We start from the raw sequence: 141,725 nt of genomic DNA on the forward strand, positions 1-141,725 counted from the left end.
TTGGCTGGAAACTTCTTTCCATGTTTCTGCCTTATCCAGAGTGCTGAGATTACAGGTGTGTACCACTATACTCAGCCCTTATTAAACTATTAAAAGTTGAACTTACGTGATATTTAGAATATGCTCCCAACTACTATTGAAGGAGGAAATGGGTGAGTATAGATGATACAAATTAGCTACAAATTCATAATTGTCAAACCTGGCCACAGGAACATGAGGTTTCATTATTTCAGTCTGTCTACTTTTGTATTTGAAATGTGTTATAATAAAAAGATACAGTACTGTTTTATTTTAAATTCTTAAGATCAAAAAGCAAAGGGCACACACATACATTTTAATTTTTCAGCTGAGCTGGGCACCAGTGGCTCACATCTATACTAACTACTCAGGAGGCTGAGATGATCCTCAGGGATCATGGTTCAAAGCCAGCCCAGGCAGGAAAGGCCATGAGACTCTTATATCCAATTAACCATCAGAAAACCTGAAGTGGTGCTGTGGCTCAAGTAGTAGAACACTTGCCTTGAGCTGAAGAGCTCAGTGGCAGTGCTCAGGCCAAGTTCAAGCCCCACAACCGACAAATTTTTGGCTAGTCCTGGGGATTGAACTCTGGGCCTGGGAACTGTCCTTGAGCTTCTTTTGCTCAAGGTGTGTTCTACCACATTTTAAAAATCTGATTTTCAGCTACAAAAATGAAAACCCAAAGTCCTTGATATTTTCTCAAGGACTTGCTCATCTGATTCACACCCAGGTTTCTGATCTTGCCTTTCCCATTAGTTTTCTCTGCTGGGATCTTCAGAGAATAATATGACTGAAATGAACCCACACAGTGTAGCCAAGAAGCCTTCCTCACTCCTGATTTCATTTGCTTGGACCTGATGTTTATATGTATCAGGTCTTTATATTTGCTGTTTTATAATCTATAGTTATGCAGCAATCCTACCAATTTAAATATCATTCCATAGGGCATTTTCCCTCATACCCTCACCAATGTCATCTTCCTATTTTTCTCCCTCTCAGTGTTATTGATTGCCTGCCGTTTTGTCACCATTTCCTTTGGGTATCACTTTCGTTGTTGTTGTTGGTTGTAGGGCTTAAAGTCAGAGCCTAGGTCAGGTCCCTTAGCTCTTTTTGCTCAAGGCTAGTGCTCTATCACTTTGAGCTACAGCACCAAGTCCTGTTTTCTGGTCGTTGATTGGAGATAAAAGTCTGTCACAGAGACTTTTCTTTTTTTTTTTTTTTGGGTCCAGTCGTGGGGCCTGAACTTTGGGCCTGGGCACTGTCCCCCAGCTCTTCAGCTCAAGGCTAGTGCTCTACCACTTGAGCCACAGCGCCGCTTCTGGCTTTTTTCGTTTTGCTTATGTGGTGCTGAGGAATGGAACCCAGGGCCTCATGCATGCAAGGCAAGTGCTCTACCACTGAGCCACCTTCCCAGCCCACTTTATTTATTCATTTATTTATTTATTTATTTATTTATTTATTTATTTTTTGGTCCAGTCGTGGGTTTGGGCGCTGTCCCTCAGCTCTTCAGCTCAAGGCTAGCGCTCTACCACTTGAACCACAGCGCCACTTCCGGATTTTTTTTTTTTTTTAATCAGTATCTTCTGTAAGAATATAAACTATGATCTCAGGAGATTGTTTTGTTTACCTATCACCTAACACAGGGGCTGATGTGGGCAAAACCCTCAAGTATTTGTTGAATGAATGCATAAAAATTTTAGCCATTTATAGCTGGGTGCCAGTGACTCCCACCTTTAATCCTAGCTACTCAGGAGGCTGAGATCTAAGCACCATGACTCAAAGCTGTTGCTCAAGTGGTAGAAGACTAGTCTTGGAGGGTGGGGGGAGTAAAAGCTTAGGGACAGTACCCAGCCCCTGAGTTCAATCCTGGGGACTGACATACACACAAAAAACTCCATGTGAAATCATTCCTATAAACACTTCTGTATATTCCCCACTAGATGTTTCTTTTACCCAACTACATACAGTAACAGACATAAAGACGAAAGCTTGTTTGAATCTGCCTAGTCTATGTGGTGACACAAATTTGATATAACCTTTTATATTGTTTCTTTACATTAACACTCTAAAATTTATCAGTTGAAACCCTTTATACAACTAAACAAAAAAGGAAAACATGAAAACTTCTCTGTACTGAGAGTTTCAGTTTAGAAATAGCCTTTAATTTGTTCTATGGCTTCAATCTTTGTGACACATGAGGCTGTCATGAAGAGTGACTGGTCTAGTTGGATTGCCCTCTTTGACGTATTAGTGCTTTGTAGAAAGGCAGGTATACAAATTATGTAAAATGTCTTTGAGGAGTCTCACATCTCTTGTTAGTTGGGTCATGTTCTTTTCCTTTGTGCTGGTCCTACAGCTTGAACTCAGGGCCTGGGCACTGTCCCTGAGGGTTGTTGTTTTTTCTTTTTTCTCAAGGTTAGTGCTCTACCACTTGAGCCACAGTTATACTTCCAGGTTTTTGGTAGTTATTTGGAGATAAGAATCTCACATTTTCCTGGCTGGCTTCGGAACTGCAATCTTTAGATCTCAGCCTTCTGAGTAGCTAGGATTACAAACCTGAGCTTCCATGCCCACCTAAGGTTCATCTTTAAATGGGACTTTGATTCATATAACTTGTTTGCTCAACAGTTTTCTTCTCATTATTAGCTACTTTTTTTTTTTTGGGTCCGGTCGTGGTGCCTGAACTCTGGGCCTGGGCACTGTCCCTCAGCTCTTCAGCTCAAGGCTAGTGCTCTACCACTTGAGCCACAGCGCCACTTCTGGCTTTTTTCTTATGTGGTGCTGAGGAATCGAACCCAGGACCTCAAGCATGCAAGGCAAGTGCTCTACTACTGAGCCACTTTCCCAGCCCTATTAGCTACTTTTTAAAAAAATTGAATCTGCATGAACAACAAGGTCCATTTACCTATAAAACTACAGAGGCCAGTTGGATTCTCAAAATAATACTTTCACTTTTGTATTCATTGTAAACAGGTTTTTGCTCTGGAGATAGTTATAGAAGACATTTTGTTCTGTCCCCAACAGCAGTATTTTTGGAGTGTTTCCTACAGTCAGCTTATTTGCAGAAATGTTTAAAGTAACACTAATTTTACAGCAGCAATTGAAACAAATGTTTCCATTTTGAAAATGTCTGCTGGAAAAATAAAGATTTACAATTCAAATGAATGGGGAGACTGTTAGATTGGTTTAAGGAAAACGGATGTTTATCCTTTTTTTTTCAAGAAACATCATTCAAAATATCCATTATTAAATGTTTCCTGGATGGATACAGTAGATTTTGTGTAAGGCCTTAATAATTATGATTGATAGCATAGATATTAAATTCTCCACTTACAGTAGACAAGTATTTATTAAAATGGGTTTATAACAGTACCAACTGAAAGGCAAGTGCACCAGCCACAGCACATTGCTCCATACCAAACTAAGCCTGTAACCCAGTTTTCTGTTCAAAAAAATTATAATCTAGAGAGAAAATTTTTATATTTTCCCCAAAGAATGTTTATTGTCCTTTTAAAGATAGTATTGAAGTGAAATCTGATCTCAACTTTGTACAGAATGACATAATTCAGATATATTTTTTCTAAATCTAAAAGCCAGTGAGCTCAAGGTTTATAGAGGTGAGGACTGTTTGTATTGAATTGGCATTTAGCAATGTGCTTCTGATTTCTAAGCAATTTTGTTGACTTTTACAACATTCATTAAAAAAAGAAATAAATGAGTCACTCAGCTTATTGAACATAAAGCAGCTTGTTATCTAGCAGTACTAAATATTTTAAAAGGTAAAAATGAAAGGTAAAATTGAAGAGCAAAGGATGTATATTTATTGTATATTTGCAGCTTGTTATTGGATGTAATAACAACTGGAACCTCTGTGCTTCTTTCCTCTCTGTTTCTTTCTCACTTTTTTTTATTTGTGCATGTCCTGAGGCTTGCACTCGTTGCCTGGGCACTGTCCCTGGGCTTTTTGGCTCCAGGCTGGTGCCCTGCCATTTGATCTAGAGCTCCATTTTTGTCTTTTTGGTAGTTAATTGGAAATAGTCTCATGGACTTTCCTGCCTAGGCTAGCTTCAAAGCTGGATTCACAGATCTCAGCCTCCAGAGTAGCTAGAATTACAGGTGTGAGCCCCCAGGGCCTGCCTTGTCCTTATTTCTAACTATACAATTCGAGAAAAGCAAAACCTGGACAAGACCTCCCAAAAACCTTTTGATCTAGTTCCTTATTTTCAGGAAGGTAAATAAACAATCCCCACTGGCTAGTGTTTCACGAACACAGTCTGGGACAGAGACAATCTTTCCAGATAAAAGAGGATTTGTTTTGGTTCCAGGCAACAGTCTTGTTTTTCTTGAGTTACCTGTGAGTTCCCACTAAGGTGAGATACATTTTGGTGCACTAACTTGGTATTCTCACAAAAGTGATTAGACCATTTGATTAAAATTATTACCTTTTTTGTATAAGAAATAGGATCTTGTTATCACCCCACGCTGTCCAAGTTCCCTGGATTCTTCTGGCTGATTTTCAGAGATATTTGGGACTACGTGCCACCAAGTCTATTCTATATAGAAACCTAGGACAGAGTCAAACTTCTGGCAAGTTGGGTAGCAGTAGGATTCACACCAAAGACTGACTTTATCTCTGCTGCTTCCCAAGAGATTGGGTATGTTCACCTACATAAAGGGAAATAATAAAATCAGTACATAGAAACCTGAGCTGTTTCAGAAATTTTCCTTGGACAATACAAAAGAATGATGAAGTAATGCTATTCAATAGCCGATTAAACTGTATTCTACAGCCAGGCAACGTTGGCTCAGGCCTGTAATCCTAACCGCTCAGGAGGTTGAGATCTGAGGATCGAGGTTCTAAGCCAGCCTGGGCAGAGAAGTCCAGGAGACTCGGCTCCAATTAACCACTCAAAAACCGGAAGTGGCGCTGGGGCTTCAGTGGTAGAGCATTAGTTAGCCTTAGGCACAAAGAGGCTCAGGGACAGCGCCCAGGCCCTGTGTAAGCCCTACAAAAATCCACAAAAACAAAACAACCTCCCTCCCGTATTCTATATTGAATTACTCAGAGCGCCAAATCTAGCCATAAAAAAAAAAAAAAAAAATCAGTGCCTCGGTGTGGAAGAAATTGGCTACAAATCCCCTGGACTTTTGTCATCAATATTTCAACCCATAATTTAGCAAACAACACACACACACACATATCCCTTGTTAGGGGTAAAGTTTCGGGTCTTCTTTCTGGGCCTCAGTTTGGAGAAGCGGAGAGTCTCAGACGGGTGACTAAGGAAAAGAATAGCGAATCACATCTAAAAGCGAATTCTGGGGAGTTAGAAATCTGTAAAATCTGTGATACAAAGGAAGACAATTACGGCATTCTAGGGCCTTTTACCCTTAACAGCTCTCCCTCCCAGCCAACCAACCTACTCCCCTCCTCTTTCCGGGGGGCGGGGGGGCGGGGAGAGGCCGAAGCGGGGATGGTGGTCCTACCCGGGCCTGAGCTGTTGGCCGGGGGGAGCGGGAAGAGCTCAGTAAGAGCAGGGCGGGGTGCTCGGCAGAATCCGAGTGCGTGAGGAGGGGGCCACAAGCCAGGCCGACGGTGTAAGAAAAACGAGGCTTTGGTCAAGGTTACAGCGGCGTGAGAAGCCGCGCCTCGTGCGCGCGCACTCACGCACGCACGCACGCACGCACGCTCGCGGGCGGGGTCCGCCGTCTACCCACCTCGCTCGCCCCGGCCGCCGGCAGCCAGCCCCGCTAGGCGGAAGGCAGAGCGGCTCCAAGCTGGGCCCGGCCCCCGCGCGTGCGCAGCAGCTCCTCCTCGCCTCCTCTCCCTCTTCCTGGCGGGTCTGGGGCGGCGGCGGCGGCGGCGGCGGCGGCGGCGGCGCGGTGACGTCAGGGCGTTGGGGCAGCTCCTGTGACAGACGGAGCTGGAGCGGCGGGGCGGCGGCGGAGTCCGGCGGCCGAGGATAGCTAGTGAGCGGGCGGAGGAGCAGTGCCCCCGGGGCCTAGGCAGCGAGAAAAGAGCGGCAGGGGAGCGCTCGGGCGCGAGCGAGGACCACCGCGAGCGCCGGGCGACGGCTCGAGCCCCGGAACGGCCGAGGAGCCCGCCCGCAGCCCTCCCCTCCCCCTCCCCGGGCCCGGGCCCAGCGCGCCATCCTCCCCCTCCCTCCTTCCCTCCCTCCCTCCTTCCTCCCTTCCCTCTCCCTCCCCCTCCCCCGCCGGTGGATGGGAGTGAAGGACGGAAGAGGCCCTGCGGAGGCGGCGGTGCAGCGCTCCGGTAAGGCGGCGCGGTCTGCGCCCTTCCTCTCCTCTGTCTCCTTTACCGCGCTCGGGCGGCGGCGGGCTGGGCCCGGCGGCCTGACGATGTGGCCGCGCCGGTCCCCTCCCTCCCATTCTCCCCTCCCCCTGCCGCCGCCGCCTCCTCCTCCTTCTTCTTCTCTCCTCGCTCTCAAAATGGCGGCCGCGACGGCCGTTGAGTGAGTGGCACGGAGGAGGGGGGCCCGGCCGGGGAGGGCGCTGCCCTCGCTCGCGTCCTCCGGCCGGGGATCCGCGGTGCCGGCGCCGCCGCAGCTCCACCCGCACGGCATTCTCCCCCCCCCCCCACGCGGGATCGCCCTCCTCCCGCCGTGACTTAGCAGGAAAAGTATTCTTGGGTGGGAAGGGCGTGGAGATCAGGTCGAGCTGTGATCTTGGGGAAAGGGCTCGACGCTCTCCTCCTGGGCTGCAGAGGCGAGCTCCGCAGTCCCCACCCTTCCGCGGTGTCGGCTCGGGGCCTGGGCTCGAGCACCCACACGGCCTTCCAGGCGTTCCGTCCCCCACCTGTCCTTAGGATGATGAGGTTGACTTGACCAGGGTGGCCCGCCAGCCTCCCCCCTCCAATCCCCCCCCCCCCCCCCCAGTGTAGCATCCTGGAAGGACGGGCGGCCCGACCCCGGGAAAGATCTGCAGCATTCATCCGACAAAATCGAGTAGGGTTTTTCTTTTCTGCTACTGGCTCCTGGGACGGGAGTTGTCTTTTGATGTTGTGCACACAGAGCTTCGAGGTCCCCTGTTCATCTAATCTCATCTCTCCACTCTTTGGAAACGCAGTGCCTGTATTTACCCTCTCTAGCCTCCCAGGTGAGAAATTACCTTTTGCTTCTTCCCGATCTAAGTAAACATCACAGCAGAGAGCCAGAGGAGGTTTTCAGTACGTGAAATAGGAAATAGCAAGGTGCCTAGCTTTATTTGTTATGCTGCCTTTCTTCAGTGACTTAGCAAGAAACTCATTGGGAGGAGGGCAGGAGATTTTTCCTTTGACGTTGAGATTTGGGTCTAATTCATGTCAGTCCTTTTGGTTAAGAAATTGTGCTTTTGAAGAGAAGCACCAGATTTGTGGTCTCTTCTCAATGGGCGATGTCATGCCAAGATTCCCCTCCCCCTTTCCTTAAGGAGTAATCTGGAGAAAATAAAGACATTACTGTAATTCCAACCTCTAAGCTCACAATCCTGAAGAGTCATAACGTTTTAAAGGCAAAACAAAAAATGTAGCCATTTTTAGCAATTCCATTTTTGTTGAGGGTGGGTTGTTTTGTGTGAATTTCTTTTTGAGGCTAGGGCGGAGAGGACTGTGGGCCTTTCATACTAGTAATATTGTCACCCCCTTTACCACAGGAGTGTTTGCTTAAATATCTTCCCCCACCCCCACCTCACGTTGCAGAGCTTGATTACTGCAGGGTTCAATCCCTTAATCAGGAATATTTCCTACTTTGGGAATGCCCATTTTGATACGATGGTGGATGTGTATAAAAAGCTCTTACTTAAAACGTTCTGATTTGGTTTTAAGGCATTAGCTAGCTTTTAATCTCTAATGGGTGTCTGTCCGGACATACTTTTGCAAAATACTTGGCAGTTGCAAATTGGAGTTTTTTTAACATAGAAATGTAATCTGTATTTGGGGGTGTTTTATTTCATGTTCTATTATAAATGATCATTGTTTGGATTGTTCGGAGACTATTCCTAAAAGAAATGTGAAATTAGTATGTATTTTTTTAAAAAAGGAACCTCGTTTTTCATATAACATTTCTGCATATGTTTACTGGACCAATCCCTATTTTGGTACATCCTCCATCTCCTTTTTAAAAAATGGGCTAATATTTGTGGATGCTGTGAACAGCCATTGAGCTGAGAAGACTGGGTGGAGTAAGAGAGCAGAAGCTGTGAAATGCTAGATTGCCCCTTCATAGCATTTTTTTCTCTTCCTTGTATTTTGCAACTAATTTGATACTAATTATAGCCAAAACAAAAACATTTCTCTGTAGTAAATCTTAATGTTTCATGTCTTATAGGATTTTCCACCTTCCCCTTCTTCCACCCTACAGTATAGGCATTGAGTAACTGGAATACAAGCAGTGTCCCTCCTCAAGCAGGCACTTATTGTCTATTTTTGTGTGTTCATATATATGTAAACTACCTAGGCATAAATTTAAGCTCTTATGATTTTTGGTCATTCTGGTCAAATAAGTATAAATTAATAAATGCCAGAAATATTGGGGAAGAAATAGGAGTCGCTATACTATTTAAAAAACCCTTAGAATCCGACAAATGTTTTCTTTTAGTTTAGTTCACACTGAAACAGTAGTCTGTTTTTGATTTTAAGTAATGAGCATCAAAGATGAGAAAATAAAAGGATAAAATAATTTGCATTGAAGGCTACTTGGTATTAAAAATTTCTTTTTTCAGAAACATCATGAAGTAGGGAAGGTCCTTTAATTGGAGTAGTCATTTTTTTAAGAGTATTAAAATTACATAGTAAATGACATTTTGGTCAACATTACAAGTGTATCCCAATTTATAACCTTACATTTTTGTTGTTTTTAATATGATTAGAAAGTAGATGGGTTAAGACAGGAAGGAATGAGTCAGTTGGGAATATTAATTCACCATATGGTATGTTTGACATACCCCATCCTTACTGTTCATAGTTACAAAAGCCGCATACTGAGTGGTGATTTTTCAATGACTATGAGCTTAATGTAATTTGGTCTGAGTAAGAGAGCAACGTGTGTGTGTGTGTATGTGTGTGTGTGTGTGTGTGTATGTGTATGTATGTGTGTGTGTACGTGTTTCTGTGTGTGTGTGTGTGTGTGTGTGTGTGTGTGTGTGTGTGTGTACGTGTTTCTGGTAAATCTGACCCTGAATCTTTTGCCAAATTTTGAGATCAACTACTTTAATTTTTTACAATCTTGTAATTATAAAACTTGCATTGTGATGGGATGAATTTCATTTCTTAATAGTAGTAGCTTTTTGAGTATATTTTAAAATTTTATTGTGTAATTTTCCAGATAAAGTATTTCTGGTGTGGAAGAGATTTGGAGATGCTTTGCAGAAGGAAAAAATTAATATCTCATAGTATTTGCCTTTTTAGCGCATCCATGTTGAATTGTCTATACTAAAGAAAAATAATTTGTTTCCTCTTAGTTATGTTCTAAGTTGGCAGAGATGAGTATCCAGGAAAAAATAAGACCTTTTTGTTTACATGTTGTTCATATTCACAATTTGTCACCTTAATAAGTAAGCTGTAAAAATTAGAAGTTGTCAGTATTAAGATAAAACTGTCTTAATAAACAAGCCCAAGGCAAAATATTACAATATATTTTCCAACTCTTCCCATTAAGTTCTAAAGCAGTGAGTCATGCATGCCTTTTCCAAAGGGACTTAAAGCTCAGTTGGTTTTAAGTGGACCTGGCTTGTGATACTAACTAAAATAAAAGAGATTGTCTTTTTGTAGAAGTACTTGGCTGATGGAACCTAGGAAATTATATCTGTGTTTGTTGATTGTTCCTGGAGCTTGAACTCATGATCTTGACGTGGTCTCTACCACTTGAACCACAGCTCTGCTTCCAGCTTTTGGGTGGCTAATTGGAGATAAGAGTCTCACTTAGTTTTCCTGCTCAGATCTTCTGATCTCAGTCACCTAAGTAGCTAGAATTGGAGGCCTGAGCCATCCATACTGATCCCCAGACAGATTTTTTTTTTTTTTTGGGTCCAGTCGTGGGGCCTGAACTCTGGGACTGGGCACTCAAGGCTAGCGCTCTACCACTTGAGCCACAGCGCCACTTCCGGCTTTTTTTCTTTTTGCTTATGTGGTGCTGGGGAATTGAACCCAGGGCCTCATGCATGCAAGGCAAGCGCTCTACCACTGAGCCACCTTCCCAGCCCAGACAGATTTTTTAATTGAACTTTCTTTGTTATGATAGGTAACCTTTGCCACCAATCTTCTTTTTTTTTTTTTTTTTTTGGTCCTGGGCCTGGGCGCTGTCTCTCAGCTCTTCAGCTCAAGGCTAGTGCTCTACCACTTGAGCCACAGTGCCACTTCCGGCTTTGTTCTTTTTGCTTATGTGGTGCTGAGGAATCGAACCCAGGGCCTCAGGCATGCAAGGCAAGCACTCTACCACTGAGCCACCTTCCCAGCTCCTGCCACCAATCTTCTGTAAAACAACAACAACAAAACCCACACAAATACATCTTACTTGACAGGTTGCTTTAAGATGAAACTAATGGTCTACAGTATGAATACTGAAAAGCAAATCTATTCTGGAGATTTTAGCTGTAGAGTGAATCCTAGTTGTTGATGATCAAACATTTTGGGAAATTTTTTACTTCATGAGGAAAGATGCTGTATTATGGTAAGCCTAATAGTTAATTGCAGTGAAGACTTTTTGTATTCTGGTTTGGTATGACACTTTGCACAGTCATTTAAATGAAAGTTTAACTTGTGCTAGATATATAATTTTTATCCTTGGCACTGCAGTCGACAGGTTTTAATTGGTATTTGTACTTTATAGTCATTGGATACGGGCCTCATAAGTGCTTATTTTTTTTTTTTTTTTGGGTCCGGTCGTGGGGCCTGAACTCTGGGCCTGGGCACTGTCCCTCAGCTTTTCAGCTCAAGGCTAGTGCTCTACCACTTGAACCACAGCGCCACTTCCGGCTTTTTTCTTTTTGATTATGTGGTGCTGAGGAATCGAACCCAGGGCCTTGAGCATGCAAGGCAAGTGCTCTACCACTGAGCCACCTTCCCAGCCCCAAGTGCTTATTATTTTGATTTATTGTTTTCACTTTAAAGGATGGTGATATTTAGTCGAAAACTTGTAGTTAGGACTAATCTGCATTTGTCAAGGATACCTTTGGAATGGTATTCTCTAAAATGTTACCGTTTAACATTGTCATAAACATTCCTGTAAAACCTTGTTGCTGTTGAGCTTGGTATCCATTTTTATTTGTTCTCTGACTACTTTTTGAGGTAGATTAGTATATGTATGGATGATAAAACTAAAACTCTGTAACATTTCTTTTCCTAAGGTCACATGTTACCATAGTGGCCAAAAATGACATACAGTCACTGAACCATTTGGGAATTGGCTTATGTGATAAAATACGCTCTTTTCTCTTTATAATGACTTATTTTGTAGTCCCTTAAATTGACAGTTATTAACCAAGGTTTTGTGTTTTCTGTTTTGCATGCATAAGCCTTAATATGAGTAGAACAAAAGAAAGTACTTTAAAGGTAGCATTGATAGATAAATATTGCATTTGATTAAATACAGAATTACGTGAGAAGAAATGTGCTACAGCTTAATGGTAGAGCAGTTGTCTAGCATGAATTTAGGCCTGGGTTCCATGGGAGTTAGGAATTTATCCATTTGCTATCCTGATACTCTTTGTTGAAGCTGCCATCCATCCACAGTTAAGGTGAAAGGATGTTTTTGATACTTCTTCCAGAAATATTATGTTGTCCTGGGACCAAAAATTAAACTTCCACAAAATTCTCAGCTATGAGAAGTGAATTAATCCAACTGTATACTTCTGTATACTTTTTTTTTTTTTTTTTTGGGTCTGGTCATGGGGCCTAAACTCTGGGCCTGGACGCTGTCCCTCAGCTCTTCAGCTCAAAGCTATTGCTCTACCACTCTTGAGCCACAGCGCCACTTCCGGCTTTTTTCTTTTTTGCTTATGTGGTGTTGAGGAATTGAACCCAGGGCCCTCATGCATGCAAGGCAAGTGCTCTACCACTGAGCCACCTTCCCAGCCCTCTGTATACTTTTTTTTATTTTTTGCTTTTTGGTCGGCCTGGGGCTTGAACTCAGGGCCTGGGCACTGACCCTGAGCTCTTTTGCTCTAGGCATGCGCTCAACCACTTTGAGCCACAGTCTACTTCTAGTTTTCTAGAGAAAAGAGTCTCCAGACTTACCCAGATCCTCAGATCTCGGCCTCCGGAGTAACTAGGATTACAGGCCACTGTCAACAGATCTGTGTACATTTTGATTGTCTGCTTTAGAGGCTTTTTGTTGACTAGAATTGGCAGTTAACTGAGGCTAAGGAATTATCTGAAGTACTTCCCCTACCATCCCTCCCCCCTATCCTGGGTCTTGAATAAACTCAGGACCTGGGTGCTGTACCTGAGCATTTTCACCCAAGACTAGTTAGTACTCTGTGCTCCACTTCCAGCTTTTTGGTGGTTAATTGGAGATAAATGTCTCACAGACTTTCATTCTCTGGCTGGCTTTGAACCTTACAGGCATGAGCCACTGGTGCCCAGCTGCTTGGGTTATTTTTGAACTAGAGACTCAATTTTTGTTTAGGCTACTTTATACCATATAACTGTTTATACTTTCTCTACCATCATCACCTGCTTTTTCCTCTATGTCTTGCAAACATTTTTGCCTAGGCTAGGCTTGAGCCTCAATCCTCTCCATCTTTGCCTTCCAAGTAGATAGCATTACTGATGTGAGCTACTGGCACTCAGCTCTTTTTTTTTTTTTTTCAGTCATGGGGCTTGAAGTCAGGGCCTGGGTGCTGTCCCTCAGCTCTTCAGCTCAAGGCAAGCTCTCTACCACTAGAGCCACAGCACCACTTCCAGTTTTCTGGTGGTTAATTGGAGATGAGTCTCAAGGACTTTCCTGCCCAGGTTGGCTTTTTTTTTTTTTTTCCCCTTGTCTCCCCATTCACAATACAGACTAGGCACAGGCCTGGGCTGAGGTGTATATGGGGTAGGTTTATTCTGCCTCCTCTTTCTATACAGTCAGTGTAAGAACACAGCCTGTGGTAAGCACCTGGAGGACCCAGGTTGGCTTTTAAACATGATCCTCAGATCTCAGCGTGCTGAGCAGCTAGGATTACAGGCATGAGCCACTGGCACCAGCATTCTCAGCTCGTTTTTGAAAGCATTATAGAAAGTTTTGTGTTTTGCACATTGTGGGTTAATCTAGTTTTAACTTAGTTCAAACAAGGATATGTTTATTTTTGTTTTGGTGGGACTGGGGCTTTTAGTCAGTGCCTGGGTGCTTTCCTTTGCTTTTTCACTCAAGGATAGCACTCCATGAGCCACAGCTCCACTTCTAGCTTTTTGATGGTTAATTAGAAATAAGTCTCACAGACTTTCCTGCATAGGATGGCTTTGGACTTCAAACCTTAGACAATAGCCTCTGGAGTATCTAGAATTATAAGCATAAGTAACAGACACCCAGCAATCCTAAATCCTACTTGGCAAACCCACCTTGGGCTTCTTAGGCAGGCACACTTTTTTTCCTCAGTACTGAGCCTTGTGGTCACTCAGCTTGCTTGCTCTGCTGGTGTTCTACCTCTCAAACCATATCTCTAACCCTGCTTTTTGCAGGTTAAAGATAAAGTCTCATTGACTTCTCTGTTCAAGCTGGCTTTGAATTGTGGTCTTCCAGATACCTGCCTCTGTAGTAGCTGGGATTATAGGCAAGAGCCACTGTATCCAGTCTTGGATATATTACATAGTACTAGTGTTTTGTATGCATAATGCTTCTTCTTTGTTTGTACATGTGTGCAGGCATATATGCTTGCCTACCTGTCTCTGTCTCTATCTGTCTCTCTTTGGCTTCAATACTGGGATTATAGGCCTAAGCACCACCATTCCTGGCTTATTTTTTTCCTTCTTCTTTCTTCATTCTTCTTTCTTCTTCGTTGTCATCATCATCATCATTGTTGTCCAGGCAGGCCCTCACGTACACTAGGCAAGTTCTTTGTGTTTGGCTTTTTCCATTCAAGGCTGGCTCTATACTACTTGAGCTATATCCACTTCACTTTTTTTGTTGGTCAATTGGAGATCAGAGTAGACTTTTTTGCTCTGATAGCTTCAAACCTTGATCATATGATCTAGTTTCTGAAGTAGCTAGGATTGCAGACACGAACCTAGCCTAGCTAGGACTCTAACTTAAAAAAATAAACACAGCTATGTGCTAGTGGCTTATACCTAGCTACTCAGGTACCAGCCTGGGCAGGAAAGTTTTTGAGACTCTCACCTCCAGTTAACTACCAAAAAAACGTAAGTGAAGCTGTGGCTCAAATGGTAGAGTACTAGTCTTGAGCAAAGAAGCTCAGGGATGACAGTGCCCAGACCTGAGTTTGGAGTTCAAGCCCCAGGATCAGAACACACAGTCACACATACAAAATACGTTGACTACAAAGAAGGTAGATGAACATAAGACAATTGTATTATTTAGTTTTTCTTGGTTAACTTTTTAGAATTTTATGTAAAATGTCCTTGAGGAGTCTCTTGTCTCTTGTCAGTTGGTTCATGTTTTTTTCCTTTGTTCTGGTCCTACAGCTTGAACTCAGGGCCTGGGCTCTGCCCCTGAGCTTTGTACTCAAGTCTAGTGCTCTACACTTTGAACCGTGGTGCCATTTCTGTGTTTTTGGTGGTTAATTTGAGATAAGAATCTGGAGATAAGAATCTGATACCTAAAGGTTAACTTAATTTTGAAGGATAGGGTAAAGCTATACGTTTAGTATTATCAGAAAAGTAGTATTGAATAAGCGTATATGAATATTTTTATGGTGTTGGAGGTAGGACTCAGGGCCTTGTGTATGCTAGGCAGTTGTTTAACCAGAAATATTTTATGTTCTTATCCTAATTCCACAATTTACCAAGCTAGCTATGTGTCGAGCAAGAATCTCAGTTTCTTACCTATGATGTTGACAGTAGCTAACTTAGAAAATTACAAATGAGTATTAGGTAATAAAGACTTCTGTATAAATTTCAAGTAAACTTATTACTTAGGGACTCTTTGCTGTTAGTTTTTGAGACATAAATTTTCAATATGTAGCTAAGGCTAGATTAACCCTCCTGGATATTTCTGGGAAATGTTTATTGATTTTTTTTGGGCTTTGGGTTTTTTGTTTTTGGGGGGCTTATTTTTTTTAGACTGGATTTTGCTATATAGCCCAGGCTGACCTCAGACTACTTCTACTTCCTTTTTTTTTTTTTTCCGGTCGTGAGGCCTGAACTCTGGGCCTGGGCGCTGTCCATCAGCTCTTCAGCTCAAGGCTAGCGCTCTACCACTTGAGCCTCAGCCCCACTTCCGGCTTTTTCTGCTTATGTGGTGCTGTGGAATCGAACCCAGGGCCTCATGCATGCAAGGCAAGCACTCTACTACTAAGCCACCTTCCCAGCCCTACTTCTACTTCCTGAATGGTGGGATTACAAGTGTGTGCCACAATGCCCAGACTAGAATTTTTTTTTTTTTTTTTGGGTCTGGTCGTGGGGCCTGAACTCTGGGCCTGGGCACTGTCCCTCAGCTCTTCAGCTCAAGGCTAGCGCTCTACCACTTGAGCCATGGCACTACTTCCAGCTTTTTTCTTTTTGCTTATGTGGTGCTGAGGAATTGAACCAGGGCCTCAGGCCTGCAAGGCAAGCACTCTACCACTGAGTCACCTTCTCACCCCATATAGAAAGTTCTTGAGTGTGCCATATACCCAGTTTTCCTTATTATTAAGATCTTAAATTTCTTTGGTATATTTGTTTTTTTTTTTGTCAGCCGTGGGGCTTGAACTCTGGGCCTGGGCGCTGCCCCTCAGCTCTTCAGCTCAAGGCGAGCGCTCTACCACTTGAGCTACAGTGCCACTTCCTGGTATATTTGTTGAAATTAAGAAACTTACTGATGGGTAGGGATGGAAGGGAAAAACTGGGAGAGAACAAGGGAAGGGGTGATATTGTCTAAAAAGAAATATACTCTAGGGGCTGGGAAGGTGGTTCAGTGGTAGAGTGCTTGCCTTGCATGCATGTGGCCCTGGGTTCGACTCCTCAGCACCATATAAGCAGAAAAAGCTGGAAGTGGCGCTGTGGCTCAAGTGGTAGAGTGCTAGCCTTGAGCTGAAGAGCTGAGGGACAGCGCCCAGGCCCAGAGTTCAGGCACATGACGGACCAAAAAAAAAAGAAAGAAACAGAAATATACTCTATTTGACTTACATAACTGTAATCCCTCTGTATATCACCTTTATAATTACAAGAAAAAAAAACTAACCTTGGTATGCTGCTATAAGCTATAAACTTCAGACTTAATTTTTTTTTTTCATTCTAGATCTAGACTAAGATACCATCTTGTATTGAGTTGTTATGTATTTTAAGTCTCTTGGTCTGTGACAGTGGTTAATAGTCTTGTGGTTTTGTTGTTGTTGTTTTGTCAGTCGTGGGGATTGAACTCTGGGCCTGGGCGCTTCCCTGAACTCTTCAGCTCAAGGTGAGTGCCCCACCACTTGAGCCACAGAACCACTTCTGGTTCTCTAGTGGTTAATTGGAGATAAGAGTCTCATGGATTTTTCTGCCAAGGTTGACTTTGAATTGAGATCCTCAGATCTCAGTCTCCTGAGGCATAAGCCACTGGCACCCTGCAACCAAGACATTCTTGATCAGTAGCAGTGAGGTCCCTGGTTGAATGTACTCCTGTTGTTGTTTTTTGTTGTTGTTGTTGTTGTTGGTCGTGGGGCCTGAACTCTGGGCCTGGGCACTGTCCCTCAGCTCTTCATCTCAAGGCTAGCGCTCTACCACTTGAGCCACAGTGCCGCTTCCGGCTTTTGCTGCTTATGTGGTGCTGAGGAATTGAACCCAGGGCCTCTCGCATGTGAGGCAAGCACTCTACCACTGAGCCACCTTCCTAGCCCTGTTGTTTTTTCTGATGTATTTTATGATGGAGTCTGGGCCTGAGAATTGGCTGGGGGGAGGAATGCCACAATTGTGAAGTATACTTATATTCTTACCTACAAACATTATTTACTGGTGACTTGAACCTTCGTCCCTTGGTTTAATGTAGTTATTTATCAGGTTTTTTATTTTATTTTTTTAATACAAAGTTGCTACTTTTCCTTTTCGTACTTTAGAAAGTAATCCATGTTTTACCTCCTGAACAGGAAAAGTATTTACGTACATCATTCAGGATTTTTTCTCTCAGGCAGATTAGTCTCTTTCCACTTATTAAAACAATTTTTATCTTCAATATTATTATTTTTTGTGCCAGTTTTGGGACTTGAACTCAGGGCCTGGGCACTGTCTCTGAGCTTTTTTGCTCAAAGCTACTCCTTGAACCACAAAAATCAGACATAAATGTCTCAAAGACTTTCCTGCTCCAGCTGGCTTCAAACTGTAATCCCCAGTTCTCAGCCTCCTGAGTAGCTAAGATTACAGTCATGAGCCACCAGTGCCTGTCTGTAGCTTCACTTTAGCTGTCAGGAGTTATATTGTCAACAATTTAAAATATTGTTATTTTGAATAACAGCCCGAATTGCCTAGGTTTTTTTTTTTTTAATGCAAATACTGGGGCTTAAATTCAGGGCTCCATCCCTAAGCTCTTTTGCTCAAGGCTAGTGCTCTACCACTTTGAGCCACAGCTCCACTTCTGGTTTTTCTGATGGTCAATTGGAGAGAAGAGTATCATGGACTTCCTTGGCCAGGCTGGCTTTGAAGCGCAATCCTCATATCTCAGCCTCCAGTACAGCTAAAATTTCAGGTGTAAGCCACCAGTGCTTGGCTTCACTTGGCTTTATTTTTAGTCATTTATTATTGTTTTATTTGGCTTTAGTAGATTTAAAAAAACATTATAGAGGTGATATATAGAAGGATTACAGTTACATAAGTCTGGTAAAGTACCTTTCTTTTTTCTTTTCTCCCAGGGCTGAGGACTGAACCAGGGCCTTGTGCGTGCCGGGCGGGCGCCCTTCCGCTGGGCTAAACCCCCAACCCCTTTTTTCTTTTTTCTTTTTTTAATTGGCAAGATAATGAGTACATTTCTTTTTTTGGGGGGGGGGGTGGTCTGGTTGTGGGGCCTGAACTCTGGGCCTGGGCGCTATCCCTCCGTTCGTCAGCTCAAGGCTAGTGCTCTACCACTTGAGCCACAGCGCCACTTCCGGCTTTGTTCTTTTTGCTTATGTGGTGCTGAGGAATCAAACCCAGGGCCTCATGCATGCAAGGCAAGCGCTCTACCACTGAGCCACCTTCCCAGCCCAGTGAGTACATTTCTTATCAAATATTGTAGCCTCCTCCTTTGTTTCCCCTTTCTGTCTCTTCCTATCCCCCCCACCCCCCTACCCAATTCCCCCCCCCCCCCAAAGTTTTTCCACATAACGACTTGTACATCTCATTGTTGCAATGGGTCCATCTGTATCCCTATTTAAACGATTTGTTTTTCCCTTCCCCTCTACAAATTATACCAACATCAAATACAGTGAAAGCAGGGGTTATACCGTGGGGGAGGGAAAGAGTACCTTTCTTTTTGGACAGTATCACCCCTTTCCTCATTCTCCAGTGTTCCTGCCTGTCCCCATCTATCACTCAGCTTTTTGACTCAGTGCTTACTATTTGAGCCTACTAAGCTAATTCATTTCAGGTGCTCATTTGCTTGAGTTTACAACTTTTTTGGTATTTCTAAAATAATTTCAAAACAAGAAATTACTCTTTAAAACGGAGAGAAAGGTTGCTAGGTTCTAGTGGCTCATGCCTGAAATTCTAGTTATTTAGGAGGCTGTGATCTGGATTCAAAGCCAGCTTGGGCAGTAGATCTCCAATCAATCACCAAAAAGCCAGAGTGGAGCTGTGGCTTGAGTGAAAAAGCTCCTGGAGACAGCACCCAGGCACGGAGTTCAAGTTCTAGGACCTTCATTTTAAAGAAAGGGAGGGGGTAGGAGCCAGTGGCTTATGCCTGTAATCATAGCTACTCAGGAGGCTGAGATTTGAGGATCTCAGCCCAAAGCCAGCCCAGGCAGGAAAGTCCGTGAGACTCTTATCTCCAATTAACCCCCAGAAAGCAGGAAGTGGCACCGTGACTCAAGTGGTAGAGTGCTTGCCTTGAGCTGAAGAGCACAGGGTAGAACCCCAGCCCAGAGTTCAAGACCCATGACCAGCGCAAAAAAAAAAAAAAAAAAAAAAAACGGGGGAGGGGGAGATGGGAAGGGGAAACAAAGGAGGAGGCAACAATGCTTGATAAGAAATGTACTCATTATCTTGCCCTTGTAATTGCAACCCCTCTGTACGTATTTTCACAAAAAAAAAAAGAATAAATCCTAGATGAAAAAAATGAAATAAAATATAAATTAGTAAAAAAAAGTCATAAAGCACACACTAAACAGTGTAAAACCTATATGAATATATTAATGACTGCTTAGTTACATGGCTAAACTGCTAAGGCAATTCTCTTTTAAGAAAACCTAGTCTATAGCTGGGTGCTGGTGGCTCATACCTAGCTATACAGGACGCTGATATAGGAGAATCACAGTTCAAAGCCAGCTCAGGCAGAAAGACCATGAGGCATCTCCCGTAAACTACTCAGAAAAAGCCAGAAGTGGGCCTTTGATTCAAGTGGTAGAGCACTCAATGAGGCTCAGGGACAATGCCCAGGCCCTGAATTCAAGCCCCATGACCAGCAAAACACAACAACAGAAAAAGTGAAGAAAATCTAGTCTGCCTGGACCAGTTTAGAACTGTGATCCTTAGATATCAACCTTCTGAGTAGCTAGGGTTATAATTGTGAGCTACTCATGCCTCTCCCTAATTGCTTAAAAAACAAACAAACACCTTTCCCAATTTGCTTTTTTAAACAATTTGAGATAAAGCCTATTATTCCTTAAAATGTTTTAATATGCATAATAACTTGAATAAAAAAGATACAGAAATAACCTTTGGAGAAGTTATATTTAAGTACATTTTATTACTCTAGAAGTTACTGAGTAAAGTTTGTTATTCAGATTTGATGTTGACCATAAATAAGTTGGAATTTTAAAATAGAACTGTATTTGGGAACTTGTTTAAAGAGGAATTGTGATCTGAGAAACCTAATGGGGTATATTATCGTAGTAAGTAAGACAAGTAATATGTGCTAGTAGTGGGTTCATTTTGTTCTCCCCTTTACTCAAAAGTAACTTAAATTCTGTAGAGAAAACAGGCTATTTGACTGGTTAGACCCATGTTACTTTAAGGAGAAACTACAGTTTGAGAGTAGGACAGTTCCTTTTTTTTTTAAATTTTATTTTATCGTAAAGATGCTGTACAGAGGGGTTACAGTTACATGAGTAAGATGAGTACATTTCTTGTCAAGCATTGTTACCCCTTTTCTTGTTGTTTTCCCACTATCCCTTCTCATCCCCCCTCACCCCCCACAGCTTGAAATTGTAAAGTTCATTTCCAATATACTGTTCTGTGGGTATAGTAGACAATTCTTGAGAATAGTAGTTACTAGAATTCTTATAGTTTTTGTATTATACTCTCCCTTGTAACACTTTATACAGAACCACATTGAATTTCTACTTTTTAAAACAATTTCCAACAATACTATATATTTTTGCTTCTCTTTCAAAATTTTCATCGTTTTCTCTCCAGCAAATATTTATTTAGCTAGCGATATGATATATCTGAGGATTAAGACTACAAACATGATCTTCAGCTTCTATCTTAAAAGATCTTAAATTTATAAACATTTAACATGTTAAGGTGATACAATCAAAATGTACTTTTTGGTGAAATGGCTTAGAATTTTTAAGGAAGTCCTCACAGAGATGCTTGATTTTGTGTATATGATGTGTGCTGGTCCTGGGCCTTGAACTCAGGGCCTGGAGTGTTCTCCCTGAGTGCCCCAGGAAGTACTCTACCACTTGAGCTACAGCTCCACTTCTGCTTTTTGGTAATTAATTGGAGATAAGAGGCTCATGGACTTTCCTGGGTTGGCTTTGAACCCATGTCCTCAGATCTCCACCTCCTGAGTAGTTAGGACAGGCATGATCCACGTGTACACAACTTGATTCTATATTTTTGTGTCCCCTTCCTATTCCTTTTTTCCCTCATCCTGGGACTTGAACTCAGGGCCAGGGTGCTGTCCCTGAGCTTTTCTGCTCAAGGCTAATGCTCTATCCCCTTGATCCATAGCTCCATCACTTCTGTTTTTTTTTTTTTTGTATTTAATTGGAGGTAAGAATCTCATGGACTGGGGCTGGGAATGTGGCCTAGTGGTAAAGTGCTTGCCTAGCATGCATAAAGCCTTGGGTTTAATTCCTCAGTACCACATAAACAGAAAAAGCCAGAAATGGCACTGTGTGGCTGAAGTGGTAGAGAGCTAGCCTTGAGCACAAGAAGCTCAGGGACAGTGCTCAGACTCTGAGTTCAAGCCCCAGGACTGCCCCCCCTCCCCCCAAAAAAAAAATTCATGGACTTTCTGCTCAGGCTGGCTTTGAACCTTGATTCTCAGATCTTAGTTTCTCAGGAAGTTAAGGAATTACAGATGTGAGCTACCTGCATCTGGTTTAGATTGATATTTTTGAAGATGGCCTATCATGTTTTTTAAGGATAATAGTGAGAATGTTTATTTGTATAGAGAAAGTAATTTGTATACAAAAAGCAACATTGGTGACTAAAGGATAAGTGGAGTGAGTACTTATCTTCATTGGGCTTGTACGTGCCTGGACCATATGCATTCAGATAACTTAAATGAACATTTTTATCTCCATCTTAAACTTAGGCAGTCAATTCTATATGGTAGTACTAGAGATACCTGCATTTTTAGTTATCTCCTAGTTATTTTTGAGGATCACTGCTTTGCCTTTTGGAGTATTTGTAGAGATTTTTTTTTTTTTTTTTTTGGTTGTGGGGCTTGAACTCTGGGTTTGGGTGCTGTCCCTGCTCTCTTCAGCTCAAGGTGAGCACTCTACCGCTTGAGCCACATCACCACTTCCGCTTTTCGAGTGGTTTATTGGAGATAAGAGTCTCATGGACTTTGCTGCCCGGGCTGGCTTTGAACAGCAATTCTCAGATCTCAGCCTCCTGAGTAGGATTACAGGCGTGAGCCACCTGTGCCTGGCTGTATTTAGAGAAATTTAAGTTGTGATAAGTGACATTTTAGATTAGCACCTTATAGATACCCTGTCAGCATTGTGGAAGACGCCACTATGGAGCCTAATAGTGCAAAGCAGAGGTTATATGTAAAATGAAGGAATAAGAGAGGTAAGGTGGGGCTGGGAAGGTGGCTCAGTGGTAGAGCCCTTGCCTTGCATGCATGAGGCCCTGAGAGAGAGGTAAGGAATGTAGAAATTAATTAATTTTTATTTCTTTGGTTTTGGGCTGTTGAGTAGATGTAAACATTATGAAAGGATAAGAAATAGAGAGGTTCCAAGTCGAGGGAAGTATTTTTGTGTGTGTGTGTGTGTGTGTGTGTGTGTGTGTGTGTGTGTGTGTGTGTGAAACACAAGTAGAACTTTATATAGTTTCCTTATAATTTCTGGAAGAAATTAGTATTTAAGAATGAAAAGAGGGACTGGGAATGTGACCTAGTGGTAGAGTATTTGTGTAGCATGCATGAAGCCCTGGATTTGATTCCTCATTACCACATAGAAAATGCCGGAAGTGGTACTGTCCTCTCCTCTCCTCTCCTCTCCCCTCCCCTCCCCTCCCCTCCCCTCTCCTCCCCTCCCCTCTCTTCTCTTTCCCCCTGTCCCTGTCCATGTCCCTGTCCCTGTCCCTGTCCCTGTCCCTTTCCCTTTCCCTTTCCCTTTCCGTCAGTCGTGGGGCTTGAACTTGGCCTGGGTGATGTCACTCAGTTCTTCAGCTCAAGGCTTAGCACTCTACCACTTGAGCCACAGCACCACTTCCAGTTTTCTGGTCGTTAATTGGAGATAAGAGTCTTGCAGACTTTCTTGCCCGGACTGGCTTTGAACTGCGATCCTCAGATTTCAGCCTCCTGAGTAGCTAGGAGTTTATACTGAATAGCATGAATGCATTTGTTCACTCTGAGGGAAGGGTTTCTTTTCTTTTCTTTTTTTTTTTTTTTTTTTTTTGTTGGTTGTGGGGCTTGAAGGCTAGCACTCTACTACTTGAGCCACAGCACCACTTTGGGTTTTCTAGTGGTTATTTGGAGCTGACTCTCACAGACTTTCCTGCCTGGGCTGGCTTTAAACTGCCATCCTCAGATCTCAGCCTCCTGAGTAGCTAGGATTGCAGGCATGAGCTACTGGTGCTCAGCCTATGTATGTTTTAATGAGATAACTCGTAGGTATATTGAAGACTTGAGTTCTAAAACATTTGGTATGTCTAATTAGCATGATTAATGACCTCTTTTTCTATTGCTTATTAATCTTATGAGACATTGAACAGTTCTCTCATCAAAATGTATTGAACACTTTTACTATAGGTATTGAGATATTTCAAGGCTTTTTTTTTTTAGTGCTGGGCCTGGGGCTTGAACTTAAGGCCTGGGTACACTTCCAGAACTTTTTTTGCTAAAGGTTAGCACTCTACCACTTGAATCACAGCTCTACTTTCAACTTATGGGGTAGTTTAGTGGAGATAAGTGTCTCACAAGGTTTGCTTGCCGGGCTGGCTTTGAACTGGGATCCTCAGATCTCAGCCTCCCAGGAAGCTAGGATTACAGGCGTGAGCCACTATAGTCTGGCTTCATTCATTCACTTTTATAAGAAGGAAAAACTTTGAAATTGGACAATTTGAGGGTTTTTGTTGTGTGTGTGTACGTATGGGTACGTGTATGTACATGTGTGTACATGTGTACTTTAGATAAAATGTTCCTGTGTAGTCCAGTCTATCTACCCTCAAACTTGAGATCCTCCCGACTTTGCCTGTTCTTGGCTCCTACCCTGGGCTTTTTGTAGATGGTTTATAAAAGGATCAAATGAATGGGAGTTTGAGTGTGCTTATGTAGTATTTTAAATATATGTCATGAATTGTTTATGTACACTGAGTGTGAAGTTTCTTACATTATTGCAGAACTTATCAGTTATTCCTATTTAAAGACACTTAAAAGATATTATTTGAACTGAATCTTGAAGATTGAATAATTGGCATGGATGTTGGAGAGGGTCATTTTATGTAGTGAAAACAGCAACATAACTGGGCACAAAAATATGAAAAACCATGGTAGGTTATTTGGTAAAGAGAATTACATGGAAAGGTTTAGGAACCAAATGGATAATCTTCATTTATTCTCTGTAGTTTATAGGCAATTTGGGAGTCATTAGACAAGTTGAAGAAAAGATAACATTTTAATGAAAAATGTACTTGATAGTTTATGTGGTGGCAGTAAGGAATATATTAGTTTGAAAATAAACACTTTTTCACAAAGACTGATTCGTTCTTGAAATAAGAATGATAATGGAGGGGCTGGGAAGGTGGCTCAGGGGTAGAGCGCTTGCCTTGCGTGCATGAGGCCCTGGGTTCTATTCCTCAGCATCACATAAGCAAAAATAAAAAAGCCGGAGGTGGCACTTTGGCTCAAGTGGTAGAGCGCTAGCCTTGAGCTGAAGAGCTGAGGGACAGCGTCCAGACCCAGAGTTCAGGACCCCCCCCCCAAAAAAAAAAAAAAAAAGAATGATAATGGAAGACAGGCACCGGAGGCTTATGCCTGTAATCCTAGCTACTCTGGAGGCTGAGATCTGAGGATCACTGTTCAAAGCCAGCCAGGGCAGGAAAGTCTGTGAGACTTTTATCTCCAATAAACCACTAGAAAACCAGAAGTGGTGCTGTGGCTCAAGCAGTAGAGCACTCGCCTTGAGCTGAAGAGCGCCGGGACAGCGCCCAAGCCCAGAGTTCAAGCCCCATGATCCACCAAAAAAAAAAAGAATGACAATGGAGATTGTTACTAGGTAATGATTGAAGTGGTAGGATTATGAATGCCTAGTATAATGAGGAGAGGAAAATTTTGAGAATTCAGATTTGTAGTTTGTGTGACTAATTGGAATTGAGAAGCTTGTTTTCCTAGAGTAGTAGAGAATAGAATAAGAGGGATTTTGTGACTATTATTACATAAGGCAGCTAGATACAATTTTCCTGAACCACAGTTCTTAAGTCATTTATTTTATTCCATTTTACTTCAGTTTGTTTTTGTCTGTACTGGGCTTTGAACTCAGGTCCTTACATTTGCTTGGCTTGCTCATCTGGTGCTCTACCACTTGAGCCATACTCCAGTTCTGGCTTTTTGCTAGTTAATTGGAGAGTATCTCAGAATTATCTGATTGGCTGGCTTCAAACCTTGATTCCTAGATCTCAACACCCTGAGTAGCTAGGATTATAGGCATGAGCCACTGGCCCCCAGCTCCTTCTGTCTTCATTTGACTTCCAAATCCAAATTGTTAACCCTAATAGGTTAATAAGTCCTGGGATGCATGACCTATATCAGAGAAATGTTTTGTTTACATTTTACTTATTTGGTGTTTAATTTGTTTTTTAGGGGGACGAGCCTAGTACTGTTTGAACTTGGGACTTTGCATTTTATAGCTTGTACTCTTCTACTTGAGCTGTGTGCTCTACAGCTTTTTTTTTTTTTTTCCCCTACAGCTCTTTTTGCTTTAGGTTCCTTTTTTTTTTTTTTTTTTTGTCGGTTGTGGGAACTCTGGGCTTGGGCACGCTACTTAAGCTCTTCAGCTCAAGGCTAGCGCTCTACCACTTGAGCCACAGTGCCACTTTCCAGCTTTTTTCTTTTTGCTTATGTGGTGCTGAGGAATTGAACCCAGGGCCTCATGCATGCAAGGCAAGCGCTTTACCACTGAGCCACCTTCCCAGCCCCATGTAATACACATTTTAGAGTTATAAATATACTTTAATTTTTGAAGCTTTACGATTTAAAAATTAGCATATATTCTCTGATATAGTTAATGTTCAATCTTTTGGGTGGGGGGGGTCGGTCATTGGCTTGAACTCTGGGCTTGGCCGAGCCACCTGGGCCTGGCTCACATGTTCAGTCTTTAAAAAGAAAGATTACACCAAAATTAGCTCTAAGCATGGACCATGATGTATCTATTGCCAGATTTCAGAGTTTGGGTGTTTGAATTTTCAAAAAAGAAGGACCATGGTTTCAGACCAGTACCATTGGAAAAAAGTTCACAAGAGCCCCATCTTTATAAAGACAAAGTTGACAGCAAGCATAAATAAATGAAACATGGATCAGGCAGCCCCTGGAAAAATACAACCCTATCTCAGAAATAACAAGAGCAAATAGGGCTGAAGGTATGTCATAAGGGGTAGAGCTGGAAACATGGTTCAGTGGTAGAGCACTTGCCTAGCATGCATGATGCCCTAAGTTCAATTCCTCAGTACTGCATGAACAGAAAAAAGCCAGAAGTGGCACTGTGACTCAAGTGGTAGAGTAGCCTTGAGCAAAAGAAGCTCAGGGACAGTGCTCAGGCCCTGAGTTCAAGCCCCAGGACTGGAGAAAAAAAAAAATAGAACTCTCTCTGTGGTTAACCCTAACTATCATCAAAAGAAAAAATGGGGAGTCTGAGAAGTGATATAGTGTATCTTTACTTTTTGAGAGCAAAGTAAATTTTAATCTCAGTTTTATACTGTGATGCATGCAGTAGTCATTTAGAAGCCCTAGGTGCCTACTGTGTGCTAATTACTGTGAATTTATTTTAGAGTTACAATGAAGAACATGTCAAAGATGGAGCTTTGGAGGAGTGTTGTTGAGGAGACAACATCGCAGCAGATAATTACAGTGTAGTGTAAGAAGTGTTAAATATGTGTATTCAGAATACTATGAAATCACAAAAGAGGGAGCTAACTCTGCTTAATTTTTTTTCTGTCAAAGCTTTGTTAAAGTGGTAAATAAACCCCTCAGGTTTTGCTGTTTCTTAGCTACTGAGAATTTTGCCTATACTATTTAAATATCATTGGTAAGTATTAGGTTGAACCTGCATAATTGCTGTTACTGGCAGTTTTACAGGTCATAAACTATAGTATTTTGTATTACAACTTAAAGTAATAAAACAGTAATCTTTTGCTAGTTTGTTGGATATTCTATTATTCATTTATTTTATTAAAATAAAACTTTCCCAGTTTCAGAGTTAAAGCCCCATGACTGACAAAAAAAATAAAACTTTGAATATTAATTGGACCATTAAAAAGTTACTATGTTTTGGCAGTGCAGTGATTTGAACTTAGGGCCTTTGAACCTAGAGCCTTGTGTTTGTCAAGCAGGTACTCTAGCACTTGAGACCACTGTTCAGCGCCTTTTTGCATTATTTCCAAGATGGGGTCTTACTTTATTCAAACTAGGTCTGCTTGGACTTCAGTCTTCATATTTGTGATCCTTTTTGGAAGATAATATATAAGAAATAATTTTATTGACTATAAAATACCACTCATGGGCTGGGAAGGTAGCTCAGTGGTAGAGCGCTTGCCTCCCATGCATGAGGTCCTGGGTTCGATTCCTCAGCACCACAGAAGCAGAAAAAGCTGGAAGCGGCGCTGTGGCTCTAGTAGCTGAGGGACAGTGCCCAGGCCCAGAGTTCAGGCGCCACCACTGATCAAAAAATAAAGTAAAATACCACTCATTATAAAGCATTTTATAAGTGCTTTAAACCGGAAATATTTAATTTGAAGAATCATGTTTTCAAAGTTTGAGTCCCTTCAAACGTTCCTTGAATGCCAGACACAGTGCTTATAGTTGGAAGACTCAATTTAGTATTTCCCTCTAAAGAGATCAGTCTTGTATTATAGACAAGTTTCCAGTTACAATGACTGTGGGAGGGAACACAGTTTAAAATGAGTAATATTTCAAATTTATCCTAATGGGAATGTTTCCCTATAAAACTATGTAGAAACTCTATAAAAAATAGAATCTTGCCTACTTGGCCTTATTTTTGTCCTCATGCCTACTATTTGAAAAACATCTGTGTGGGAGTCAAAAGCCAACCTGGGGATCTGGGGTAGAGCTTAGTGGTAGCTTTTGAGCAGCATGGATGAGGAAGACCCTGGGTTTTAACCCCAGCACAGATAAATAATTATCCTATTACCTTTTTCTTCTGGTTTTGGTGCTTGAACTTAGTGCCTGGGCACTGTCTCTGGGCTTTTCTTTTTGTTCCCCCCCCCCTCAAAGGTCATGCTCTACCACTTGAGCCACAGATGAAAAGTCTCATGGATTTTCCTGCCCAGGCTGGCTTTAAACCATGATCCTCAGATCTCAGCCTCTTGAGTAGCTAGGATTACAGGAGTGAGGCACAGGTGCCTGTCCTGACCTGGTGACTTTTTTTTTCTTTCTTTTTTTTTTTTTGTTCCGGTCTTGAGGCCTGAACTCTGGGCCTGAGCGCGCTGTCCCTCAGCTCTTCAGCTCAAGGCTAGCGCTCCTCCACTTGAGCCACAGCGCCACTTCCGGCTTTTTTCTTTTTGCTTATGTGGTGCTGAGGAATCGAACCCAGGGCCTCCTGCATGCAAGACAAGCGCTCTACCACTGAGCCACATTCCCAGCCCATGGTGACTTTCTTACATGACTTTCTATTTTACATGACTATTTTGTCTTGAATATATGACCTAGTCTTTAGAACTTGTATCAGTTAATGGTAGCTATGAAGATTATATTTATGTGACAATAGTGAGTCTAAAGAAGATACTTCTGGCAAGGAAGATAGTTGCTAGTCTGCCTTTACAGCTGAATAGAAAATTACTAAAGTTGGGCGCCGGTGTCTCACGCCTGTAATCCTAGCTACTCAAGAGGCTGAGATCTGAGGATCACGGTTCAAAGCCAGCTGGGACAGGAAAGTGTGAGACTCCAATAAATCATTTGAAAACTGGAAGTGGCGCTGTGGCTCAAGCGGTAGAGCAATAGCCTTGAGCTGAAGAGCACAGGGACAACACCCAGGCCCAGAGTTCAAGCCCCACAACTGACCAAAAAAAAAAAAGAATCATTGCCTAAATTTACATAAACTGGCAAAGGTCAGGAAGACCTCTTTTCTGTGTGTGTGTGTGTGTGTGTGTGTGTGTGTGTGTGTGTGTGTGTGTAAAATCTGTGTATCTGGCAAAGGTCAGGAAGACCTCTTTTCTCTGTGTGTGTGTGTAAAATCTGTGTGGATCTGTGTGCACACATGTGCACCATCGGGGGCTTGAATTCCAGGCTTGCCCCTGAGCTTCTTTGGTCAGTGCTATAGTGCTCTTCCACTTGAGCCACAACTCTACTTCTGTGAGGGTTTTTTTTTTTGGGAGGATGGGGGTGCAGGGGCTCTCACAGGCTTTTCCTGCCCAGGCTAGCTTCACACTGCAATCCTCAGATTTCAGCCTACTGAGTAGCTAGGATTATAATCATGAGCCACTGGCACCCGGCTCTTTTCATTGTTTAAAAAACTTTATTGTGGAGTTTGATAACTTCCTACTTATTGCCTTAGAATGCCCTGCTGAGGCCTCTGGTTGCTGTAAATTTGTCAGTCTGATTTTTTTTTTTCTTTTCCTTTTGTCACTTTGTAGTTTTTGCCTTTATAAACCCTGTGAAATTTCAGTTTGGGGCTTCCTCTTAAGCTCCGCAGTGTTGGTGTGAAGGACGAAGCCCGAGCTGCAGCCCGCCTAAATAAAGCCTTGCTTCTGCATTTCAGAAAAAAAAATAAAAAACTAAAAAACTTTATTGTGGAAAATGTCAGCTATAGACAAAAGGGGAGAATAGTATAGTGAATTTTTACAATTCTGTAATACCAGATATTCAGTCAGCATTAAAATATCTCCAAGTGTTTGTTCATTGATTTGTTTGTTTTATAATTTGTTTGGATCTAGATCTAAATATAGTTCATAATTTTCAGCTGGTTTGATGTGTCACGGTTCCTCTTTTTTCTTTTTTGTACTGGTCCTGGGACTGAACTCGGCCTGGACACTGTCCATCATCTTTTTTGCTTAAGAATAGTACTATATTGGGGCTGGGAAGGTGGCTCAGTGGTAGAGTGCTTGCCTTGCATGCATGAGGCCCTTGGTTCAATACCTCAGCACCACATAAGCAAAAAAAGAAAAAGCCAGAAGTGCGCTGTGGCTCAAGTGGTAGAGCGCTGGCCTTGAGCTGAAGAGCTGAGGGACAGCGCCCAAACCCACGACCGGACCAAAAAATAAATAAACAAACAAATAAATAAAGTGGGCTGGGAAGGTGGTTCAGTGGTAGAGCACTTGCCTTGCATGCCTGAGGCCCTGGGTTCCATTCCTCAGCACCACATAAGCAAAAAAGAAAAAAGCCGGAAGTGGTGCTGTGGCTCAAGTGGTAGAGTGCTAGCCTTGAGCTGAAGAGCTGAGGGACAGCGCCCAGGCCCAGAGTTCAGGCCCCATGACCAGACCCCGCTCCCCCCCACCCCCCCCCAAAAAAAGAATATACTATAAGCAGGTGCTGCCTGTAATCCTAGCTACTCAGGAGGCTGAGATCTGAGGATCATGGTTCAAAGCCAGCCCAGACAGGAAAGTCTGTGAGACTCTGATCTCCAATTAACTACCAGAAAACTGGAAGTGGCGCTGTGGTTCAAGTGGTAGAGTGCTAGCTTTGAGCTGAAGAGCTCAGGGATAGTGTCCAGGCCCAGAGTTCAAGCCCCACGGCTGACCAAAAAAAAAGAATAGTACTATACCACTTGAGCCAGAGCTCTATTTCTGAAGTGTTTGATTGGAGATAAGAATCTCACAGGGGCTGGGAATGTGGCTTAGTGGTAGAGTGCTTGCTTAGCATGCATGAAGCCCTGGGTTCAATTCCTCAGTTACTACCACTAAATAGAAAAAACCAGAAGTGGTGCTAGCCTTGAGCAAAAGCAGCTCAGGGACAGTGCCCAGGCCTTGATTTCAAGTTCCAGGACTGGCAAAAATAAATAAAGTCGTGGACTTTCCTTCCCAGGGTGACTTTGAATTGTATTCCTTAGATCTTAACTTCCTGAGTTCTAGGTTTACAGCTGTGAGCCACATTGTTCAACTTTACTTGTTCTATAGTCCATAGATTGCTCTTTCTATCACTTTTTTCTTTTCTTGTAATTTGAGGGTCTCGGTCATCCACTTTAGTTTGTTCTGTTTTATTTTTCAAAATATGGTCTTACTGTATATCCAGGTAGGTTTGGAACTCACTTAGCCTAGGCTGCCTTGAACTGAGATCCTTCTGCATCAGCCTCCTGGGTGCTGGGATTAGATGTGCCCCACCTTGCTTGATATGTATCATTTGTGTTTTAGGACTTTTTACTCTAGATTTTGCTGCTTGTATTCCTTTGATGCCATTAACATACTCCTACTTTTTTTTTTTTTACTCCTACTTTTTATACTTCTTGTAATTGATAGTTGGAGTCAGAAACATAGATTCAGACTTTCATTTTGTGGCAACGTATTTTATAGATGGCATAGGGTTTTCTTTCACTTTTACCACTACAAAATATAGTTAGGTAAGTCTATCATGTCTGGTTGGTTGTATTTTGTTTAGAGAGTGGAAGCAGTGTTATAAAATTCTTCATTTTTGCTGGGCACTGGTGGCTCATACCTGTAATCTCTTACCCCTATAATCTTGAGCTACTCAGGAAGCTGAGATCTGAGGACTGTGGTTTAAAACTAGCCCCGGCAGGAAAGTCTGTGCAATTCATCTCCAATTAACTGCCAGAAAAATGTGGCTCAAAGTGGTGGAGTGCTAGCTTTGGCAAAAAAGCTCAGGAACACCACTCAGACCCTGAGTTTAAGCCCCACAACTGACACACACACATAAACAAAATCATTTTCCCTGTCTTTCTCCACCATCGTCATTTAATAATCTCATCTGGCTGAGAAAAACATCTACTTTTCAGTACTTCCATCTACTTCAAAAATTTGTGTTTATGGTACCTTCTCTATCTCATTGCCCATTTAAATATTTTTACTGATGTCTTAAACCATTTTCATGAAGCTTTTCGACAAGATTATCAGTAAGCTAGGCTGAAAACAAATGACCAGTCCAATGTCCAATTTTATTTTGCTCAATAGATGAACAACTTTGAATAAAGTTTTGATTGCCCCTTTTTGAAACATTCTCTTGGCTTTTAATTTTTTAATTATTATAACAGTGAGGTATAAATAGGTTATGGTTACATAAGTCAGGTAATAAGTACATTCTTTTTCTTTTTCTTTTTTCGGGGGGCTTTTTTTTTTTTTTGCCAGTCATGGGGGACTGAACTCTAGGCCTGGGCACTGTCCCTGAGCTCTTCAGCTCAAGGCTAGCGCTCTACCACTTGAGCCACAGCACCACTCCAGCTTTTTCTGCTTTTTTGGTGCTGAAGAATTGAACCCAGGGCCTCAGGCATGCAAGGCAAGCACTCTACCACTGAGCCAACTTCCCAGCCCCTCTTTTTCTTTTTTCAAATCAATAGAATTCTTTTATTGATTGCAATATGGAAGTATCAGAAACTGGTCAGGATCCAGGATAGTCTCCAAAGATGCCTTAACTTAGATCTTTTTCATCAGCCTGTTGAACTGTACCTTTTTCAGAAACATAGATACTATCCAAAATTTTTCTGATATTCTTGTTTTTAACTGTTGTTGCTTGCTGAATCAAAGCAGCTGAATTTGAGACAAGTTCAATATCATTTCCTTCAAGGATTAATTCATCTTTCTGGGCTTGAGAGACTGAACAAGCAACACCTGTCCTCATCCTAACTTTTCAGATGTATTTCTCACCCAAGAAGTTTCAAATTTCAACTAGAGACCCATTGAATAACAATCTTGATGGGGAAGTGAGCATACACAGACCTCATCTTGTTTTTTTGTTTGTTTGTTTGTTTTTGGTCTGTCGTGGGGCTTGAACTCTGGGCTTGGACACTGTCCCTGTGCTCTTCAGCTCAAGGCGAGCGCTCTGCTGCTTGAACCACAGCGCCACTTCTGGTTTTCGAGTGGTTTATTGGAGGTAAAGTCTCACAGACTTTCTTGCCCTGGCTGGCTTTGAACAGTGATCCTCAGATCTCAGCCTCCTGAGTAGCTAGGATTTCAGGCGTGAGCCACCAGCGCCTGGCACAGACCTTATCTTGTAACGAAAGCCCAGAGTTAACACCCTTGATCATGCAGATCAGTGCGAACGGTGGCCAGTTCCTTTCTGTTTCCCCAACATTTGTCAGGCTCGGAGCCGCTTCTTTTTCTTTCCAAGGAGGCTGAGTTCTGATGTGATTGAAATCCCTCCGCAGGGTTCCACTGGAACCTTTCACAATCACCGTGCGTCCCTTCAGAGTTATGTCGATGCCTTCTGGAATGTCTACAGTCTGATTACTGAGAATGGTCTTCATTCTCGCAGTAGATGGGGCAAAGAGAGGATTCTTTTGTTTTTCTGCTTGTCTGTTGTGGGGCTTGAACTCAGGACCTTGGTGCTGTTCCTGAGCTCTTTTGCTCAAGGCTAGTGCTCTACCACTTTGAGCCACAACTCCAGTTCTAGTTTTTATGTTTGTTAATTGGAGATAAGAATCTTGTGGAATGGACTGGGAAGGTGGCTCAGTGGTAGAATGCTTGCTTTGCATGCATGAGACCCTGGGTTTGATTCCTCAGCACCACATAAGCAAAACAAAACAAAAGAAAAATCTTTGTTTGGGCTGGGAAGGTGACTCAGTGGTAGAGCACTTGGCTTGCATGCTCGAGGTCCTGGGTTCAATTCCTCAGCACCACATAAGAAAAAAGCTGGAAGTAGCGCTGTGGCTCAAGTGGTAGAGCACTAGCCTTGAACTGAAGAGCTGAGGGACAGTGCCCAGGCCCAGAGTTCAGGCCCCACGACCGGACCCAAAAAACAAACAAACAAAAGAATCTTGTGGACTCTCCTGTCTGGGCATGATGCTCAGATCTCAGCCTCTTGAGTAGCTTGGATTACAAGCGTGAGCCATGGGCTCTCAGCTGAGTATATTTCTTTTTCTTTTTTTTTTTTTTTGGGTCCAGTTGTGGAGCCTGAACTCTGGGCCTGGGCGCTGTCCCTCAGCTCTTCAGCTCAAGGCTAGCGCTCTACCACTTGAGCCACAGCACCACTTCCGGCTTTTTTCTTTTTGCTTATGTGGTGCTGAGGAATCGAACCCAGGGCCTCATGCATGCAAGGCAAGCGCTCTACCACTGAGCCACCTTCCCAGCCCAATGAGTATATTTCTTTTTGCACCATGTCACCCCTTCCTTTGCTCTCTCTCCCAGTTTTTTCCCTCCCATCCCTACCAAGCTGTCTAGTTCATTTTCAACATGGTGTCTACTGAGTACCACTGCTGCATTTGTTCACCCTTTGTCCCTCCATTTCTATGTCCTCCCTTTATCCTCCCAAGACAGATAAATGAACAAACAAGACAAAAGAAAAGTAGACAAAAACAACAACAACAAAAAATCATTTCCATTTCCTGGAGTTTATTTCAATAAGTACTATTTTATATGATCAGAGGCATATAGGCATTGCACCTTTGTGTTCCCCCTCTAAGAGCATCCTCCTTTGGTCTTTGTGTGTTAATGCCAGGAGTCCTGTATAATTTATCATGTCCTAGTATATTTTAGAACTAGCTTGAGAGAAAACATGTGTCACTTGTCTCTGAGCTTGGCTTACCTCAGTTCACCTGATTTTGTTCTAGGTCCATCCATTGCTTCCTTTTTACCTCAGTTATCACACACACACACACACACACACACCTTTTTTTTTTTCAGTGTTGAAGATTAAATCTAGGATTTTTTTTGCAAGTTAGGCAAGCATTATCACTGAACTAGTCCCAAGCCCTAATCATAGACTCTTAGGTGTTGATGTTGTCTCCCTTGCTCTAGCCTAGACCCTTTACTCAACTTGCTCTTTACATTCTCCATGGCTTTTCTTAAATTGCTTTGGTGTTATTGACCTAGTTGAAAAGTGCTACCACTACCTTGTTTTATTTGTTTGTTTGTTTATTGATGTGTTCTCTTCAGAGCTGGCTTATTTTGCAAAGACAGCCAGGCATGGTACAAGGTTGTAATCCTAGCTACCTGGGAGACTGAGAATGGGAGGCTTATGAACCCAGCAACTATGAGAGACCTAAAATTGTAGATTGTGGTCCAGATGTGTATCCAGGCAGAAAATGAGATCCTATCTCAAAAATAAACCAGTGCAAAGTAGGGTTGGAGTGTGGCTAACGGATAGAATACTGCCTAGCAGACACCAGACCCTGAATTCAAACCCCTGAACCACAAGAAGCCAAATAAGAAAAACCAACATACCATTTCCTGGATCAGAATAACTGTTCTGTTGTATATGTATTTTGAAAGAATTAATTGCTTGTTCACTGTATTCAGTGATTTATGCTTTGTTTAATTGTATTATTCCAGTGCTGTCATTCATTAAAAAATATGAATTCAGCCTAAATTTGTGTGTCATCTTCATGCAGGGGTCATGCTAATCTCTTCTGTATCTTTTCAGTTTCAGTATTTTTTTGCTTATTTGGCTAGAGATAGCTTCTCCATAATTAAGTTTAACCCTGTACATAGTTACTTTTGTACCTTATCAAAGCAGGATTTTTGCTATGGCCTTTTTTCTGCTTTAATTTAGATGATTAATTCTCGTGTCAGTACTTTTGGTCCCAGACAATAGAAACTTACAGGCTGACTTCCATTCCCCTTTCCTGTAGATAGGGGGGTTTTGAAATTAAGAAATTAATTTTCACAGTAGCGCTGTTTGAATTCAGAACCTTGTGATTGTTAGTTTAGGCTGGCACTTTATGTAAGCCACATCTCTAGTCTTGCTAATTTTGAGATATGTTCTCACATTTCTCCTATGTATATATACATCTGAGCTTCCATCCATCTGTTTTAATACTTCTCATTATTTCTGAGATCATAGGTGGGCCACCACTATATTCAGTTTCCTTTGTAGCTAAAGTCTCCTGGACTTTTCTGCCCAGGTTCATCTGATACTGTACTGACACTGAAATCTTCCTAGTCAGCCTCCCCTGTAGCTTGGGACGACTGACCTTTGCCATTGCACTCAGCTGTGTATTGTGAGTTTTTCTGCTTGGACTGCCCTTGAGTCATTCTCAGCTTTCCAAGTAGCTGGAATTTCAGGCATAAGCCACAAGTATCAGACTAATTTAAATTTAATTAGTCTGCATTAATAGTACAAAGAGAAGTTGGATGCTGGTGACTGATGCCTATAATCCTAGCTATTTAGGAAGCTGAGATCTAAGGGTCACAGTTCTAATCCAGCCTAGGCAGAAAAATCTGAGAGACACTAATCCCCAGTTAACCAGCAAAAAGCCAGAAATGGAGATGTGGCTCAAGTGGTAGAGATCTAGCCTTGAGCTAAAAAGCCACGTAAGAACGCAAGGTACTGAGTTCAAGCTCCATTACTGGCACCAAAACAAAATAACAATTCCAACAAAAAATCTACCTGAAAGCAAGAGGCTCAAATCTGAAGATTGGAGTTCAAAGTCAGCCTGGTCTGTGAGACTCTTACCTACATACAATTAACCACCAGGAAACTGGAGGTGTCACTGTGGCTCAAAGTGGTAGAAGGCTAGTGCTGAACAAAAGAGCTCAGAGACAGCACCCTGGCCCTGAGTTTAAGCCCCACGTCTGACCCCCCCAAAAAAAAATCCATCTAAAAAACATGATGATTTCTGGGGCTGGGAAGATAGTTCAGTGGTAGAGCGCTTGCCTTGCATGCCTGAGGCCCTGGGTTGGATTCCTTAGCACCACATAAGCAAAAAGAAAAAAGCCGGAGTGGTGCTGTGGCCCAAGTGGTAGAGCACTAGCCTTGAGCTGAAGAGCTGAGGGACAGCGCCCAGGCCCAGAGTTCAGGCCCCATGGCTGACCTCCCTCCCAAAAAAAAAACAAAAAAAACCACCCCATGATTTCATTACAATAGTTCATAGATTTGCACAGTATACTTTGAACAAGTTCACCTAGTCTGTTATATTTCCATACTCTCCCCTCATTTCTTCTTTTAAAGAGTGTTTGGTAGGTTTTTTTTATTGCTGTCTTCATACATATATACATAACATACCGGTTCCAACTAGCAGAGTCCGAGGTGACAGATAAGAAATGTGCTCATGCAGTATGATCTTGTAATTTTAGTAACACCTAAGGGCAATAATGTATGGGTTAACTTACAGACAAGATTAAACCAAACATTGTCCTGAGGCTAGCTTAAGGGAATTATGGGAAAATAAGCAAAAGGGCCCATTCCAAGTGGCAGGTAACTAGAAGTCAAGGAGTACTAAGGTAAGTATATACCAGGACTCTCCTTCTCTTTGACAGAATTAATGCTGAAGGTCAGACACCCATAATCCTGTTGTCTTTTTTTGAGGTAGGATAGAAAAGCACACAATCAGGGTTTTTAACTGTGTCATAGTTCCAAGCTCACCAGACACATCTCCTGCAGCTAATCACAGTCGCCACAGGTATCTAGGGTTCCCACAATAACATACTTTGATCCTCTTCCTCTCTATATCCTTTTCCCCATCCTACTTTCTGCTGATCCCTCTTTGTACTCCCCACCCCCATACATTTGTGGCCCCATTATCGTTTTTATAATTTTAGATAGATCCACAGATGAGCAAAAACATGCAATTTGGGGGCTTGGCTTGTGTCATTCAACATGATCTTAAATCATGGATACACTTCTGATACTTGCTGCCATCTCAGTCTTTACCCCATCATGTACTTTTTTCAGATCAGGTAAGTCTCTAGGTGGTATGGCTTAAGTCTTAGGAAAGTGAGATTTAATTGGAGGTTATTAAATACTGAAGTGTGGATGGGTTATCCATTATGTTTGGTTTAATTTTAGTGTTTATTACTGACATCAGGCATTATTTTTTTGAATTTAGAGATGGCAGTGATGATTTTCAGTTGTCAATTTTAGTTATCTACCCTTTCAGTTGGAAGAATCATTAATCAATGAATTCTTGTTTGTATTTATAAGAATTTTTTTTAATGGAAAAAGGTCTTCATTCAAGTCAGCTGTTGTCATTGAGAGCATCTGATTTCTCACATTTTGACTTAGGACTCATATTTGATCAAGATTAGTTTTCTTGTTTTTCTTTCTTAAGTGGTTGATTCATAATGGTATTCTCAGTGCCTAGAAACACTACCTAGCATTGGCATGTATGAAAATGAGACACTCAAGAAAATGGCCCTTATTTCCTCTATAACGATGTAAATCTTGAATTTCATTTTGTTTAGGTTATGACTTTCTATTGCTTTTGATTGAATTTTGTGTATGCCAGTATTAATAAAGTAGGGGATTTGGAGGATGTATTTTCCCCCTGCTTAAATACTGATTTCTTAGGTTGCCCAGGTTGGTCTTGAACTCTTAGACTTAAGTAGTACTTGTGCTCAGCCTCACAAGTAGCTGGGAGAACAGGTGTTTCCCACCATACCTGGCCTTAAGATTGATTTTTTTTTTTAATCAGGAACTCACTCTATATTCCAGGTTGGCCTTAAACTTACAATCTTCCTCCTTCAGCCTGCTCAATCAGTACTAGAATGAAACAGTTCTTGATTTCCCCCCCCCCCCCCCAATTTATCTCCATTTATATTTTTGTAGTTATAATACTTCAAAAATACTGTATAGAAGCTGGGCATTGATGGTTCATGGCTGAATTCTGTGCAGTAGGCAGAGACCAAGAGGCTTGTGGTTCAAGGCGATCCCAGGGGATAAATGCAAGACCTTATTTCAATTAATAGCTGGGCGAAGTGGCACATGCTTGTTGCTCTAGCTACGTGGAAAATGTAAATAGGCAGATGGACATACATCTGAGAGTTTGTTTGACCATACGTGTTAGAAAATAACTGAAGGAAGTAGGTTTTACCTCAAGGGGCCACCTCAAGTAATAGAGCACTGCCTAGCAAGCACAAGGCCCTGAGTTAAACCCCCCAGTGCCAGCTCCCTATTCCCCCCCCCCCCCCCCGAAGTTACTTTTATGGTGTTACAATACACCAGGTAAGGACTCTGAAACTTTAATATCATCCAAAAAGTAGATTACTGTTTAAGCATATAGTATCCAAGATAGTCTGTGTGTGTCTCTGTCTGTCTGTCTGTCTCTCTCTCTCTCTTTTCTCTGTGTCTGTGTCTGTCTATCTGTGCTTGTAACTGGTACTGGGGCTTGAACTCAGGGCTTTGACTCGCACTCAGCTTTCTTGCTCATAGTTGGTATTCTACCACTTAAGCCATGCCTCCAGCCCAACATTTTGCTGGTTAATTATAGAGATGGACCTTCAGAGACTTCTGCCTTGGCTGGCTTTGAGCCATAATCCTCCAAGTCTTAGCTTCCTGAGTAGCTAAGATTACAAGTGTGAGTCTGTGGTGCCTGGCTTAGTTTTTTGCTTTAAATCATATCCTTCTGAGGGTTAAGAAGTGAATTGAAATGTTCTTAAATCAGTTTTTGCTTAAGTGTACTGGTTGAGACCATGAGATTGCTAAGCAGTTTATTTAAATAATAAATGCTAGCCACTCAGGTTATTGATGACTTAACAGTCAACCTTGAAGGTCACTTACGTTATGCTTGGCACTATTTGGCACAGATGTAATTTGTGAAATCTTTGTTCATATATTTTTGTGTATTAAAAAATTTCCCAGCTGGGCACTGGTGGCTCACGTCTGCAATCCTAGCTATCAAGGACCTTGGGGAGGAAAGACTCTTATCTGCAGTTAACCAACAGAAAACCTGGAAGTGATGTTAGGGCTGTGGCTCAAGTGGTAGAGCCCAAGCCTTGAGCTGAAGAACTTAGGAACAGAGCCCAGGAACAGAGTTCAAGCCCCACAACTGATCCAAAAAAAAAATTCCAGCTGGGAATGTGGGCTTAGTGGTAGAGTGGTTGCCTGGCATGCATGAAGCCCCTGGGTTTCCATTCCTCAGCACCACATAAATTGAAAAAAGCCAGAGGTAGCACTGTGGCTTAAGTGGTAGAGCACTAGCCTTGAGCAAAAGAAGTTTAGGGACAATGCCCAGGCCCTGAGTTTAAGCCCCAGTACTAGAGGTGGGGGCTGGGGGATTGTGTTGTTCTTAAAAGAAGAATTAACAGTCTTCTAGAGTAGCTATATGTTAATCTTGTTCATAAAATGTGTCTGGCAGGTAACATGACTAATAGTAGTAAATAAATGTATGTTATTAATACTGCTGTTTTGTCTTCTATTAACAGCAATTAAAATACACAAAATAAAGCCAAGGTGTTGTGGCACACAACTGTAATCTCATTCATTGCTCAAGAGGCTGAGGCAGGAGAATGGAGAATGCCTGTGCTACATATGAGACACTGTTGCCAATTTTACAAAAAAAGATAAAAAAAATATTATGAAGCTATATAGACCTGGTATTTTCTAGGTGATTAGATTTCTTTTATGAAATTCTTGGAAATTTTAATAAGGATTTCTTTTAGTATAATAATAAAGTAGGGAAAAACAGAAGTAGAAATAGAAAATAAGGAGAATCATTTCTTGAATAGAAATTAAGAGATTTCAAATGGTGGTTCTTATTTGTGATCTGAGCTGGGTGAATATGCCTCAATTCTTAGACTGATTGGGGTAGGTAAGATGGTTAGAGATAATAACTAAACAGAGTCTATAGAACTTGCTTTTGCCAGACAATTATTTTCCAGTTCCATGTCACTTCACCCACACCCATTCTAGAGTTTACAGCTTTCATCATCTTAAACTCAGAGGCTAACAATTTTGAACAGATGTCAGAGAATTCCTGAAATGTTACTCATTGTCTCTAAGGATTTTTGTACCCTAAGGTAACCTAAGAGTAAGCTAGGTATGATTTTCCTATCTACTTGGAAGATTGAGAATGGCAAGTTGAAGTCTGTTTTCAGATTTGAGTGAGATACTGTCTTAAAAAAAACCATAGGGCTGGGGAAAGTGGCTCAGTAGTAGAGTGCTTGCCTTGCATGCATGAGGCCCTGGGTTCGATTCCTCAGCACCACATATGCAAAAAGAAAAAAAAAAGCCGGAAGTGGTGCTGTGGCTCCAGTGGTAGAGCACTAGGCTTGAGCTGAAGAGCTGAGGGACAGTGCCCAGACCCAGAATTCAGGCCCCACGACCGGACCCAAAAAACAAAACAAAACAAAAAAAACCATAGGGGCTGGGAAGGTGGCTCAGTGGTAGAGCGCTTGCCTTGCATGCATGAGGCCCTGGGTTCAATTCCTCAGCACCACATAAGCAAAAAAGAAAAAAGCCGGAAGTGGCGCTGTGGCTCAAGTGGTAGAGTGCTAGCCTTGAGCTGAAGAGCTGATGGACAGCGCCCAGGCCCAGAGTTCAGGCCCCATGACTGGACCCCAAAACAAAACAAAAAAAACCCATAAAATGCTAAGTATTTTGATACTGATTTTTTTACAGTAGGTAAATCTTTGAAATGTATACTGAGGTCAATAATTTGGAAACAAATTTTAAGTCAATTCTTACTTTCTTTTTTCTTCAGGTGGAATGAACCTTACTTGTTAACTATTTCCTGATTACTGGATTCACTTGCAAAAGAATACTTTCCTCTGTGTGGAAGCCACTTAGTGGCATATTTAATTATAAATTCAAGGATTACAAAGCTTCTTGATTTCCTGTAGGAGGGACATACCACTATATCAAATAAGCTTCACATTACAGCCAAAATGGTGCTGTCCCAGAGACAACGAGATGAACTGTAAGTTTCTGTTTTGTGTTGTTTAAAGTAAGGATGGGAGGTGGATGGATGTGTGGGATGGGGATACTATACCATCATAACTACTCAGAAGGTGGAGATAGGAGAATTAAAGTTGAGGTAGCCCAGCTTTGGGGTTTGGCTCAAGTGATAAGAGTGCTTGTCTAGCAAGTGTGAGGTCCTAAGATCAATCCTTAGTACCAGTTGGAAGAGGAGAAAGAAGAAAACATAGAGGGGAAAAGTAATACACCTGAAGATGTACTCCAGTGATAAAGCACTGCCTAGTATGTGCAAAGTCCCGGGTTTGATCCCCAACATTGTGAAAAGTATTTGGGGGAAGCCACACCCAAGTGGGTGGCTTTTGTCTATAATCCTTAGTTGCCCAGGAGGCTGAGATCTGGAAGACTGTAGGTCAAAGCAGACTGGACAGACAATCTAGCAAACAGCTAGGCTAGAAGTGTAGTTTAAGTGGTACAAGCAAAATAATAATAGCTAGGCACTGGTGGCTCATGTCTGTGATCATAGTTACACAAGAGGCTGAGATCTGAGGATTTTGGTTCAAAGCTAGCATGGGAAACATTGAGACTCTTACCTCTAATAAACTACTCAGAAAAAGGCAGAAGTGGAGCTGTGGCTTAAAGTAGTAGAGCACTAGTCTTGAGCAAAAACACTCAGGGACAGTACCCAGGCCTTGAGTTCAAGCCCCGTGATCAGCCAAAAAAACCAACAACATAAAAAACTAATAATAATAATTTAAAAAGAGGGGCTGGGGGTTTAGCCCAGCGCCTGCAAGGCCCTGGGTTTGGTCCTCAGCCCTGGGAAAAAAGAATTAAAAAAAGAAGAAAATTTTGTGCCATTTATCGCTGTGCATGTAGGAGTATGTATATACATAGTATGTACATGCAGTTTCCTCATAAACTAAGAGTAGGTTGCATACATCAGACCTTCATCACTCGCCATACCAGTGTACACTTCTTAAGAATAAAGACATTCTTCCGTAAAACTACTGTGTAGCTCAAGTTGGCCTTGAGCTCTTCATTCTGCTACTGGCTCAGCCTCCAGAATGCTGGGATTACAGGAATGCTTAACCATGTCTAGCAGTATATGTTCAAGCCTTTTCTGACCTGATAATTAAGTGATTAAATTTGTAGCTGAAAAGAGAGCTTTTAATTTGTACAAAAATAGTGGGTAAGGAAAACCTAATTTCTGGACACTACATTTGTGGAGAATTTTAGATAGGAACTAAAGCAAAGAAAATTTGTCATAATAAGATTTGATACTCAAGCCAGGTGCTGGTGGCTCACGCCTGTAATCCTAGCTACTTAGGAGGCTGGGATCTGAGGATCATGGTTCAAAGCCAGCACAGGAAGGAAAGTCTGTGAGACTCTTTTTTTTGGGGGGGGGGGGGTCCGGTTGTGGGGCCTGAACTCTGGGCCTGGGCGCTGTCTCTCAGCTCTTCAGCTCAAGGCTAGCACTCTACCACTTGAGCCACAGCGCCACTTCCGGCTTTTTTCTTTTTGCTTATGTGGTGCTGAGGAATCGAACCCAGGGCCTCATGCATGCAAGGCAAGCGCTCTACCACTGAGCCACCTTCCCAGCCCCAATGTGAGACTCTTATCTACAGTTAACCACCAGAAAACCATAAGTGATGCTGTGGCTCAAGTGACAGAGTACTTGCCTTGAGCTGAAGAGCTCAGGGAAAGCACCTAGGCCCAGAGTTCCAAGACCTACAACCGACCAAAAAACAAAACAAAACAACCAAGGCCGGGCGTCAGTGGCTTATGCCTGTAATTCCAGCTACTCTGGAGGCTGAGATCTGAGGGTAGTGGTTCAAAGCCAGCCTGAGCAGGAAAGTTCGTGAGACTTCTTATCTCCAATAAACCACCAGAAAATTGGAAGTAGCGCTGTGGTTCAAGCAATAGAGCACTCTTGAGCTGAAGAGCACAGGGACAGCGCCCAAGCCCAGAGTTCAACCCCCAGGACCAACAAAAAACAAAAAAAACCCAATTTGATAGTAGGACTGGGAATGAGGCTTAGTGGCATAGTGCTTGCCTAGCACATATGAAGCTCTGATTCCTCAGTACCATATGAACAGAAAAAGTCAGAAGTGGCGCTGTTACACAAATGGTAGAGTGCTAGGCTTGAGCAGAAGAAGCTCAGGGACAGTACCCAGGGCCTGAGTTTAAATATCACGACTGGTTCTCCCCCCCCCCTCAAAAAAAAAAAAAAGATTTGATTGTCAATCTACAAACTAGATGATCTGGTTTGTATAAAGATATAAATGAAGGGTTTTCCCTTTCTACTTAGAAGAATAATATGGATATAGACTATGATAGGAGGGAACAAAGGTTAGTACAAATTTTTAGTATTCTTACTAAAAATAAGTATTTTTTTTTGTGGGTGTGGGTGTGGGTGGGTGTCGGGGCTTGAACTCTGGGCCTGGGCACTGTCCCTGAGCTCTTCAGCTCAAGGCTAGCACTCTACCACTTGAGCCATAGTGCCACTTCTGGCTTTTTCTGTGTATGTGGTACTGAGGAATTGAACCTGGGGCTTCAATGCATGCTAGGCAAGCACTCTACCACTAGGCCACATTCCTAGCCCCATAAGGTAAGTTTCGACATCCCAACTGATTTTTGTAACGGTTTGGCATTTCTAATAGAATAGTAAATTAATCTTTAAAATTGCTTCAGGATTTTATTATTTTTTTTAATTATTTTTTTGGTCCGGTAGTGGGGCCTGAACTCTGGGCCTGGGCGCTGTCCCTCAGCTCTTCAGCTCAAGGCTAGCGCTCTACCACTTGAGCCACAGTGTCACTTCCGGCTTTTTTCTTTTTGCTTATGTGGTGCTGAGGAATCGAACCCAGGGCCTCAGGCATGCAAGGCAAGCGCTCTACCACTGAGCCACCTTCCCAGCCCTATTTTTTTAATTTAAAAAATTTTTTTTAGTGCAGGTCCTGGAACTTGAACTCAGGGCTTAGGCTGTGGTCACTGAATTTTTATGCTCAAGGCTACCACTGGAGCCATAGCTCTACTTCTAGTTTTTTGGTAGTTAATTGGAGATAAGAGTCTTAAGGAAGCCGGGCACCATACCTGTAATCCTAGCTACTCAGGAGGCTGAGATCTGAGGATCACTGTTCAAAGCCAGCCCAGGCAGGAAAGTCCATGAGACTCTTATCTCCAATAAACCACTAGAAAGCCAGAAGTGGCGCTGTGGCTCAAGTAGTAGAGCGCTCATCTTGAGCTGAAGAGCTGAGGGACAGCGCCCAAGCCCAGAGTTCAAGACCCATGACCGACCCCCCCCAAAAAAAGTCTTAAGGACTTTGCTTTTGAATGTGATCCTCAGTTCTCAATCTCTTAAGTAACTAGGATTAAAGATGTGAGTCACTAGTAACTGGCTTGTTTTGTTTTGTGTCAGCAATGAGGCTCAGCTTCCCCCCCCCCCCCCCCCCCTTGGTCATGGGGCTTGAACTCTGGGCCTGTGGGCTGCCCCTGAGCTCTTAAGCTCAAAGCTAGCACTCTACTGCTTGAGCCAGGGCACCACTTCCAGTTTTCTGGCAGTTAATTAAAGATTAGAGTCTAAAGGACTTTGCTTGTCTGGGCTGGCTTTGAGCCAAGATCATCAGATCTCAGTCTCCTAAGTAGCTAGGCTTACAGGCATGAGCCACTAACACCTGGCCTACTCAGCTTTTTAACTCATTATTTATTTACTGGTTGTTGCTCTGCCACTTGAGCCATGTCTCCAGTTCCAGCTTTTTACTGGTTAATTGAAGATAAGAGTCTGTTGGGTTTGTCTGCCTCAGTTGGCTTTGAACCTTGATCCTTAGATATGAGCCTCCAGGGTAGCTAGGATTATAGGTTTGGGAGTAATTTATTCCCATAGGTGAATGACATGGAGCTTGGTAATGTACCAATCTACCAAGCATTAGGTAGAATGCTTGCTTACCTAGCATGCGGGAAGTCCTAGATTCCATCCACAGAACATCAAGAACAAAAACAAAAAAGAACTTACGTGAATGTAAAGCCAAATTAGCTAAACAATACTTTGGTAATACATTTCTTCTACAGTTACATTCTTGTTTTCAATAGTTGCCATGTATTAGGCTACAAATAAGTTCTTAAATTCCTGGAACCAGAAATCACATAGCCCTCATTTGCTAGTCACAATATAATAAGTTAATAGCAATAATGTACAGTGGAAAAAAACCTCTTTAAAGTGGTGTTGAGAAAACTGGACATAACATGTAAAAAACTAAAATTGGATTCCTGTTTGTCGCCATGCATGATGTGATAACCTATACAGGCCTCTAGGCATCCACACACAGCCCAAAGGAAGATACCAGTAGAGGAGGAACCAAAAGGCATAATTCCTGAACATTTAATACACTATTTATTGAAACAAAGTCCAGGAAACAGAAAACATGGGTTATTTATGTTAGTGGTAGTAGTGATATTTTTTGTGGTGTGCTTGCTTTTTCTGCCTTTTTTTTTTTTTTTTGGTGGGGAGGAGGGGGGCCAGGGTAGCCGCAGAAAGGGAGTGAGGAAGAGTGAACAAACGCAGTCATAGTATTCAGGATGCTCTGTGTGGAAAATGAACTATGCAATTTGTGGGCAGGAATTGGAGGTGGAAAGTGAAGGAAGAGGTTGACATTGTCCAAAAGAGAGAATTAACTGACTTGTGAAATAGTAACCCCCTCTGTACAACACCTTAATATTATAAAAAATAATAAAGTCAACAATGTAGCATTTTATACAGAAAGAAATAAAATTTTTTTCCCCATTCCTAATGAAAAATTTAAAGAGTAAATCTTAAGATACATCAATTCATGTAGATATTTTGAACTTTGCTTCTAGGACTGGGTTACAAGTCAAGTGTTTGTACCAACATAAATAAAAAAAATTTTTAAATAATTCCAGAGTTAAGATGGTAATTAAACTTAGTAACTGAGATAAGTGAATAATAATAATTAAGGTACGCAAGAGAAATCTATCAAGTTTAATGACTACAATATGGAAAATAAATAGGTGTTAAAAACTGCCTTTAAACCTCTTAGAAAGTAGCTGGCTACTGGTGGCTCATGTCTGTAATCCTCGCTACTAAAGAGGCTGAGATCTGAGGATAATGGTTCAAAGTCAGCCTCTTATCTCCACTTAACCACTCAAAAAGCTGAAAGTGCAACTGTGGTTCCAGTGGTAGACAATCCTCAGGTCTCAGCCTCCTGAGTAGCTAGGTTTATAGGTAGTTGAACAAAAAAGCTCAGGGAAACCAGGTGCTTTTAGGTCATGTCTAATCCTAGCTACACAGGAGGCTGAGATCTGAGGATTGCAGTTCAAAGCCAGCCTGGGCAAGAAAGTGTGAGAATCTTACCTCCAGTTAACCACTAGAAAACCAAAAATGGATCTGTGGCTCAAAGTGATACAGTGCTAGTCTTATAAAGAATGGGCGGGCTGGGAAGGTGGCTCAGTGGTAGAGCGCTTGCCTTGCATGCCTGAGGCCCTGGGTTCAATTCCTCAGCACCACATAAGCAAAAAGAAAAAAGCCGGAAGTGGTGCTGTGGCTCAAGTGGTAGAGCACTCGCCTTGAGCTGAAGAGCTGAGGGACAGCGCCCAGACCCAGAGTTCAGGCCCCACAACCGGACCCCAAAAAAAAAAAAAAAAAAAAAAAACAATTCCTCAGCACCACATAAGCAAAAAGAAAAAAGCCGGAAGTGGCGCTGTGGCTCAAGTGGTAGAGCACTAGCCTTGAGCTGAAGAGCTGACGGACAGTGTCCAGGCCCAGAGTTCAGGCCCCACGACCGGACCCCCCCCCCCCCCCCAAAAAAAAAAAAAAAAAAAAAAAAAGAATGGGATATCGGGCTGGGATGGTTCAGTGGTAGAATGCTTGTCTTGCATGCATGAGGCCCTGAGTTCGATTCCACATGAGCAGAAAAGGCTGGAACTGGTGCTGTGATTCAAGTGGTAGAGCACTAGCCTTGAGCTGAAGAGCTCAAGAACAGTACCCAGGCCCAGAGTTCAGGTACCACGACTGACAAAAAAAAAAGAATGGGATTTTTTTTTTAACTTCATTAGAGTTATCTACCAGAAATTTACACCAAACATGAGATGTATCACCGTTTAGATCAAGAGTAAGCTAAAAGTTCTAATGCTTCTACAATTGTCTTAAAGTATATTTGATATTCTAGCCAACACAACAAGGCAATAAAAAGAATTAAACCTGTTGAAAGGGACTAAATTTACTTACCTAAACAACCTAAGAGAACCAGCTATTAGAATTAATGGATTCAGTATTGGGAGCTTGAAGTAAGATAACATAGGAAGACAAACCATTGTTTGCTGTTGAGTGTTTCTCAGTGGTAGTGTTGCCTAGTATCATTTTTTCCCCCTCCTCTTTTTGGTACCAATACCTGGGCTTTAACTCTGGGTGAGGAAAGTGACCCTGTGGCTCAAAGTGGTAGAGCATTAACTTTAAGTAAAAAAGCTCAGGGATAGTGCCCAGGCCCTCAATTCAAGCCCCACAGCTGACCAAAAAAAAAAGAGAGAGAGGGAGGGAGGAAAATGCCAATGTTCCTACAATACAGGATGCCTTATTTGTTGTCTGGAATCAAGATACAGTTTTCTACTGAATGAAACATTTTTATTAAATATTCCAAACAAGCCAGGCACAGTGATGCTAGCTTTAAATCCTAATTTCTTGGGAGGCCGAGATCAAGGGATGGGTTTGATGTTTGCCCAGGAAAAACAACAAAAATCCAGAGATTTGCTATCAGACAATGGCTAGGTGTGGTAGCAGTAACCTGTTGACCTAGTGACTCACAGGGAAAAATCAAAGTTTAGGCCTGCCCAGGCATAAAGAAAAGACTCTGTGTCAAAAAATAACCAATATATGGGATGGAGGCGTGGCTCAGGTTTCTCTAGCCAATGAGCCAAAAGATTATGTGTGCAGTTTGAGACCCTGTCTCAGGGAAAAAACAAACAAAAACCCAAATTAAACCCAAAAAGCAATATAAAAAGGACTTGCTGGCTCAAGTAAATGTGAGACAGACTTAAAACTAGTACCACCAAAAATTTTCCCCAAAATCATATATAACAAGCAGAATTTGAGTTTTTTGGAAACTGGTAAGTCCTTTATAATGTTTAGCTGAGGCAGTTATTAGAAGCATAATTAGTATATGGGAAATGAGAGTGTGGACAATGTAATTATAGGCTCCTTAGTTATCAAACTCTAGTTTAAAAAGTAATTTTGCCAGGTGTGGGTAGTTCACATCTGTATTCCTAGTTACTCAGGAGACTGAGGTCTGAGGATTGCAGTTTAAAGCCAGCCTGGAAAGTCTGTGAACCTCTGATTCCCAATTTCCTAATTAACCACCCAAAAGGCAGAACGGTAACTGATTCAAGTGGTAGAGCACTAGCTTTGGGTGGTAAAGCTCAGGGACAGCATCAAGGTCCTGAGTTCAAGCCCTGGGACATACACGCAAACAACACAATTTCAGTGTTTCAGGATAAAGGCAACATACAAATTATCTGTGCCCAAATCTTAAAGCCTAAAGCTATTTTATATCTAACTCAACTCTATGTGCATAGAGCTTATGTGCATAAGCTGAATTGTAAGAATTATTGACTAATGGCTTTATACTATTTAGAGAGACTTAAAATCTTATGGATGGTAGTGGTTACGACTTACTGCTGCAAAAATCACCATAGAGGATAAGAGAATAATTAAGAGAATGTAGGAAGTCAGTTGAAGTACTTAAAATTGATCTTGGCATTTTCATAAACTTAGATTTTATTTATTTATTTATTTTTGGCTGGTCGTGGGGGCTGAACTCTGGGCCTGGGTGCTGTCCTTCACCTTTTCACCTCAAGGCTAGCACCCTACCACTTGAGCAACAGAGCCACTTCTGGCTTTTTTCTGCTTATGTGGTGCTGAGAAATCGAACCCGGGGCCTCATGCATGCTAGGCAAGCCAATTTCCATGAGCCAACTTCCCAGCCCCAACTTAGAATATTTTAGGAAAAAAACATATAATAGTTTTGAAAGACAGTGATAAAATGTTGCCAGTGTGGTATTATTCCCTATTTAAACCTAAGCTCTGTCTAGCTAAGATTTGTTAATATATGATTAAAAGCTCTTTTTCTCATTTTCTATTTTGTACCATTTTTTCTGTATAGGATTATTGGTTTTGGTTATTCAGAATGTTACCTTATATTTCCAACTTAATTACCTACCTCTTCTCCTCACCCCCCCCCCCCCCCCCCCCCCCAGCAGTGGAGCCCAGGGTTTCAAACATGTTAAACAAATAATCTACCACTGAGTTTATTCCTAGTCCTTTATATGTTGTGACAAGGTCTTGCTCAGTTGACTAGGCTGGCCTTGAACTTGTCGTCCTCCTGCCTCAGCCTCTGGATACGTGGGTTTCAAGTTTGCACCACCGTGCCCAGGCTTGTGTTTCTCTTTGAATGTGGTGATTGGTTTCTTTATCTCCTGGGATTTCTATGAAGTTTCTTACATAGATTATTACAAATTTGAGGGTTTTTTTTTGTTGTTGTTGTTGTTTGTGCCAGTCCTGGGGCTCGAACTCAGGGCCTGGGCACTGTCCCTGGGCTTCTTTTGCTCAAAGCTAGCGCTCTACTGCTTGAGCCACAGTGCCATTTCTGGCCTTTTCTGTTTATGTGGTACTGAGGAATCAATTCTAGGGCTTCATGAAAACTATGCAAACACTCTACTACTAATCCACATTCACAGCCCTAAATCTGAGGTAACACTGTTCTACTAATCCACATTCCAAGCCCTAAATCTGAGTCTTGATGTTCACTTGGTTATGGTTCATTTCTCTTGTTTCAAAGGAGACAAAAGTGTTGTATCCTTAAACTGATCAAAATCAACTTGAGGTTCACAATGGAAATTAATAGCAAATTTAAGAAATATTCTGTGAGCCGGGCGCTGGTGGCTTACACCTATAATCCTACCTACTCAGGAGGCTGAGATCTGAGGATCCCGGTTCAAAGCCAGCCCAGGCAGGAGAGACCGTGAGACTCCTATCTCCAATAAACCACCAGAAAACAGGAAGTGGCGCTCTAGCTTAAGTGGTAGAGCACTCGCCTTGAGCTGAAGAGCTGAGGGACAGGGCCCAGGCCCAGAGTTCAAGCCCCACAACCGACTAAAAAAAAATATTCTGTGGCTGGGATGTAGCTCATTGGCAAAGGGCTTGCCTAGCAAGTGCTACATCCTGGGTTCGATCCCCAGTACCAAAAAAGAAAAGACAAAAAAAAAATACAGTTAAAAAAAAAAAAAGAAATACTCTGAAAGCTATCAGAACCAAGAGTTTCTTTAGTCTTATGAGTTTCTTTGAACTTTTCCCCCAATCCTCTCTTAGCATAACTGTGTGGAATAGAATATTGAAACTACTTTTAAGTTCTGAAATTATACTACTATACTATCTGCTTATATATATATATATATGTATACTATATATTATACTCTCTAATATATACTATAGTATATTGTACTATACTGTTCTATACTAGTACTGTAGTCTGTAAGGATCTCATAGCATCCTGACATTTTTTTGAATTTAGCTTATTTGATTTCTCTCAAATCTTTGTCATTGCTTTTCTTTAAAACCCTTCTCCATTGGCTTGCTAACATTTCTTTTTCTTAGAGGGATCTGGACAGTACTGTGGTTTGAACTCTGCCTCAAGCTTAGTATGTTTATTGTGGGGCTTGAATTCAAGGCCTGGGCATTGTCCCTGAGCTTTTTTGCTCAAGGATAGCACTCTATTACTTTGAACCACAGTACCACTTCTGGTTTTCTGGTAGTTATTTGGAGATAAAGAGTCTCACAGACTTTCCTGCCTGAGCTGGCTTTGAACCTTGATCCTCAGATTATTATCCTTCAGAGTAGGATTACAGGTGTGAGCCACTGGTACCCAGTGTTTTTGCCTGGGGTTGCCTTCAGCCTTCCTAACTATGTGTCTCTATGTTGCTGGGATTATAAAAATCAACCAGCACACCTGCTTGTTGGTTGCGATGGGATTTTGATAACTCTTTACTTAATTGATCTTGAACCATGGTCTCTGCTTCCTGGAGAGCCAGGTTTATACATAGACATGTGCTACTGCACTTGGCCCAGACATCTTTTAATTCTTTCTTTACAATCTCAGAACTTCATCTCCTCAAATGTCTTTCACTTTGTGAATTTTCCCCATTCCTTTCCTTACTTCAGATCTCTCTTAGTTTCTGAGCTGTGTCTCCTACCTTCTATTTTATTGGTTTTCATTTAAATGTCTTACAGCTACTTCTTCATATCAAAGGATTTAAAGCTGAGCCCTGCATGATGGTGCACACATCTGTATTCCCAGCTGCCCAAAGAGATTAAAGCAGGGCAATCCCAAATTCAAGGCTAGCCTCATCAACTTGGCAAGATTCTGTCATATTTTAAAATGGACTAGGATATAACTCAGTGGTACCCTGCTTGCCTAGCATGCTTAAGGCTCCAGCTAAATAAACTGAACCTAATACCAGGATTTGCCTCTTTTTCTCCTGTGTTTTCTGTCCCAATAAACAACTATCATCAGAAACACACAAATACAGTTTTCCCTTACCTTTTGTGTCTACTCATTACCAACATAGAAAAGCCTAGAGGTTAAAAGTGTGTGTGTGTGTGTTTTGTTTTTGTTTTTTGGTCGGTCGTGGGGCTTGAACTCTGGGCTTGGGCGCTGTCCTTGCACTCTTCCGCTCAAGGTGAGTGCTCTACTGCTTGAGCCACAGCACCACTTCCAGTTTTGTAGTGGTTTATTAGAGATAAGAGTCTCATGGACTTTCCTGCCCGGGCTGGCTTTGAACCGTGATCTTCAGATCTCAGCCTCCTGAGTAGCTAGGATTACAGGTATGAGCCACCAGCCCCCTGCTAAAAGTGTGTGTGTGTGTGTGTGTGTTTTTTTTTTAGGGTGGGGGACATGGCTCAAGTGCATGAAGCCCTGAATTCAAACCCCTATACCACCAAATAAAAGGGAGAGGTTAATTTTTGAGTCAAAGTGTTTTCTTTCAAAGATTTATTTACTTATCCCAAATTCTTTTTTTACTACTTGCTAGTTTTGGGACCTTCAAATAGTCTAAGTTTTAAGGTTATATCTTCTCCTACTAAATTAGAATGCTTTTAGGATCAGTAGACAATGGGTATTATTGTTGTTTTAAAGTTAGATTTAACATTAGATAAAATTATAAATGTAAGCCAGGCCCTGGTGGTTCACATCTGTAATCCTAGCTACTCAGGTGGCTGAGATCTGAGGACCACGATTCAAAGCCAGTGTGGGCAGGAAAGTTCATGAGACTGATCTCCAATTAATCACTAAAAAACTGGAAGTGGCACTGTGGTTCAAGTGGTAGAGTGCTCACCTTGAGCTGAAGAGCTGAGGGACAGCACCCAGGTCCAAAGTTCAAGCCCCACTATATAGGTATACGTATGTATACCTATATACATACATATGTGTGTAAAGTACTACTATGCTAAGGTACAATTTTCTGTATATTTTGGAATTACACACATCTTTGTAATTAATCTTCCCTGCTGCCTATTTTTACCAAGTAAAGAAAGTAAAGACAGATTCATGACTGCTGGTCAGAGCATAATTGGTGTGACTCTGGGAGGCAATCTGATGATATCTATTAAAGTATCCTTAGAATCTCTGTATATTTTCTTTGAGATGTAAAGATGACAGAAAGGCTGTTTATTTGCAACACTATTTAAAACAATGAATTAGAAAATTTTAAGTCTAGTAATAGATTATTGCCTGAGAAAATTGATACATTTACATTAATGGAATATTTAAAGCAATGTTTTATGACAAAAATTTATACTACATTGAGTGAAATTAACAGGTTAACTTAAAAAAAAATAAAGTTGGGCCTGGCAACAGTGTCTCATGCCTGTAATGTAGCTCCTCAGGAGACTTAGATCTGAGGATTGTAGTTCAAAGCCAGTGTGGGCAGAAAAAGCCTGTGAGTATCTGGTCTCCAGTTAAACAGCAAAAGGCTGGAAGTGGAGCTGTGGCTCAAGTGGTAGAGCACTAGCTTTGAGCAAAAATGTTTAGAGACAGTGCCCTAGGCCCTTAGTTCCAGCTACACAGACACAGACAGACACACACACAGACACAGACACAGAGACACACACAGAGACACACACAGACACACAGACACACACAGACACACACACACAGACACACACACACACACACACACACACACACACACACACGGAAGTTTAGCTGAATGGTGAATGGAGGATATGGGTTTGATTTCCAGTGCCCCCAAAAGGGAAAGTTTGAGATTCATGATTTTTAGATACAAGTATGGTCAAGTGGTAATCTCAAAATGTTGGTAGCTGTCTATTTTGTCATTACCATGGTTTTTACCATTGAGCCATGGCTCCAGCACTAGTAGGGTTTTTAATTCATGGCCTGACTTGCTAGGCAAGCATTCTTCCACTTGAGCTGTACTTCCAGGATTTTTTTTTTTTTTTTTTGTCGGTCGTGGGGCTTGAACTCTGGGCCTGGGCGCTGTCCCTCAGCTCTTCAGCTCAAGGCGAGCGCTCTACCATTTGAGCTACAGCGCCACTTCCGGTTTTCTGGTTGTTTATTGGAGATAGGAGTCTCACGGTCTCTCCTGCCCGGGCTGGCTTTGAACCGCGATCCTCAGATCTCAGCCTCCTGAGTAGCTAGGATTACAGGCGTGAGCCACCAGCGCCCGGCTTTACTTCTAGGATTTTTGTTGTTGTTGTTCTGGTCTGGGGCTTGAACTCAGGGCCTGGGCACTGTCTCTGAGTTTTTTGGGCTCAAGTATAGCCATCTACCATGGGAGCCACAGCTCTACTTTAGCCTTTTGGTAGTTTATTAGAGATAAAGGTCTCATAGACTTATCTTCCCCGACATCTTTGAGCCTCAGATCTCACACCTCTTATTTATTTTTGCCAGTCCCGGAGCTGGGCTTGGGCACTGCCCCTGAACTTCTTCATCTCTTTAACATTTATTTTTTCAGCTAGAATCTACACTTTTTGTCCAAAGTAGTCTTGGGTAGTACTATCTTACTACCTATACCAACCCTGTATCTGGAATTACAGGCATATACCACCATGAGATAAGATCTCACTAACTTTTTTTTCCCCCCTAGATATTGACAGTTGAACTTAGGGATTCGGGCTTGTTAGGTAATTACGCTACCACTGAGCCATGTCTTCAACCTCTTTTTGCTCAAGTTAATTTTAGCAAGGATGTATTTTAGTATAACAGGTTACAGTAGGGGGAAATGGAGAAGAGAGAACATTTCCTCTTTCCCTTGCAGGAAATGAGTTAAAGACTCGTCTTTTTAACATTCTTTTGTTTTTGTTTTTGTTTTTTGGTCAGTCATGGGGCTTGAACTCTGGGCCTGGGCACTGTCCCTCAGCTTTTCAGCTCAAGGCTAGTGCTCTACCACCTGAGCCACAGCACCACTTCCTGCTTTTTTTCTGTTTATGTGGTACTGAGGAATCGAACCAAGGGCCTCATTCATGCAAGGCAAGCATTCTACAACTGAGCCACCTTCCCAGCCCCCTTTTAACATTCTTATATGGTAAAGTTTCACCATTTATCTTTCCTTATTAAAAAAAAATATTAGCCAGGCACTGGTGGCTTACACCTGTAATCCTACTACTCAGGAGGCTGAGATCTGAGGATCATGGTTCAGAGCCAGCCTGGGCAAGAAAGTCTGTGAGATTCTTATCTCCAATAAACCACTAGAAAACCGGAAGTGGCACTGTGGCTCAAACGGTAGAGCACTCGCCTTGAGATGAAGAGTACAGGGACAATGCCTAAGCCCCCACTACCAACAAAACAAAAAAATAACTAAGATTGTAGTTCTTCGAATTTGTGTGTTACACATCCATATTATCTGATTATGAGCTTTAGTGAAAGTTTTATGGTTATGTGTTCAGCAAAACTTCAAGTTTAGGAATTGGACTCTGTGATAAAAATAGAATATAGTAGGAATATAAAATATTTAAAGTACTATAAGTGATTTATCTTTGACATTTCCCTTTTATCTACTTGATGATTATTTTTTAGAATTAGGGAAGAAAATAGTTAATATATGTGGGGTATTTTTTTTTTTGGTTGTTGTTGTTTATTTGGTTTTGTTGTTTTGTGCCAGTACTAGGAGCTTTAGCTTTTTAGCACAAAGCTGATGTTCTAACTATTTGAGCCCACCTCCACTTCTAGCTTTTTGCTCGTTAATTGGAGCATGCAGTCCAGGCTTGCCCATCAAGAAGCCTAGCTTGGTTGTAGGCGTTTATGATCCCAGCTACAAGGGAAGCTGTAGGTAGGAGAATTGATCTTGGTCTGAGGCTGGCATTAGGCAAAAATTAAAGATCCTAACTAAAAGCAAAAACTGGTTAGAAATGTGGCTCAGGTTGTAGAGTACATCCCTAGCAAACCTTGAGTTCAAACCCTAGAGCAAATAGCAACACACACCCATACTCACAAACATACCCTAGTTTCAGACTTAAGATTCAAAATAATAGCAATATTGAGACTTCTTGGAATAGGTTTTCTTAAAAGGGTAAGAAAGATTGCCCATGTTCGTCAGAGAAGAATGAGAGAGTAGTATAAAAAGGCATGTCAGTTCAGCTTTTTTATTCTTTTTTTTTTTTTTTCGTCGGTCGTGGGGCTTGAACTCTGGGCCTGAGTGCTGTCCCTCAGCTCTTCAGCTCAAGGCGAGAGCTCTACCACTTGAGCTACAGTGTCACTTCCGGTTTTTTGGTGATTTATTGGAGATAGGAGACTCACGGTCTTTCCTGCCCGGGCTGGCTTTGAACCGAGATCCTCAGATCTCAGCCTCCTGAGTAGCTAGTATTACAGGCATGAGCCACCAGCGCCCGGCAGCTTTTTTATTCTTGAAGTTCTAATACTAATGTCTAATTCTGTGACAGTATAGTAAGTTTATCGTTTATAGAGATTTAGCCCATTTTAATGTTATTTCTAATGTAAAAATGTTTCATAACAATGTTTTTCTTCAAAACTAGATTATATCTACTCCTTAAGTGTGTATACCAAGTTGTGAGAGACAGGCGAATATAAACATAGGAAAAGAAATGTTTACTGTTTTTAATTGATAACTAATTATATAAGTTAAGTTTTGCTCTGTAGAGTACCCACCACTTGTTAGGTAAGCAGCAACTTAGAAGGTTACAGAGGCTTAAAGACTAGTAGATCAGTGATAGAATACTTGCCTATATTTGCCTAGCATGCACAAGGGCTTGTGTCCAGTCCCTAGAACCCATGTGTGCATGCATACGCGCACACACACACATGAGTGCATGAAAAGACAGGAAAGAAATAAAGAGAAAGAATAATAAAAAGGTTCAAGAAAAATATATGGTGGATGTACTGTTATAAGATCTAAATATTCTAGAGGATTTGGGTGGGATATCCATTCTTGTTAAGTACTTGTATTATTTGGAAGAGAATTAGAATGTTAGGCTTATGAGATTTTAAGTAAAATTTAAATTTCTTCAAAGGAGGTATGGAATTTTTCAGGAATTACTTGAATTTATTTTATTTCAGAAATCGAGCTATAGCAGATTATCTTCGTTCAAATGGCTATGAAGAGGCATATTCGGTTTTTAAAAAGGAAGCTGAATTAGATATGGTATGTTTGACATTTTATATAATTATTCATGGTATAGTTACAAGTGGATTTTACTCAAATGCTAAAAGTTAATAGTCTAGCCACTGGCAAATCTAGTTTGTTATTGTGGTTTACTTGACATTGAATTTGATTTTCACATTCTTTTAGTTATCAGATTCTTAATAATACTTCAGAATAGAGATGCTTTCTGTGGCTTGAAGTGTCATAGTTAAAAAGTTGTCATTTTTTTTTCCCCTTGTAGAATGAAGAATTAGATAAAAAGTATGCTGGCCTTTTGGAAAAAAAATGGACATCTGTTATTAGATTACAAAAGAAGGTAAGTCTTTTTCTTTTTAAATTATGTATTCTGTGTGTTACCTTATACTTTTTGAAATACTGGCATAAATAATATCTAATTAGAGAAGACAAAAATACATTTGTTGCCAGGCGCCAGTGGCTCATGCCTGTAATCCTAGCTACTCAGGAGGCTGAGATCTGAGAATCACTGTTCAAAGCCAGCCTAGGCAGGAAAGACCATGAGACTCCTATCTCCAGTAAACACCAGAAAACCGGAAGTGGCGCTGTAACTCAAGTGGTAGAGCACTTGCTTTAAGCTGAAGAGCTGAGGGACAGCACCCAGGCCCAGAGTTCAAGCCCTACAACCAACCAAAAAAAAAAAAAATGTTTGTTGTGATTTATGAAAATTTTGGCTTACAGCATTGATGATACATGCTTAGCTTACCCTTGGCATCTGAAATAGTAACTTTTGAATCTGCATTGTTCTCACTTTGGGAAATGAATGTGGAAGTAATTCATTTGTGTCCTGAGAAGAAAAGGACACATGAGGCCATTGGGTATTGAAGAAAGAAGGCTAAAATGTGTTCTTAGACAAGTCATGTCATTTTGAACTTCATTTTTACCTTACATAGCTAAATCATAATTCTAACATAACATTATGTAGAAAAAGCTAAAATAAATAACATGATTCTAATGTGAGTTCAGACATATAAAGCTCTTAAGAAAAGAACCTACCTGCCTAGCACATGTTCAGTAAATATTATCTTTTAGCTGGGTGCCAGTGGCTCACGAATGTGGTCCTAGCTATTTAGGTGATCTGAGGATTGTGGGTCAAAGCTTGTTCAGGCAGGAAAGTCCATGAGACCCTTATCTCTAATGAGCTACAAAACAAACAAAACAACAACATGGAAATGGAGCTGTGACTCAAGTTGTAGAGCACTAATTAATCTTTTTTTGTTGTTGTTGTTTTTGGTCGGTCATGGGGCTTGAACTCTGGACCTGGGTGCTGTCCCTCAGCTCTTCAGCTCAAGGGAAGCGCTCTACCACTTGAGTTATAGCGCCACTTCCGGTTTTCTGGTGGTTTTTATTGGAGATAAGAGTTTCACAAGCTGTCTTTGAACCATGATCCTAGATCTTAAGCCTCCTTAGTAGCTAGGATTACAGGCATGAGCCACTGGTGCCTGGCTACAAATTAATTTTAAAAGGAAGTGAGGGACAGCTCCTCAAGACCAGCACACACACAAAAATCCTTTTTTATTTTTGATCAGTCATAGAACTTGAACTTAGAGGGGCTGGGAAGGTGGCTCAGTAGTAGAGCGCTTGCCTTGCATGCCTGAGGCCCTGGGTTCGATTCCTCAGCACAACATAAGCAGAAAAAGTCGGAAGTGGTACTGTGGCTTAAATGGTAGAGCGCTAGCCTTGAGTTGAAATGCTGAAGGACAGTGGCCTGGGCCTAGAGTTCAGGCCCAGCGACCGAGGGTAAAAAAAAAAAAAAAAGCCCAAGCCAGTGGCCCACACCTGTAATCCTAGCTACTCAAGAGGCTGAGATCTGGGGATCATGGTTCAAAGCCACCCTGGGCAGGAAAGTCCCTGAGGCCCTTATCTCCAATAAACCATTCAGAAAACCGGAAATGGTGCTGTGCTCAAGTAGTAGAGCACTTGTCTTGAGCTGAAGAGCTGAGGGAGCGTGTCCAGGCCTAGAGTTCAAGTCCCACGACCAACAAAACAAAACAAAAAAAACCAACAGTTCAGTTGCACCAAATTTTTCCAGTTTTAGGTGATATATTTGACTGATTTAATTTTTTTTTTCATTTAAGTCAATCAAATGCCTTGCAGATTAGTTAGTACAGTTTTCTTGAGTATCTAAAATATTAAGGTATAAATAAAAGCAGCTACTAAAGAATGTCAAATAAGTTATTTCTCAAAATCTTATCTATACTTAACTACATGTTCTTTTTCAAGGTTATGGAATTAGAATCAAAGCTAAATGAAGCAAAAGAAGAATTTACGTCAGGTGGTCCTCTTGGTCAGAAACGAGATCCAAAAGAATGGATTCCCCGTCCACCAGAAAAATATGCATTGAGTGGTCACAGGAGTCCAGTCACTCGAGTCATTTTCCATCCTGTGTTCAGTGTCATGGTCTCTGCTTCAGAGGATGCTACAATTAAGGCAAGCCTTTGTTAAAAGTAGACATGATAATGCACTAGATGAAAAGAGTATATAAGATCATGAAAATGAGGGCCTCTGTAGAAGGACCAGGATAAGCTGTGTGAAACTGTAAATCATTTAATTCTGAACCTGAAAGACATAATTAACTAGGTAAGGGGTTATGCACCTTGTAATCCCAGACACTTTGGAAGCAGAGGTAAGAACATCATGGGTCCAGATCTTACCAAATAAACAATAAAAAGGTCTACAGGCTATTGCACAAGTGGTAGAGAACACTGGGAGGCCCTAAATTCAATCCCCATTACCTCAACAAGTAAATACTTGTACTTCATGGGAAGCATGCTGCTAGTGTGTTCACTGAAGAATTTGAAAAAATACATTGGTAAGATTATATATTTTTACTGCTTTTATAGCAGTATAAATTTTTATCATGAAAATTTTATTGTATAATTATACAAAAAGTAAATATATTGCTGAGTACCTAATCCTAGCTAGCCAGTATCAAGGTTCAAAGCCAGGCTTTGTGGGATTCTTATATCCAATTAACCACCAGAAAGCCAGAAGTAGAGCTGTGCCTGGAACATGAGTTCAAGCCCCAGGGTTGGAACAAACAAGTAAATAAAATATTGTTATTTCATTTTTAAAATTTAAAATGGAAGGTGCTTTTGTTAAGTTGCTATTTATCTCCTTAGCAATTGTACTCAGTAGACTCAGTGTTGAAAATGAACCATACAACTTGGTGGGCAAGGACAGGAGGAAGAGAGCAAAGGAAGGGGTGACATTTTCCAAAAAATGTTCTCATGCCGGGTACCAGTGGCTCATGTCTGTAATCCTAATTACTCTTGAGGCTGAGATCTGAGGATCAAAGTTCAAAGCCAGTCTGGGCAGAAAAGTTCGTGAGATTTTTTTGTTTTGGTCGGTTTTGGGGCCTGGGAACTGTCCCTAAGCTCGTTCATTCAAGGATAGTGCTCTACCACTTTGAACCACAGTGCCACTTCTGGCTTTTTCTGTGTATATTATTGGAGATAAGAGTCTTATAAACTTTCCTCTCCAGGCTGGCTTGGAACCACCATCCTCAGATCTCAGCCTCCTGAATAGCTAGGATTACAGGTGTGACCTACAGGCACTTGGCTTTTTACATCACTTTTATAATAACAATAAAAAAAAAAAAACCCTTTCCTTAAATAGCTGATCTCTACTACTCCAGTAGAAATGAGCCTTCTGGTATCTGGGCACTGGTAGCTTATACCTATGATCCTTGCTACTCAGGAGGTTGAGATCTGAGGATCAAGGTTCTAAGCCAACATGGGCAGGAGAGTCTGTGACTCCTATCTCCAATTAACCAACAAAAAGCCAGAAATAGAGTTTTGGCTCAAGTGGTAGAGTATAAAAGCTCGGGGATAGTGCCCAGGCCGTTAATTCAAGCCCCAGGACCAACAAAGAACTGAGCATTCTGTTATTTTGAAAATTCTACATATATATTCTTGTCATAGCCCCCTGAACCTTTTTTCTTTTTTGGTCAGTTATGGGGCTTGAACTTGGCCTGGGTATTGTCCCTCAGCTCTTTATCTCAAGGCAAGCATGCTACCACTTGAGCCACAGGGCCACTTCCAGTTGTCTGGTGGTTTATTGAAGATAGGAGTCTTACATACTTTCCTGCCCGGGCTGGCTTTGAACTGTGATCTTCAGTTCTCATCCTCCTGAATAGCTAGGATTACAGGCCTGAGCCACAGGTGCCCAGCTTTGTTTTTTCGTCTTGTGCTTGAACTCTGGGCCTGTGCGCTGTCCCTCTGCTCTTCAGCTCAAGGTGAGCATTCTACCACTTGAGCCACAGTGCCACTAACTTTCCTGCCTGGGCTGGCTTAGAACCACAGTTCTTAGGTATCAGCCTCCTGAGTAGCTAGGATTACAGATGTGAGTCACCGGTGCCCTGCTGAAACTTCTTTTGTGTGTGGTACTTTTTTTGAACTTAGGTCCTCGTGTTCTCTTGGCTTGCTTGCTTACTCTACTACTTGAGCTATATCTCCAATCAGACTTTTTTTTGGTCCGGTCGTGGGCTACTTCCAGCTTTTTTTTCCTTTTTGCTTATGTGGGGCTGAGGAACCGAACCCAGGGCCTCATGCATGCAAGGCAAGCGCTCTACCACTGAGCCACTTTCCCAGCCCCTCCAATCAGACTTTTCGTTGATTATTTTGGAGACGGAATGTCACAGACTATTTTCTTACCTGAGCCAGTTCTTGAACCACCAGCACCCAGCCATAAAACATTTTTTACACTTAAATTTCCTATTTATATCTGTTGCCTGCCTTAGAAGGGAGGAACTGAACCTTGTGGATTTACATGCATTTTACTAGCATGATTGTATATGTTAAGTACTTACTGTGGTAGCAGAAGTCTATTTTAATAAATGAAACCAGTTTTGGCTAGAGAAATAGTCGATTTGTCCATTTGTTATTTCATTTAATTAGTAAGATGTCAGACTGGTGGCTGAATATAAATGTGAAATGAAAAAGTAACATATTGGTATTAATCGTTTTTTTTCTTCCATAGGTGTGGGATTATGAGACTGGAGATTTTGAACGAACTCTTAAGGGACATACAGATTCTGTACAGGATATTTCCTTTGACCACAGTGGCAAGCTTCTGGCTTCTTGTTCTGCAGATATGACCATTAAACTATGGGATTTTCAGGGCTTTGAATGCATCAGAACCATGCATGGTAAGGGGGTAACAGATAGTGCTTTAGCAGTGATTTCTAGCATTGCAGATGCCCTACACTCAACTCTTAATCATTTGCATTGCTAGAGGAGCATATGATGTGTATACATAGTCTTTAGATAAGCTATAATGGTTTAGAATTGTTTATATGAAGCTTTAAGATTGCTCTGACTCACATAAAATACTTGGTATTCTTAAGTGTTTTTAGACAACAAAAACTGCCCTGTCATTGGTTTATTGAAGAAGGAAATAAAGTTACTGAGAATTCCTTCTTTTCATCCATTCAGTTGGAAGCTGAAGTCCAGAGATCAATGATGTAATGAAAACTGTAGCCCAGGTTTCTTGGCTCACTTAGAGAAGTGTTATACCTATATACTCATTGTCAGCTTCTTGGCCAAGTCATGCTGTGGAGACAACAAGGCAGTATGCTTTTGTGGGAATAGTCTTTGGAATCCATTATCTGGGTTCATAGTCTTTGTTCTTAGGCCATTAGGAAATTTTTAATTCTTTCATCTGTAAAATAAAGATAATGAGGGCTGGGAAGGTGGCTCAGTGGTAGAGTGCTTTCATTGCATGCCTGAGTCCCTGGGTTCGATTCCTCAGCACCACATAAGCAAAAAGAAAAAAGCCGGAAGTGGCGCTGTGGCTCAAATGGTAGAGCGCTAGCCTTGAGCTGAAGAGTTGAGGGACAGCGCCCAGGCCCAGAGTTCAGGCCCCACAACCGGACCTAAAAAAAATAAAATAAAAAAATAAAAAAAATAAAGTCATGATAGCTAAGATGTCGAGAGGATAATAAATAGTATATGATCATGATATAATAAATCATCTTTTAGCCGGGCGCCAGTGGCTAACGCCTGTAATCCTACTTACTCAGGAGGCTGAGATCTGAGGATCTTAGTTCAAAGCCAGCCCAGGCAGGAAAGGCCAAGAGATTCTTTTTTTTTTTTTTTTGGGTCTGGCCGTGGGGCCTGAACTTTTTAAGTAGGCAAACATTCTATTCCTGAGTCTTGCCTTTAGATTAGCACACCTCCCCACCGGTTTTTGGTTTTTGGTCCTGGGACTTGAACTCAGGGCATGAGTGATATCCCTCAGCTTTTTGGCTAAAGGCTAGCACTCTACCACTTGAGTCACAATTCTATTTTAGCAGCGTTTTTGGTGGTTAATTGGAAATTTGATTCTCATGGACTTGACTGCCTAGACTGTTTGATCCTCAATCCTCAGATCTCAGCCTCCTGGATAGCTACGATTGCAGTTGTGAACCACTGGTGCCCAGCTGTACTGGATATTTTGAGCTCCAGTTTCTCTTTAAACCTCTCAATCTACTTTTTTATGTGCCCTGTTGTAGCTATGAGGACAGTTGGGTCCATCTATTGGTGAGAAGGGGGTCGTGTGTATTCCCAGTCTGGCCCTCAACCATAATCTTGTTTTAGCCTCCTAAGTAGCTAGATTTACAGTTGTAGGTCACCAGTACCCTGCTGAAATAATACTTTTTTAAAATTTCCATTATCACAGCAGCATAAAAATAATTCTCGACCACTATTAGTCTCAGGTTTGTCTGCTCAGGCTGGCTTTGAACTGAGATCCTCACGTCTTAGCCCTCTGAGTAGGATTATAGGCGTGAACCACTAGCACCTGACTCTGTCTTGCTTTTTAGCCCAGGCTAACCTTGAAAATGAGATCCTTTGATCATCTTGCCTCAGTCTCTGCAGGACATAACAACACCTGACCCCCATTTCTTTTATTGATTCTGTGAACTGTATAATGTAAATCTTATTTTATATATCTGAGAATATCAGCCATAGAATATTTCATGTTATAAACATTCAGATTCACTAGAGTGTATGAATATATTGACATAGTGGTGATGCCTGTGTTTATAAACAGTCATGGAGATTGAAATTTAATTTATAATCAGTTCCTGAACTTTTTTGTGTAAATCTCCAAGGTTATTTAAAGCTCAGTGAATTAAGAACTTGATATGGCCAGGTACTGTGGCTTACAGCTATAATCCTAGCTACTCAGGAGGCTGAGATCAGAGAGTCATGGTTAGAAGCCAACCTGGGCTTGGAAAGCCTTCACTCTTATCTCCAATTAGCTAGCAAAAAGCTGGAAATGGAGATGTAGCTCAAGTGGTAGAATGCTAGCTTTGAGCTCAGGGAAAGTGCTCAGGCCCTGAGTTAAGCCCTAGGATCTGTACACACAAAAGAGAACTTGCTGTGGCTTTTTAAAATACTATGGAATAATCCATGGTGAACTGAGGTCTAATTATTTTTGGTGTTTTATTGCTAAATACATTATTGTGTTATGTGTTTTAGGCCATGACCACAATGTCTCTTCAGTAGCCATCATGCCTAATGGAGATCATATAGTGTCTGCTTCACGGGATAAAACTATAAAAATGTGGGAAGTGCAAACTGGGTAAGTAAGTTTAGTTGAAGAAGCATAGCTAAAAAGAAAGACAAAACCATACTCCTGATGTTTAGCAATTTTTCTTTCTTTGGCTTAATCTAACATGATCATCATGATAGTTGTTGTACTGACAGTTGTATACTTTTTTTTTTTTTTGTCAGTCATGGGGCCTGAACTCGGGGCCTGAACTCAGGTCCTGGGCACTGTCCCTGAGGTCTTCAGCTCAAGGGTAGTACTCTACTACTTGAGCCACAGCACCACTTCCAGTTTTTTCAGTATATGTGGTGCTGAGGAATCGAGCCCAGGGCCTCATGCATACGAGGCAAGCATTCTACCTTCCTAGCTCCGATTTATATACTTTGAAAGTAAGTTTAAGTAACTCATATACCAGTACATGAGTTCAGTGGTAGAACACTTGCCTAGCCCTCAAGCCATGCACAAGACTCTTAGCGTTAGTTCCTAGCACTACAAAAACAAAAACTTGTCCCTCCCCCCCAAAAAAAATCCATTAAGTAATATTTCAATATTTCTATGGGTAAATTAAAATGTAAATAACATTTGTGTTAGTATGGCCCTGTTATGTTGAGCTTAGAATTACACTTAATAGTTGTTGTAAAACCTTAATTGACTGGTTTTGCCCAGATTAGTAAAGCGTAGTTTTTCCAGAATCACTGGAAACATTATAAAGCATTGTATTCCTCTGTGTATTTTGCTTTCTCTGATTTTATTGAATTAGTTCTTTAGTGATGTACCAGTCAGCCTGTATTGGTGTTTGACTTTCTGTCCTACGTTTATCTTGTATTAACCAGGATTTTACAATTATTTTGTTGACTTAGATATGTTTTGTCTAACTTCCTTTATCCTAATGCATAGATATTTTTGTGTTATTTGTGAAAAGTATTTTGATGATTGTTACTCACAATGTAAATTATTACTTACGTTGACAGCTACTGTGTGAAGACATTTACAGGACACAGAGAATGGGTACGTATGGTACGGCCAAATCAGGATGGCACTCTCATAGCCAGCTGTTCCAATGACCAGACTGTTCGTGTGTGGGTCGTAGCAACAAAGGAGTGCAAAGCAGAGCTCCGAGAACATGAGCATGTGGTGGAATGCATTTCCTGGGCTCCAGAAAGTTCATATTCTTCCATCTCTGAAGCAACAGGATCTGAGGTACTATATAATATACATGTCATTTTATGATTTAGTTGCTGAAATCTTAAGACCCTTATATAATGTTTCTATTTTTCAGTTTTAGATCTGGTGGCTCATTTAAGAATCTGCATCATAGAGTTTTTGAATCTTGAAACTCTGACCTTTCCAACATGTAGTTGGGCTTCTTTTTTTAAACTTTTTTTGTTGGTTGTGGGGCTTGAACTCTGGGCCTGGGCACTGTCCCTCAGCTCTTCAGCTCAAGGCAAGTGCTCTACCACTTGAGCCACAGCGCCACTTCCAGTTTTTCTAGTGGTTTATTGGAGATAGGAGTCTCACGGTCTTTCCTGCCCGGGCTGGTTTTGAACCGCGATCCTCAGATCTCAGCCTCCTGAGTAGCTAGGATTATAGGCGTGAGCCACCAGCACCCAGCTGGGCTTTTAATTTTTTTTTTGGGGGGGGGTGTTCTGGTCATGGGGCCTGAACTCTGGGCCTGGGTGCTGTCCCTCAGCTCTTCAGCTCAAAGCTAGCGCTCTACCACTTGGCCATAGCAACACTTCTGGCCTTTTTTCCTGCTTATGTGGTGCTGAGGAATTGAACCCAGGGTCTCATGCATGCAAGGCAAGCGCTCTACCACTGAGCCACCTTCCCAGCTTGGGCTTCTATTTTTCAACCAGTGATTATTGTTGCTGTGAAATGAGCCTTGATTTGATGTGTGTTGAGGCTGGGGATTCTCTTGAGTAAAAGTGATCTTTTGAAGCCAAACATTGTGGCACATAGCTGTAATCTAGCACTCATGAGTCAAAAACAGAAGGATCTTGAATTTAAGTCCGGTTTCTGCTACACAGCAAGACTTCATCTCAAAACACAAATAGCCAAAAAAATTACAGAATGGTATTTCCATTAATACGTTGTATGAGCCAAAATTGGTCATATTTCTTTTTGTAGAGGCTTTCATATCATGGATTTCTAATACTGCCACTTAAATTGAAGAAGAAATCACCCTTAATCTTGACTAGTTTTCTGAATGAAACTTATGTTGTGATTCCTCTTGATTTTGGCTGGCCTATCATTCATTCCCTGCCCCCCCCCCCCCCCCCCCCTTTCTATCACCTATCTCAGGCTCTTAAGCATGCCAGACAAGTGCTCTTATATTCCACTCAGTATTTTCAAACTCTATGCTGCCCTGTGGTGATTGTTACTTACCATGTAGATCTATCCTGGCTGGACTTTAACTAAAAATTAAAAGTTTTAAAGTCTTTTTTTCCCCCTTTTTTCGTTTTTAAAATACTGCGGATTTAATTCAGGGTCTTATGCTTGCTGAGTTGATAATACTCACTTGAACCATATCTTCTGGCCATTTTTTTCCTTAGTTTTTTTTTTGTTTGTTTGTTTTTGTTTTTTGTTTTGGCCGGTCGTGGGGCTTGAACTCTGGGCTTGGGCACTATCCCTCAGCTCTTCAGCTCAAGGCTACCACTCTACTGCTTGAGCCACAGCACCACTTCTAGTTTTCTAGTGGTTTATTGGAGATAAGAGTCTCACGGACTTTCCTTGCCCGGGCTGGCTTTGAATCGTGATCCTCAGATCTTAGTCTCCTGAGTAGCTAGGATTACAGGCATGAGCCACCGGTGCCTGGCTTTGCCTTAGTTATTTTTTTAGATAGAGTTTCACATTTTTACCTTAAGCCAGCCTTAGACCTCAGTCTTCCTACCCTACAGATTCCTTTGTACTGGGTTCAAAGGCATTTGTGACAATCATGGCTTACTAAGATAGGATCTTGCTAGCTTTTTGCCTTGGCTGGTCTTGGACTGAGATTCTCTTGATCTTTCTGACTCTCCAAGTGGCATGAGCAACTTTACCTGGTCTTAAGAATCCTTTTTTTTTTTTTTTCCTGTCAGTCGTGGGGCTTGAACCCTAGGGTCTGAGTGCTGTCCCTGGACTGCTTTTGCTCAAGGCTGCTTTTGCTCTACGACTTGAGCTTCAGTGCTACTTCTGGCTTTTTCTGTTTATGTAGTACTGAGGAATTGAATCAAGAGCTTCTTGCATGCTAGGCAAGCACTCTTACCACTAAGCCACATTCCCAGCCCAACAATCTTTCTTGATTATAGACGTGGTGCTGGGGCTCAAACCCAGTGCCTAGTGCAGACTAGGCAGGATCTCTATCATTGAGCTATATCCTCAGCCCTGATTATAGAGGTTGGTGTTACCTAGATTCATGTATAATCTAGGTGTGGTGTGCAAAGACTTAAATGTTTTAATAGATAAAAACAAATTGCATTTTTGTAAAGTATTGGAAATATTCTACAAAGAAGCCATTTAAAGTACTTAGCTGCCTTCTTGTATGGGAAAATCATTTTTTGTTTTTTTGTTTTTCTATAGACTAAAAAAAGTGGCAAACCTGGGCCATTCTTGCTATCTGGATCCAGAGACAAAACTATTAAGATGTGGGACGTCAGTACTGGCATGTGCCTTATGACTCTTGTAAGTTTGCAAGATCTCCTTGCTTTTTTGGTATCTTCACTGTCTTTTTACCTTTTTTGGATTAGATACTCTATGATATTTTATTAAGTAACCCCAGTTGTTCTAGGATTTAGAATAAGTTCTTTATAAAGATGTTTTTCCTTAAGTTTTTGTAAACCCACTATTGCAGTAACATGAAAGTTATTTCTATAGAATGCCAACTTACATAATCTACAAAGTCATTATGCTGGGAAGGAAGATTCTAGCCTACTGCATCTTTAAAAATTATGTGATACCTCCTGTGGCTTATACAGACGTTTTTTGAGGTATTTGCATCTTTACATTATTGTGAAATTATTCATTCTTACGTTATGATTTGGAGGTGTGTATTTCCCCCTATTGTATATTATATTGTATATTTCCCTACTGTTGTATAGTAGATCTAGTCTGGAGAACTAAGAAGCCACCACTTAAAAGGCAGAATTTGGATGGAGTGCTAGCGGGTAGAAAGAGCTCCTGTCATAAAGTCCTACCACACTTAATACAATTAACATGGCTTATATAGCCCAAAATCACACGAGGTACATGTAATTAATCTTAACATAATAAAAAGCAATCAGATGTGAACACAAAGTAACTAAGAAAAACCAGTGAACTCTGAGATCTAACAAAGATATTATAAATGTAAGTCAAAACGAATATGGACACAATCAAGGGAAATCTAGAACCAATCATCTAAGGAAAGTAAAACTTTCCTGGAATTTACCAACCCAAAACACATTTGTAATCTAAAGAATGGTATATTATCAATGCTTTTTGCTTAGACCCAGTATCCTTACTTTACTAGGAGCATTGAGATCTCCAGTTGAGGATATACAAATGCTGAGACACTCTGGTTTGCTTAAAGGAATTCTCAGAGGAATTGTGGATAATTTGGCACCCATGTTTGTTTAGAGATTGTATAGGCACTAACCATATCTCCTAAGTGACTGTCTGTATAATAGGAAAGACACGTGTGGAGGCATCATAAGGAATTGATGAGAAGAGCCATATGTGTAATTGGGGTGACAGACACACACCACTATGCCCAGCTTTTTTATTGTTAGGGTCTAGCTAATATTTTGCCTTTCTTGAGTTCAAACACCAATAAACCTTCCCTCTCCAAAAAAAAAAAAAAGAAGACAATTTAAACTCTGGTAATGTCAGAGTTGAGTTCAGTTATACTATGTTGCAATTCTTTATTTAAAATCAGAAAGCAAAAATAAAATTAGAAAGCAGCCAGGCACTAGTGGCTCGGACCTGTAATCTAGATACTCAGGAGGCTGAGATCTGAGCTTGCACCCAGTCCTAAAGAAAAGTCCTCATAAGATTCTTTATCTCCAATTAACCATTCAAAAACAGGAAGTGGAGCTGTGGCTTAAAGTGGTACAGTGTTATCCTTGAGCAAAAGAGCTCAGGGATAGCACTCAGGCCCTGAGTTGAAGCCACATATCTGGCAAAAAAAATTAAAATAAGTCAGAAAGCAAGTTTATTGTGAATTTCTCCATGATTCTGGCTTCTGTTATTCAACTGAAGTGGGTGCTTCTTTTGTGTTTGGTATGGCCATAAAAACATGGTTGGATTTCTTAGGCTTCTATAAAAAAGACTTGTAGTCCTAGCTACTCAGGAGACCGAGTCAGAGAATTGCATTTCAAATCCAGCCTGGGCAGGAAAGTCCATGAGACTCTTGATCTCCAGTTTACCTCCAGAAAACTAAAAGTGGAGCTGAGGTCAAAGTGGTAGAGTGCTATCCTTGAGCAAAAGAACTCAGAAAACACCTTGGCCTGGAGATCAAACCCCATGACCAACAGAAAAAAAAGGAAGAAAGATTTCTACCTCTCATGACTGGTACATTTTGTAGGTAGCACAGTATACCAGAGTACTTTAAAGTAGGACAAAAAACCTGTCTGTCTCCTTGGCTATCTTTTAGTCTTGGATTTTTGGTTTTCTTGAGATATTGTTTTAGTATATTAGATTAGGCTGACCCACAGTTTGTTGTATAGCCCAAGTTTGCCTTGGATTTCAGATCCTCTTGCCTCAACTTTTTTTTTTTTGGGGGGGGGGGTCCGGTCGTGGGGTCTGAACTCTGGGCCTGGGCGCTGTCCCTCAGCTCTTCAGCTCAAGGCTAGCACTCTACCACTTGAGCCACAGTGCCACTTCCGGCTTTTTTCTTTTTGCTTATGTGGTGCTGAGGAATCGAACCCAGGGCCTCATGCATGCAAGGCAAGCGCTCTACCACTGAGCCACCTTCCCAGCCCTCTTGGCTCAACTTTTTAAGCACTAGGAGCATAGACATACGCTTCTATGCTCAGCTCTAATCTTTTTTTCTTGTTGTTGTTGTTGGTCATGGGGCTTAAACTCTGGGCCTGGGCGCTGTCCCTAAGCTCTTCAGCTCAAGGCCAGCACTCTTTCATTTGAGCCACAGCGCCACTGCTGGTTTTCTGAGTGGTTTATTGGAGATAAGAATCTTATTGGGTTGGGAAGGTGGCTCAGTGGTAGAGCACTTGCCTTGCATGCTTGAGGCCCTGGGTTTGATTCCTCAGCACCACATAAGCAAAAAGAAAAAAAGAATCCTATGGACTTTACTGCACGGCTAGCTTTGAACCACTATCCTCAGATCTCAGCCTCCTGAGTAACTAGGATAACAGGCATGAGCCAACAGCACCCGGCTTGTCCCTCAATTTTTTAGCTCAAGGCTAGCACTCTACCATTTGAGGCACAGCTCCACTTCTGGCTTTTTGGTGTTCAGATTACCATTTGGTAGTTTTCATATATATCTATATCCATTTATTTTGCATAACAACTTTTTGTGTGTGTGTGGTACTAGAGCTTGAACTTGGAGTCTTGGGTTTGCTCAGCTTGCTTGGTCACTTAGGTGGCATACTACCTCTTGGGCCATGCCTCCTGTCCAGAGCTAGTTACTTTGGAGATAGGATCTCCAGGACTTTTTTCCCCCTGGGCTAGCCTCAAACCACAATCCTCCAGATCTCAGTCATCTGTGTAGCTGTGAGAACCGTGATCCTCAGATCTCAGTGTCCTGAGTAGCTACGATTACAGGTGTGAGCCACTGCTGCCCAGCTGACATTCCCATTTTTGTATATAATTTTGGAGGTTATTTATCTTATTTTATTTGTTTTGTTTCAAAGCCAAGGTCTGTGTTTGATCCTAGAGTTTGATCCTAGTGCTCTTAAAAACAAAGATTTTTTTTTTTTATTTCAAATTAAGTACCAAAAAACTGAAAATGGAGCTATAGCTGAAGTGGTAGAGCACTAAACATAATAGTGAGCCAGGCGCCTGTGGCTCACGCCTGTAATCCTAGCTACTCAGGAGGCTGAGATCTGAGAATCGCGGTTCAAAGCCAGCCCGGGCAGGAAAGACCATGAGACTCCTATCTCCAATAAACCACCAGAAAACCGGAAGTGGCACTGTAGCTCAAGTGGTAGAGCGCTCACCTTGAGCTGAAGAGCTGAGGGACAGCGCCCAGGCCCAGAGTTCAAGCCCCATGACCGACAAAAAAAAAAAATAAAAAAAATAAATAAATAAAAAATAAAAACTAAGTGAGCTGGGCCCCAGTAGCTCACACCTGTAATCCTAGCTACTCAGGAAGATGGTGAGATCTGAGGATCACTGTTCAAAGCCAACTCAAGCAGGAAAGTCTGTGAGACTCTTTCTCTCCAGTTAACCACCAAGAAACCTGAAGTGGTGCTGTGGCTCAAGTGGTAGAGGGCTAGCCTTGAGATGAAGAGCTGAGGGACAGCGCCCGGACCCTAGGAATGGCACCAATACATATATATCCCATTAAAGTTATTGAACCCCAGAGCTTTGTGAGTGCTAATAAGCACTTTCTCTATCACTGACAAATATTCTCCAAGTCCCCTAATTGTAATACAACTTTATACTGCTCCTCTTAGTTACATGTGCCATTTTTACTTTTTGTTTTAAATATTAGTACTGAGATGTGATTTTGGAGTCTCATTCTTGCTAGGTACTTTACTATTGAGCCCAAAAGATTTTTCATAAGTTTCTCCAGGGTTTCTAAGGTAAAAAGGTAAAAGTTTGATTTGTCACATTAGAGATAACAAGCATTTTTGTCCTAGAACTTTTGAAAAAGGACATTCCTGTGTCATTTTCAGTAATGCTAAGTATCTGGGTGCAGTGGCTCAGAGATAACAAGCATTTTTGTCCTAGAACTTTTGAAAAAGGACATTCCTGTGTCATTTTCAGTAATGCTAAGTATCTGGGTGCAGTGGCTCACTCCCGTTATCCTAACTACTCAGAAGGATTACAGTTACAGTTAGAAGCCAGTCCAGGCAAAATGTTTGAAAGACCCACCCTCAGTCCCTGAAAGCTAGACATGGTGTACACTTGTCATCCCAGCCATGCAGGTGACATAAATAGGAGAATTGGAAAAACAACTCAAACAAAAAGCTGTGGATATGGCTCAAGTGGACAGGTAGTATGTATGTCTAGCAAGCTCAAAACCCTGAATTTAAACTCCAGAAATGAAATTTAAGAAAAGAAAAGAAAAAAAAAAGGTTTTGTTGTAATAACATTATTGTATATTATTATATAGATGCTGTTTAATTTACCCGTTTGCTAAGTCAGGTACCTTTTTGTCTTTAAGGTGGGTCATGATAACTGGGTACGTGGAGTTCTGTTCCATTCTGGGGGGAAATTTATTTTGAGTTGTGCTGATGACAAGACCTTACGTGTATGGGATTACAAGAATAAGCGATGCATGAAGACCCTCAATGCGCATGAACACTTTGTTACCTCCTTGGGTATGTATACATCCTGATGTTTCTGAACAAGTACAGTGTGGAGAGCCAGTTGTAAGGGAAGTATTAAGTAGCATTGGGGACTTCTCCAGGTAAGAAATGTCCATGCTATTCCAGGGAAAAATAGAGAAGGCAGGTTCAAACTCCATGGAATTCCTACCAGTTACTCCTTCCCTTCATTAGCTTCATAATAAAGACATTGATTTTGAAAACTGGAATTTTAAAAAGGATACCAAGGTAATTTCTCTTCCCTACTACTATGTAAATTTCTCAAAAAATGTATTCAATAAGATGACAATTTATTTATTTATTTTTTGTCTGCATGGGGCTTGAACTCTGGGCCTGAGTGCTGTCCCTCAGCTCTTCACTTGAGCTACAGTGCCACTTCCGGTTTTCTGGTGGTTTATTGGAGATAAGAGTTTCACGGACTTTCCTGCCTGGGCTGGCTTTGAACCGTGATCCTCAGATCTCAGCCTCCTGAGTAGCTAGAATTACAGGTGTGAGCCACCAGCGCCCGGCTTCAGAAACCTTTTCATCTGGCAGGTGTCTACTGTCATGTACTAGGAACTCCAGAAATTATGTTTAATAGGCGTCATCACTATAATATGGATATGGGTCCGGATGTGTGTGTGCACGCTGGTCCTGGGGCTTGAATTCAACGAATGGGCGCTGTTACTGACCATAGCTCTACTTCTGGCTCTTTTAGTAGTTTTGTCTTCGTTTTTGTTTTGTTTTGTTCGCCCAGTCCTAGGGCTTGAACTCATGGCCTGGGTGCTGTCCCTGAGCTTCTTTGCTCAAGGCTAGCGCTCTACCACTTGAGCCACAACGCCTCTTCCGACTTTTTTCTTTTTGCTTATGTGGTACTGAGGAATGAACCCAGGGCCTCAGGCATGCAAGGCAAGCGCTCTACCACTGAGCCACCTTCCCAGCCCCAAGGCTAACACTCGTATCACTTGAGCCATAGCTCCACTTCTGGCTTTTTCTGTTTATGTGGTGCTGAGAAATCAAACCCAGGGCCTCATGCATGCAAGGCAAGCACTCTACCACTGAGCTACCTTCCCAGCCCCTCCCAGCCCTTTTTTAGTAGTTTTTATTGGAGATTAGAGTTAACTGACAAACAAGTGCTAGTGGCTAATGCCTATAATCCTAGCTACGCTGGAGGCTGGTATCTGAGGGTTGTAGTTCAAAGCCAGCTGGGGCAGAATAGTCCCTATGAGACTCTTATCGCCAATTAATCACCCAAAAACTGGCAGTGAAGCTGGGTGCCAGTGGCTCACATCTGTAATCCCAGCTGCTCTGGAGGCTGAGATCTCAGAATCAGGGTTCAAAGCCACCTGGGGCAGGAAAGTCTGTGAGACTCTTATCTCCAATAAAAACCACCAAAAAATCAGAAGTGGTGCTGTGGCTCAAGTGGTAGAATGCTAGCCTTGAGCTGAAGAGCTCAGGGACAGTGCCTAGGCCCAGAGTTCGAGCCCCACAATCGACAATATATATATAGTCAGGAAACTTTAGTGAAATGAGTTAATCATTATCTTAGGAATAATAAAGGATTAAATGTAAAGCATTAGTAATAAGCCTGCATAAGTATTTATCAAATCGATACTCTGAGACTTTCCTTTTTATTAGATTTGAGCCTCATTGTAAGATTGTTTAGGCTTGGCATTTTTATTAAGGTGGATAGGTTGTATAGCAAAACATGGATATTTAGTCTACATGGTAGGGATATTGTTGTCTGCATGGTGGTATTCAACCATAATCCCAGCACTTAAGAAACTGAGGCAGAAGGATTGCAAGTTCAAGACCGATCTTGCCTGTGTTGGAGGTGTGATTTAGCTGCTAGCCAGTGAACTCAGCAAAAGCTGAGTTTGAGTTCTGGTCTCTGAAAAAAGCATTATTCTTTTTTTCTTTTTTCTCTTTTGGTCATGGGGCTTGAACTTGGCCCGAGTCCTGGTTCTGAGCTTTTTTTTTTTTTTTTTTTTTTTTGGTCGGTCGTGGGGCTTGAACTCTGGGCTTGGGCACTGTCCCTGTGCTCTTCAGCTCAAGGCCAGCGCTCTGCCGCTTGAGCCACAGCACCACTTCCGGGTTTTGGGGGGTGGGGGGAGGGAGGGTATTGGAGATAAGAATCTCATGAACTTTCCTGCCTGGGCTGGCTTTGAACCGCGATCCTCAGATCTCATCCTCCTTTCTTTTTTGGGGGGGGGGGGGGGTCCGGTCGTGGGGCCTGAACTCTGGGCCTGGGCGCTGTCCCTCAGCTCTTCAGCTCAAGGCTAGCACTCTACCACTTGAGCCACAGCGCCACTTCCAGCTTTTTTCTTATGTGGTGCTGAGGAATCGAACCCAGGGCCTCGAGCATGCAAGGCAAGTGCTCTACCACTGAGCCACCTTCCCAGCCCAGATCTCAGCCTCCTGAGTAGCTAGGATTACAGGCATGAGCCGCCAGCACCCGGCTATGGTTCTGAGCTTTTTTTGCTCAAAGCTAATGCTCCACCACTTTGAACCACTGCTTTACTTTAGTTTTCTGGTGGTTAATTAGAGGTAAGAGTATGCTCAGACTGGCTTTGAATCATGATGCTCACCTCTCAGCCTTCTGAGTAGCTAGGATTACAGGCATGTGCCACCAGCACCCAGCAAAAATTCTTTTTTTTTTTTTTTGTCGGTCGTGGGGCTTGAACTCTGGGCCTGGGCGCTGTCCCTCAGCTCTTCAGCTCAAGGCCAGCGCTCAACCACTTGAGCTACAGCGCCACTTCCGGTTTTCTGGTGGTTTATTGGAGATAGGAGTCTCACGGTCTTTCTTGCCCGGGCTGGCTTTGAACCGCGATCCTCAGATCTCAGCCTCCTGAGTAGCTAGGATTACAGGCGTGAGCCACCAGCGCCCGGCTCAGCAAAAATTCTTGACACGTGGACTTGGCTTCTTATTTTATGACTCAGTAAAAAATTAGACTTGTCTGAATCTGATTTGAAAACAAGCCTTTTCTTTTTCTTTCAGATTTCCACAAGACGGCCCCCTATGTGGTTACTGGCAGTGTAGATCAAACAGTAAAGGTGTGGGAGTGCCGTTGATTCAGTCTCATTTGGCCCCTCCTCCCTTTTTCCTCTGGATGCACTCTGATGATACCATGGTCCCCCATTGAGCTCTGTTTAAATAAATATTGTCCTTTCATGTAAATTATTCTGGATGTAGATTGAGCTTATTAAATGTTACACACAAAGTATTCATGCATGGTGAATCCAAATTGTATACTGTAAATTTACATACGTTGTCTAGAAGTACCATAGGGTTTAAAAACCTGGGCTGGCATTGGTCACACCAGGCCTACAAGGGCAGAAGTTGAATAAATTGAACTAGGGCACTAAACTGAATAGTTGACAGTGTCATTTATGTTGGATTATAATTCCTGTTTTTCTTTCTGCTATCTGTTGGTGCCTGACTTGATGGCCTCATTTGGGGGAAAAGTGGTGGTTATTAGGGCTTTTTCTGAAATGTGTATCTATGTAACATCACTTAAGTGTGCTTAATAAATCTAAAGATGTTAGATAATAAGAATTCTAAATCTGCAGAACCATCTATGTAATTTAATGGGGATTACACATTGGAATTTTTGTTATGACCCATTTGCCAAATCAATAGGATATGTTTGTTTTGGCGGCCTATCAAGCAAAGTATAGTGGTATATTTATGTAAGAAAATGATTGTAAATCTCAATAAGAAAAATCTCAGCAGCTAATAGCAAATCATTTCTTCCATTTGGATCTTAATGCTTTGTAAACAGGTTAATAACACTGTCATAGTCTAAGCTTCTATTTTCCACACTAGATCTGCTTCTAGTTGTATTCTCCATACTATTAGACTGTATAGTGATGTGACTTCCAAGTAGAATTTAATCTTCCCATTGAGTGTCATGGTATAAATCACTATTTGTTTATGATGTTTTTTAGGGATGTGCAATGTGCATTACATAATGACAAAAATATTGAAAAGGTTATGTTTGCCATTTTTAAAGGAGTGGGAGAAATACAGCAGTTTGTTTTTCAAAGTGAATCTGGTAACACTTCGACTATGTTTCTTTTGACAAGTTAAAAGACAGGGTTTAATGGAGTATGCATAAAAATGTACTGTTTTTCACCTTTTGTTTATATAGAAATGTTTGTAAGTGTATGGGCCTATCTAAAAGTGGATATGTCTGTATGTGTCTATCACACACAACCTCCATGTTCTCGGGTGTTGAGTTCTTGAAGAAGCTCTAAAACCATACAAGTAAAATGAATCTTGCTGTGGAATACCGTACCATGCTTTAGAACAACCCCTTTTTGACCCTAATGCTTCTGAAAAACAAGTCGGGGAGGAGGGGACGGACGTGTTTCCAGCCCAAGGAAAGCCACTTCCTTTGTCCCCTCTAATGGAGCCCTGGAGCATTTTACACATCCCCAATAAGAGTGTATATTTTGATCCAGAGTTACTACAAGTAGATTTAAGAGAATTTTTGCCCATGACTTTTGGAACACTATTCCGTTTATGTTCATTAATAAAGAATTCCATTGTTTAGCTAACCAACAGTTTTTTTTTTTAATGAAAGTCATTTGAAAAATTAACAGAAGCAATGAAATAACAGTGGCAGTTTAACAAAAGATACTTTTTTTCTGGATAGCATTTTATTCATTTTGTGTAATATGTGAATTTTTTAAGCCCCCTTTTATGTATTTAATGGAAATTTGATTCCTGGGAAAGACAAAGGGTGAGAGTTAATGTCCTGTACATACACACACAGAATAGGCAACCTATTAACTAGAAGCAGCTTACTGTCTACATTGTGTCTTTATGTTTGTTTGCTTGTTTGTTTTTAGTAATTCCTGAGAGTTGTCTCTGGAAGGGAAAGTGTTTTTGAGAAGTAATGGCTATTTTTGAGGACAAAAATTACATCTTAAGCTAGTTCCTTAAATTCAGTAGGTTAATATTCAGGACAATATTGCCTCGCAACCCTGCTTACATTGAGGAGTCTTTTCCCTCTGGCTGTTCTGACTAGATTTTTCTCCAAAAGCTATGGAAAATATCTTTGTTCTCGTTTGCTGCTATTTTCTGTCCTATTTCAAGAAATATAAATACATAGAAATGGTGCATCTTAACATTTGTTCATGTATAAATGTCCTTTAATTCCATTTTAGCATGTAGCAACATGAATCGTTTCAGGGTAAGCCACAACATCTAGAAATCCCTCACAGATGTAAACAATCAGAAGAGGGATGGTAGCAATGTGGAGGAACAAAGCTGCTCTCCACTGGGTTGCTTCCCCTGCAGCTTGAAGTGACTGTTAGTGATGAGGGAGGATAGTTCCTCTGTACAGTTACCCTTGCTTGAGAGATTGCCACAGCCTGCTGCTTAGATGAGTTACCAAACACCCTCCATTTAAGAAGCAGCGGCCATTGAATCTCAGGGATGGTCCACAACTGGATCCAAATGTGTAAGGAGCCCTGTTTGACTAGTGAAGTGGGGTGGGGGAGAGCAATCCATCCACCATCTGGAATCAGATTTGCAGTTTCCTGCCCTGTTGATGCCCTTTCTTTCTGTGTTCCCTCTCTGTCTGCTGTCTAACCTGTGCCTTGCCTGGGATGAGGACAATGATGAGGTTACTGGTTTGGATTGTAAGTAGAGGACTTTATTCGTTGATTTAGAGGTTCATTGCTGCTTTGTCACTTTCTCAATCAAATTGGCCATTAAGAAATAAAAAGCTGGTAGAATTGCATCCTCAGATGATTCTTGACTGTGTGTGTATGTGAGTGTGTGTGTGTGTGTGTGTGTGTGTGTGTGTGTGTACAAACACATTCCAGCACCACCCTAATTACAATATGCCCAAGAAGTCCTAGCTGCGTTCTGAGAACGTAAGCCATGGAAATGGGTGTACACATCGCTTGGAGAATAGTTGCTTTTGACATGGCATCTTGCACTTTAGGAGACTAAGACCGTCCTGTTTTGTCTGTGTGGTGTGACCAGTGGTGTCCCCAGAGCACTACCCAAAATCACTAGTGTTAGCAAGCTGCCCCGGGCTGTGGAGCACAGTAGTCCTTTGGAAGCTTTGGCTCTAGGCTCACCAAGCCCAGTCTCCTTCCTCACTGTCAGTGCCCTGCTCTCCTGTTTGCCTCTTTCTTTTTCTATGTGAACTTTCACATATCACTCATTAAATAGGCTTTTTTTTTTTTTTTTATTTAAAGAAAAACTATCCTAAAACAAAAGACCATTTTTGTTTGTTGGCAGTGGTGGCTTGATAATCCTTAAGCAACTGAAGTTGAAATGGAAGGAACAGGCACTTGAAGTGATGACTCTTTCTGTCCAGCTGTATATAAGTCTGACGTGCTCATCTAGATGATGCAAAGAATCTCCTGGTAGAGAAGCGATTTGTACAAGATTGGTGGGGAAAGTTTTGGGTTTTCTTTCCAGTGGGGTGGGTGGGGGGAGGAGGGCAAGCTGGATTTACAAGTCACGACTGGACTGGCCTGGCCTTTTTATCTTTCCACTTTATCATGTAAGTAGCTGCTTTCTTGTCGTGACTATCCTTCAGGCATCTCTAAAGCTCACTTCGAAGATGTTAGAGATACAAACACACAAATCTTCGAGTTAGCCATCAGTCCCGACAGACATGAAGGCCAGCACTGATTCCAAATGAACATTGCAGAGGTGGTAATTGGAGAAAACAGTTCCCAGATTGTAAGAGTTCACTGAAGATTATTGACACAATTAAAAAAAAATCAGTAAAGGAATGTATATAATACTGCTCTTGTGTTTTACAGTAAGATTTGTTGCTCTCAGACTGTGTAAAACAAAATTTATTCATGTTTTCTGCATATTAAAAATCTTATTGTACCAATTGGTAAACTATTAAATGCCTATAAAACTAGATGTGAATTTTTTTTTTATCTTGTGTACAGCTCATGTCTTGATTGAAAGTGACGCCTCATAGAGCAAGATTTCAGTTGATCTCAGAGCAGCAGAGTCTTGATGGAAGGCTTTTCTTGAGGACAGTGCCAAGCAGTGGCCTGTCTTTTTCCCTCTGGTTCAGAGGAAGCCTGGTGGGCCTGCACAGAACTACTGGACAGCTGTAGCTCTACAGCTAGAGCCAGCAGTGGTCTACGACAGCCCCCGCAAAGAGCTCAGAGATAAGGGCCTGCCCTCTTCTGTTAGTGAATGAGCCTCTTTGGATTCATGAAGATGCTTTATTATTTATTTTTAATTTTTTTGTCCACCATGGGGTCTGAACTCTGGGCCTGGGCAATGCCCCTCAGCTCTTCAGCTCAAGGCTAGCGTTCTATCACTTGAGCCACAACGCCACTTCTGGCTTTTTCTGCTTATGTAGTGCTGTGGAATCGAACCCAGGGCCTCATGCATGCAAGGCAAGCACTCTACCACTGAGCCACCTTTCCAGCCCGATGCTTGTATATTATTTTCAAAACAAGACATCTTTCATCCTTTCTCCAGACACTCCTGGCTCCCTCCCCATTTGGGCAGGTGATTGCCATGTCCTGGTTAGCCTGCATTCTTTCCAACTCATGTATAAACTACAGATGTTAAGTGGCTCTTTTCTTGCAGCCCAGCTATTTTCCTGATGCCTTTCCCCAGAAGGTAAGCTGGGCTCAGAGTGTCCTGTGTTTTGCATTTTTGCTGTTGACTTGTTGGGCTCTTTCCCCCCATCCAGGATTGAGATCCTGGTGTGAGGCCTGACCACTGTCCTGAGGGGTAGAGATCTAGCTGTAGTGTCACTATTGTGATAGTCAAGAAGCCTGTGCACAGCACACACTACACCACACGTCCCTCCAGGATGCATGGCCTTTTTTGTTCCTGGAGGAAGGTAAGAGAAATTAAAGGAATTCCAGAGGAAAGTACTGCATCTTGGTGCAGTTGCTTTCCCTGTTAGTCTGGTCAAGTACCAAAATCTCATAGGGCAACAGTTCTCAAGGTGTCCCCTACCCAGCAGCATCTGGTCCCCCTTAGGACCATTGAAACACTTTATTTAAAAGTTATTGCCACGTAAGCCATATTTGCTTAATTTTTCAAGTAGAGCTGTAGTCTCTCCGGGAGGGCTTGCTGGACCATGGTCCTATGTATGCTTCCCAGGTGGCTGAGGTTATAGGCGTGAGCCATCCCATCCAGCTTTATTTGTTGAGATAAAGATGTTGGCCTTAGCTGACCGGGAACCATAATCCTGTTTCAGCCTCTCAAGTACTGGAATTAAAATGGGCCGTTCACTGCCTGACTCCAGTTCTCAATTTTAACCTGCCTTCCAGATGCGCAAGCCTGACAAGAACTGCTTTTAGTATTCGGCTTTTCACCTAATAAATTTGACCCTAGGGTCCCATAAGCTGTGATTTGATCTGTCCTTTCTGCCTTTCCCGCTGACAGTTCATTCATCAGTGTTCCTATGGCAGTCTTTCCCACCTGGCCCTGTCCATGAACATGGACAATTAGTACAAGATAGCATTTTAAATACCTGCAAGATGGCCTCTCATCCTTGTGCCTACCATTTCACCACATCGCATCCCTGCTGCTCTGCCATTATGGGGTTGGGGCAAGTGATGGATAAACAAGAATAGTGCTGCCCAAACTTGCCCACCTCTTTCAATGTGACTCAGTATTTATTGTACCTTCAACAGTATGTATGTATCTGATTCCATTTTATTTTTTTGGTTCGGTTGTGGGGTCTGAACTCTGGGCCTGGGCGCTGTCCCTCAGCTCTTCAGCTCAAGGCTAGTGCTCTACCACTTGAGCCACAGCGCCACTTCCGGCTTTTTTCTTTTTGCTTATGTGGTGCTGAGGAATCGAACCCAGGGCCTCATGCATGCAAGGCAAGCGCTCTACCACTGTACCACTTTCCCAGCCCCTCTGATTCCACTTTTAAGTCAGTTTCACCCTACTAGTGGGGTGCTTTGCTTCACCTTTGAGGTTGCCCACCTGACGATGTGAACCCACATGGGGCTGAGGAAGTAGTCTGGGCACATCAGGGTATCTTCAGCTACAGGACATGTAAGGATTCCTCCACTAACTGATAGGAACAGCTTTGAGGATGCAAGTGGACAGGTGAAGCAGTCTTTAAAGTTTGTTAACTTGCATTGGGAATCAAATCTAAAGTCTTGTGGTAGGCAAGTGCTACCACTGAGCTGCATCACCAACTTACACTTTAAATTGAAGTCACATGCATGTTAAGAAAATCAAACTGGGCACTGGTGGCTTATGATTATAATTTTACTCAGGAGGCTGACATCTGTGAATTTCAGTTCAAAGCCAACCTGGGCAGAAAGTCCATGAGACTTACCTCCCTTGAAATCTGGAAGTAAAACTGTGGCACAAGTGTACAGCATTAACCTTGGTGTAGCAAGTGCTATAATAATGAAACCAAAGCCAGTCACAGCTTTAGATGACCTTGTTTGCAAGAGTGCCACCACAGTCCTGATGCAACAAAAGGCACTGGTACCTCTCCTTAGATGTCACTTCAAATGGTAAGGTCCCCAGTTGGCTCAGAAGCCAACCTAAAAAGGCTTCTAAAAGTGCACAAGGCCCTAAAGGCTAGCTAAGCGTACCACCCAATGAGCAACATCACCCTGTCTCCTTGTCCTTCCACAGCATCTGCCCTCAGGTCTTCCTGCGTGGGGCTCCTCCTCCAGGCTTTATTAGCCCTCTAGAGGTGGCTCTAAGATGGACGTAATCCATGCTCAACACCCACCTCCTGGCCAGGGCCACCCTATCTTCCTACAGCAAGCGAAAGGCAGTGCAAGTGCCCAGCTAGTCTAGTGACTGTACAGGACTGTCCGCCTGTGGGACAAGCCTGTGACACACACCCCCTCCCCCACTTGAGCTTTACCATCAGCGCAGCTTACAGAGCACACAGGTGAAGCTGGCATAGCAGGTTCCAAAAACTCACTTTATTCCAATGTGAAATGAAGACGTGATGGTTTAAAAACAAGAAAAAGTTCTTGATCAGCCATGGGGATGCCTCGCTTGCTAGCTCACACCCGCTCCCTTTGAAACAAGGTACCTGGACGGACCCTCCCCAGCAGCAGCCTGGGCCAGCCCCAGGTAGAGCCCCAGCCAGAGCAGCTTCCTTGGCTTGCAGGACAGTGCTCTCCTCCCCCGACAGCAGGCACAGGGAAGCAACACAGGCAGGCAGGAGGGGGAGCCAGGGCAATGGGGACCCCCACCACCCCAGAGCTAGTCTGTAGGTGCTTGTGTGGCAAGGGCCAGGTCAGGAGCTGGGCTCCACTGAGAGGTGACAATTACTTCTGGCAACAATCCCCAGACACCTTCCCCCCACCAATGTGCGTTAGGCAGCTTGGGTTAAAATGGGGAGGATACATTCAATTTAGACGGTGGCTCCCAAGGTTATCCCCACCTGGGGTGCAGGGAGGCAGGTTGGAGGGAGCCATGGCAGTGCCTCCTGCTGGGCCCAAGGATATCTGGGGGGTCTACAACCTCTTCCCCTCACCCTGACGGTTATGGCCAGGCCAGGCCCCATCCAGATTAGTAAAACCACCAGAGTTTTCACCTTGCCACCAGACTAAAGTGCATCCCAACTACCCAGCCCTGTCACTAGAGCTCAAGCTCCCCCTTCAAGACACAGGAAAGCCCCCCCCCCCATCTTTTTTTGGCTTAAACCTGAACTGCAAGCCAGGCTGGGCCCAGGGGTAGTGGCAGCAAAAGCAGCAGCCATAATGTCAAACATACAAATGACCTGAGAAGTGGCATCTGCACGTCATCCACTCAGCACTGACAAGGGCTATGTACAGGTTAGGAGGGGCAGACGGAGACATTCAGGACATGGACATACTCGCACACACCTGCCTGAGGGCGGGGTCTGAGGGGCGCCTGCCCCCCACTGATGCCCACACACTCCATTCACGTGTCTTCAACTAGGTCTCTGTATCGTGTATTCATTGAACCAGTGCAAAAACATCTTTGGGGGAGGGGGGACAGGCAGGCCAGGCTGGGGTCCCAGGAGAATGCTGGGGTGGGAGGGGTGGAACGTGGAAGAAGAGGGGCTGGCTTCCTCTCCGATCTGCAGGGCATGCCCCCTTTTCCTGGAGTCTGTCTGGATGGCTGGGTAACGGGGCCGGGACCGCTGACTGTCCATCTCCCTTTCTATCCTTGCAAGCTCAGGGAAGAAGGGTCCTTGGCAAGCTGGGGCTGGGTGCCCATGTCCTCTGGGGCTCCGGCTGTCTCGGGCTCAGTGGCCATGGGCTCCTCAGTCTTATCCCTATTTTTGCTGGCCTCCTGGAGCTGATGTCGCCGCGCCACCTCAGCCTTCAGATTCTCCAAGTCCTTTTGGCTGTGTGGAAGGAGAGGGGTGAAGGTCAGGGTAGCTGCCTGCTGGCGTTACACATACACTCGTGGCACAATCAACCTCTGTGCTTTATTGAGAAGTGGAACGTAGGTTTCCCTCCCAAAAGCAGAAAGGCTACAAAGTGCTAAAAAAAGTCGAAGCTCCATGTAACCAAGAGAGCTAGCAGCTAAGGCCTGGCTTGGCAACCAGGCGTCCTGCTATTAAGAGCAATGTCCTAAGTTTAAACCCTAGAACCACAGAAAATAGGACGGCACATCATGCACTGGAAGAACCAGAGGAAGAATGGAGCCACTTCTATCTATATATTGGATACAAAAAACAGGGTTGCTAAACAAGTGCTCTACTGCTTGAGCAATGTCCCAGCCCCAAGATACATGTTAAGTATATCATTTAACACAACTCCCAATACATGGTATGCCACAATCTTGCATTAAAAAGACTTGAGGGCTAGTGGCTCATACCTGTAATCCTAGCTACTTAGGAGGTTGAGATCTGAAGGTTATGGTTTGAAGTCAGCCTTGGCAGGAGAGTTTGTCAAACTAATTTTCAAGTAACCACCAAAAGGCCAAAAGTGAAGCTGTGGCTCTAGTGGAGAATGCTAGCCTTGAGCACAAAACCTCAGAGTCAGCACCCAGGTCATTAGTTCAAGCCCCAGGACAAGCACAAAGAGAGAGGGAGAGAGGCAGAGAGAAGGAAGGAAGGAAGGAAGGAAGGAAGGAAGGAAGGAAAAAAAGCGTAGCTATTCAGTTGCTGACATGCAATTTCTGGCAGGAGTCATGGGAACCTCTTTATCACTGCAAACACTTCACTTTAACTGCATCACTGGAAGTGACTTCAAAAAAAAACCAAAGCCAGGCCCCTGTGGCTCATGCCTGTCTATAATCCTAGCTACTCAGGAGGCTGAGATCTGAGGATCACAGTTCAAAGCCAGCCCAGGCAAGAAAGTCCACGAGACTCATTTCCAATTAACCACCAGAAAACAGGAAGTGAAGCTGTAGCACAAGTGGTAGAGTGCTGGCCTTGAGCACAAGTGCTCAGGGATAGTGACCAGGAGCTGAGTCCAAGCCTCATGACTGACCAAAAAAACAAAACAAAAAAAACAACCCCCAAACCACAAACCTAAAGGCCAATTGCCAATGGGGAGGGGTGGCAGGCTTCACCTGAGAGGAATGAACAGGATGCCATTGATGACATTGAGCTGCTCCAGGACACTGGCCATGCTGGGGGCTGTGAACTGAGTGAGAGGTGGGAAGATGGCTGGTGAGCACAGCCAAGAGGCCAGGGTAGGCACACCATCCCCATTAACCCACCCCCCCTGCCCCCCACTACCTTGAGGGGTGGGATGTTGGCACTGGAGCCATTGCGGTAGATCTCATTCATGGTGCGCTGCAGGGCCACAGCCTGCTGGGTCAGGCACTTGAGGTACTCAGAGCTTTCCTTGGTCTTTTCGTGGTCCTCACCCAGCTACAGGGGATAGGGGCCAATGCAGGAGGGGATCAGGGCCCCAGGCTATCCATGGGCCATAGGTCCAGCCTGCTGCCCACCATGCCCACCTGGGTCTTGTAGATGGTATAGCCTTCTTTCTCGTGCTGCAGGGCTGACCGGAACTCGGCTTTGCTCTCATAGACGCGGGCGACAAGGTGGTGGCTGAAAGGAGGCACAGCAGAGATGTGAGGGGCCTTCACAGACACTCAGGAGCCTTCACAGGGTGAAGAAGTCTGCCTGCCCCTCTCCCAGGGGCCTTCAGAAAGGAGCACACAGGGCCAGAGAGCAGAGAAGAGGCTGAGCTTGAAAGAACTTCCCTCCTAAGTCAGGTGCAGACAAGACAGCTTGGGTCCCTCCCTGGCTTCATCAAAAGCACATGGGGTGTCAGGGGTCTGGCCAGCGTGGCCTCACCTGAGGGCCACCTTGAGGGCCTTGGGCCCATGGTACTTGATGCTGACAGCCAGCGCGTTTTCCAGGAAGCGCAGCGACAGGTCGTACTCCATTACACCGTGCAACACCAGCCCTATGTTGTTCTGGGGGCAGGGCAGAAGGTGTGAGAACCAGGTCAGCTCCCACTTCCCTGGACCAAGGCTGGTCCCGGCTGCCCCGGGCCCCGGCACTCACATCCAGAAGTGCCATTTCAGGATGGTCCTCCCCGAACACAAGCAGCATGAGGTAGCGGGCGCGGTACAGCAGGCTCAAGGCGGTAGACAGCTGGCTGCTGGCAAAGCAGTACAGGGCCAGGTGCATCTGCGGGTGGGGCCATGGTGGTCAGGGCGGCTGTGGGCTCTGCCCCGTGCACCCCAGACCTAGGTGGCCACTCACGTATTCCTGGATGGTATTGGGGTGCTCGATGCCCATCACTCGCTCGCTCATCAGCACTGCCTTCTGTTGGTTACTCAGGGCCTGGGAAAGGGGATGTCAATCCCAAGTTGGCATTCCCTCACTCAAAAGCCCAGGCTGCCCCTGCCCATCCTGGTCCACCCCGGCCCTTCCATTCTTCCCGCAGCAGTGAGGACCACAACTAGCTGCTGTGATTGTGGAAGTCCGAGCCCCACTGAGACCTTCCAAAGCCCCTCAAACTCCATGCAAACACACACGCAAAGCTAAAGCTACACAGAAAATACATTTCTTAAATATTTTCTTTTAAGCTCATACCTACTCAAAGGATAAAACAGTTCTCTAAGGAGGGCTGGGGGCATAAATAAGGCACAGAGACCCCAGAAATAGTCTTTCAACGCCCAGGAGCCAGTGAGGCAGCCTGAACGCAAGACTGCAGATTTAAACAACTACTGCTAGGCAGCCATCCAGCACCACAGGGGCAAGGCCGGCTACCGGCCAGCGTAGTCACGGCTAGCCACAGGGACTCAGCATTCACCTCCCTGTGTCCCTCGAAGGGGAGACGCTGTTGTCCCCTTATCAGAGCACAGGCGGCTCCCTCACTCCCCCAGGCCGGCGCTATGGGGCAACTAAGAACAGGTGACCTTTGGGCTCCCTCTCTCCTCCACAGAACCCCAGCTGGCACCCTCTCTGCCGAAGTCCCACAGGCCTGGACGCTCCCGTCAGGCAGCAGGCCCCACAACCGGCGACGCAGCCAGGCGCTGCTGCCTACCCACCTCGGCATAGTCACCCATGATGTAGTGGAGGCGGGCCAGGAGGCGCAGGCAGGCGCAGATCTCCACGTGCATGGCCCCATACACGTTGTTGAACAGGTTCAGGGCTTCGTTGATGAGCTCGCAGCCCTCCTTTAGGAAGCCTGCAGAGCAGCAGTCCCGGGCAGCAAGGTCAGGGCTGGGTGAGAGGGGCCCCCGTGTCCCCCAGCCTGCCTGGCCACGCACCCTGCTGGACTTTGGCCTGCCCACTTTGGAAGAAGTGGAAGGCATCCGAGGCTTTGGGGTTGACGTGTTTGACCACAGGGAAGATGTTGAGCACGTCCTCCTCAGTGAAGGCAGGCTTGTGGCGGCTGTCGAAGCTGTACTCCTTCAGCAGGATCTGGGAACAGGACCCGCACCCACAAGCAGCCTCAGCCAGTGGCCTGGGCCAGGAGGGGCCCACAGAGCTGGGGCACGGCAGGAGACAGTGACCCACACCCACCTGGATTCCAGTCTTCAGGGAGATCTCCCGCAAGAGGGTTATCTTTTGCAGGCCATAGGTCTCCACAGCCTGGTCCACGGAATCACTGCAGGAGGAGCAGGGGCCCTGAGCAGCCCAGCACCCATGTCTGTCCCTCTGGAGCTCTGCCTCTCCATCTAACCCACGAGCCCGGCCCTTTGCCCTCCAGTGTTCAGAGCAAATGGCTCCCAGCCCTGCATCCCACCGCCAGTAGACCAAAAGGCTCCTCCCAGCTCTCCTCACTCGGCTGCCTACTGGTTATTCTGCCCTAGACGGCATCTGCGTGAGCAGCAGTGCTGCCTCCCATGCCTGACCCACTCCCCATGCCCCACGCCCATCACATCCTGTGTCCCCAGCATCCTATGCCCGCACCACTCGAGGTCAAAGTCGAAGTAATTCTTGGCCTCCTGACAGATATTCTTCCAGAGCTCCTGGGGGGTCATGACGGCCCAGGCAGTGTTATCCAAGGCCCCTGGAGGCCGGTTTTTCCTCCTCTTGTTCCTCTTCTTGGAGACCAGCTCATCGGCAGGCAGGTGGGCAACAGGGTTGGGGTAGGAGCTCAGGAAGCAGTTCAGGAAGTGACTGATGGCAGCTGAGAGGCCTGAGAGCTCAACTCCCTGAGAGGGAAGTTTAACCAGTCACAAGCGTCTTCGTTCCCAACCTAGAACTTTCCCCCCCAAAGCCCCTGCCACCCAGGAAGGCCCCTGACAGGCTGGGGAGGGGTGCTGGCACCTGTAAGTAGGTCTTGAAGATGTGCTTGGCGGAGCGTGTGATGAGCTCTCCAATACCAATTTTCTGAGGATTTAAACAAGTCTTGCTCAAGCGCCATGCTACCACCCTGGCCACCCCTCTCGCCTGGCCGAGCCCCACTCACATAGATGTGGTCCAGCTGGCTGCGGGCTGGGCTCCGCAGCACTAGGTCCAGCACCTTGCCCAGGTAGCGCATGTTGATGCCACGCTGGCGCATCACCTCAGCCAGTGTGGCTCCATCCATGGGCAGCACCGCGTGGTCTGTGCAGTCTTTCACCTGTGGGCTGAAGCAGGTCAAGGCCCAGCCCAGGCCCTGTGCCTCCACCCTGTCTCTTCCCAGGAAAGTCCTGTCCTAGCAACCTGTTTGGAGGCCCCAGCTCCCAGGCAGGAAGAAGAGACATAGTGGCAGAAGGCCACAAACCTGTCCTGGCCTTCCTGCAGCACAGAGAGTGGGGTAGCAGCCCTCCTCCCGGGAAGCTGGGCCCATGGCTCATGGGTGAAGAGCTGGGAGCCCTCGGGTGGCACAGGCTCTTCTCTGATCCCATGAGAAGCAGCACAGGCGGCTAGGTGGGGCCACAGCAGTACCCCACCTGAAGGTCTAGCCTTGAAGGCTCAACTGCCTGAACGGCTGCCTGGCTAGGAGGAAGCCAGTATGTCACCCAAAGACCAGAGACCAAGACTCCCAGCCTTAGCAGTACAACGCCTGTGCCCACACTTCCTCAGTCACACTTGGGGTCAGGATCCCCACGTGTAATGGGGATGGTCACTTGGCCAAACCTCCTCACAGGCCAGAAGACACTCAATCAAGCAGTTGCCCCCAAAAGTCCCACAGGTATCCAGAGACAAATGCAGGGGCCACCAGAGACCAAGGTAACCCTTCCCCCACCCCCTCCTTCAGCCCCTTCCTCACCAAGCCAGGGATCTGGCAGGAGAGCAAGAAGGCAGCAGCATCTTTTAGAAGTTGCTTCTGGTCCCGAACTTCGTCCTGGCAGGACTCAGGGAAGCGAACCCCTGGAGGAGAGTGGACAAGCTTGAACAAGGTAGCGGTAACAGTAGACAAATGCTCCCTAGAGCTTGTAGACCATGCTCAGCAAGCCAGCCAGTATTCATGGTCCCAAGTCCACCCCACAATGCTCTGCCCCTGCCCACAGGGCTCCGGATGCATGCTTGCCTGGTGAGAAGATATCAGGGTTGAAGCGAATGTCAAAGGCTGTGCTGCTGATGGACCCCACAGCCTTGCACGCATTGCGGATCACCTCTCGGCTCCGGGGGTCTGCTGTGGAAACAGCACAGTGGAGGTGGCAGTTCTGCTGCCTAAGTCTCTGCCCCTCCAGAATGGTCATGAGCCACACCTGGCAAAGACCAGCTGCCAGGGAAGCTCAGGCTCTCCAACATGCACAGCAGACCCACCTGTACCATCATCTGAGGCGATCGTCTCTGCCAGCTCCTTCACCTTGGCCAGGCCACTAGCACCACTGCCCTCCTCCTCGCTTCCTGCCTCAGGTCCCAGAGGGTCTTCAGGCTTGGACTCTGAGGCAGGCCCACCATTTTCCAGGGAGGTGGGGTTTTCCATCTTGGCCTTTTGCTGCATCAGCTGCAGGGCAGCCAGCTTCATGAAGAGGAGGTATCTAGAGCACAGCAGAAAGGTCAGCGCAAGAGGAGGGCAAGGGACATCTGAAAAGTGATGGCCTGACAGCATCCTGCTGGCCACAAGGTCCAGAGTACAGCCTCAGGCTCCTGGCCCACAGGAGCTAGGGGACACCCTGAAGGCACAGGGACATATCCTAGCCAGTGTATGCATGTAACTACAGGCAGGCTTATGCCAGCCCACCAGGGACAAGACAGCACCACAGCAAAACCAAGCTCAAGATGGGTGTGGTGGCTTACACCTTAATCCCAGGATTTGGAAAACAAGGCAGGAGAATTGTGAGGGTAAACAAATCATGGATGGGCTAATGATAGGCTTCAGACCAGGGCCTTCAACAATACAAGAATGGAGGGCTGGGAAGGTGGCTCAGTGGTAGAGCGCTTGCCTTGCATGCCTGAGGCCCTGGGTTCGATTCCTCAGCACCACATAAGAAAAAAGAAAAAAGCCAGAAGAGGCGCTGTGGCTCAAGTGGTAGAGCACTAGCCTTGATCTGAAGAGCTGAGGGACAGCGCCCAGGCCCAGAGTTCAGGCCCCACGATTGGACCCCCCCCCCAAAAAAAAAAAACAAAAAAAAACCAAGAATGGAGAAATAGTTGGTCACTGTGTAGGAAATGCTATGGCCACATCCTAAGCACCCAATACCAGCAGCATCTACGCCCTGAGCCCTACCTCCCAGCCTTGGCAGCTGCATTCAAAATCATTCACTTCACTGAGTGGCTGGTCTGGCCACTTGCTAGTCTGCAACCGACATAAAGCTCCTAGGTTTCTGCATCTGGCAATCTGAGGCAGATGTGACAGGATGGGTCCTCACAGAGCAGCCCGAGGGGGCAGCAGCAGCTCCTTACCTGTGCTCCACGAAGGCATCCACCAGCTCCTGCCGCAGGCAGCACAGCTTGTGCCTGTGGGCCCGGGGGAAGCCAGCGCGGCTGCACTCCTCAGGCAGCTCCTCACCAGGCACAGGCAGAAAGTTGAGGTCCGGCGGGAAGGTGCGCAGAAGGTCAAGGATGTAGTGGCGCCCGTCATTGCCAATAATCCCCTTGCACTCCACGGAAGAACAGAGCTCTACCTCCTCGTCCCGCTCGTTGAGCACCCGGTGCCGCAGGATCTTGAGGGGCCGGCTGGTGCGCTCTAGCAGCTCCAGGTACCGCGGGTGTGACACCACTGTCTTGCCAAAGTCAATGGAGCCATAGATGACACTCTGCTCCTGGTCCCGCTCCAGGATGCCAGGGATGATGGACTGAGCTGTGACTCGGTAGCCACGGTAGTCCACCACCACCGTGCCCAGCGTGTACAGTCCCTCCACATCCACTGCATTGTATGTGCGCACGCCATTCAGGTCATTAGTGGGGGCCACGTAGGCTGCCACATCCCCCCCAAAGTCTTTGTAGTGGTCACGCACGTCAAAGCCCAGGCTGAAGAAGATGTTGTTCCAGATGAACATCTGCATCTTGGTCTCCTCACTGGGGTTGATAGCCATCACGTTGCCATCAATGACTGCCATGGCGCCCCGGGTGGCTGCGGCCGTGAAGTCACTGTGCACCTGGGAGGGGCCGAGGGTGGAAGGGTGAAGGCTCCACACACAAAAGCTTTAAGGAGCATCCTGCCCTGGCCCAGCTCACCTAGATGGGGGAGGGTGGCAGGCCTCCCCTGAGAGCCAAGAAACCCTAGCCTCAACTACATCATTTAGGAAAGGCAAGAAAGGCAAGAACATTTCAGAACTAGACGGTGGCTCCAAAGCCAGCCTTGGCAGGAAAGTCTGTAAGACTCCAATTAACTACCAAAAAGCCAGAAGTAGAGCTGTGGTTCAAGTGCTAGAGCGCTAGCCTTGTGCAAAAAAGCTCAGGGACAACACTCTGGCCCTGAGTTCAAGCCCCAAGACACACAAACACACTTGTACATACAACTAAACACTCCTACTTAGAAAGCCAAGCTTAGCAGTTAACAAGGGACGTGAGTGAGGGCTGGCTGGTTTGGGAGCCACCAGCTAGGTACCAGGTAAAGTAAGGCAAGAAGCTCTGGCCCACTTTTGGCATCCAGAAACTACTGACAACAAATGTACTGAATCGACCCTATAAAGCACTTGGCATGACCCCTGGGCCAAGTTAGTACCCAAGAAATGATAGCTTTTATTCTCGTAAGTTATTTCTCCTCATTTCTAAGAAGAGTACTGACAATTGTTAATAAACCTACATAAGCTGTAAGTGCTATGCAAACATACTAGACCCAGAAAGATGAGGGCCCAACATGTACCCAGGCAAGGACCTGTGCAGTTAACAGAGGGCAGGGAGCCGGTGGATCTTGCTATTCGTTCATTTATTTGTATATGTGTGTGCCAGTATTGGAGCTTGAACTCATAGCCTTAAGCCCTTACTTAGCATTTTTGTTCACCATCTGAGCTACATCTCAACTTCTGGATTTTTGGTGGTTAATTGGAAATGAGAGTCCCATGGGCTTTTGTGACCCAGCTAGCTTTGAACCTCACTCTGCAGATCTCAACCTCCTGAGTAGCTAGGATTATAGGCATGAACCATCAGTACCTAGCTTCCTACCTTTAAAAAGCCTCAAACAAGACACAAAAAAAGGAGTTGCTAGGAGGCAAGAGGCTAGGGACACCGTGCCTTCAGGGCAGCTGACAAGTCTGGCCATCCCAGCTACTCTCCAATTCCTTCTGTCTACAAGACCAGCCAGCATGGGCTGGGAATGTGGCTTAGTGGAAGAGTGTTTGCCTAGCATGCATGAAGCCCTGAGTTCGATTCCTCAGTACTACATAAACAGTACTACATAAAAGTGGTGGTAGAGTGCTAGCCTTGAGCAAAAAGAAGCTCAAGGACAGTGCCTAGGCCCTGAGTTCAAGCCCAAGATTGGCAAAAAGGAGAGAGAGAGAGAGAGAGAGAGAGAGAGAGAGAGAGAGAGAGAAAAGAAAAAAGAAAAGAAAGAAAAAAGACCAGCTAGCCAAGCGGCAGGAGAGCCTGAAACTGCCAACAGGTCCCAAGGGGCTACGCACCTTAAATATGGCTCTTTCTCGAAGCAGCCGCTCAGGCAAGTTCTTGCGGGGTAGCTCCCTTGTCGTCTGCAGTTCCTCATTCCAGTCCCGGGTCTGTAGAGGGACCAGAAAAGCAGTGTGAGCTCAGCCTGTGTCTGGACCTGTTCTGGGCAGCCCCACCATCCTCCTTCCCTGTGGACAGCCTAAGCAGATGGCATGTCCTGAGTGGCCCCAGGCAAGCAGAGGGGGCAGGCTGGTAGCACCTGTCCAGGAATGTGCTCCTCATAGCCCAGCCTGGATGTGTAGGCATCTTCGGCACGCACACAGTCCATGGCGTGTTCCGCCTGGGGGGCCGTCCAGCTGTACACCTGGAACGGGGTGGCGATCCTCTCGAACGGGTGGCGCTGTACCCTGTAGTGGGCAGGGGAAAGGAGATGGGGCACCCCACCAAGCTAAAAACCCAGCTGAGTCCTTCCTTCTCCAAGGCTCCTACTGCTCCAGCATCTTCCAGCCCTGGGATTCCACTTGTGCAGAAGCAGGCAGGCACCTCTCTCATGGGCCACCCTCATACAGCACCTTCCAGGCAAAGGCACTGGTGCTCACGCCTACTGGAACAGGCACACACGACTTGCGTGACGGGAAGCGGGGCAGAGGGTATGAAGGTACTACCTCTTCTTCTGTAGCACAGCGAAGTTTTTCTTGAAGGTTGGGCTGATCTGGTTGAGCAGCTCCACTAGGGAATGGCTGAGGAAGCGGGGACTGGCAGGCTTGGGGTTGAAGTGGTAGGCGGTGGACCTGCAGAGGAAGAGGTCACTACGGAGCTGTCCAAAGCATCGACATCAAGACTAGGAAATGGAAGGGGATAGCAGGGACTCACTGGTTCAGGTAGAAGCCCCGTGTGGATGCAGTGATGCTGACTTGCCGGTCCTCAGCCGTGATCACAAACAGGTACATGAGGTCCCCATGCATCTTGCGGTTCCCAGGGGGCGGGTTCCAGCCACTCATGGTGAGTACTTTCAGACACTGCAGAGGCTGCAGGAATGGTCAAGCATGAAGGCATCAGAGCTTTGGGGCCCTCCCACCAGGGGGCCTTCTTTTTCACTCCCTCTGAGAAACCCACCTTCCAGTCACGGTTCTGGGGCTGCAAGGGACACAATGGCCGCTCCCGGCTCCCTGGCAGGATGTACTCAGGTGGCGTGCAGTCGATGGGGTCCATCTCCAAGCCCTTCTTCCGCTTCCCACTGTCTGAGAGATCCAAAGCTGGTGGTCAGCCAGTGTCCCCTACTCACTATGGTCCTCAAGCCCAGCGCTTAAGTGGGACAACCTGGATTTCAGTCCCTTTGCTAGTCTCTGGTTTCCTTGTTCCCTGCCCCCTGCCCAACCCCCAGCACCAATGCCTCCTGCACCTCCCAGGTCGCCGTCAGTGAAGACACTCAGGAAAGACAAGGAGTTGCAGTCAACCCCATTGAAGGCATCAGATGGATCCAAGCTCTTGAGCAGGTCTCGAACATGGCGCACATGGATGCGGGCCTCACGCACAGTGTACGGCTCTGTGAGGAGGGGAGTACGGGGTCATTAGAGCCCTGTGGGGAATCACAGGGTCACAGAGGAGTTTGCACAGGTGAACCATCACAGGTGCAATCATGAATGGGCTTTTATTCTTTTTCCAATACTGGGGGTGGAATGCAGGGCCAGTACATGCTAGGCCAGTGCTCTACCACTGAGCCTCATCCCTAGCCTTTGGAGATTCAAAATTTCAACTTAAAGGGGCTGGGAAGGTGGCTCAGTGGTAGAGCGCTTGCCTTGCATGCCTGACTGAGGCCCTGGGTTCGATCCTCAGCACCACATAAGCAAAAAGAAAAAAGCCGGAAGTAGCGCTGTGGCTCAAGTGGTAGAGCGCTAGCCTTGAGCTGAAGAGCAGAGGGACAGTGCCCAGGCCCAGAGTTCAGGCCCCATGACCGGACCCAAAAACAAAACAAAACAAAAAAAAATTTTCAACTTAAAGCTCCCATTTGAGTGGCATTTTGCCATTACAAGCGGCTCAGACTTGAAATCCTATCTACTCAGAAGGCTGAGACCCAGACGATCGAACTTTGAAACCAGCCCTGGCAGGAAAGTTCAGAAGACTTCATTTCCAATTAACCAGAAAAATGCTGGACTTGGAGGTATGGCTCAAATGGTAGAATGTAAGGAGTGAGCAAGAAAGCCAAGTAAAAGCAGGATAGTGGTGACTCACACCAGTAATCCTAGCTGCTCAGGAGGCTGAGATCTGAGGATCAAAGTTCAAAGCCAGCCAGGGCAGGAAAGTCCATGAGACTCATCTCCAATTAACCACCAGTAAACTGGTAGTGCTGTGGCTCAAAGTGGTAGAACACTAGCCTTGAGCAAAAGAGCTCAGGGATAGGCCTTGAGTTCAAGCCCCACAACCAAAAAAAAAAAGAAAGAAAGAAAAGAAAAAGAAAGCCAAGTGAAGTTGGGCACTGGGTGGTTCATACTTGTAATCCTAACTACTGAGATCTGAGGACTGCAGTTCAAAGCCAGCCCAGGAAGGGAAGTTCTTAAGACTCTTCTCTCCAATTAACCACAAAAAGCTGAAAGTAGAGCTCTATGGCTCAAGTGGTAAAGCACTAGCCTTGAGCACAAATAAGCACAGGGACAGTACCCAGGCCCTTAATTCAAGATCCAGTCCTAGCAAAAAGCAAACCAAATCAATTCATAGGCACTGGAAACCTCTGTGCAGCATTAGAACTTGACAAGCAAACCAGTCTCACTACTCTAGAGCGAATGGCCACTCAAGAGCTGTGAAACTTTATGAGACTTCACATTTATCTTTATAAAACATGACAGAACTGACTCCAAACAGAGTCTGTGTGGGACTGGCTGGGGTTTTAGAATGCAGACTCTAGTCTTTAACCTGTGGGCCATGTGCATTAGAAGTGGTCCACTGCAATAGAGGCTTACAATGGCCTGTGCTCCAGTCCCATGCCCACATGCTCACGTGTGACAGACACTAGCAGCAGTGGGTGGAGTGGTGATTGCCCTTCTTCACAGGTCCTTCCCTTCCAGGCTGCCAACTCCCAGACCAACCTTCTACCACACGGAGCACTGAGCCCTCCTGTAGTCCTTCAACACTTCGAAGCTCTGAAAAGTGGTCTAGCATATTGCCATCCAGATGTAGGGAAAAGCAGGTGCGGTGACACGTATCTTCACGGTCCATGAGCACCTGGTGGATCTCCTGTACCATCTCCTGGGGAGACACCTGCCACAGAGAAGGCCCCATCCACCCAGTGAGATGTCACATCATCATCACCAGACCAAAACATCTAGGTCTCTGGAATAAATGCCTCAAATACTCAGTTTCCCACAGTTTGGCTTCTAAATTCCAGACTCTGTCCATAGATACTATGTCTACGTGTGTGTGTGTGTGTGTGTGTGTGTGTGTGTGTGTCTTTGTCTATCTATTCATGTGTCCCTGCCTACAAAGAGTTTGAAGCCTGGCCATACTGCCTCAGGCTTGAACTATTACTATAGACAAATAACCTGAGCAGTACCATGGGGATGGAAGAACAGGAAGAGCAACACTAAGGCACCTAGGGCAAATGGCCTCCAGCTTTTAGAGTGCTCTAAGGTCTGAGCCTGTGGGTAGAGAGGACATAAGAGAACCTGTCTTAGATCCCTGGAGTTACCAGTGTGTAAAATCTCCAGTTAATTCTACTCTTGGAGACCATCCAACATCATCCACCCTCAAGGAGATGGTAAACCCATGGCTCAGAGAGAAGACTCACCAGAGGGCACAGGGCAAGGAACTAGAGAGTGTTAGAACATCACCCCCTCCTCCCCAGCCTATGCCACTACTCTGCCCAAATGGCACTGGAAGTCCCTACTGGTAGCTGTCCACTAGCAATGGCACAGCAACATGATCCTGAGCTGATTTCCTTGCCCACCACACCAAAACCCCAGGCAAGACCCAGTAAGCACCCTTAGCTTCCTGCCAGAATGATCAAGGGCAGGACTTGGCTTTCTAGCCCCCTCTACCCCTAGCCAGCTCAATTCTGCTCCCTATCACCTCTTCCTCCATCTTACCTGGAGGGAGAAGGGCTCAATGCCAGGGGCCAGGATCTTCACAGAAAAGCCTGTGTCCTGAATGACAATGACTTCCTGTCCAGTGGTCTCATCTCCTGGCTCACCTTCATCCAGCCCATTTTCCCTGGGCGGCTCAGTCACCCCCTCCTCCTTCTTCAGGCTCTCTGGGCAGTCTCCATTCACCAGCATAACGGAGGGGGGTTCTAGGGTTACAAGAATGCAGTCAGATAGGCCTGGAGGAGTGGGTGGGGCTACCCACCTCACCCTGTAGAATGGGGCCTTTTATGCCTTCTGGAGACTCAGCCCTAATCCAGACTCCATACCATCCAGCCCTGCACACCTATAGGCCATTGCCTTTTCCCTCCCCATTGCTTATCCTCAGCCTACCAGTCTGAGTACATCTCCCCAGGGTCACAATGCCACATGTAGGGTCAAGGTCACCAGCCTTCTCCAGCTCTAACGATCTAGCTTTTTAGCAGTAATCATACTACTGCCCACTTCCTCCTCTTCTCTGCCCAACACCACTACTATCCCTTCCTCCAGTTTCATCCTCTTCGCATGTAGATAGGCTATATTCCTTTCTCACCTTACCTGTTCCCATGGCCTCAAATATGATCTACATGGAAGCATCCATTGCCAATCATAGCCTTGCTCAAGCGTTTCAAAGGGGACAACTACCACCCAGTTCCTTAGACATTAACAAAAGCTCATCCTGCCAAGATGAGCCTATTCTGTGAAGTCTTCCCCTACCCCCCACCAACTAGTCACTCATCCTGACCCTTGGGCTCCAGCCTCTTCAGCCATAGCCTTGGTACAGATTTTCTCTAACTTCAAGAGTAACATGTGGGGCTGGGAATGTGGCTCAATGGTACAGTGCTTGCCTTGCATGCATAAAGCCCTGGGTTCGATTCCTCAGCACCACATACAGAGAAAAAGCCAGAAGTGACGCTGTGGCTGAAGTGGTAGAGTGCTAACTTTGAGCAAAAAGATCAGGGACAGTCCTCAGGCCCGTAGGCCCAGAGTTCAAACCCCAGGACTGGCCAAAAATAATTAATTAATTAATTAGGGAGTAACGTGGAGAAAGACACAGGTGGCTCATACCTATAATCCTAGCTACTCAGGAGGCTGAGATGGAGGATGGCAGTTCAAAGCTAGCAAGGAAAGGAAAGTCCATGAGACTCTTATCTCCAATTAGCGCCCAGAAAACTGGAAGTTGAGTTGTGGATCAAAATGGTAGAGAGCTAACCTTGAGCAGAAAAGCTTCAGGGACAGTGCCCAGGTCCTGAGTTCAAGTCCCATAACTGACAAGGAGAAAGTAACATTTGGAGCCCTTCTAACAACCCCACTGTCACAAATTTAGGACAGCACTCTTGAGTTTCTATCTAAAGTCAGTCTCAGCTCTGCAGGCTTCCCTCTGTACTTTGACTTATGCCTCCCCTGCTAACCTTTCTACTGCTCTACTGAACCATACAATTGCTCTACATATCATTCTGTCCTCTGTTAGCATCAGTTTTCTATCACCTCTGCTGTGGACTGTTTCATACCCCAATAAGTATTCCATCATTCCGGGCAGACCATCCCATTGCCCACAAGATACCATTCCATGAACAACTTCAACTCATCCTTGCAGGTGAGCTGAATACAGAGCCTCCTGTCAGAAAGCCGCCCAAATGACCCGGCTGGAAGGAACTCCCCAACCATTTCCACAAGACATGCACTGCCTCCTAGAGCAGCCATTCTGCTGCATTCTGGGTGGCTATTTACACCAGCAGTTCTATCATTATCCACCTTTTGTCTTGCCCTGCCTCAAAGAAAAGATATCAAATCAATGAATTACTGCAAATCCATAGCCACATCTAGTATTTGTGAAGAACACTCAACTTACATGCTGTGGGGAGAGGGAACAGTAACAAAACTTCCCATTTCTCCCCAGGCACTAGGAAGAATGAAGGAAGAAGGCCCCTATAGTACTGGCTAGAGCATAAGACCCCCTCTCAGAAAGCCAGCTAAATACCAGCTTGCTGGGTACCCATTTGGCAAATGAGGACCTTGGCCCAGCATCTGCCTACTTGCCCTCTTGGCTTAGAACATTACAGTCCCAGATCAGGGTATAGATAGGCTACCTCAAAACAACACAGCTTACTTGAGTCTGCTTTAGTCAATCTAGCCCTCTTTCCTACTCTGCCATCAAGAGTAGAGATGGCACGGCTGCAATTGTAGCTACTTAGGAGGCTGAGATCTAAGAGTGGTTTGAAGCCAGCCCAAGTAGCAAAGTCTGTGAGACTCTTAGCTCCAATAAACTACTCAGAAAAATCTGGAAGTGGTGCTGTGGCTCAAGTGGTAGAATGCTAGCCTTGAGCACAAAGAGGCTCAGGAACAGTGCCAAGTCCCTGAATTCAAGCACCAGGACTGGTGAGGGGCGGGAGCAGGGTGAGGTGGGGTGGAGAGCAGGATGGCTTTACTGCCTCAAACCTGTATAGTCTCTGTTCATAAATATGGAGCAGGAATCTAAGGAAATGAGGTTGGCCAGCAGAGGCAGGCAAGAGGACTTCAGGAGACACCCCCCCTCCCCTTCCTGGTACACCTCAACTTGGTGATAAGTAGGACCTCCAGGGGCACAGACAGGCCTTATTCTCTTATCCCAAATTAGGCCCAGGAAAACTTAAGAGCCTGACATATTGTTATACCAGCCAGGATGGACCTCAGATTCCCGCAGCCTACAAACTCACATCACTGCCTTGTCATCAACCTTGGCTACTGTAGGCCACCAATGATGGTGTCCTAGACCTTCTGTCCCTGCCACACTCTTTCTAAAACTGGAGTATAACCTCCAACAACCATAGGGTGGGCTAGGCATGGTAGCACACACCTGAATTCCAGTACTTGGAAGAGGATCAAAGGTTCAAGGCCAACCTAAACTACATAGTAAGTTCCAGGCCAGCCTGGACTACATAGTAAAATCCTGTGTCAATACAACAACAAAGCTGGGCGCTGGTGGCTCATGTCTGTAATACTAGCTACTCAGGAGGCTGAAATTTGAGGATCACAATTCAAAGCCAGCCCAGGCAGTAAAGTCCATGAGACTCTTATCCCCAATAAACTACTCAGAAACCCAAAAGTGGCACTGTGGTTTAAGTGATAGAGCACTAGTCTTGAGCTGAAGAGCTCAGGGACAGCACCCAGGCCGAGTTCAAGCCCCACAACCGACTGAAAAAAAAAAAAAAAACTACAAGATGCGCAAGATGCACCAAGGCCTATCCCTTGCAGTGGCCCAGCAGTCCCAGGCAGGGCAAGCCCTAAAAATAAACAGCCCTACCCCAAAATGAAAACTTGCCTGGCACTAATGACAAAGCACAGATAAGAGGGCAGGAATTGGTCAGCTCTCCAAGAGCAGCAAGAGGGACAGTAGGTAGGAGGAGCTGTCCCCTAAGGGTCCCTGAGAAAGGCTTTGCTGGCTGGCAAGAACCCAGATTGAAGGGAAAACAGGAAAGGCCCCCACCCAACATGGAGCAGTGGTTTCGAGCTTTGCAGTCTCAGAGAAGGAAAATGTCAGCACTGGACCCAGAGTAGCAACCTGTGCATCTTGCCGGGAAGGGGGGGGGGGGGGGGGGGGAGGAAGAGAGTGTGCACGAATGGGTGGATCAGAGAAAGGAGAGGAAGACAACACACTGCCATGGTTCCAACCTACCCATTCCCCAAGCCAGAGACCTCATCAGGGACTGAGAAAGAGTACCTAATCCTTGGTCAGATTCCAAGATAAAGGGCTGGTCCCAAGGGCTGCTTCTCCTTCAGTGCTGCCAGCCCTGCCCCTCCTCTCCATTCCCAAAGGGTCCTGAAGGTCTCCCTGTAGACCAGTAGGTCCACTCAGCCCCAAAGCCCACCTGGTGTGCACAACGGCTGTGCTCTTCTTGGCTCTGGAGTCTCAGGACTTTCATGAGAAGGGACCCAGCTCTCCGGCCTAGGCCCAATGCTGCCTGTGTCTCTTGTTCCGGCCTCTGCTGTTACCCTTGCCCTAATGCAGCTGGTCGGCCCAGGGCTGGAGCTCCGGCTGGCTTCGGGTTTCAGTGGGGCCAGGCCTGCCTGGGCGGCCCTGGGAAGGGCACACTCCCCCTGCCTCTGCCTTGAATCCTGCTCAAGGTCGGCTAGAAGGACGGCTGTGGAACAGGAGGCCTCCGTGGCTCCAGAACCATGGGGGGAGCTTCGATCAACACTCAGAACCACCTCCTCAGGCTCCCCAGAAAGAAGGCCATTGCTGATGAAGCTGTCTGGGGAGCAGATCCCAGCATGTGGGGTACCTGGACCCCTCAGGATCGAGGGTCTTGGGAAATGGCTGGCAGGGGCAGAGTCCAGCAAGGGGGTCCTCTCCTCGGCTCCAACCCTGGCGGGGGGTTCAACCAGCTTCAACCAGCTGCCGGCAACAGCTGGCGCAGATCCGGGCCCAGGCCATGAGGTATCCACCTCCTATCCACCAGTCTCGGACACGGAGCACCCTGCCTGTCTCCTGGGCCAAGGGACTCGCTGGGGCCTCTGGCTCCTACTGCCCTCTGCAGGTGACTTGGCAGCCAGCCCCTTTCTGACACTCACTGGTTCTAGTGAGAGGGGGATGGGACACCAGTCTCCCAGAGGACAACTGCACCCATGCCCCAGGCCTCCAAGCTCCACCAAGAAACTGGCAGGCTCCCTCTTTTCTTCCCAGCAGCCCATGCGCTGCCAAGAGAAAACCAAATGTCTCCCCTGGGGAAAACAGAGCTGGCAGCAAGAGGCCGAAGGCCATTGGAGAAGGAGCATGCCCAGCCTCGCCAGGACGCCTTCTCAGGGCCTCTGACTTGTTGCCAGGGCCCAGTCAGGACTGCTCCGGCATCCATACTAACCAGCATGGGGCATGGAGCCAGGATCTTTCTCCAGGCACCTTCTCCTTCAGGCCTAGGGACCACTGAGCAGACCCTTGGCTTTGCCTCCACTGCACAAAATGTCCTGGGTCTGTCTCAATGAGCAGATGACAAGAAAGGCCAGACTCATAGGAAAATTCCATTCCTCTTAGCCCTCTAGAGGATGGGAATGGGGAAGCCTGGTACTGACCCCCACAGCAGGGTTCTAAATCAGATCCACCAGGTCATCTCACTCCAGAAAAATGAAGTTCCACAAGGCTAGCTGTCCGAAGTCAGAGGCAAAAGGCAACAAAGTCAAATTGAGAAAAAGCCAGGAATGTCAGCAGTGTAGACCATGCTCCTGAATGCCACTTCTACTGAGCACAACCCACTGGACACAGATCTATCTCTAGCAATAGAGTTCCTAGGCCTCAAGACCCCTGTGCCTGTTTCCCCCATTACATCCCAGGAAGGCATGGAGAACCAGGGTTTCAGAGAAGGCAAGAGAAGCCAGTTCTCTGCTGAATATGAACACATTGTACAAATGATACATGGTGCACAAGCCAGCTCACTGCACTCACAGCCACCACAAACCTTAATTGGACTGATCAGAGTGAAGAGATAGCATACCCAGAGTCCTAGCCTGGGACAGGGATGCCACAGATAAGAGTAAGAAAGAGTCTCAGGCCACCCCAAGTGACCCATGTACCTCTAGCCAGGCCTGGTCTCCCTCAGGAGCCAGTACCAGGGTCAGGACACATCCCAGCCTAGGTCTCAGCAGGTGAGGCTACAGCAGGAAGTAGGGTCCCAAAAGAGACTCGGCCACTATCTCAGAAACTCAGGGCTTCAAGGCAAAGGGGTAGAAAACAGGCAGGCAGCCTATGGAGGACTCTGGGGAGGCCAGAACCTGTTTGTCTCCTTTCAGTCCCACCCAGGCCAGGAGATCTTGAAGGTCCAAATTGTGTTCAGAAGTTCCCAATGCAGTCTGCCTAGACCTTATCCAAGAGTCAGGATCTTTTGGGAGCTTGGTAAGCCCCTTAACTCCTCCCCATTCTGCCAGTCCCCCTTTCCTCCCACTTCAGGGCTTCAACTCCAGAGGGCCCTCCCCCAAGGAGAAGGAACTCCACACACCACTGTGAACTTGAAAAACCTGCCTGTTCTCTTAACCCCTAAAAGCTGCTTTATTTCTAAGAAGGTAAACTACCCTTGCCTGCTTCCAAGGCCATGATCACTTCCTCAAGGTACAAGATGGGACCTCAGGCCAAGTAGCCTGGATTCTGATGCCCAAATGGAGCTTGCTCAAGGTCCCTAATAAGGTTCCTTTTAACAGATCCAGGCTGGATGTAATATGAGGCACAATTGTCTATACTAGCTTCTGGGACAAAGAAGCCAAAGTCCTAACCAATACACTGCCCCCAAGTTCCCCAAGCTGTGCCCTTCCACTGCCCCCCAAAAAGATGAAAAGAAAACTTCACTCACTCTCTCACAGAAATCCTCCAACACTCTCTTTCTTCAGTCCCCTGGTTCTCAGCACACAAATCCAAATAAACACGTAATGTGTGTTCCAGCTTCCTCTGGGTCAGGCTTTGGTAGCCTTGACATGCTGACCATGAGCTAGAAATCTACATGTTCCCCTCCACAACTAATAGCTGTGACCTTGGACAAGTCACTTCATCTCTCCATCTCTTTGCTGGAAGGGAAACCTGCCAGCCCAGAACTCTTCTTATCTTGTCCACCCACTGATTCAGAACCATATCAGGGCAAAGCCTGATAGAATGGAGTTTTGAGCATTTCTTCTGTTCAGACCTGGCCTTGTCAAAGCAATCAGCAAGGCTGACACTGAACCTGCTCCTACCCAATGCTTTTCCACCCAGACTCCCGGCAGCCCCAGACTGCTTAATGAAGCTGGGAAGGGAGGTGATGATGATGAGCTAAGATTACAAGTCCTCACTGAGATAAGGGTGGGTCTCCACTCCCATTACCACTCAGGGCAGAGAAGGCCACAGTCTGGCTCTGAGGAAGACTTGGAGAAAAGACAGCTGAAGCCCTGGGAAAGGGCCTGACAGCCTCAAGGCTGTAGCCTGAGACAGGATGAAAATAACAGAAGGAGCCTGAGTGAAAGGGAAAAGCGGCAGGCCCCACCCCTGGACAGGCCTCGGCCACTCCCAAAGCCACTATACAGCACCCATGGGGGAGAGCCGGGAGCTCCACTCCACGTTAATGACCTTTGCCTTAAAAACAGCAACTCTGGTCTGACCCACTTTTCGCAATAAGGCAGGTTAATGATCAAGTTCTGGCACAAATACTTCCCCCTGCCAAGGAGGTTGGCTTTGCCCCCAAAACACTTGCAGACCTCCATCCCATCCCCGCCCAGGCCAACACTTATAAAAGGACAAAGATCACAGCCTGAGGACCTAAGATTGAGTACGTAAGCCCGTGTGTCAGGATGAACCAGAGGATGCCCCCCCCCTCCACGACACCCCCCATACCCCCAACTCCTGCTCTTCTCACAGAACAAGCCCCAGGAAAGGAGCGTTACGCGGAGCCTCACTCGCAGGGCTGCAGTCCGAGTGCGAGGAGAACGCCGCCGGAGATCCTGACGCCGAGGGGGGCCTGAAGGAGGTGGAGCCCAAAGTGTCAGTGACCCCGGCCTAGGGGGCTCCCCGCGCCGGGGGGCGGAGGGGGTGGGGCCGCCCGTTTCCTCCGTCCGAGGCGGCGGCGGCGGCGCACCCCGAAGCCGCGTGTGCGCGCACGTGTCCCCGCGATCCGACGCGCGTGTGTCCGCCGGGTCTGCCCTTCCCGGGACCCCACGTGCAATGCCCGGGCCGCATCCGGGGGCGACAGTGAAGGTGACCTTCAGAGCGGGGGCGGCCCCGTGAAGGGCCCGGTGAGGAGTCAGCCAGCCCGGCGCGCCCGGAAGGCGTTGGTCCGCGTGGAGTTCCGAACCCTCCCGCCCGGCCCGCCACCACTTCCCCGCCCGGCTGCCCCCGGCCCCGGCCTGCTCACCGGCCGCGCTCGGCCGCCCCTTGCCACCGGCCTGAGAGCCATGTTCCCGGGAGCTGTCGGTCGGGGCGGCCGCCGGCAACTCGTCTGTCTTGATGACCATGGTGGCGGGAGCGGGCGTCCGGCTCCGCTGTCCGCGCCGCCCGCCGCGCCACTAACCCTAGTGCCCTGCGCGCCGCGGCCGCTGCGGGAAGGACGGAGTCACCGGCCCACGTGGTGCGCGCTGTACCCTTTGACCCCGCTGCCGCTCCCCTGCCCCGCCCTCGCGCCCAGCCCTGCCCACGGCGGCCCGCGAGGGACAAAACACGCCGCGCCTTAGTGTCTGTCCACCAAGTGAATGACTTTCCCGAACGCCTTAAAGGCAACGTATCCTGGCTCCGGGGGGGAATGAAAGCTTCGCCCCGCCCCCTCCGGGGGGCGTGGCCTCGGAGAGACGTCCCGGCCGTTTGCTGCCGGTTGGCCGGGCGGGCGCCGTGACCTTGGGTGGAGACTAGTCGGGGCTGCGGTGCCTAACCTCCCCTCCCCCAACGACCCTCCGTTTCCCTCCGCCCAGCCGCCAGAGGCCGCGCGGCCGCCAACGTGCGGGGCTAGCGTGACCCCCAACACCCTCCTCACCCAGGAAGGAGTGGGGCTGGAGAAGGTGCAGAGACCAGCCTAGAGCGTGGTCAGCAAAGGCGGGCATGAGGCTGCTAGTCGGGGAGCAAGTGTCGGAAACAGACACCAAACTTCGTCCTGAGCCACCACCCCTCCCATCAGCGTCTTACACACCACACACACACTCACACACACACTCCCCAGATGGGTTCTCTCTTCCAGGCTGAGATCCTTACACTCTCATTTTCCAATGGAGGAAACTGAGACCAAGGTCACACAGAGAGCTAGATTAGAGACAGTCTAAATCCACAGCCTCCACCCCGTGCTGTAGTTTCCATTTTTCTGTTTAATTGGTTTCTTGAGGACTGGGAGTGAGAGCAGAGGTGGACCGTTGGGCCGGGGGCGGGTGGGAGGGGGGGGGACCGCGGGAATGCTACTGTGAATTGAACTCGGGACCCCAGGTGTACTAAACGTGCTTGAACCCCTGTACCAAACCCTCAGGCCCAGAGGGCCTTACCTAGACAGTTGTAGTCTAGGCTGAGGATAGAGTCAGCCTCCCCTGCACAGGCACAAGAAGTCCTTGAAGCCATTTGCCAGGATCTAATGGAAATTGAGAATCTTAAACTGCAGAGAGGGGGAGGCCTAAGTAGCTAGGCCTTTGTACAAACTGTAAAGGAAAGTAGACTTTGCCCTGGAGTGCAGTTGGTGAGAAGAGGTGCCAGGGAAAGAAGGAAGCCTTTAAACTGGAGGAAGGGAGGTGAGAAGCAGTAAGACTCATTTTTCAGTATGAGCTCTCTGGATGAGTGAAGGGGGGGGGGGGGATGGATTAGGACCATTGCCTAAGAAGGTTGGATATGACAGGACTCACTACTGGGTGTATTCAGAAAGACAGGCTGGCAGGCAAGGTGATGTGTGAACCTAATGCTGAGTTGGACTGGAAATCTGTACCAGCAACTTCTACCTGTCTCTTTGGCAAACTTGAATCTCAGGTGCTCCCCACCCCCCTTCCCAGTGTACGTGTAGGGTGTGACTCAAAGCCTCTGCACTCTCATTTAGCTTTTTTCTCTGAAGCTTGCTGCTCTACACTTTAGCCACACCTCCACTTCTCACTTTTGGGGAGTTATTTAGAGATAAAAGTCTCATGGAGGGGCTAGGAAGATGACTCAGTGGTAGAGTGCTTGCCTCACATGCATAAGGCCCTGGGTTCAATTCCTCAACAACACATAAACAGAAAAGGCTGGAAGTGGTGCTGCGGCTCAAGTGGTAGAGCACTTGTCTTAAGCTAAAGAGCTGAGGGACAGCGCCCAGGACCAGAGTTCAAGCCCCATGCTTGTCCTGGCTGCCTTTGAACCACTATCCCCAGATCTTGGCTTCTTGAGTAGTTAGGATTATAGGCTACCAGCATCTCACTTTTTGTTTTTTGTTTTCATAGTGCTGAGGATTGAATCCAGGGCCTCATGTGTGTTAGGCAAGCACTGTACAGCCCAAAGTTGCTCCCTTTATCAGATGAATAGCCTCGAAAGCACTTTGGAAAGTATGAAACAAACTTGTGGTCAGGCACAGATGTCTCATGCCTGTAATCCTAGCTACTCAGTAAGCTGAGATCTGAGGATCACGGTTCAAAGCCAGCCCAGGCAGGAAAGTCTGGGAGACTCTTATCTCCAGAAAACCGGAGAAAACCAGAGGTGGTGCTGTGGTTCAAGTGGTAGAGCGCTAGCCTTGAGCTAAAGAGCTAAGGGACAGCACCCAAGCCCAGAGTTCAAGCCTCCTAACAGACAAAACACACACACACACACATACACTTGTAATTCACTCAGTCTAATAAGCACAGATGACAAGAGTTCAGTGTAGCAGGACAGGACAGGTATTCAGATGGAAAAACATCAGTCAATTGTTTGAAGTGGGATAAATCCAGAAACATTATGGCCAAAGTTGCAGAATGAAGGGCCTTCTAGAGAGCTTTTCTGCATGTTCAGGGCAGGCAGTAAGGACTTCTGGGAAGAAACTACTAGACTGAGTTTTTAAGATTATGAAGAATTTTAAAGAGGGCTGGGAAGATGGCTCAGTGGTAGAGTGCTTGCCTTGCATACATGAGGCCCTGAGCTGAAGAGCTCAGGGACAGCAAGTGCCCAAGCCCACAGTCCAGGCCCCATGACCAAAAAAAAAAAAAAAGAAAAAAAAGGGGCTGGGAAGGTAGCTCAGCGGTAGAGTGCATGCCTTGCAAGCATGAGGCTCTGGGTTCGATTCCTCAGCACCACATAAACAGAAAAAGCCGGAAGTGGTGCTGTGGCTCCAGTGGTAGAGCGCTAGCCTTGAGCTGAAGAGCTGAGGGACAGCGCCTAGACCCAGAGTTCAGGCCCCATGACCGGCAAAAAAAAAAAAAAAGAAAAAGAATCTGATGGGCGGACACAGAAAGAATGAGAATTTACTAGTTTAAATATTTTAATTTGATTTAGAATTTGTATGTGTGTACTTGTCCTAGGCATTAATCTCAGGGCTTATATATTGTCCCTGAGCATTTTCCCTTAGGTCAAGTGCTCTACCACTTGGAATGGAGCCCTAATTCTCTCTCTCTCTCTCTCTCTCTCTCTCTCTCTCTCTCTCTCTCTCTCTCTCTCTCTCTTCCAGTCCTGGGGCTTAAACTCAGCCTGGACACTGTTCCTCAGCCTCTCTGTGCTGAAGGCTAGTGTTCTACCACTTGAGCCACAGTGCCACTTCTGGCTTTTTCTGTTTATATGGTGCTGAGGAATAGAACCCAGGGCTTCATGCATGCTACACAAGCACTCTACCATGAAACTACATCCCCAGACCCATCCTAGAGATACTTTCAACATATAAAGTTGTACATATATGTATATGTACATACTCTCTCATCTGTACTCTTTTTCCTCTTTTTTTTTTTTTTTTTTTTTTTGCCAGTCTGGGGCTTGAACTCAGGACTTGGACACTGTCCCTGAGCTTCTTTTGCTCAAGGCTAGCACTCTACCACTTGAGCCACAGTGCCACTTCTGGCTTTTTCTGTTTATGTGGAGCTGAGGAATCGAGCCTAGGGCTTCATGCATGCTAGGCAAGCACTCAACCACTTAGCCACATTCTCCCCTTCTCCCCCCACCCTTTTTCTCTCTTTCTCTCTCTCTCTCTCTCTCTTGTGGTCAGTTGTTGGAATTAAACTCAGGGCCTGGGTGCTGTCTCTGAGCTTTTTTGCTCAAGGCTAGCACTCTACTACTCCGAGGCACAGCTCCACTTCTGGTTTTCTGGTGGTTAATTGGAGATAAGAGCCTTACTCACAGATTTTCTGCCTGGGCTAACTTTGAACTGCAATTCTCAGATCCCAGCCTCTCTGAGTAGCTAGGATTAAAGGAATGAGCCAGTGCCTGGATCCTTTTCCCTTTTATTAGATAAAGAATGGTATACTTGCCAGGTGCTGGTGGCTCACACCTGTAATCCTAGCTCCTCAGGAGGCTGAGATCTGAGGATCATGGTTCAAAGACAGCTGGGTAGGAATGTCCATGAGACTTATCTACAACAAACCACCAGAAAACTGGAAGTGGCACTGTGGCTCAAGTAGTAGAGAGCTAGCCTTGAGCTGAAGAGCTGAGGGACAGTACCCAGACCCAGAGTTCAAGCCCCATGACCAACAAAAAAAAGTAAAAGAAAGAAAAAGAAAAATGATAGGGTTGGGAAGGTGGCTCAGTGGTAGAGCGCTTGCCTTGCATGCATGAGGCCCTGGGTTCAATTCCTCAGCACCACATAAGCAAAAAGAAAAAAGCCGGAAGTGGCGCTGTGGCTCAAGTGGTAGACTGCTAGCCTCCAGCTGAAGAGCTGAGGGACAGTGCCCAGGCCCAGAGTTCAGGCCCCACAACCGGACCCAAAAAAAAAAAAGTCACAGTCTTTCCTGACTAGACTGGCTTTGAACTTCAATTCTCAGATTATAACCTCCAGAGTAGTTAGGATTGCAAACTTCAACCACGGACACCCAGCGGCAGCTGCTGTTCCTTCTCCCCCTCTTTTCCTGTCAGTTGTAGGGTTTGAACTCAGGGCCTAGGCACTATCTCTGAGTTTTTGTGCTCAAAGGCTAGTACTCTACCGTTTGAGCAACAGCTGCACATTACTAATTCTTTTATTCTTCTCCTGTTTTCCTTCTCCTCCCTCTTCTTTTCTTTCCGACAGGGTCTCATTATGTAGATCAAACTGGCCTTGAACTCTCAATCCTCCTACCTTTGCCTTCTAACTGCTAGGATTATAGGCATGTGCCACCATACCTAGCTTTGATGGTATTTCTTTTTTTAATTTTTTAATTTTTTATTTTTTGGGTCCGGTCGTGGGGCCTGAACTCTGGGCCTGGGCACTGTCTCTCAGCTCTTCAGCTCAAAGCTAGCGCTCACCACTTGAGCCACAGCACCACTTCTGGCTTTTTTCTTTTTGCTTATGTGGTGCTAAGGAATCGAACCCAGGGCCTCAGGCATGCAAGGCAAGCGCTCTACCACTGAGCCACCTTCCCAGCCCCGTATTTCTTTTTTTTTTTAAATGTGTGCTTTTTAAAAATATATAATTTTATTGTTATCATTAAAGTGTTGTACAGGAATTACCATAAGTCAGGTAATGAGTACTTTTTTTGGACAATGTTACCCCTTCCTTCACTTTCCCCTAGTTTCCTCTTCCCATCCCTGCCCACAAATTGCATAGTTCATTTTCCACATAGTGTTTACTGAATAACATGATTGCATTTGTTCACCCTTCTTACCTCACTTTTGGTGTCCTTCCTTTTGCTCCTCCTAAAGAAATACCCAAAAGCAAACACACACCACCACTGCCACTTCTTGAAGGCAAGAACCCTGTCTTATTGATCCAGGTATCCCAAGCATCTGGTATCCCTAGCATCTGCCCTGATGCTTAGGGAGCGAGCTACTTAATGCATACTTGTTGGCTGAGTGGACGATGCAGATATGCTGAGCCAGTAGGAGCAGAGCAGTCCTTTTGAGGGTTCCCAATGGTGCTGAGTGGGAGCTTTGCTGGAGGCTCAGAGTGCCACCTTTGATCCTCACAGTTGTTTACAATATCTAGGCCTAATGTACAGATATTGCTTTTATGTACTGTGGCCTTGACCTATGTCTAGAGCTTCAGATCATTTTCATACTGTCTGATTGAGACCCACCAACCTTAGTCCATACAGGCTGAGGCACCTCTTCTGGTCTTCCTCAGGGCCAGTATCTTTTTTTTTTTGTTGTTTTGTCAGTCGTGGGGACTGAACTCTGTGCCTGGGTGCTGTCCCTCAGCTCTTCAGCTCAAGGCTAGTGCCCTACCACTTGAGCCACAGCGCCACTTCTGGCTTTTATCTGCTTATGTGGTGCTGAGGAATTGAACCCAGAGTCTCATGCATGCGAGGCAAGCACTCTACCACTGAGCCAACTTTCCAGCCCAGGGCCAGTGTCTTTGAGTGCCTTATTGGTCATCAGGGGGTTGGTAACCATGCCTTCCATGAGCTTGATGACTAACCAGTCTCAGGAGCCTTAGAGTCTCCCACTTTATTGTATAATCCCATCCCCAGCTTCCCATTTAGCTCCCCCTCTTCCCCCCCGCCCTCCCCTCGCAGTGTTCAGACATTACACTAGAGACAAAAGTTTAATCTAGGCATAATTAGCCTGCTCAAAACCTTTCACCTCCCTAATTATTATCCTGATGGATATACCTACTCAGCTGTCCATACCTACTTCCCCTCCTTTCCAAGCTCCCCAGAGAGTTGGAGAGGTTCATCCAAAATCCAAAGTCCTCTGGACTGCAAGAGGGAGGCCCCTTCCTTCCTAACCTACCTCTGGGAACCCAAGAGGAAGGAAATGTTCCACCTCGGTATGGACAGAGCTGTCAGGAAGACAGGATGACAGCAGGGAGAGACCTTAGGCCTCAATTTCCCCATCCTTAATGACAGGGTTGCAGAGATAGTCTCTGAGACTTCTCTGGTGCTGACATTGCACATTTTCACCTCTGACTCCCACTGTATTTGGAGGCTAGGCTCCCCTAAGCATATACAAAGTCAAATCCCTTCTCTTCCCTTTCTTCCCACCACCTTCCTCCCCCTCCCCCTCAGATTGTACGAGACCACAGAGCTTTAGGCAGATATTTATCCAGAGACTTTAGGCCTTCCCTCCTCTAACCTTTTTTGGAGCTAAAAGATCAGGAACAAGTAGAAGCCTAAATTGAACTTTCTGGGTTAGCCACAGATCCTTGTTCTAAGTCTATCCCAATCCCTAACCTGAGTCCCAGAAGCTGAAGGAAGGATCTGAGTACAAAAGAATTAGAAGATAGATGTGGTGACAAGTACCTTGTAGTCTCAGCTGCTTGGGAGACTGAGGCAGGAAGATTGATTAAGTTTAAGAGTTTGGGGCCAACATGGGCCCCCCCCCCACACACACACACAGAGCTGATTATACTGGGTGCCAGTTGCTCATGCTTGTAATCCTAGCTACTCAGGAGGCTGAGATCTGAGGATCATGGTTTGAAGCCAGCCTGGACAGAAAAGTCCCTGTAAAACTTTTTTTTTTTGTTGGTTGGGGGCTTGAACTCTGGGCCTGGGCACTGTCCCTCAGCTATTCAGCTTAAGGCTAGTGCTCTACCACTTGAGCCACAGCGCCACTTCTGGTTTTCTGGTGATTAATTGGAGATAGGAGTCTCATGGACTTTACTGCCTGGGCTGGCTTTGAACTCAGATCCTCAGATCTCAGCCTCCTGAGTAACTAGGATTACAGGCTTGGGCCACTGGCACTCAGCTCCCTGTGATACTCATTTCCAATTAACTATTCAAAAAACCAGAAGTGGAGCTGTGGCTCAAAGTGGTAGAGCACTAGCCTTGAACAAAAGACCTCAGGGACAGTGCCCAGACCCAGAGTTCAAGACTCACAACTTCAAAAAAAAAAAAAAAAGACTGAGAAAGTAGTTCCTCAAAAGGAAGAAATAAGTCAAATTATAAAAATACTTGCATGCAAAAACAAGTATCTATCTTGTGCCTTAGAGCTGCAGAGCTAGTCCCCTTTTTTCCAAGAGCCATCTACAACATGAACAAGTAGTGAAAACGTCCTGGTTTGAATCTGTGTGAGAGTTGTGTGTGCAGAGCTCCTAATGTAGCCCTAATGTCAAGTTCAAGTTGGTGGAAGTTAAGAAAACACTCACCAGCCAGTGCTGGTGTCTCATGCCTGTAACCCTAGCTACTCAGGATGCTGAAATCTAAGGGTCATGGTTTGAAGCCAGCTTGGGCAGGAAAGTCCGTGAGACTTTTATCTCCAATAAATAGGCTCAAGAAGGGGCTGGGAAGGTGGCTCAGTGGTAGAGTGCTTGCCTTGCATGTATGAGGCCCCAGGTTCGATTCCTCAGCACCATATAAGCAGAAAAAGCCAGAAGTGGTACTGTGGCTCAAGTGGTAGAGTGCTTGCCTTGAGCTGAAGAGCTGAGGGACAGTGCCCAGGCCCAGAGTTCAAGCCCCACGACCAACCCCCCCAAAAAAGAGGCTCAGGGACAATTCAAGGCCCTGAGTTCAATCCCCAGGACTGGGAGAGGTGGGAGAGGAAGAACAGGCTCATCTCCAGGATGCTGGGCTAGTTGTAGTTGGATCACAGCAGGAAAGCAGGATAGCCAAAGATGCCCAGGGCTTCAAAATTCTGTCCAGGACCCAACAGTGGACCATCCCAGACATGGGGTTCTTCCAATCTATCCCTCCCCAGCCTGTCAGAGGCTCTGCTTTAAGAGCTTCTTCATTCATTTGACTGGATGGCTTAGGTACCAGCCAGAACACTTCAGGAAGCACTTCTGCTCTATCTGGGGAATATCTACTGAGGCATGCCCCCTCTCCAGTCTCATTCCAACTGGCACTGGCTGACTCCCAAGCTGCTGTCTTCCTCATACCCTCTCCCCCCGCCACCATAGAACACAGGTGTAGCATGGCACAGTGGCTGCAAAATGTTTTGCAAACGTTTTATTAAGAATAAGGCATATGACAGTCACCCCTAAAGCATAGAGCTCTATTTCTGTGGGTGAGTATACTCTGAAAAGCATTGGATTAAAAAGCGCAGTCAACAGAGAATTCAGAGCAGGATCCCTCGTGCCCTGCAAGGCCCCCATTCGTGGCTGCCATAGAAGTGACTGGCAGTAGGGGAGCCCCAGGATCCCAGAGGAAGGAGATGCTACTCCGTCCCCTCCCGCTTTCTCCCCCACTCCATCAAAGAGGCCACTATCCTGCTACTTGTGTGAGGAAAGGGCTGCCCCCTTTGGCCCTGAACTGAACCCCTCCTCCCCGACAAGTGCAGGTTATCATGGAAGGAATATAGGAGATAGAGCTTCACCTGGGAAAACCCACATGTTTGGGGCTGGCTGGCTTCTAGAATGAATGGGCTCCACACCTACAGCTCTCCCTTCTGGGTCTTGTCCACATGTGGATGTGGTGGGAGCCCTACCAGGGTCCCTGAATGTCCTTATCAGTACTTGCACACCCACCATCCCCAGCGGGCATGCTGGCAGCAGAGAACAGAGAGAAGTAACAGTCCCGTCTCATTTCAGTTACCCTGAAGTTTTCATGGCTAGGCTGGGAGGTTTTCTTCTAGCCTGGTGGGGTGATTGAGCCAAACCCAGGAAGGGAAAGCTGTGGACAGTCTCTCCCCTAATTTCCAGGATGAAGTGAGGGAAAACAAATTTCTGTCAAAATTGGAACACTATATGTGCTTCAGCCTCCCACAACCCCTAACTCACTGCCTACTTGGGTCTTGAACTCTGGGCCTGGGCGCTGTCCCTGCGCTCTTCAGCTCAAGGCGAGAGCTCTACCGCTTGAGCCACAGCGCCACTTCTGCTTTGCTAGTGGGTTATTGGAGATAAGAGTCTCACAGACTTTCCTGCCTGGGCTGGCTTTGAACCTCGATCCTCAGATCTCAGCCTCCTGAGTAGCTAGGATTACAGGCGTGAGCCACCGGCGCCCAGCCTCACTGCCTACTTTCTTTCCCAGCCACCTCCAGCCCCTCAGCTGCCAGCCACCCACCCTAGCACTCAGAACCTTTTACTAGGCAATCTCCAAGCACCCCATAAACAATTACGCATCACTAGCTGGGGTTGCTGGAAAAGGGACAGGATTTGGGAGGTGCTGGGGGGAGGGGTTCAGCTGGGGAAAGGCAGGGAGATTACAGGAAGATCTCTGGGACTTGGGTGTGGTGTGTCCAGAATTGGACACTCTGGTTATCCAAGAGGGAAGGAGAAGAGGGTAACAGTATTGCTATAGAGCTTGAAGGGAGTCCAGGCGGGCAGAGCTATGGCTTTTGGTAGGGAAATGGATTAAAACAAACACTTCACCTTCTCTATAGAAGAACCAACATAATGAAGTCACCCTGTTCACGCCAAAATCATGGTTGTGGGAGATGAAGGTGTGTGTGGGCTCCTCTAGACAGCTCTGGACAAGGGTTGAGGCTGCCATACACGTTCTCATTGGAAGTAGCATGAACCACGCCCACCTGTGGGCTGGCAGATGTTACAGGCAGAGCCTCAGGACTGATGGGAAGGTGAGAGGCACAACAAAGACCTCCACCATCTGATTCCCAGGAGCAGAACAGTTATTGGTCTGTGGCCTTGGCAGATCTGCAGGGGTGGGGGTCAGCTGAGAGGAGCAGCCTGTCTGCACTGGTAGAAGTGTGCTCACTGGCTTCTTGTCCAATTCTTGCCCCCTCCAACAGAGGGAACAGGATCTGGGATTTCTTTCTTCTTCTTAGGGGGTGGGGGCAGGGGAACAGGGAGCATGCCAGGAGAGGAGTTTGTTACCTGTAGAAATGGACCCTGCTCACCTCCCAGATTCCTGGGTGACACAGAATATATAGTCTCAGCCAGGGTCCAGACCTGCCTGGGACAGGTTGTGGGCAAGGTGGTCTCCCCTTGGCAACTCCTGGGAGAGCTCGCAGGCACTTAGGACTCAGTGCAGGACCAACCCAGAAGGGACAACATGGGGATTCTGGGAGTGGGGTGTATGTGGAGAGACTGAGTTTCTAGGCGAGCCTTGGGATGAGGACCAATGGCTGGACCAGAATTACACTTCCTTGCCTTTGGTAGTGAGGGGAGGCTGGGCAGAAAGGGAGTTAGATGAGGGCATTCTGCTTAGGGTAGTCTTGGGGGGCATTGTGGAGCAGGGCAGGGCCAGGATAGAGCTTAATTAGCTCCCACTTTCCTCCTTTCAAACCCAAACACCTATCCACAGAGACTACTCCCAAGAAACCAGGTCCTCCTTCCCATCTCTAAGTGTAGCCAGATGTTTAAGATGCTGGGCAAGGTTACCACCTCAGAATACATTAGGAAACTCTAGGCTGGCCTGTGGAAGGGGAAAGGATCAGTTTGCCTCCCACCACCCCTCCCTCCCTGAGCACAGTCGGGTCCTTTGCAGACTACTAAGAACTGAGCTGGGAACTAACAGCTGTACACCAGGCCCTGCCATCAAACGCACTCCTAACCCTGAGGGTCTATGTATGCTGCTTCCTTCCCCCCACACTCCCCACACCCCATATCCTAAGTCCAGAGGCCAGTGGGCCTTAGATTCCACCAGAGGCTCTGGGTGGGTGGCCTAGCCTTCTAAGGTTTTTGGAGTGTTCGGTGCTCACCTGCAAGGACCTGTAAGTGGGGTAAGGACGGTGGCTTTCAATTAACAGCAGCACTAGCAGGACCTCTCCTGGGAGGAGGAGGGTTCGTCCTGGCTGGGGGAGGCAGCCAAGGGGTGCAGGAAGGCCTAGAGGTGTCAATAGTACTCTGTGATCCTTCTAGTCTGACAACCCAGCAGTCCCCACTCCCCCAAAGGATTGTCATCTTTCCCGGAGACAGGACAGGACCTGACACCCCCAGCCCTCCCTTCCCCGATCCTCAGCGAGGTGGGGACAGATTAGAATAACTGCCAGTCTTCACACACACACACACACACACACACACACACACACACACACACACACACACACCCTGCTGAGCGCCCCCACAACGCAGCTCGCTGGAGAGAGGGGAGAACTCAAAGCTTCAGAAACATGGGGCAGGGTGGGGGTGGAGGGAATACAAAAGTTGGGGGGGGGATAGCTCTAGGATACCGGAGCTGGGGCCCGCCACCAGGTCCACCTGGGCGGGGCAGCGGTTCCCAAGCCCCTAAGGACCTGCCTGCAGGGGTGCGGTGATCCGGGGGCCTGCATCCCCACTGACCCCTCCCCCCCCGCCAGCCCCTTTCCTACTCAGGGCCCCCGGACACGTGGGGTGCACTCGTCGGGCTCCGGCAGGCCCCCGATTGCGGGCTGCCTTGGTCAGGGGGCTCCAGAGGCGAGGGCTGGCGTGGGCCGGGGGCGCCGGGCCGCGGAGGTCTCCGGGGGTAGAGGAAGAGCGCGGGGTCGGGCATGGGATCGGCGTCGTCCAGGGCGCCGCCGAAGGCGCGGTCCCCGGTGGCCCAGTCCCGGCCGGGGACCTTGGCGGCGGCGGCGTCGGGCGGGCGTCGGGCTCGCGGGACGCGCCGGCGGGGCCGCGGCTCGGCGGTGGCCCCGGGGCCCGGGCGCGGGGCCTGCAGTCTCTGGCGCGCGGCGTGCAGCTGGCAGGAGAGGTAGGCGGCCGCCTCGGTGTGCTTCTGCAGCTCGGTGCCCAGCACGGTGGCGCGGTGGCTGCGCCGCCGCAGCTCCTCCAGGAAGCGGCGCTCCTCGGCGCGCAGGCTGCAGCGCAGCGCCGACACCAGCGCCTCGCGCTGCGCCACCTCCCGCCGCAGCTCCGCGTTGGCGGCCGCCCGCGCCTCCAGCTGCGCCTCCAACGCGCGGCACTGGCTCTCCAGCTCCCGGGACGCCTCCTCTGCGGGGAGGGACAATGGTGGAGAGGTGATGGGGGTTTCCCCTCCCTCCCCATCCGCGGCTAGAACCCGTGCCACCCTCCCACCACCACCACCACCGACCCGATCACGCGCCCCATAGGTCTCTCAAGGTCAAACTTTTCCTGATCGTTTGTATTTGTTCTGGAGTCCATGGTTGAGCCTCGTTTGGGTGCACTGTGTCCACGAGGCACTGGGTATACACAGGGGACACAATAAAACGGCTCCTGTGACGCGTACAGCGCACTAGGTGAGGTACAGTAAATAATCGCAAGTAGATGCCAACTTGGCACTGTGACATGAGCCAGGAAGAAGCAAATCAATACTCATTGTCACAGGAGGATGTGACCAGATCAGAGAAAGCTTCCCAGCAGGAGAGGTTTGGGGCTAGGACCTGGTGGATAAATAGGGTCCTTCTCTGGGAGAAGGGGTTACAGACAAGAGGAGCAGCTTGTGCAAAAGCCCTGTGGTAGTAAGATACGGCATTGAGCAGGGAACTGACAAAGTTGAGGATGTACACAGGAAGGGACAAATCCGTGTCCTGATTTTGTCTGTTTACTGGGCTACTCTTTGCCTTTGCCCTTGTGACAGGTTTCAATCTTGGGTGTACATTGGAACTATGCAGAGAGGTTTTAAAAATAGAGCTTCCTACAGTTGAGAATGTGGCTTAGTGCCTGGGTTCGATTCCTGGGTACCACATAAATAAAACTGAAAAGAAAAATAGTTTTCTAGCGGGGCACTTGGTGGCTCACGCTTGTAATCTTAGCTACTCAGGGGGCTGAGAATGAGGATCATAGCTTGAAGGCAGCCAAGGCAGAAAAGTCCTAAAGACTTTTATCTCCAATTAACCAGTAAAAAGCCTACAGTGTGCCAGGCACTGGTGGCTCACACATGTAATCCTAGCTACTCGGGAGGCTGAGATCTGAAGGTTGCCTTTCAAAGCCAGCCCTTACAAAAAAGTCCCTGAGAGACTCTTATCTCCAGTTAACCACTTAAAAATTGGAAGTAGCTCCAGTGGCTCAAGCCTGTAATCCTTGCTACTCAGGAGGCTGAGATCTGAGTATCAAGGTTCAATTGCCTGGGCAGGAAAGTCTATAAGACTCTTATCTCCAATTAACCACCAGGAAACAGGAAGTGGTGCTATGGGTCAAGTGGTAGAGCGCTAGCCTTGAGCTGAAGAGTTCAGGGACTGCGCCCAGGCTCATAGTTCAAGCCCCACAACTGACAAAAAAAAAAAAAATCAGAAGTGGGATGTGACTCAAAGTGGTAGACAGCTAGCCTTGAGCATAAGAGCTCAGGGACAATGCCCAGGCCCTGAGTTCAAGCTTCAGCACCCATGCCTAAACAACCAACCAACCAACCAACTAACTAACTAAACAAATAAATGCTGTTTCCTGGGTCCTACCAAAGACTATCTGAATGGTACCTCTGGGGTTGGCCTGGGAAGTGATACTGCTTAGATCTTAACCAGTCCATCAAGATGAACACAACCAGAGATGAGGAGCCTGTCCTCTTGGATCATAAGCCCCACCTTCCCTTCTGAAAGTGGCACTCATGAGGATTGTGGAGCTCCTAGGGAGCTAAAAGTCACAATCATAAAAATCCAGTGACAGGAGCATGAAGAAAGTTCTTAAACCCTCTGAGAGAAGAAGAAAAATCCCCAAGACATTGTGATAGCTAGTGGTTTGAGTCCTGGTGGCCCTAAAACCCCTTCAGATGAAGGATGTCATACAACTGTCCTCATCTTGTGTCTGGGATATGTGCCCCTTCCTTTGAGCACCTAGAGGTTATCTAAGGTTGCCAATTAAGGAGGCAGGAAGAATTGGTTCTAGATTATAAGTGTTTAGATGATCCCTAGCTGGTGCTTATATACATGAAGCTTAAAACCTCCAGCCTTCCCAGATACCAACTTCATCATGCAGCTCTTGAACTATAAGCAACACATCAATATGACAGGAAGTCTGTTCTTAAGAACTATCCTGGCTAAGAAAGACTATTTTAGTTTTAGGATTTATTTTTAGCTAAGCTGTGCTTTCACAGACAATGTACTTCACACACAATGGATAACACAAAGTCTTCCTTGGAGATTCTATAACTTGGTGATTAAGATCTCAACAAGACTATCTTCCCCATACCCCATTAAAAATGAATTTGTTAAGCTGGGCACTGGTGGCTCACACCTGTAATCCTAGCTACTCAGGAGCCTGAGATCTGAGGATATTGATTCAAAGTCAGCCCAGGCAGGAAAGTCCATGAGACTCTTATGTTCCTTTAACTACCAGAAAACCGGAAGTAGCACTGTGGCTCAAGTGGTAGAGTGCTCACCTTGAGCTGAAGATCTCAGAGACAGGACCCAGGCCCAGAGTTCAAGCCCTATGGCCAACAAAAATAAAAATAAAGGGCTGGGAAGTTGTCTCAGTGGTAGAGTGCTTGCCTCCCATGCATGAGGCCCTGGGTTTGATTCCTCAGCACCACATAAGCAGAAAAAAGCCGGAAGTGACATGGTGGTTCAAATGGTAGAGTGCTAGCCTTGAGCTGAAGAGCTGAGGGACAGCTCAAAAATAAGTACATAAAAATAAAAATAATGATTTGTGATTAAAAAAACAAAGTTTACTATCATCAACACACATACTATATATATCTATATGTATATATATACATATGTATGTTTTTATATATGTGTATATATAAATATACATATCTATCTATCTATACTGTGCCAGTCTTGGGGCTTAAACTCTGAGCATGTACACTGTCCCCTGAGCTCTTTTGCTCAAGGCTAACTCTCTACCAATTCTACGACTTGAGTCACAGCTCTACTGCCAGCTTTTTGGTGGTTAATTGGAGATAAGAGTCTCAAGATTTTCCTGCCTGGGCTGGCTTTGAACCACACACACACACACACATCTACCACAACCACATGTGTGTGTATGGGGTGGTGGTGACACTTTTTTTGTTGTTGTTTTCTTTGTTTTGCCAGTCCTAGGGCTTAAAACTCTGGGCCTGGGCATTGTCCTTGAACTTCTTTTGGTCAAGGCTAGCATTCTACCACTTGATCCACAGCTCCACTTCCAGCTTTTTCTGTGTATGTGGTACTGAGGAATCAAACCCAGGGCTTCATGCATGCAAGGCAAGCATTCTACCATTAAGCCACATTCCCAGCCTGACACTGAGGTTTAAGCTCAGAATTTTATGTTTGCTAGGCAGGCACTCTACCTCTGAGCCAAACTGCTAGTCTATCTTGACCATTTCTCTCTTTCTCTTTGTGCCAGTACTTGGGGCCTGGGCTCTGTCCCTGAGCTTTTGTGCTTAAGGCTAACACTCTACCACTTGAGTCATAGCTGCACTTTGAGCTTTTTTTTTTCTTCTTTGGTCATGGGGCTTGAACTCTGGGCCTGGGTGCTGTCCCTCAGCTCTTCAGCTCAAGGCTAGCACTCTACCACTTGAGCCACAGTGCCACTTCCAGTTTTCTGGTGGTTAACTAGAGATAAGAGTCTCACAAACCTTCCTGCCAGGGCTGGCTTTGAACAGTGATCCTCAGATCTCAGCCTCCTGAGTAGCTAGGATTACAGGCATGAGCCACTAGTGCCTGGCTCTCAGCTTTTTCTTGATGGTAATTGGAGATAAGAGTCTCAGCCTGACTGGTTGTTTTTGGAGTCTTATAGAATTTCCTGCCAGGCTGGCTTTGAACCATGATTCTCTGGTCCAGCCTTCTGTGTAGTTAGGATCACAGGCATGAGCCACTGGCACCCAACTTCATCTCAGCCATTTCTTTTTTTTCAGTTGTGGGGCTTGAATTCTGGGCTTGGGCATTGTCTCTCAGCTCTTCAGCTCAAGGCTAGAGCTCTAACACTGGAGCCACAGTGCCACTTCCGGTTTTCTGAGTGGTTTATTGGAGATAAGAGTCTCACAGCCTTTCTTGCCACAGCTGGCTTTGAACCACTATCTTCAGATCTCAGCCTCCTGAGTAGCTAGGATTACAGGCGTGAGCCATGGGCACCTGGCCATCTTGGAGATAGTTTAATGTAACACATCTCTAAGACATCTTTTCTTGTTATTACTGTTAGTAGTAGTAGAGTTTCTATGCTGGTACTGGGTCTTGAACTCAGAGCCTTGCTTTCTTGCTCAGCTTTTTTCATTCAAAGCTGATATCATTTACTTTTCTTTCTTTTCTTTTCTTTTTCAATCTGAGATCAGAACTCAAACTTGGTATCTGACATATTCACTCACTGGTTAGCACTTTACCAAATGTGTCATACCTCTAACTTCTGATGCTCGTTTCCTGAGTCACAACTCCAGTTCCATCTTTTCTTTTTTTTTTTTTTTTTTTTTTGGGTCCTGTCATGGGGCCTGAACTCTGGGCCTGGGAGCTGTCCCTCAGCTCTTCAGCTCAAGGCTAGCACTCTTCCACTTGAGCCACAGCGCCACTTCCGGCTTTTTTCTTTTTGCTTATGTGGTGCTGAGGAATCGAACCCAGGGCCTCAGGCATGCAAGGCAAGCGCTCTACCACTGAGCCACCTTCCCAGCCCCATCTTTTCTTTTTTTTTAATGAGGGGTTCTCCCCACTGACCACAGAGCATTGTACTCCTAACCTGACTTATGGAATCGTAACCCCTTTGTACAACAACAACAACAATAATAAAGATGGGGTCTCCCTATGTTGCTCAGACTGAGGACTACTTAGAGGGATACCCTGCCAAAGATCTTTAGAATGTTTTTATCTTGCAAAATCTCTACCCATTGAGCCCCATCTTACAACCTCTACCTCCATATTGAGTGAAGTCATTCTATGTAGACAAATGTTTTAATGGAATTGCTATAATGGCACTGAATCATGCTTTTGTAAAATGAAGGATTTACTAAGGTTGTGGGTCTTCTCTTCACCTAGACTAAGTTGCTTGGAGCCGAGGACCCTGTGCTGTCAAACGCTGCCTCTTGCAGGGTATAGAGACAGAGGTGAGGTCACTTGAGCAAAGATGGGAAGGGCTGGGCAGGCATATCTCAGATGAAGCAGACCAGGTAGAAGTTGAATCTACAATGCTGTCTTTCTTCTTTCCTTTCCTCTGTCTATTTAAACAGATGTGGACCTAGGCTACTCTGTGTGGCAGTGTAGGTTCACTGCATGTGGCCACTCAGATGAATGGGCAAGTTGGGGCTGATGCCCTGCTCTCTACTCATTAAGATGAGGAGTGGTTGTCCCCAAGTCTAGGCTAGGAGAGGGCAAAAGTGTAGATCCTAAGGGTTGACTGAGCCCCATGGCACTTCCCAGGAGAGATCCTTCTCTTACCTTGCTGGTGAGATTGGGCCTCTCTCATCTCGAGATCATGGGTCAGTTCTGGAGAGAAAGAAAAGAAAAGTGCTTAGTTGAGTGTGTGTGTGTGTCTGTGTGTGTGTAGGCAGAGATGGGGGGAGAGAGAGAGGGGAGGGCAGAGAGAGAGAGAGAGAGAGAGAGCGCATACAGAAGGGAGGAATCAGGAATCACAGATCCCTGGCTACTCAGGAGGCTAGATCTGAGGATCAATGTGTGAAGCCAGCCCCACCAGGAGAGTTCATGAAATTTATCTCCAATTAACTACCAACAAACTGGAAATGGAGTGGTGGCTCAAGGATTAGAGTGCTAGTCTTGAGAAAAAAGTTCAATACTGGTGCATATGCGCACGCACATATACCACACACACAGATTAGTAAGTGACACACATGCAGATTAGTAAGTGGCACCCACTATACTTATGGCCTGGCAAGGGGAAGAGACTTGCCCAGAGCACATTTGGCAGGCTTAATGTCAAGCTCAGAGATCTTTTTGTTTTGTTTTGTTTTTTGTCAGTCATGAGGCTTAAACTCAAGGCCTGGGAGCTGTCCCTGAGCTTTTTCACTCAAGGCGAACATTCTATCACTGAGCCGCTGTGGTTTTCTGGTTGTTAATTGGAGATAAAAGTCTCATAAACTTTCTGGCTGGCTTTGAACTAGGATCCTCAAATCTTAGCCTCCTGAGTAGCTCGGATTACAGGCATGAGCCACTAGCACCCAGCTTCAGAGATCTTTTCAGTGCAAGCTTTGTGCTTAGGCTTGGGGATTAGCTAACCCCTATGGGATAGACGAGGCTGGCTTGTTTAGGGCTTCAGGAATATCTATTCCTTCCTAAAGGTGATGTGCCAACCAAACAGCACAGCTCTGGTAGACCCTTGCTGCACAGGGCTTTGAGCATTAGTGTTTAGCTGATGGGTGCTAGAGTACAGAGCTGCCTGAGGAACCTGGAAGTGGGCAGTGGCTATTTACCAATAAGGATACCTGCATTTCATTATTTTCAGGGCCAGGAGGGCTGTCAACACTGGTCCCCACCCTCACTTTGCCGAGGAGAGGGGCTTAAGGAGGACAGCGCCACCTAGTGTCAGAAGATGCATTGTCTTTGGTGTGGTGTTGAGGAGGCTGGACAGAGAGGGTAGAGAAGGCACCAAAGGGCACTGGTGTAGGAGCAGGTTCCTCCTGGATGCTGGTGCCCATCTACCACTGTTCTCCTTGCCCATCCTTTCAGTCCTCCTTCTTTGGACCCCTTAATGTCTCATTTCCCAGTCCAGATCCTCCACTGGTCCCTCCAACTCCACCAGAGCTGTATTGTACAGTAGAGGTATACTATATAACTCAGTAGTAGGACACATACTTAGGCATGCAAGAGGCCATGGATTTGAATCTTGCCAGCAAAGTAAAGGAGACTGGGAAAAGAGCAGAAGGAAGCCAGAAACCACAACAGCCTACTTTGGGGCACCTGAGTGTTGTCTGTAGGATCACAGCCTAGAGTCCAAATGAAGAGTGTGGAAACTGGGGGCCTGGAAGGCAGCAATTCTCTGGGATCACTGTCCAGCAGCACCTACAGAGGCAGGCCTGTGAAGCCTGCAGCCCCCTGGCCTGTTCTTCTGCCTTCACAGGGCTTTCTAGACACCAGGGGCTTTTGCCAGAAGTCCCCTCTCTGGGGAAGCTACTTGTTACCAGGAGACAGAGGGCCCAGGGTGCCTGAGCTTCTGCTGTGACCTGAGCCTGAACCCCTTTCTTGGGTCCCTTGAGGACTGGGGTGCCTCCACTCTTGGGGTTTTCTGAGACCAAGCTGTGCCTCCTCCAAGGCCTTGCAATAATAGCCCAAGGGACCCTGGACTAAGTTCAGAAACCTTAGCCCAAGAGGTCTGGGCTCTGCCACTAACTCCCCCAGGGTTGGTTTCTCTTCAATCCTCAACCACAGGAGGAGACAGAATCCCAGCTGCGCTCTGTTCCCCCACTGTGGCAAATGTCCCTGCCCACCTTCTGATCAGAATCTCCATGGGTTTATATGTGAAAGCTGAGGTCAGATACGCTTGTGACCTAGGACTCATAACAGCACCTCCCTGAGCCTCAGTTTTCTCTTCTGGAAGATGGAAACAAAATAGCCCCTCCCTTGTGAGGGAATGTTGCCAGGATTAACAACAACAACAAAGAGTACTTAGCCTTGTGCCTAGGCGCAGGGCTTGTCATTGTCCAGGCTGCTACACCAGCTCGTGCCATAACCACCTCCTCTCAAGCCCTGAGTTTGGAGTCCTCAGCCATCCATCCATCCACTTCCTCACCTTGGAGACCTGCTCCTATTTTCCAGTATTTGTCTTTTTTTTTTTTTTTTTTGTAGTTGTTGTTCCTCTCCCTTCTCCTCAGCACCTCCCTCCAAGGGAGGGTCTTACTCAGTCACGTCAGCCCCCAGGGTGGCAGTGCTAGTGCAGCCCAGAGTTATTTTTATCCCCTTAATCAATAACCAAGACACTGCAGGCCCATGCCTGTCATCCTTGGTCTGAAAAGGGCAGTGGGCGGTGGAGGTCCTTCTGTTCTTGCCTGTTACATTTTGGATCTGGCCTGTGTCCAGATCTTCAGAATGAGGGCAAAATGAGAAGAAATTGGAGCAATTGTTGTAAAGTTTTAGGATCCTCTATACTCTTCTTCTATGCTTTTAGTACCATGAAAAGGTAGCATCAAGATGGGGTGTTGTTATAGGCCATCCCGGTCCCCTGGGCTGGCCTCTGCTGCCATCTGGTCTTTGAGGAAAGACTGCTGGTACCCTGGCCTGCAATGTGTGGTGTGTGGTGTGGAAGGAAGCTCTGGAGTCAGGACAGCCGGTATAGTTCTAGAAGTCAATTTCTTGTACAAGTGGATCACTCAAGTCCTTTTAGGCCTCAGTTTCCCTCTTGGGAAGGAGAGCTTCCTGTGAACAAGGGGGAAGAGGTAGAAGTCTAGGTATTTTGGAGATAGAGGATGTCAGAGTCTGCAGCTCTGAGTTCTAATTCTGACTCTGCCACTGGCATACTGTGTGACCCTCTCTCTCTCCCTCTCTCTCTCTCTTCAGGCTGCAGTTTACTGACTCATACAATAAATTGGGTTCTTTCAGCTGAACCACTGGCTCTAAAGCCTGCACTTGGAGACTCAGCCACATGAACACTTGGGCCATAGCCAAGCCTCTGGGAGGCCCAAGCACCTTAGGCCACAGGTCCAAGAGTGGAGGCCAAGCCTAGATTTCCATTCATCCTTTGCCCTACTTACAAATCCAATCAGTTGCCAGGCCTCTTCCTTCAACTCACTTCCCACTGGCACTCTTGTTTCTCTTGATTTCTCTCCCTGCACATTTTATCAGCTCTGCCTCTGGTCTCCCAACCTCCCTTTCTCATAGGTCACTTTTCCTATGACTTCTGTTTGTTTGTTTTGCAAATCCTGGGGTTTGAATTCTAGGCCTGGACAATGTCCCTGGGCTTCTTTTTTTTTTTTTTGGGGGGGGGGGGTTCAGTTGTGAGGCCTGAACTCTGGGCCTGGGCGCTGTCCCTCAGCTCTTCAGCTCAAGGCTAGCGCTCTACCACTTGAGTCACAGCTCCACTTCTGGCTTTTTTTCTTTTTTCTGCTTATGTGGTGCTGAGGAATCGAACCCAGGGCCTCATACATGCAAGGCAAGCGCTCTACCATTGAGCCACCTTCCCAGCCCCACTACTGGCATTTTCTTTTTTCTTTTTGTCAGTCATGGTGCCTGAACTCTGGGCCTGGGCTCTGTCCCTCAGCTCTTCAGCTCAAGGCTAGTGCTCTACCACTTGAGCCACAGCAGCACTTCCAGCTTTTTCGGCTTATGTGGTGCTGAGGAATCGAACCCAGGGCCTCATGCATGCAAGGCAAGCACTCTACCACTGAGCCACCTTCCCAGCCCCACTACTGGCATTTTCTGTTTATGTGGAATTAGAATAATCAAATCCAGGGCTTCATGCATGCTGGGCAAGCACTCTACCACTAAGCCATATTTCCAGTCCTCTCTATGACTTGTGGTAATGCTGATCAAGTAGTACTTTGTTGCTTAAAAACCTTCAGTGGATCTCCCATACTTAAAAGCGCGGGTCAAAGTCCTTAACTATCTGGGCATTTGTCAGTGTCTTCCACCGCCTGGCTTGTGCTGCATTTCTCAGCATGCTTCTTGACGCAGAGCCTTCTCCAGTGAAGCAGAACTTTTCCTGAGTGCTTGCCTCCCACCTTCTGGCCTTAGCTATGGGATTCCCTTCATTCTGAATGACTTTCTCACTCACCTCCCATTTTATCTCAGCACATCTACACACGAAGCTAGGTGCTCTGTCTTGGGAACATCTGCCTCCTTCATCACATGTGCCTCAACTCCTGGGGCCTGCTTTCTTTTCTGTAATATTATTAAGAAGGCTGGCCTGGAATTGATGATCTTCTTCAGCCTCCTGAGTATTGGGATTACAGGTGTACAACCACTCAAGGAAGCTTCTATTATGCTATTTGTATGTGTGTGTGTGTGTGTGTGTGTGTGTGTGTGTGTATGTGTGTGCATGCTGGTACTGGCAATTGAACTTATTCCTTAGCTGTTTTTGCTCGAGGCTAGTGCTCAATCACTTAAGTCATACCTCTATTTCTGGCTTTTTGGTGGCTAATGGGAGATAAGAGTCTCATGGACTTTCCTGCCCTGGATGGCTTTGAACCACAATCCTTAGATCTCAACCTACTTACTGAGTAGCTAAGATTCCAGGTGTGAGCCACCAGTGCCAGGCTCTGCCATGCTATTATTACTTACTGGGATGTATGTCACCCTGCACTTCTTGAGAACTGGGAGATGCTCTGTGGACACTGGGACAGGAATCCTCAAGAATGGGTTCCCCCATCCCACTACCTTACTGAATACTCAGTCCCTCCAACTTTTCTTTTCTTTCTTTTCTTTTTTTTGGTTGGTTGTGGGGCTTGAACTCTGGCCTCAGCTCTTCATCTCAAAGGCTAGAGGTCTACCACTTGAGCCACAGTGCCATTTCCGGTTTTCTGGTAGTTAATTGGAGATAAGAGTCTCACAGGGACTTTCCTGCCCGAGCTGGCTTTGAATCATGATCCTCAGATCTCAGTCTCCTGAGTAGCTAGGATTACAGGTGTGAGGCACCAGCCTCAGCTTCTAACTTTTCTTTTCTTTTTCCCCAGTCCTGGGGCTTGAACTCAGAGGCCTGGGGCGCTGTTCCTGAGCTTGCTCCAGGCTAGTGCTTTAACACTTCAGCCACAGTCCACTTTGGGCTTTTTTTAGTAGTTTACTGGAGATAAGAGTCTCATGGACTTTCCTGCCTGTGCTGGCTTAGAACCACAATCCTGAAATCTCAGCCTGAGATTTCCTGAGAAGCTAGGATAACAGAGCTACCCAACTAGTCCCCAAACTCTTATGTTACTACCTTGAGTCTGTTTCCTCATCTAGAGAAAAAGGTGAAGGATTGGTGTGAGGCTCACAGAAAGCGATTTTGTGGATGGTGACAGTGACACAGGGGTGTGGCCTCACCTGAGCAGCGTTTCTGCAGCCTCAGGATTTCCAGGTGCAGGTCTCGCAGGAGGGCCATCTGCTCCTTTTTCAGGAAGCTGATGTGGCGTTGCACGCTCTGAATCTGATGCTCCAGGGACACGGTATCCATGGCAACCCAGGCCTGGGCCCCACCTGGAGAGGACCACAAGGTGAACTCAGATCTTCAGAGCTCATCTACCGCAGCCTGACTTTCAGATTCCTCATCAACCCTTCTGGTTTTTTTGTTTGTTTGTTTTTTGTTTTTTTCTATCAGCTGTGGGGCTTGAACTCAGCCTGGGCACTGGCCTTGAGCTCTTCAGCTCAAGGCAAGCACTCTACCACTTGAGTCACAGCGCCACTTCCGGTTTTCTGATGGTTTATTGGATATAAGACTCTTACTGACTTTCCTGCCTCAGCTGTCTTTGAATCGTGATCTTCAGATCTCAGCCTCCTGAGTAGCTGGGATTCCAGGCGTGAGCCACTGATGTCCAGGCTTCTTCTCTGTTTTTGTTTTTAATTTTCGGTGGATGTGGGGGTTGAGCCCAGGTCTTTGAACTTGTAAGCATCAGTGAGCTACACACCCAGTCCATTCATTGAGACAAGAGTGTCACTGTGTATCCCAGGCTGATCCCCGGCTTATGATAACCACCCTACCTCAGCCTCCTGAGAACGGGGATCACAGGTATAAGCCACCACATCTGTCATATGTCCTCTGCCATCATTTCATTTCCCTGTAGTAAGTCACTCAAGCTTCATGAGCAAGCTGGTGTGTCGGTAGAAGTTTAAGTATTCTTATTAAACAGGCAAAGAACCAGAGATCAAGGGAGAACTGGCTTCACATCTGGCTAGTAACTTTAGCATCTTTTGTTACTCAGAAGAAATGGAACAGCCAAGCCAACAAAGACATCTCAGGCCTAGCCTGTCTCTTTAATGGCTAAGTGACTTGAGGCCAGCTCTTTCCCTCTCTGGGCTCTCAGTCTTCTCATGGGTGAACCCTGAAGTCACTCTGCCATCCCTCAGGTACCTCACATCCAGGTGACCATCAACACATGAGTTGTTCTGAGCACAACAATCCCTTGTTCAATCCCAGTCCTTTGGCTAAGCCAAGACTCTGAGCTCCAACAAGTTTGGGCAGAGGCTGTCTTGCTGAGGAATGTTCTAGTAACACTTTGTGGGAGAAGGCAGGAGGTGGAGTACCCTTTTAAAAGAAGAAAGGAGCCTGGTGTAGCTCATGCCTGTAGTTCTACCTACTGGGAGATGCAGTTAGGAAAGTCATACCTCAAGACCAGTGGGGTGGGGTGGGATGGTGGTTCAGGCCAATTGGGGCTAAATTACAAAACCTCGTCAACAAAGCTAAACAAAGGAAGGATGGAAGAGGGCAATAAGGAGGCACATACAGTGAATCTGTGGTGGAAAACAAAGTCAGGCACTGTAATTGACAGGGTAGTAGGCACATGGGAAACTGTTCAGCTTTCCCTCTGACTGGCCCTCTTGCTAGTGATTTCTGTGACGATCAGTATTCTGGCAATTCAGAGGCAGATGGCAAGAACATGAGGCCCAGGGCTCCGAGGCCTAGAACTGTTCTCCATTGCTCTCCTCTTCCCTCCCTTTCCCTTTCAGGGCAGTTTGAGCTACCTGGAGACCAGGTAAAACCCAGACTCTAATAACAACAAGCAAACAAGCAAAGAAACAAACAATAGGGCTGGGAAGGTGGCTCAGTGGTAGAGTGCTTGCCTTGCATGCATGAGGCCCTGGGTTCGATTCCTCAGCACCACATAAGCAGTAAAAGCCAGAAGTGGTACTGTAGCTCAAGTGGTAGAGCTCTAGCCTTGAGCTGAAGAGCTCAGGGACAGTGCCCAGGCCCAGAGTTCAGGTCCCATGACCGACAAAAACAAACAAAACAAAAAAAACAATAAAAAGAGGAGGGTAGAAGTAAGAAGAGTAAGGTGCGAAGTGTTTTTAATCCTGGTGGTCATCCTTGCTACTCAGAAGGCTGAAATCTGGAGGAGCTCCATTCCAACTCAGTCCAGGGGGAAAAAGTCCTTAAAACTCCATCTCAAAATAATCATAAAAAAAGTATCTGGAGTAGACATGTAGCTCAAGTGGTAAACTATGTTAACTAGGCAAAACAAGTGTAGCAAAGATCTAGATTTCAAACCCCAGTACCGGGCTTGGGGGTAGGAGGGATGGATGTGCTGGTCTTAGGACTTGAACTCAGTGCCTAGGCACTGTCCCTGAGCTTTTGCGCTCAAGGCTAGTGCTCTACTACTTGAGCCACAGTTCTACTTCCAACTTGGTGGTTAATTGGAGACAAAGAATCTCATGAACTTTTCTGCCTCTGCTGGCTTTGAACCACAATCCTTAGATCTCAGACTCCTAAGTAGCTAGGATTAGAGGCATGAGCCTCCAGCACCTAGCCCAAAAGAACTTTTGAATAATATTGTGACTAATCTGAGCAGTATAGTCTAGTAATAGAGCACTTGTCTAGCATGCAAGAGGTCCTGGACGTGTTCCAGCACTTAAAACAAATTACTTAGTGATTTTGGAAGTTAGGAAAGAATTTTGGGTAGAGGAAAGACAAAATATAACCTGTGTTCTTTGCCAGGTACTTCTGGCTCATGCCAGTAAATCCTAGCTTCTCAGGAGGTTGAAATCTGAGGATTATGGTTGGAAGCCAGCTAGGAAAGAAAAGTCTAAGAGACTCCATCTCTGCAACAACCAGTCAGGTTGGAGGAGTGGCTCAAGTGGTGGAGCACAAGTTATGAGCAAACAAGCCAAGTTACAGGGCAAGGCCCAGTACTGGTAGAAAAGAAAAAGGAAAAGAAAAATCACACAGGCCTCTGGTGGGACAGCACATTATAAGTCAGAGTAGATACAAAGAGGTCAGCTGGAGCCTGGTGCTGGTGGCTCACACCTATAATCCTAACTATTCAGGAGGCTGAGATCTGAGGATCTCAGTTCAAACCCAGCCTGGGCAGGAAAGTCTGTGAGACTCTTTTTTTTTTTTTTATTCCGGTCGTGGGGCCTGAACTCTGGGCCTGGGCACTGTCCCTCAGCTCTTTAGCTTAAGGCTAGCGCTCTACCACTTGAGCCACAGTGCCACTTCTGGCTTTTTTCTTTTTGCTTATGTGGTGCTGAGGAATCAAACCCAGGGCCTCATGCATGCAAGGCAAGCGCTCTACCACTGAGCCACCTTCCCAGCCCGTCTATGAGACTCTTATCTCCAATTATCCACCAGCAAACCAGAAGTGGCATTGTGGTTCAAGAGGTAGAGCATTAGCCTTAAGTTGAAGAGCCCAAGGATAGTACCCAAGCCTAGAGTTCAAGCCCCAACACTGACAAAAACAACAACAACAAAAGCCACAAAGAGGTCAGCTAGGAAAATGTACAATGGATCAAGGTAAGAGATGAAGGTGGCCCAGACTAGAACTGTGAACTGTAGGTGAAGAGAAAGAGAACTAGCTTTTGGAGTTTTGCTTCCATGCCCCTACCCCCTGCACTTTCCATATGGAGACAGAATTCCTTTAGCAAATACAAGTCTGATCATTCTTCCCCGTCCCCAACTTAGAACTCACACAGCACACAGCACCAAAACTAACTTTCTAATCAGATCCTACATATCTGCCCTTGGCTCTCTTAGTCTTTATCTCTGTCCCCACTCCTGGCTCCACCCCAGCCACTCTGGCACCCTTACTGTTCCTGAACTTGCCAAGCACTCTTGCCTGGGAGACTCTGTGTGTGCTGTCCCTTCTGTCAAGGATTCCCTTCCCCAAGACCTTTTTCCCTTCCTTCATTCAAGGCTCTGTTCAAATATCACCCCTTTCTTGCCTTTCTTGCATCACCCATGTAAGATGAATCCTTGGTCATTCTGCACTCCCTTACTCTGCACTATTTTTCTTCCATGGAGTTATTTCTACGTGTGCGTATTGAATTTCTGTTTATTGTCTGTTCCCCTGCCAGACTGTTAGCAACAGAAGATGAAGGACTTTTGTTTTGTTTCCTCGGCACCCTGGTACCTGGTATAATACCTGCCTCCTAGGAGGTGCTTTGTACACGTGAGAGGGGGTTGTGGGAATGGGTGGACCGATGAAGGGCAGATTTACAGAGAAGGTAAGCTTAAGATACACATTAGGTTTGGCATGCCCAAGAGACCTTGAACAAGAAGAGATGCCAAGCAGATTGTCCCATACACTGGGGTGCAACTCAGGAAAACCAGGTGAGCTGAATGTTTATGTTGTCATCTGTTAGGATGTATGTACCTGTATCTCAAGTGTGTGTGTGTGTGTGTGTGTGTGTGTGTGTGTGTGTGTGTGTGTGTGTGTGTAGTTGGTGAGTGAATCCAGAAATGCCTGAATCAACTATATTACCAGCCCTTGAAAAATTTTTTTGAGACACGTCCTCCTATGTATCTGAGGTTGGCCTCAAAATAATGATCCAGCCGGGCACCAGTGGCTCATGCCTGTAATCCTAGCTACTCAGGAGGCTGAGATCTGAGGATCACTGTTCAAAGCCAGCCCAGGTTGGAAATTTCCCATGAGACTCTTATCTCCAGTTAAACACCAGAAAACTGGAAGTGGTGCTGTGGCCCAAGTGGTAGAGCGTCAGGCTTGAGGTGAAGAGCTGAGGGACAGTGCCCAAGCCTAGGGCTCAAGCCCCATGACCAACCAAAAAAAAAAAAATAATAATAATGATGATCCACCTGTCTCAGCCTGCTGAGTCCTGGGATTACAGGTGTGACCTATCACACCAGCTTCATTTTTGTGTGTGTGTGTGTGTGTGTGCGCGCGCGCGCTGGTCCTGGGTCTTGAAAGCAAAGCATGGACTCTGTCCCTGAGCTTTTATGCACTCGTTAATGCTCTACCACTTAAGCTGGTAAGTTAGGTTAGTGCTCTACCACTTAAGCCACAGCTCCACTTTCAGCTTTTGGGTCTTTAATTCGAGATAAGAGTCTCGCAGACTTTCCTGTCCAGGCTGGCTTTGAACTGAGATCTGAGCCACCAGCATCCAGTTTCATTTGTTTCTAATCTGTGTATGTCAGGTGCTTACCTGGAAGATACAGGTTTTTAGGCCTGGAGAGACAAAAGATCTGTTCCCAATCACCAGAATGCAAATGAATGTGATGGGTGAAAGCCCTTCCACACAGCCCTGGAGCCTGGAGCTGGGAGCCTGGAGTCTGGCCACTGAGAGAGGCTGAGCCAACCAGCTGTTTCTGTCCTCTCCCAGAAGGACTTGAGCACTTGCTTCCAACTCGGCAGGCTGCTTTACTCAGGGCAGAAATTTGGGTCACAAACAATCTTGGCAAACCTTCTTTCTTAGACATTATTGTGTAGTTTGTCTGGGAGGAGTGGGGAAGGGGGAACTAGGGACATCACAAATCTCTCCGTGTGGCCAAGGAGTCACAAGCATGTCAGCAGGCCAGAGCCAGGAAAACAGCAGAGATGTGGTCCTAGAACCTTTGGGTTTCAGTTGCTTGTCTCCTAGACTTGTCGCAGGCAGCTGAAGGGTTAGCACTGTCAGTTCTATCTTCTCCCCATTCCCAGCCCTGAATACTCAGCCTTCCAAGTGCAAGGTGAAGATTTCCTTCCCCTCTCTCCACTGTCCTCAACACCTCTCACCACCTCAAAGCCTGCCCTGCTCTGCTTCCCTCTTGGTACCTGCAGTTCTTTCTAGGTTAATGAAAATAAATAAATAAATGAGTAAATAAATAAAACATTTATTTTTCTTAGAGAGAATATATATATGTATATATATATATGTATGTATATTTGTGTGTGTGTGTGTGTGTGTGTGTGTATGTGTTTGCTAGTTCTAGGGCTTGAACTCTGGGCCTGGGCACTGTTCCTGAGCCTCTTTGTGCTCAAGGTTAATATTCTACTACTTAAGCCACAGTGCAACTTCCGGCTTTTTCCAAGTAGTTTACTGGAGATAGGATTCTCATGAACTTTTCTGCCCAGGCTGACTTCAAACCCCAATCTTCAGATCTCAGCCTCCTAAGTAGCTAGGATTACAGATGTGAGCTACCAGCACCCAGCACATATATATGTATATGTATATACATACATAAATATATATTGTGTGTGGATAATCTCCAAAATATAGCAGGACCTATGATATAAGGCTCACATTTTGTTATCATTGTTGAAGACAGAGTTTCACTTCTGGGTGACCCAGAAGTGATGATCTTCCTACCTCTGCCTTCTAAGGGCTGGGATTATAGGTGTGAACCACCATACCAGGCCTAAGGATTCATAATATAGAGAGTAATTCCAAGTAATTCTGGATACATCCCTCATATGTCTGAAAGAAACAAATATTTTTCTCTTGGGGACCGCTGGTAGAAGAAGCCTTCAGTGCTCATAACCTCAGGCATCAGCAAGGTGGCAGGCTCAGGCTTACTCTCTGAGGCCCTGGCTCTTGACCCCTGAGAATATCCAGCCCCTACTTGGCTCTGGAATTTCCAAGCCCCCCCCCATATTCCTTTCCAGCTTTCTGCCTACAAGTGACTTATATATTGGAGATTTAATTATCTCTCCAATTAAGTTATTATACACACACGCGCACGCACGCGCACACACACACACACACACACACATTTTTGCTGGTACTGGGGCTTGGACTCAGAACCTCCCATTCTTGCTTGGCTTTTTTGCTCCAGTGGCACTCATCCAAGCTCTTTTTTTTTTTGTCTGGTTAGTTGCAGGGCTTCAATTCAGTGTCTGAGTGCTGTCCCTGAGCTCTTTTTCTCAAGGCTAGTGCTCAACCCTTTAAGCCATAGCACCACTTTCATTTTTGTTGTTGTTGTTGGTGGTTGTGGGGCTTGAACTCTGGGCCTGGACACTGTTCCTGAGCCTCTTTGTGCTCAAGGCTAGCACTCTGCTACGTGAGCCACAGTGCCACTTCTGGTTTTCTGGAGATTTATAAGATGATTTCTTCGTTGCTTTGTATGTCCCTCCCCCCACAGTATAACCCCTGTTTTCACTGTATTTGGTGTTGGTATAACTTGGGGAGGGGCAGGGAAAGAACAAATAGTTTAAATAGGGATACAGGTGGACCCACTGCAACAATAAGATGTACAAGACCTTATGTCGAAAAACAAACTTTACAACTTTGGCATGGGGGTTGGGGTGGGGGTGGGAGCTGTGGGGGGAGGGAGATGGGAAGGGATGGTAAGGGGAAACAAAGGAGGAGGCAACAATGCTTGATAAGAAATGTACTCATTACCTTGTTCATGTAACTGTAACCCCTCTGTATGATATTTTCACAATTAAAAAAAAAGTCTCATGGAGTTTCCTGCCTGGGCTGGCTTTGAACCATGATCCTCAGATCTTAGCCACCTGAGTAGCTAGGATTACAGGAGTGAGCCACCGGCGCCTGGCACTCACTTCCAGTTTTTGAGTGGTTAATTGGGAGATAATCGTCTTACAGGGACTTCTTCCCTGGCTGGCTTTGAACGATGATCCTCAGATCTCAGCCTACTGAGTAGTTAGGATTATAGGCATGAGCCACCAGCACCTGTGGAAGCTCTGTTTTTTTTTGTTTTTTTGGGTTATATTTTTTGTCGGTCATGGGCCTGAACTCTGGGCCTGGGCGCTGTCCCTCAGCCCTTCACCTCAAGGCTAGAGCTTTACCACTTGAACTACAGTGCCACTTCCGGCCTTTTCTGCTTATGTGGTGTTGAGGAATCAAATCCAGGGCCTCATGCAAGCAAGGCAAGCACTCTATCACTGAGCCACCTTCCCAACACCTGGTTTTTTTTTTGTTGTTTTTTGCTGGTTAACTGGAGATAAGTCCCCTTGGAATTTTCTGCCTAGGCTAGCTTTGAACTTTAATCCTCAGATCTCAGCTAAGGAAAAAAACTAGGATTATAGGTGTGAGCCATCAGTGCCCAGTCCTCTTCAGTTCTTACAGTTCTTTGAATTGAAAGAACAAGAGGAAAAAGGGTTAGAGGTATGGTTTAAGTAGTCAAGCTCCAGTCTACCAGGTGTGAGGCCCTAAGTTCAAACTTCAGTACTATCAAGAAGGGAAGGAGGAAGTGTAGAGTGCTCACCCTAAGCTGAAGAGCTCAGTGCCTAGGCCGAGCTCAGGCCCCACAACTAGTTTAAAAAAAAAGGGGGGGGAAGGGGAAGGGGAAGGGGAAAGGAAAAGGGAAAGGGGAAGGGGAAGGGGAAGGGGAAGGGAAGGGAAGGGAAGGGAAGGGAAGGGGGAAAGGGAAGGGGAAGGGAAGGGGGAGGGGAAGGGGAAGGGGAAGGGGAAGGGGAAGGGGAAGGGGAAGGGGAAGGGGAAGGGGAAGGGAAGGGAAGGGGAAAGAAAGAAATACAAGTGCTTCCAGAGTTATCAGTCAATGGTTTAAAGATTCTGCCCCACAGTACTCAAAGTTCTGCAGAAGGGCCTCAGACACTGCCAAAAGAATTGGGGTTAAAGAGCAGGGCTGGAGGCTTTATTTTTTAACTGTCCTTTAACTGTCCTATGTTTGTGAAATCATTGGAGAAAAGCTTTCTGCTAACCAAAGGTCTTAAAACTACTTTTATTAATTACTTGTTAAAATTTTTTTTGCAGGGTTGGGGATTGAACTCATAGCCTCACATATGTGAGGCAAGTTGCTTTACCTCTGAGTTACATAACTTCAACCACTGAAAATTACTTTTTTTTTTTTCCTGGTTGTGGGGCTTCAACTCAGGGCCTGGCCTCTGTCCCTGAGCCTTTGTGTGCTCAAGGCTAGCACTCTACCACCTGAGCTACTGTCCCACTTCTGGCTTTTTCTGAGTAGTTTATTAGAGATAGAGTCTCAGCTTTCTGATAGCCATGATTATAGACACGAGCTACTGGTGCCCGGCATGCTTATCTATCTATCTATCTATCTATTTATTGCCAGTCCTAGGGCTTGAACTCAGGGCCTGAGCGCTGTCCCTGACCTTCTTTTGCTCAAGGCTAGCACTCTACCACTTGAACCACAGTGCCTTTTCTGTTTTTTTTTTTCTATGTATGTGGGTACTGAGGAATTGAACCCAGGGCTTCATGCATGCTAGGCAAGGACTCTATCACTAAGCCACATTCCCAGCCCCCAGCTTACTTTGTTTTTGAGAGAGGATCTTGCTATATAGTCCAGGCTGCCATTGACTTGAGATCTACTGTCACCACATCTGGCTGACAATAACTCTTTTTTTTGGGGGGGGGGGGGCCTGGTCATGGGGCCTGAACTCTGGGCCTGGGCGCTGTCCCTCAGCTCTTCAGCTCAAGGCTAGCGCTCTACCACTTGAGCCACAGTGCCACTTCCAGCTTTTTTCTTTTTGCTTATGTGATGCTGGGGAATCGAACCCAGGGCCTCAGGCGTGCAAGGCAGCGCTCTACCACTGAGCCACCTTCCCAGCCCCTGACAACAACTCTTACACTTCAGTCTTTCCTTAGATTTCCTATATCTCACCTTTCCCATGCTCTTTAGTGGGCTCTATGTCCCTGTGGCCTTTTCTGCAAGCCAGGCAGAGGGGATCCTTGCTCTTTGGTATCATGGAGTTTTTCATTCTGTACCACCTCTCATTCTTTTTTTGTTTGTCAGTTGTGGAGCTTGAACTCTGGGTCTGGGCACTGTCCCTGAGCTCTTTAGCTCAAGGCTAGTGCTCTACCACTAGAGCCACAGTGCCACTTCCGGTTTTCTGGTGATTAATTGGAAATAAGAGTCTCACAGGCTTTTCCTGCCTGGGCTGGCTTTGAACCGTGATCCTCAGATCTCAGCCTCCTGAGTAACTAGGATGAAAGGTGTGAGCCAACAGCACGCGTTGACCTCTCACTTTGATCCAGTGTCTCCTCCTATTTCAAATTCATTCTTAGTGCTAATATTTATCGAACCAATAAATCTTGCCAGGCATTGATGGTTCATACTTGTGATCCTAGCTACCCAGGAGCTGAGATCTGAGGATTATGGTTCAAGGCCAGCCTAGACAGAAAAAGTCCATGAGACAGCTATCTCTAATTAACTATCAAGAAACTGGAAGTAGAGCTGTGGCTCAAATGTGCTAGCCTTGAGCAAAAAGCTAAGGGGCGGCAGCTGAGGCTCTGAGTTCAAGCCCCAGTACCAGCACAAACAAAACAATAAAAACAAAAGAAAAAATCCAAATCTCACAGCTCATTTTATGAAAGTACCGTTCTTTGAAAATTCTTTAAGGATATATGGCTTCTTGTTCCAAAGGGAATGTTAAACTCTTTCTTACAGCCAGGGTAGGTATATTAGCTAAGACAGGCATGGCAATTCATGAGTAAATAAATCAATCGATATGTTCTTTACTTTTCTTAGTCATTATTCCTCTTCATTGCCTGACTCAGAAGTCTGGGGTGGGAGGAGAGAAGGAACTCAAGAAGCCTTTCTGAAACATGGCACGAATAGATGGACACAGGCAATAATGCTAAAACTAATATTAGTGCCAGTAAAGTCTCAGCAGTTTTTTTGGCGTTTCTGTATATGAATTTATTTATGTTGAAAATGATCTTATGCTGAAGGTCCCTTTAGTTATCTGCTTCACAGATAAAGCAACAGAGGCTCCCATAGATAAAAAGTCAGAGAAGAGCTGGACACCAGTAGCTCATGCCTGGATTCCTACCTACTCAAGAGGCTGAGATCTGAGGATCGCGGTTCAAACCAGACTGGGCAGAAAAGTCTGTGAGATTCTTTTTTTTTGGGGGGGGGGTTTGGGGGGGGGGGTCTGGTCGTGGAGCCTGAACTCTGGGCCTGGGTGCTATCCCTCAGCTCTTCAGCTCAAGGCTAGCACTCTACCACTTGAGCCACAGTGCCACTTCCGGCTTTTTTTTTCTGCTTATGTGGTGCTGAGGAATCGAACCCAGGGTCTCATGCATGCAAGGCAAGCGCTCTACCATTGAGCTACCTTCCCAGCCCCAAGTCTGTGAGATTCTTATTTCCAATTAACCACCAGAAAACTGAAAGTGGCGCTATGTTTCAAGTGGTTGAGCCCTGGTCTTGAGCTGAAGAGTTGAGGGACAGTGCCCAGGCCCAGAGTTCAAGCCCCATGACCACCCACCCACACCCACACCCACACCCAAATACAGAGTCAGAGAAGAGCCTGGCAATGGTGGCTACTTATATCTGTAATCCTAGTTACTAAGGAGGCTGGGATCTGAGGATAGCTGTTTGAAGCCAGCCTGAGCAGGAAAGTCTCTGAGGTTCTTATCTTCGATTAACTACCAAAAAAGCCAGAAGTGCAGCTGTGGCTAAAGTGGTAGAGCAAAATAGCTCAGGGACAGCATCTAGGCCTTGAGTTCAAGTCCCGGAACTGGAGAGAGAGATGGGGCTGGGATGGGGGAGGGGGAAGAGCTTGTTCTGGCACCTAAGACCACCCCCACTGAGAGCTAATCCTGGAATGTAAGGCCTCTCCCAAAGCAAACTCAGTCCACATTTGCAGGCTGATCTCTGAGATTCTCTCTCTCTTTCTGCTCTTGGGGACAAACTCTCCCTTTATCCACAGATAGCTTCTGACTAATATATATATATTAATATAGTACACTATATTAATATGTATAATATATTACAGTATACTATACTCCACAGGGTCTTTGCCTCCTGAAACCTGACCTCTTCTTCAGGTCCCAGCTCCACACCTATCTTTCCCAGGAAACCTTCCTTGAACCCCCCCATCAGTGCTAAAATGACTCCAGCATCTGTGTCCCCCAGGCCACGTGTGGGAATTTGGTGGTAGCTAGCACCACACTCTGCCATCCATCAAAGTCTGCCATCCATTATCCATGTGTGTACCTGGCTGCTGTTCTTAAGACTTCAGCTCCCTGCAGGCAGAGCTCTGTCTCTGGGTCTCTCTTGCTAAGGAATAACAGTGTAAACAGAGTTGGGAATCATCAGGTCAAATAAGTGGACTATTAAAAAATAATTACCACCCCCACCAAGTCCTTGGTTCTCTAGAGGACTTGAGTCTGGAACAACGACTTGGCCTTCAACACATGTCTGGGAATCTGTCTGCTACTTAGCCAGGGATAGAGCCACATTCCCCAGGGACCTAGGGGTCCTCTCCAACTCCATGGCCCCTCCTGCCCAACACCCCTCAACTCTGGCGCCCTCCCCCTTCCAGAAGGTCCCAAGACACCCCCCCCCCCAATTATCAGCAAAGCAGGCACATAGGAGCGAGGTGTATGGGGAGCCTGGAGCCCCCACCCCCACCCCCTTTCAATCTTGAGGTTCTGCCGGGTTTGTGCCTAGAATAGGACTCCCGGGGAAGGCAGGGGCGGAGGATGTGCGGAGACTGAGGAGGGCAGGGAAGAGAGGCGCCCGAGGGGCCGGAAAAGACAGGCAAAAAGGAGACGAGTGTGGAGGGAGGCACAGGAGGTGGCGGGGCTCCACCTCGGCTGCTCTGGGCCCCCCGCCAGCGCCGGCCTGGGCCCGGGGCCGGGCGGCGGAGGACAACTTCGGCCGGCGGCCCGCGTCCCGTCCGCCTCCCGCGCGCTGCGGTGCCCGGCTCCGCGCCAGCTCCCCGGGCGGAGCCGGGGCTCGGCCGCGCGGCTGCCAGCCCGGGCCGCCGGCCAGCGCCCACCCTCCGCGCCCACCGACCGGCCTCCTCACCTTCGGGACCTCCGGGAGCGCCCGGCCGGCGGGGCCCGGGCCCGGGCCGGGGTGGGGAGCCGCTGTGCCCCCCGCGCTAGCTGTGCCCGGGGTTCCGCAGCGCGCGCCCCGGCTGCGGCGCCATCAGCTGCTGCGAGGCCGCGGGGTGGTCGGGCCGGGGATCCAGAGAGGGGTCCCGGGGGCTCCCAGAGCCCCGAGACCGGGGGGGGGGGGGGTTCGGGGCGGGATCCGGGCGTAAACACCCAGCAACGTGACCGGAACTGGCGAACGAGCTGAAGCGGGCGGGGGGCGGGCGAGATAAGGGGGGGGGAGGGCGGGACCTGCGGCCGGCTGGGAGGGGCCGGGGGCGGGGCTGGGGGGAGGAGGCTGG

At 45.8% G+C, this 141,725-nt stretch overlaps 3 protein-coding genes, 2 non-coding genes and 1 pseudogene across 6 annotated transcripts; 1 reads left to right on the forward strand and 5 right to left on the reverse strand.

Moving 5' to 3' along the window:
* Positions 1–5,903: 5,903 nt before the first annotated feature.
* On the forward strand, positions 5,904–80,175 carry Pafah1b1 (platelet activating factor acetylhydrolase 1b regulatory subunit 1). The gene is made up of 11 exons (XM_042674160.1): positions 5,904–6,289; positions 41,401–41,616; positions 57,200–57,284; positions 57,526–57,600; positions 59,523–59,729; positions 62,280–62,448; positions 64,763–64,865; positions 65,804–66,032; positions 68,391–68,492; positions 73,135–73,291; positions 76,275–80,175. The coding sequence occupies exons 2-11, from the start codon at positions 41,585–41,587 to the stop codon at positions 76,346–76,348; spliced, it is 1,233 nt and encodes a 410-aa protein (XP_042530094.1). The 5' UTR covers positions 5,904–6,289; positions 41,401–41,584; the 3' UTR covers positions 76,349–80,175.
* Positions 12,985–13,115, reverse strand: LOC122103637. Its single transcript, XR_006146810.1, has one exon. It is a non-coding gene; the product is annotated as a small nucleolar RNA SNORA51 (small nucleolar RNA).
* LOC122103551 lies at positions 32,442–33,310 on the reverse strand (annotated as a pseudogene).
* LOC122103629 lies at positions 35,329–35,435 on the reverse strand. The gene has a single exon (XR_006146803.1). It is a non-coding gene; the product is annotated as a U6 spliceosomal RNA (small nuclear RNA).
* A 2,996-nt stretch (positions 80,176–83,171) lies between the features above and the next one.
* On the reverse strand, positions 83,172–105,753 carry Cluh (clustered mitochondria homolog). 2 transcript variants are annotated; one of them, XM_042671424.1, is made up of 26 exons: positions 105,542–105,753; positions 97,668–97,870; positions 96,672–96,843; positions 94,991–95,134; positions 94,705–94,829; positions 94,462–94,616; positions 94,254–94,379; positions 93,848–93,995; positions 93,606–93,698; positions 91,447–92,141; positions 90,364–90,581; positions 90,125–90,229; positions 89,864–89,964; positions 89,078–89,230; positions 88,936–88,998; positions 88,576–88,820; positions 88,186–88,270; positions 87,930–88,083; positions 87,708–87,847; positions 86,917–86,997; positions 86,716–86,841; positions 86,503–86,624; positions 86,160–86,253; positions 85,936–86,070; positions 85,767–85,840; positions 83,172–84,591 (listed from the first exon to the last, which is right to left on the reverse strand). In XM_042671424.1, exons 1-26 carry the CDS (start codon positions 105,639–105,641, stop codon positions 84,405–84,407), a joined length of 4,044 nt encoding a protein of 1,347 aa, XP_042527358.1. In that variant the 5' UTR covers positions 105,642–105,753; the 3' UTR covers positions 83,172–84,404. The 2 variants fall into 2 exon arrangements, with proteins under 2 accessions (XP_042527358.1, XP_042527359.1); XM_042671425.1 differs by having other exon boundaries at positions 90,125–90,226; positions 105,542–105,744.
* An 11,597-nt stretch (positions 105,754–117,350) lies between these two features.
* Ccdc92b (coiled-coil domain containing 92B) lies at positions 117,351–128,929 on the reverse strand. Its single transcript, XM_042674147.1, has 3 exons — positions 128,782–128,929; positions 123,256–123,303; positions 117,351–117,952 (listed from the first exon to the last, which is right to left on the reverse strand). Exons 1-3 carry the CDS (start codon positions 128,909–128,911, stop codon positions 117,351–117,353), a joined length of 780 nt encoding a protein of 259 aa, XP_042530081.1. The 5' UTR covers positions 128,912–128,929.
* Between the last annotated feature and the right edge of the window lie 12,796 nt (positions 128,930–141,725).

Source organism: Dipodomys spectabilis, unplaced genomic scaffold (assembly GCF_019054845.1).
Source record: "Dipodomys spectabilis isolate Male_0828 unplaced genomic scaffold, ASM1905484v1 ptg000018l, whole genome shotgun sequence".
Classification (NCBI taxonomy): domain Eukaryota; kingdom Metazoa; phylum Chordata; class Mammalia; order Rodentia; family Heteromyidae; genus Dipodomys; species Dipodomys spectabilis.

Bases quoted from the DNA above. Each gene is read 5' to 3' on its own strand.
- Cluh (XM_042671424.1), bottom strand. From the start codon at position 105,641: ATGGTCATCAAGACAGACGAGTTGCCGGCGGCCGCCCCGACCGACAGC. The intron at 94,617-94,704 runs GTGGGTTTCTCA...CCATTCCTGCAG, and splicing joins CCCAGAACCGTGACTGGAAG to CCTCTGCAGTGTCTGAAAGT. The intron at 90,230-90,363 runs GTGGGTCTGCTG...CTGTTTCCACAG, and splicing joins CGCCTCAGATGATGGTACAG to CAGACCCCCGGAGCCGAGAG.
- Pafah1b1 (XM_042674160.1), top strand. From the start codon at position 41,585: ATGGTGCTGTCCCAGAGACAACGAGATGAACT. The intron at 62,449-64,762 runs GTAAGGGGGTAA...TATGTGTTTTAG, and splicing joins ATGCATCAGAACCATGCATG to GCCATGACCACAATGTCTCT. The intron at 66,033-68,390 runs GTACTATATAAT...GTTTTTCTATAG, and splicing joins CTGAAGCAACAGGATCTGAG to ACTAAAAAAAGTGGCAAACC.
- Ccdc92b (XM_042674147.1), bottom strand. From the start codon at position 128,911: ATGGATACCGTGTCCCTGGAGCATCAGATTCAGAGCGTGCAACGCCAC. The intron at 123,304-128,781 runs GTGAGGCCACAC...CTTTCTCTCCAG, and splicing joins GCTGCAGAAACGCTGCTCAG to AACTGACCCATGATCTCGAG. The intron at 117,953-123,255 runs GTAAGAGAAGGA...CCCTCCCCGCAG, and splicing joins GGCCCAATCTCACCAGCAAG to AGGAGGCGTCCCGGGAGCTG.